Source organism: Notolabrus celidotus, chromosome 6, assembly GCF_009762535.1.
Source record: "Notolabrus celidotus isolate fNotCel1 chromosome 6, fNotCel1.pri, whole genome shotgun sequence".
Taxonomy (NCBI): Eukaryota; Metazoa; Chordata; class Actinopteri; order Labriformes; family Labridae; genus Notolabrus; species Notolabrus celidotus.
Window position 1 is genome coordinate 15,165,196 of NC_048277.1, and position 144,179 is coordinate 15,309,374.

The 144,179-nt window shown below is 40.5% G+C and overlaps 1 protein-coding gene across 3 annotated transcripts; it reads right to left on the minus strand.

Annotated features, from left to right (window-relative positions):
• Nucleotides 1–10,248: 10,248 nt before the first annotated feature.
• Nucleotides 10,249–121,046, minus strand: ldlrad3 (low density lipoprotein receptor class A domain containing 3). 3 transcript variants are annotated; one of them, XM_034686609.1, is made up of 6 exons: nucleotides 120,471–121,046; nucleotides 72,141–72,287; nucleotides 57,213–57,338; nucleotides 53,937–54,068; nucleotides 12,890–13,292; nucleotides 10,249–12,240 (listed from the first exon to the last, which is right to left on the minus strand). In XM_034686609.1, exons 1-6 carry the CDS (start codon nucleotides 120,523–120,525, stop codon nucleotides 12,036–12,038), a joined length of 1,068 nt encoding a protein of 355 aa, XP_034542500.1. In that variant the 5' UTR covers nucleotides 120,526–121,046; the 3' UTR covers nucleotides 10,249–12,035. The 3 variants fall into 3 exon arrangements, with proteins under 3 accessions (XP_034542500.1, XP_034542498.1, XP_034542499.1); XM_034686607.1 differs by having other exon boundaries at nucleotides 53,937–54,071; nucleotides 120,471–121,036; XM_034686608.1 differs by having other exon boundaries at nucleotides 12,890–13,289; nucleotides 53,937–54,071; nucleotides 120,471–121,035.
• Between the last annotated feature and the right edge of the window lie 23,133 nt (nucleotides 121,047–144,179).

Sequence of the window (144,179 nt, forward strand, 5' to 3'; positions counted from 1 at the left end):
AAGTACGCTGAACCTCTCGATTAGCAACTGTAGCTTATTGAATGGGGATCTGTTAGCTGGGCAGTTAGATTGCTAGCTAAAGGAAGAGTGCATACCCTTGAAATTTACGACCATAGCTGGTGATTAATAGTTTTCATGGCCCCTTTAGTCTGAGCAGCTTCAATTGTGGGACTAAGACTCTGGTTAAAAAAAGTTGAACCTTAAAAGAGATTTGAAGTTGGAAAATAAAGTGTCTGTTGAGTTGCTTCTTCTGTCACAAACATTTGGGAAATCTGTGCAGTCATTGCTATTCTTTACAATGTGGTCTCAAGAGGATAGCTTTCAATTTAGTTTGTGGCTGTGTTTAAATAAATGTGTGTGTGTATGTGTGTGTATGTGTGTGTGTGTGTGTGTGTGTGTGTGTGTGTGTGTATGTGTATGCGTGTGTGTGTGTGTGTGTGTGTGTGTGTGTGTGTGTGTGTGTGTGTGTGTGTGTGTGTGTGTGTGTTTGTGTGTTATGAGATCATCTGTGAGTATCACAGATGGCCTGGGGTCCTTATGCTGACATGACTCTCATTTATAACCATCAGGGGTGTATACTGCACTCTTGCATCTCTCTTCTCTCTTCTCTCTCTCTCTCTCTCTCTCTCTCTCTCTCTCTCTCTCTCTCTCTGTGACTCTCTCTCTCACACACACACACACACACACACACACACACACACACACACACACACACACACACACACTATGGACTGGTGCACTCTACCTAGCAACGCTCTGCTCTGAATGGCATCACACTGCTCTGTAGTCCAACTCTATAGTCAGCGGAATCAATAGACGACTGATGTTTGAAGATCTGGCTGCTGTCCACAAGGGGGACTGTTTGTCTTTGCTGCTCTATCATCACAATCACAGCAGCATTATGTCATCTTCTATTCATTCAGATGTTGTATATAGAAATAAATTAAGAAGCTAAATTATGTGTTATCCTTTTAACCAAATTTTCCTTACTGTTGTGATTTCAAACAGATGAAACCAAATGAGATATTCTTTTAAAAAAATATTCATTTTTCTATTCAACAGTTTCTATAAATTTCTGAATTCCCCGAGTGAGGGAACTCAACAAGCTGTTACACCCACACTAACCCCTCCCATGCCTTTATATCACTCCACACAGCAACCAGTGCTCGTAGAAGAAAGAGGATCATCTCCTTCTGGTGTGTTCCCTCGGCCCGTTTAGCATAGGTCCCCACCCCGGGGCCTTCGGGCATGGCTCTGTGCCCTGACAGCTCAGTCTGGGGGAATGCACACCCTGTTGAATGCTTTCTAATGGCTCCCTATGCTCTTTAATGAGCTTGAAGATACAACACTCCGTATGGCGTCGTTCACCTGGGAAAATCACAATCTGTGCACCCGGCGACCGGACACAGGCCTCAGATGCAGACCCAACACACACACACACACACACACACACACATATATACACATCCACACACACATTCAACTGGCTTTTTGCAGCCTCAGCACACTATTGTCCTTAAAGTGAATAGGACTGGAACGTGGTCAGTCACGGTTCCATTAGGGTGCTGTGTGTTTGAGGTCTGATGTATGCTTGTGTGCGTGTGCTTTGTTTTTAAATGTATTATGGGTGTGTTGTAGTTGTTTATTATCAGTCTTTCAGTCTAACTTAAAAAGTAAAAATAAAAAGGCATTATTTTATTTTGAATATTGCTAATAGTCAAATACATAGAATGTATAAGACACAGTGGCCCCCACCTCTCTTCATGCTGGTGCTAGGTGCTAATTAACAATAGTGAGCCACATATAACCCCATTCGTTCCCTCTCCCCACCCCTCCAGCCCCTCTTATTCCACCAGTCCACTATCTGCCTCACAGGTCTCTAGGGTCCCATAAACCAGCACACTGAATTTCAACAGTCCAACATGAGCTAGATTTCTCTCATCCAGCACTGTCTTGCCATTAATAATTTTTCCTGTCTCTTTAACCTTTTCTGCAAAAGCCCTTTCTTTAACTGTTATCGTTATTTTGTCTCTGAATTTTCTCACATTTTTCCCCATTCTTACTTCCATTCCCTTCGTTAAATCAAGGATGTTCAGTGTGTTTTTCGAACTTTGAATTATAATTTCTTGCATTTGTCATCCTCTTCGTAAATCCATCTTTTTAAACACCACTCTCTTTTTGTGCCTGCTTCAGTCCCATCTTTCTCTGTCCGTCGCTCGCCTGTCGATTCTATTTGTGCCCAAGCAGCTGCAGGACTTTTCTAACATCCATGACCAGCACTGAGATGTGCTCTATCAGCAAAGGGTGTGAACGTGACCAAGCGGGGCCTTCCCTCCTTCCCTTCAGCCACAAAGGCAGGGTGGCCTTCAACAGAACATCAGCACTGACAGAAAGGCACCCGCTTTTGTTTGCACTTAATGGATGCTGCCCATTCACTTAAACGCTCCCGTTTTGGTCCCAGCTCTTTTTATTTCTGCTTTCTGTCTTCTTTTCTTATACATGAGGAGCGCTAAAAGGTTTTCAGAAATCAAATCTGGGCTCCAGTAGCCTTACAGTCGAGTGCACATATCACACAAAAGTCAAAGGTGTCTTTGATGTCAACTTAAATCCTCCACTTTATCCATCTCCTTTTAAATGGCCCCTGCAGATGTGCACCCTGCCCCTCCTCCTCACCTGAGTCTCACTGTTCCACCTCACAGAGCCACAGTGCTCAGGTCAGCAGAGCAGAATGAGTCTTGGCTTTTGGGCCCCCTGAGTCAGGAGTTCGGGGGCCCTTGCTGCCCAACAGAGGGTGTGCCCGTGGATGCAAGGGGAGGGACAGGGCGGCCCTGTTTGACAGCTCAACACACAGGGTCTGCTGGTGACCAGGGGGCCATGGAGGGGGCCAAACTATACTGCTTTAGATAGCACCACACCCCGGGTCCATCCCCCCAGCCCCGGCGCTGTTGTTCCCTGGAGAAGAGGGTGTGGAAGAGGGTGTGTTTGCAGGAGAGACCAGGCGAGGAAAGGCAGGCCTGGGACAAAAGACCGTACTCTGGCCTGCACTGTTCTGCATGGAAGCGGCTGTATTCTTCACCCCTCTCTTTTTGCCTTTTCTTTTCTTTGGGTTTGCTGCCTTTGTGAGGACGTGATGGAGGCCGAGGGGCAGATATGATGGATGGAACTAGGACTTGGGGGCATGCACTAGGTTGGGGGGGCTGCAGGGGAGGTAGAGATACAGGGGCCAAATGTCGTGCTGCCTGTCTGAGAGGAACGTGCGAGGCATGGGGTGGCCATGGGTGGCAGGCAGAATAGGGACGTAGGGGGGTATGGTTTCTATAATGTGTGTGTTTCATTTGAAGGAGAGTGGATGGAAACTGGGGGAGGGCGTGCGTCTTTGAGAGAGGGAGCGTGTGAGGGATGTGAGGTCCATGCAGTATGTGCGAAGAAGGAAGTTCCTACAGGCGGGGGATCTTTAGAGACGGGGATACAAGATGAGATTCATTTTTTAACATCGTGGGGGATCAAGATTCCCTGAGGAACCTGTTTAATGCAAAAGTTCAGTGCAAGTCGATCTATTCTCAAGATAATAGATATTTGCCAACATTACAAAAATGTTGCGTTTGATGCACTTAGATATTAAATACACACAAAAGAATATTTGCTGTAAAAGAGGCAAACATTTGAAAGTTGAAATACATACAGTATTCTTAAAAGGGAAGAAGTACAGAACAGTTTATTTCACTGCCTACTACCTGAATTTTTATGTGCACGTGTGTGTGCTTTCATAGTGGGTGCTGCTGTATATGGAGCTCAGTTCTCTAGGGGTGAAAGACAGATGAGGGTACAGAGTTGGGTTGAAACTACTATATTTCATCACAGACAGTATAGAACCAAGGCTAGATATATTGTTTAAAATAATCATAATATGGCTCTCCTCCTCACATATAATACCACACACAGGGCATATGAAGCTGTCATCAATTCTCAACCCTCACTCTGCTCCTCTGAGCTCATATTTCTTTCATAATCTACAGAATACCTCCTCTTTAATACACCAAATCATAAGGATTAGGAATGCTAGCATCCCCATAGGATTACCCTCCTCCTATGGGCTCCTTGCTGCACCTTGCACTGTGGAATGTCCTCTCAGCAAATCAATGACAGCCTGTATCTAAACTCACTTCCTTCTCCCACTGTCCACCTTGCAGTGAGGAATGTCCTAATCCATAGAGATACATGAACAAGTGTTTTTAATCCTGTGAACACCTTTCAACCATTTGAATTAAAAAATCTATCCCCCATTCGACTGATTGCCGCAGCTGAAATCCAGAATTTTCTTGTCCCAGTGCTATTGCGCTGCTTGTGACCCAAATTCAAGTGCTATATTGTTTTTCGTTTATTATGGATTTCTGTTTACATGTGGATTAAAAGTAAGTGTATTGGATTATATTGCATGATATCATATGGTATGGCATGGTATTGCATTGTATCATATTGTATGGCATCATATTGTATCGTATCGTATTAAATCGTACCGTATCGGAATGTATCACATCGCATTGATTCGTTTCGTATCATGTCATGCCGTCTAATATCATGTCGTATCATATTGTATCGTAAAATATTGTATCGTATCGCATGGTTTTGTTTCGTATCGTGTCGTGTAGTATCGTGTCGTATCATATTGTATTGTATCATGTGCTGTATCATGTTGAATCGTATATACCACATTATGTGTTAGGCTGTATCAAATCGAATGATTTTGTATGGTATCTTAATGTATCGTTATGTATTGTATGATATTGTTTTTCATTGTATTGTGTCATATATTTTCTGTATCACATCGCATCATATAGCATTATACTGTATAGTGCTATGTCGTATCTGTTATATGGTATTGGGTTATTCTATAATACATATCATGTTGCAAAATACAACTTTAACTTTAATAGTGTTGTTTGTTGTTATAGGTTCTTTATCTTGAAAACCAATTATATGTGTTAATGCTTGTTTAAAAACGCTTCAAATTTTTGTCATTGTCCTTGAATAGGTCTTTAAGATATTTAGGATGATACCACTCACATACCAGTCCCACCGTAGATTAACTGGAAGTCTTTCTTACCAGATACAGACCACCTGCTGCATGACAAAATGCCCCTACGCCACACTTTCACTTTCCCCTCATCAAAAAAGATAGCAGGAGCATCACAGGGAGGAAAACAAAAACAAACAACAAAAAGGAAACCAGGACAGACGCCAATCTTCCACCCATCAGATACCAATCAAAGCCTGGCAACCTGCTGGCATCCCTCTGGACCACTGAGATCAGTATCTGGCAACATGCTGGTCGTCCAGTAGCCGGCAGCCTGGTGGCTGTCACCCAGTGCCCGGAGAGAGACATCCTCCGAGGGGCTGGGACAAAGGTGGCTGGTCCTCAGGGATTACCCATTAGCATGCTAGTCTGTGTGTTTAACACTGGCCTGAATGGAGAGGACAAGAGCCAGCACCCTGCTCTATTCTTAAGCAGGGAAGTGTTACTGTTTCAGCTGCTAATGCTGGCCTGACTTATGCATATGTACGCATACATGCATACATATGAGATACATTTTTGGTTCCATCGGTATGCTCACTCACTTAATGCCGGGACAATGTATTGTACTGGAAAAATTATATTCATGTGAATCAGTATAACAACACTAACCAGTTATTTCCTTCATTATAATCTTTAAAAAAGAGCCTGAAGGGGTCTTAAGTGTCTATTTCGTGAATGTTCTCTCGACTTCCTCACCACAATGTGTTCAGCTTGCCTTTTTTACTGGGGCTGATCCTTTAGTGGCTATCAGACTGTGACAGTCACTGGTATAGAAGAGAAAATTCATACCTTTTTTGTTGTAAGGTGTGCAGAAAAAGCATTATTAGGGCCATTGGAACATGAAGAATGGCATGGAAAGGCAAGGTGGATCAATTGTTGTATTCATTCAGAGATTCATGCTGAATATTCAACATAACCATGTAATCACATTCACACCTAGAGAACAGATTTACATGATGCCACTAAAAATGAAAACATTCTGGTGACTTAGTTTTGAGGTATCAGATTAGTCTGCAGACTCTTCCATGCAATAAGTGCAGCTACGCTAAACGATTTATTTCCCAGTCCAGTTTGAATTATGGGGATGAAAAGTGCTCAATGTATAGCTAACAGGCAGAACTTTAAGCAAAAAGACGTGATTACCACTGTTACAGCTAGGTGGTAGTTAAAATCATTGTAGATGTATTCAGTGGTGATTTAGCTCTATGTGTTGGGTAGTTTTCCCTTTCTCAGTATGCGTTTGCCTAATGGAGTGTAAAGACGCCTGTATGGAAATGTGTATTTGTGAATCTTTGTGATTTTCCTCCATGATTGTGCTCCTGCGTGTCTGTGATTGTGTGAAACGCTCCAGTTTTTTGGTGCTGCTGTGTGTGTGATTATGTGCTCAGACTCACTGGCTGGTGGCTGATAATAACACAAGAGGCCGTGTGTTTGTGGATCTCTTAGCAGAGGAGATTCCCACCGTGCTCAGCGTGTCTGGGCTCTGTGTGTTTTTGAGGTTGCACGCGTGACTCCGCCAGCTGTTCTATTCTCCTGTTGGCCCCCACAACCCTGCCCAGCCCCTGTCCCTCGCCGACCCCTCCCTCCCTCAGAGGCCTGCTCTTCATCTGATAAGGGCCGTGCTGGCCAAACCCTCGGCAGTGCTCCTTAGAGCCCCTCAGAGCCGCTCCATGCTAACAATACACCCTCCTTCTCCTCCATGCTCACAACATTTACATGTGAAAACACGGGGTCTTATCTCCAGTTCACTGGAGCTATGGCACCACGGCCAAGCCAGGATGTATGTTCATTTTTGTGTGAGTAAAAGTGGTCTTCATGGAGAGTTTCATGACTATTAAACACACTTTCTAATCAGTTTTATATCCCTACTTGAGCTTTATATCTATTCCTTTTTCCTGTAAAGAAATATTATCCTTAACTACATGAGCAAGTTAAATACAAAAACCCTCAAGAGCCTCATTCTTCACTCGCTGGAAGAATCAAGGTCTCTATTATCATGGGATATTTGCCAGATTCATCTCACTTGTGCTCTTTCCAATAGCTAACGGCTACACTAATGCTGAAAGAACGACCCCCAAGAGAGACTCTCTAAGGCGTCATACTGGAATATTACCATGGTATCTGTTAACAATGATCCTCATCATATGTGAACACTAACGTCACAGCTTTAATCACCACTACCATGACTGCCAATTTCCACCACAGCTCCTCTTACTGTCAAGTTTTGCATCATCTTTGCATCCCTTGTGAGACATAACTAATATGAGAGCATCCTGTGGTCCAGTAATAAGTCCTTTGAGTGGTCAGAAAGACTAGAAAAGCGCTATATAAGTACAAGTGCATTTACCATTTACAATATTTTGCAGCATATGTAGAACATTTCTTCCTGGCAACTGAGCAGCTGCTGGCCAGACAGACAGCAGAAAGAGAAGCGTGCAGGCTTTTAATTAGAATCTGTGCAGTTAAGGGCTTGGGCTAAACAAACATGGGCCTCCAGCATCAGAGTCAAAGATGAGGGAAAGGACCTCATGTTGGACGAGGGAGAAGGGGCAATGGGGAGTGAATATGAGAGATGTGTAAGTGTGGGAAGATAAAAGATGAGCAGAGCGGGATAATGGACTATTGGGAAGCGAGGTGGAGGCAGAGGGGCTGGGCCTGTGCCGTCAGAGATGCTATCTCATGTTATCTGATGTATCATAATGTCATGCGGATATTGGGGTGGGAGGTGCACGATGAGATGCAAGATTTTTGTGGGACATTACAATGAAAATAGGGGGCCCATTGTGGGATTATATTTGTGTATGTATTCCTATGTGTCAGAACAGATGTAGATAGTTGCCATGAATCTATGTAACATGAATGCTAAGCTGTTTGGCATTTCAGCACCACTAGCTACCTAAAACCTAAACTGGATATAAAATGTACAACAAAGTAGTAAGACAGAGATGAAGAACCTCATCTCTGTACTTTAGATAACTCTACTCTGAGCTTTGTACTTTATGGTGACATGGTGACATCTGCTGGTGGAAAAGAAAAACTGCAGGACTGAGTTTCGGCTGCAACTATAATAAAACTGTATCACATTGAGGAAAGATATCACTGAAGAACCTCTTGCTAAGTTAGAACTACCTAAATGTAATTGTCTGTCTGTTCACAGTATTAGAGGATTTCTAAAAGTGTCTTCAGAGGGGAATATTTTACTTTTTACTCCTTCACGATTTGTCGACAAATAAAGGCACTACCGTATTTATTTATTTATGTATTTATTAGTTTATTTGACAGGGGTCATGCAAAACAAAAACTGTCAAGTCAGAGTTAGATATAAGTTCATTTTCATCTGTGGTCCCTGGGCAGGAAGATGTAAAAGAATGTACAATACAAATGATAAAAACATACTAGCATTTAAAACAATACATACCCAGCAACAGTCCATCACTAATAACAACACAATTAAAATTACATTTCATTGTCTCTAGTTTGATGCAATCAGAGGATTAACTCAGTGATCACATGATTGTTTTTCCTTGAGTCATAATTTCAGTTTACTTTTAAAAACATTGAGGCTCGTACAGTCACTAATGTAAATAGGAATTGAGTTCCATTTTTCTGCTGCTCTGACTGAAAATGCAGACTGTCTAAATGCAGTTTTCCCAAGTTTAGCTGGACACTCTCCCCTTGCTGATGCCCTGGTCTCCCTAAGATTGTTCCTGCAGAGTAACACACATTGTTTAAGTGGTGGTGGGGCCTGATCATGGATTAGTTTATACATCAGACACATATCTGCATAACGAAGAAAACTGTCAAAGGTCATTCAGTTATATTTCTGAATGATGTTACAGTGGTGGTAGTTCCTTGGTTTTTTATCCAGAGTTTTCAGTGATTGTTTGTAGAGGGTGTATAATGGTTTTAGAGTGGTTGCTCCAGCCTGAGACCCGCTTGTGACACAATAAGATAAATAAGAAGAAATCATTGAGTGCATGTACAGTTTAGCAGCAGCCAAAGGTAACTGATGCCTGACATTCAGGATCCAGTTTAAGACTTTGTTGTTGGTTTTTTTAAAAGCTTACATGGGCTGGCACCACCTTATCTGTGTGGGTGTTTGCACCTACATGCTCCGTCCAGAGCACTCAGGTCTGCTGCTCCCACACTGTGGAACAGTCTGACTCCTGATATAAGGCATGCTCAGACATGAGAATTTTAAATCTCTTCTTAAAACGCACCTCTTCGCACAGGCTTTTAATACATATTGAGCGAGACATCGTACATTTTATTTTTTGTTTTTATTTATTTTAGTTTTTTTCTTGTTATCTATTGTGTGTTTAATATCTGTTCTTTTTAATTACTATTTGTTTTTATTGATTGTGTTTTTAAGCTTGTACAGCACTTTGGCCAACTGCGGTTGTTTTTTAAACGTGCTATATAAATAAAGTTGACTTGACTTGACTTGACGTATCTGAAGTTCATAAGGCTGGCTCTTACATTTCTGCAGACATTTTTTTTTACATGTTTCTTAAAATTTAGATTGGAGTCAATTGTTATGCCCAGAAACTTGAAATGTTTAACAAAATTTCATTTTAATAAAAAGTATAACATTTGAAATTTGTTGGAAAAAGTTAAAGCCAAAAGAAAATCAAATTCAATGGACAGATTTTATACTTTCTGAACCCATTGATCATATTTTGGGTCATTGAGGCCTCTAGGAGGGTAAGACCCACACATTGGGAACCCTCAAACTAAACTACCTGTATATAAACTTACTGTAGGTAGTAAACCTAGATATGGTACAATAGCCGATTGCTGCTTTTGGGTTTATGCATTCAATAAAACATTATAAAACAACGTTTAACACAAGGGAAGCAAATACTTGTTCAATTTTCCCCATTCACTGTGAAGACTCAGAAGGTGTTACATTTCATAAGATTGGATTGTTATTCTGAGATCTGTGATCAAAGATTTGTGTCTGGGGCACAGGCTGGCAGTATGGCTGCAGATTTTGCAATAACCATATTTTTGAGGGTATATTACTGCTGAGAAAATGCAATATTAGATCTCCAGGAAGACTCACACGCAAGATCTGAGTGAGAATTTTATATTACTTTCAATATACAGAATACAAGGAATAAACAGATTGAGATGGGCAGCTTCACAAAAATGTAAATAACAAAACTCATAAGATCAGAAAAAAAATGGAATTTAATCTTAATGTGCTGTAAACCAAATGTATATAAAAACAACAGAGCAGAGAGACTGATTTTTATCCTGAGACACATTTTCCAGTTTTACAGCAAATAACATAAATTCTGTTTTACTCAATGAACCTTTGCACATTTTAATATCACAAAGGCACAGACAGCTGGGACACATGAACATTCCTTTGGAGGGTGATATCCTCACATTAAGGTTTGCAATGATTATCTTTGGTTTGATTGATTTTCTTGTGCCGGCTCTATCACTGCCAGCTCTGGAGAAGAAACAAGATACAAAGTACAAATATATTTACACATTCAGCTCTTTCTTTAAACTCTACTCTTAAATAGATTTATTTACTTTCCCTACATCTCATATGTACAGTGTCAAACAAACCACTTGAAAATGAACAAACCAACAATCATAATACAATGCAGGTAGTACATGTACAAACATAGATCCTTCAGATATGAGTTTCATCAGTCAATGTCTAATACTACTTTGGAGGATTTTACAAAAGGACATACAACTGGAGGTATATACATTACAAAATCTTACACAAAGTTGGGCAATCTGGTTCAAGACAGATTCATAAAATGCTGATTTATGTGAGTGATATCGATACAGGCTACAGTTTTTAGGTGTTTTAAATCAGATTGTGTTCTCAAACTAATCTTGTTCAAAGGCACTAACGATCAAACTGGCAGAAAATAAGGCCTCAAAAACATTAGATTTAACACTGTTTTGTCTCTGTCTGAAAACAAACATTGATGCTGCTGAAATAGAAGTGTTATAAAAAAGTTATCTTCGTCAACAGATTGCTTGGAGGAATGACTTATGAAGCTCGCCATAAATACTCAGAGTTCCTGGCTAACGCTATTTAGAGGAAAAAAAAAAAAGTGATCCTCTTCACATTTTCTATCTTGACTTGAACCAAACGACAAGAAGAAGTACTGTGAAAATATTGTGAAAAAGAACAAGACTTCTTTTGCTCATTTAGAAAATACCTGCCAGTTTTAACTCAAAGACTTCTAGGTTTAGCATGAAGTGCTACTAAAGGAGTTACTAAATGTCAATCAGGTCACACCAACACTGAAAAAACAAGTGTACCACTGATTGCTTTTGTGCTTATAGCTATATGTGTGTGACCATGAAAAGTCTTACACAACACTATTAAGCTGTCTTGAAGTCTAGGCAGCATGTAGCCGTAACAGTAACACTATATAATTGAACCATTCAGGGTTTTAACAACGGAAACATGAACATCATTTCTTTATAAACCCTACTTTGGAAAACACTGTTGTATGAAATTTAAAATGAGAACAGTCAAAATAATAACACAACTCTATCATGATAGACTTCACAGAAAGCAATAGCCATCTGAGATGCTCTAAAAATGTTAGTGAATGGCAGTTGGTGACTCAGACTGAAGTCAGAGTCAGGCATTGTATGTATTATTTCTTCAAGGGCAGACTAATTCAACCGAATACAATCAGATGTGGAACTCTTGAAGGTGTAGTGGAGCCTTGACACCAGCAGGGGGAGCCTGCAAGCAACCTCAGTATTACAAGGATGAACTCTTCCCAGCACAGCTTCCAGTGAGCCAACGTGCAGGCAGTGAGTAACGGTTGCTATTAAAGCCTGCAGTCTCTTAGTCCCTGTTGGTTCTCCTCAGCAGGTCTTTGTTCTGGACTGTCTCGGCTTCATGTGGCCCTACAGCCTGGTCCTTCAGTCCTTGCACTCTCTGAGTCTACAGAGTCCACAAGAGAGCGGTTCACAGCTGGTCGGACTGCTCTCTGGAGCTCTCACTCGGCTGTGTGCCCGAGGCCACAGTTCTGGGTGTGGAGGGTGCTGAGGGATGTGCTGCTGGCGGGCTCAAAGGGTCTTGCGGGTCCTCGTACTGAGGCAGCTCGCCCTCTGATGGAAGCTCCCCATCTGGGAGGTACGGGGGAGGAGGGAGATCAAACCAGGGAGGCCGACTAGGAGAGGAAAAAAGAGGAAACCAAAAGAAGCAGAACACCACGTCAGGGCCATGAACTACACAGAGACTGTATGATTAATGATTCTGGACTGGAACCAGCAGCTATAACATGTCGTTTTGGAATCTAGATAAAAAACTCGCCCAACATGACTGTAAAGCTGAAATCCTCAAGCTTTTTGTAGCAAGAAGTGTTGTTTTGTTAAAAATATCAGAACCTGCTCAGAGCAATTGTTTTAGGAAATGCATCCTATCTTAATTTGAGTCTTTAAAAAATAATTAGTGATTCACTTTTAAAACAATTACATTTATCTTTTGTTTTCTAATGAAAAAGCTTCCACTTCATTAGGGGATTCATTGCTTATGCACTAAAAATCACATAAAAGCACCACTGGGACAAAGGCTGACTGATTGATCTGGCATTTAGCACTCTCTACTATAGAGGTGTCTGTGACTGGGATATTTGAATGAATTGGAAAAAACTTCCAACAACTAAATTAAATTCTGTTCCCACAGTTTGGTTTAAAAATAAGTACTATATTAGATTGTACTTTCTTAAAGACACAACTTACTCAGCTACAGCTTCTTGTTTTGTCCCTTTACGGATTTTAAGAAAATATTGTATACCTCTGAGTAATCATTCCTCTCACCTGACATCCAGAACAGCTTGTGAATATGATGGAGGTGAGTCCATGGAGGACAGTCCAGAGGGATACAGGGTCCCAGACAGCAGCTGCAGCGCCTGAGGAGTTGAATGGTACTGTCCAGCTGCAGTGGAGTCCATGGAGAGACCAGAACCCCCTGGGTGAACATGGCCCCGGTCCAAGATGACCAGACGGGACAACAGAAGCGGCTGATGGTGGTGGTGGTGATGTGAGCTCCCCCTTACGCCTCTGGGCAGCAGGACACTCCTCTTCCTCTGGTGATGGAGCACCAGGGCAAGCAATGCCACCACTAGGACGAAGATGACAGCGCTGCCGATGACAGCATAGGTGATGCTGGGGTAGTAGCGGAGGCGGTAGTCCAGTGTCACAAAATCCTGCCCCGGAGCTTCTGTGGAGGAGAGGAAGGATTATTGAGGATGGATGATGGAGGAGGTTGGGGAAAAGGGAAGATGGGTTTTGGTAAGGGAGACGAGGACAGGAATGGACTAAGATAGAATAGAAATGAGAAGGAGGAAGAAAAATGTTAGAAGCAATTGAAGGTGGTAGAAAAAGGAAGGTGAGTTGTGGAGTTGGGGAGTGGCGACTTGAAAAAAAGGGGAACATTGTATTTCAGTTTCATTTTGAATTGTGTTCTGTGTAATTCAATAAAAGCAGGAGATCAGTGTGCTACATTATAAGCAAAACTGCAGTCAGACTCTCCGAGGGGCATCCAGGGACAGGACAACAAATAGTGTATCATGCACAGTGAAGAGGCTAGTTTGAGCTGCTGGTCTGCAAGTAGCAACCTGACTCTTTATTATAAATACAAGAAAAGGAACAGGGAGGCTGCAAAATTCTTTGCAAGGGCATAACAGCTTACAGCAGTTTCAGATAAAACTCGACTTGGGCTACTGAGCGTTGAAGATGGGAGAAGGCAGAGGAACCAGGGGCCGTCACAGATTACCATGTTTGTCGCAGGGGGGAAAAGGGATGTCTGCAAACTACTTAGAGAGCCGTGGCCAGCAGTAAAAAAAAATGCAGAGCAGCCAGCCTCGCTGCCTGAAATGAGGGAAGGGACTCCTGTAATTCCAAAGAGCAGTGCAGCTTATTATTCCAGATAGGATAAGGGAATAGCACTTAAATATTACCGCTGACTGATATTACAGAGTGAGAATTTCAATCAGGCACTCTGGTTAAGGCTCATGCAAATGGTGTTTCTGGTTCTTACCAGCACACCAGCACACCAGCACCAAAGAGGGAAGGAAGGAGAGGATCAGGAGCTGTATTTATTACTGAGGTAACCGCAGTAGGACTGTGCTAATGAGAAATGTGCTACATAAAAGTATTTTACAGTTCCTGTTTGAGTTTAAATTAAAACAAATGCCTCAAGGGGCTGTAAACATCAAACCTCTGTTTGCCTCGTTAAAGTTCAAAACACCAAGTGCAACACTTTCTATGTTCTGTGCTCAACATTTCTGTGTTTCTGCTCGGTAGATGGTGCAGTATATATGCTTAAAAGACTTACATTTCTGCACACCAGCCATCATGTAGACTGTCTAAGTTATTGCCCAAAAAGCCTGCCAGAGAGGGGTCATTACGAAATATCTGGACGTTGGATCAATAGTTTGAAAATGCTTCCATCTGTAAGGATTAAATCCTCTGAAACTGCAAAGCAGGCAGCCGTTTGACTCTTTTTGAAGTACTCCAGACTTACAGGCTCTTGGGGGATATTGTGTTTAGCACAGAGCAGAGATTCCCCCCAAATGTACAAGCTAGAGCAACAGGGCCTCAGAGAATTTAACGCAACATGCACAGCTCTACAAAGAGTCAACTGAAATGACCCGGTTATATTAAGTTACATGTCTGATCCAAAAGCTTCATAAAGTACAGAATCTATAAAAGAAGACTCTCCTTTCTTATTCCTTGAAGATTAATAAACTATTTATATGAACTGGACTTAAAATCATACACCCCTTTAAGGTCACAATGTGTTTTTATACAGGATAGTTACACTTGGAAACTGATTTCTGCAAAGTCACTTTAAAGCTATAGCTAGCAATGGGATTAGCATTAAGCAGGGCTCTCAAGTTTTGAACTCAGTTCAGAGTGAGATTTTGTCAGCGGATTGTATTCATAGTAATTATCCAGATTTATATAGGCTTTATTTTGTATTTTATCTTAATAATTTTGACTGCCCTCTCTCTTACTCTCTCCCTAGCTCTCTTTATTTTTGTGAAAAAGTAGTCATTTCGTTCAGTAAATATTCTACGAAATCAACTGACTAGATGACTGTACACATTGGATACAGGGCTCCAGCATCTTCTAATCAAAGACTGTATAAAATATGGACGTAGTATCTGTGATGTCACCCATCTGTTTCTGAAGCACTGTTTTTAGGCCAGTCGGCGGCAGTGTGACGTAAAGAGGCGGAGTTTGAGCCTCCTAGCCAACAGCTACAGTGTTCCTGCAGTCAGCTGTGCTTCTCATTGGAAGACTTGTAATCTCAATATCTTCGAAATTGGCGTGTTAGAAAAAAATTCACCCCTCTCACAGTGTGAGCTGATCAAGAAATGAGCTATCTAGACTGCACTCGTTTTTTGTACGAGGCTGTAAACATGTTTATTTCTGCTGTAAAGATCGCCTTTTTCTCATTCATGTGTATGTGACTTCCGGTACTTCCGGAGCCAGCCTCAAGCGGATCCTCGATGAACTGCAGCTTTTAACACTTCCGCATTGGACTCATATTTTTAGACCGAAGGTTGCCGCTTGCTTCTAATCTGCGGTCAGTCTGCATTGCACATGTGCATCCTTTTCTTAGGAACGTAATGTTGTTGCGTTGTTTTACCCGGATACAGTGATGCTATTTTTTGACTGGCTGGTGGGTAGCTATATTTCTTTCTTTCTTTTTGATTGGCTGGTGCGTGGAAAGCTCATTCTGAACTCTACGGGAAACACACTTGATTCCTACCTGTTCCACAGTTTAAAGAAAAGTGGCGCAACTTGGTGGATGCTGTCCTAGTAATCATTCTGCGTGAGAAATACAAAGTTTGGCGTGAGCGTGTGAACAGGTTAAAATGCGTGTATCTAACGCCCAATGCGTGAGACTTGAGAGCCCTGCATTAAGGCTGTTATAAATTGACAACAGCTAACTTGGCTCTGTTTGTTTAACCTTTACAAAAAAATAAAATCAAAATAAAATCAATCAAAATGTCAATTGAGATATCACCAGGGTTGTGCTGGGGGTATTTTCTGTTTAGACAACAGGAAGAGACAGATTTTTCCAGAAATATTATGACACTTATAGTGATCATAACACTGTTAACTTTCTTGTTGAATCAAACAAACCACACATTAAGACCTAATTAATGAGCTTTAGAGGTGTTTGTATGCAATGTTTGTACTTCCAGTTAGTTTGAGGTGAGTTGTTTCCCCCCTGTAGCTTGTGTCAACTAAGCTAACAAGTCAGTTCCTGTAGTCCACTTGTTGTCGTCCACATGGGCAAGACACTGAACCCTGTATGGCTGCCAGATGACATAACCAATAGGGCATGAATGCTTATGAATGAAATCCAAATACAGAAAGTCACTTGAGGTGCAGGTATGGTTTAGCAATTCAGTCACACCTCATGTACAGATGCCATAGTCCCGAAGCGGGTTCAATTCCAACCCACTGCACTATGCCGCATGACATTCCCCACTCTCTTTCCAGCCTTTACTATCCACTGTCCTGTTCTCTAAATAAAGGCATAAGCATTTACTTAGCAGCCTCTACTATCAGTGTGTGAATGAGTGAGTGCATCGTTTAGTGTAAAATAAATTTGAGCGGTCAGAAGTCGAACAAATACAATTCCATTTGCTAGATTTGGTTCCTACTTAAAGCTATGAACAAGATAACTTTGTCTACTTTGTCTTTAACCTGTGGAAAGACTGGAAGCCATTTTGCTCCAATATCTAAGAACTGATAGTTTAAGAAAAGAGTGTTGGGCTTAGAGAGACCCTCAAAGCTCAGTATTTGTCAGAGCATCTGTTTGAACACAGCAGAAAGCAATCATTAAAGGAGAGTTTTTTCTGGACTTGTTTTCTCTTTTTTTTTCCGGGAACCATGCTGCATGTTTCCTGTCAACCTGACCTTGAAGGCCTGTGGGAGTCTTTGTCTGTGTGTGTGTGTGTGTGTGTGTGTGTGTGTGTGTGTGTGTGTGTGTGTGTGTGTGTGTGTGTGTGTGTGTGTGTGTGTGTGTGTGTGTGCGCGCACACCTACTCAACACATACTGTTGAATTCCCTAACAACAACCAGCCTGGCATAAAGCCTATTTATGTCCCAGTGTGTAGTCGGGGGCCCCATAGCTTAATTAAATCTAATCTAATTCAGATACTCCACCCGCCCGCTGCCCCAACCAGCCACCAGCCAATAAAACAAGCCCCCCCCCCAACCCCTCCCTTCTGATTTAAAATTGCCCAGTCCTTCACGCTACCAATTAATTATGAACTGGACTCTCAGCAGAGAAAGACCAAAACAAAGATGAATTATTTCCATAATTATCTAGCAAAAAAGCTTAAATAAAGAGATCCCACCGCTGCCACCCTATGTGGCCTATCAGGTTTCAACGCAGTCCTCTGGGAGCAGAAAAAACACACACAAAAGGAACTCATAATGCTGTAACATTAACAATAGAAACATATTCGCTACAGTAGTGATAAAGGCCTGAAAGACTGTTACAAATCACACAGGAGATGAAAAGACAGGGAAAAAAAGAGAAAGAGACTGAGGCGAGCTATTCCTCTGTCAAAGGAGAGAGGTCCTGTGTGTGTCTGCCCCCCTGCTGAGTTTGTGATTGAGGTCTGTGTTCAAGTTTCAGCCCAATTTTGGGCTCTCAGTTGTAGTAATCGTACAAAGGAAGGTGTAATCATGACATGCAATGATATTTGAGGGGGGTCTCTGAGTAACAGTGGTAACTCTGATTAAAGATAAAATAGTACTCATCTGACAGCAGTACCTAATGAAAGCATACACACTTTATGCTGCTGTAGAGCAGTGTTAAAGTTGTTATTTTGGTCTTTGTCTTACTTTAGGCTTTTATTCCTAAATTCACTTTCTTTGAAGAAGAATGGATTCAAACATCAAAGTCGTCCGTCTAAAGCCAGATGTTGCGTTAAAGGTACTTCAAAGGAGAAAGAAAGCGGCACACTCAAGACGCAGACTTTTTGATTCAAGTTTTCTGCATCAACATGTCGTATGTCTCCTTTGAGACAGAAACAAGTACTGATGTGAGCAAATTCAATTCAAGTGATTGTTTTCTTTCTTTTTAGGCTTTAAAATATTTCAGTCACCCAAATCTGTTCTGATGGGTGTGTTCAATACTGCATGTACTCTTAGTGCTGGGTCAAGCTAACATTTCAAAGTGTTACTTTATACCAAATTCATTTGAGCAAACTGTCATGATCAAAGCTGAACATCAAAGAGGCTTTGCTTCATTGTCAAACCTGACATGAAAGGCTCAAGCACAGTTCATGCTGGTGACCGAGAGCAAAGCTGCTCAGACACTGCTGACCTCAGAGGTAATGTCCAAAGTGAAGGAATCTTTTCTTTTAGCTCATTTAATTCTATTTTGCTCTGGGTTACATTACAAAAATTGAATTCAATTGCTGCTGGAATTGATATTTCAAATTCCTGCTGGATGTATGACAGATCAGCTAAGTTAAACCATGGATATACTGCACCTCAGTACAGAGCTGAGTAAAATTCAATCCCAATTCAATATTGACTAAGACATACCTGGATTCCATTTTTTCTGCTGTAATTAAGTTCCACTCTATTGATTATTCATTACAGTACAGTGGTTCTGTATTCTATGCATAGTATTGAATCAATATCAAACCAAAATCTAATTGATTGTGAGGTTCTTAATACCCAGCCCTAATAAATCAGACCAGTAAACTCTTAACCAGGAGTAATCGTAAACCCATGATGTAGATTTGAAGCTGCAAAAAGGTAACTTGTAAGAAAGAAAAAACAATGCTAACAGATACGTGGTTGGAATAAAGACCTCAATCTGTCGCAGTGTCACCTATACTTTTTCAGTATGTGGTTAGAACAGTTGGCTGAAAGTCGATAAATGCTATTTAAGCTAGATTAAAAGGTGGATCTTGGGAAAGCTAAAAGTTGAGATAAATACTTATAGAGGCTAAGAAATGCTAAGCTACAAATAATAGATACTGTACACTGAAACCTACATGTCCATTCTGATTGGAAGTCTTAAAAATGTGAACTCATGAAATGCAGAGGATGTTGTTTGAGAAATACCAAAGTAGAGTAAATTGCAGTAGTCCAGCCTGGATGATATTAATGCATGAATCCCTGTTTCCAGATCAGATGGTGATAGGATATGTCGGAATTTTGATATGGTTCTGAGTTGGAAGAGTGTGACCTGACAACTGAATTTGTCTGTTTAAATTTAAATCACTGTCAAAAATAACCCCAAGGTTTTTTGCATGTCTGAGGTAAGTGGAGAGGTTATCATGGTTCTACGTTATAACAGTGGTGTGATAGGGGGGGCAAAGATAAATATCTCTTTTGTTTTCTTATCTTACAGAAGGAAGCTGTCAGCCAGCCAGTCCTTGATATCATGAATACAGTTCTGTAAAGCTGTTATATCAGTTAGATCTGAAGAAGTAAGGGGAAGGTAGATCTGGGTATCATCAGCATAGCAGTAGAAGGAGATGTTGAGAGTTTGGATGATTCTTCCTAAAGGGAGCATGTGAACACTGAAAAGTAGTGGACCTAAGACTGAACCCTGGGGAACCCCACATGTGATATTTGCTGGTGTGGAAGATAAGTTATCATTGTAAACAATGAATTGTCTGTTTGAGATGTAAGAATGAAACCAAGTCATCTAAGTTATATTCCTTATTACAGTTTCAAGTTATCTTCATGCAGGATGATTTTCATTTGTATTATGGTCCAATTGTGTTTGAAACATGATAATACAGGTCCTGATTTTGGGCCTGGCAACCTGTGATTGGACAGTGGCATTAACACTGAACCATAAACCTCGATAGAGATGTGGCATAGCTTATCCAAGTCATTATTATTATATGGTCAGATCTGCCTCCAAAAACCCACAATAGCATCTGTCTTAAATACCAAACTTGAAGCTTTAAAAACGTAAGACACAGGCCAATGAATGATGTCACTGGGGACTTCCACCACTAACATACAGTCTATACTATATTGTTACCATTACTGCATTTACTCATTTTGGGATCTGTCTTATCTATGTTGCACAATCAACAAACATCTCTTGATGGACTAATTCTATCAAGAGATACATTCCTAATTACAAGCCATCTTTTTCAAATTGCAAATAAACAAATGGAAACAAGTGTTTCAAACTCACTTTAAATGGAAATAATCTAAACTGCAATTATGGATATATCCGTTTCAACAGTGAAGTCAATTTTGATGTTGTAATTTATTTGAAAATTATGGTGGAAGATAAGTATTTGGTCAATAACAAAAGTTCAACTCAATACTTTGTAACATAACCTTTGTTGGCAATGACAGAGGTCAAACGTTTCCTGTAAGTCTTCACCAGGTTTGCACACACTGTAGCTGGTATTTTGGCCCATTCCTCCATGCAGATCTCCTCTAAAGCGGTGATGTTTTGGGGCTGTCGCTGGGCAACACGGACTTTCAACTCCCTCCACAAATTTTCTATGGGGTTGAGGTCTGGAGACTGGCTAGGCCACTCCAGGACCTTGAAATGCTTTTTGCGGAGCCACTCCTTCGTTGCCCGAGCGGTGTGTTTGGGATCATTGTCATGCTGGAAGACCCAGCCACGTTCCATCTTCAATGCTCTCACTGATGGAAGGAGGTTTTGGCTTAAAATCTCACAATACATGGCCCCGTTCATTCTTCCCTTAACACGGATCAGTCGTCCTGTCCCCTTTGCAGAAAAACAGCCCCAAAGCATGAGGTTTCCACCCCCATGCTTCACAGTAGGTATGGTGTTCTTGGGATGCAACTCTGCATTCTTCTTCCTCCAAACACGACGAGTTGAGTTTTTACCAAAAAGTTCTATTTTGGTGTCATCTGACCACATGATATTCTCCCAATCCTCTTCTGGATCATCCATATGCTCTCTGGCAAACTTCAGACGGGCCTGGACATGTACTGGCTTAAGCAGAGGGACACGCCTGGCGCTGCAGGATTTGAGTCCCTATCGGCGTAGTGTGTTACTGATGGCAGCCTTTGTTACTTTGGTCCCAGCTCTCTGCAGGTCATTCATCAGGTCCCTCTGTGTAGTTCTGGGATTTTTGCTCACCATTCTCATGATCATTTTGACCCCACGGGATGAGATCTTGCGTGGGGCCCCAGATCAAGAAGATTATCAATGGTCTTGTATGTCTTCCATTTTCTTACAATTGCTCTCACAGTTGATTTATTCACACCAACCTGCGTACCTATTGTAGATTCACTCTTCCCAGCCTGGTGCAGGTCCACAATTTTCTTCCTGGTGTCCTTCGACAGCTCTTTGGTCTTGGCCATGGTTGAGTTTGGAGTCTGACTGTTTGAGGCTGTGGACAGGTGTCTTTTATACAGATAACGAGTTCAAACAGGTGCCATTAATACAGGTAACTAGTGGAGGACAGAAGAACTTCTTAAAGAAGAAGTTACAGGTCTGTGAGAGCCAGAAATCTTGCTTGTTTGTTGGTGACCAAATACTTATTTTCCACCATAATTTACAAATAAATTCTTTAAAAATCCTACAATGTGATTTCCTGGATTTTTTTTCTCATTTTGTCTCTCATAGTTGAAGTGTACCTCTGATGAAAATTACAGACCTCTCTCATCTTTCTAAGTGGGAGAACTTGCAAAATCAGTGGCTGACTAAATACTTTTTTGCCCCACTGTATGCACTCCCCCTTTGATGGCTTGAGCCTTGCTTTGAATTTCAATATAAAAGTTATCTGGGGCTTTTTTCTAATATTGTTGGACTTGTGGGAAAGAAGACAAATGTTAGCTTATTTAATATTTGGTGATCTGTCAAAACAGCCAGAATGACTGAAACAAGTATAATTTACAAATATATTTTTCATGATCATTAGTTAAAAAACAAGTAAGACTAACAGCTTGTCTCAGTTCTACAAAGAGCAGGCATCCTGCAAGTGGATCAGAGAGTGGTTGAGATTAAAGTGTTTTCTCTCGAGGGAGTAAACACTACCCCAGCACTAGGACATTTTGGAGTGTTTAGTGGTGAAGCTGCATGTTCTGAGTGGTGTACACATGGACCTACTTGTGATCTGCATTAATAACAACACTCCGCAGCTCTCCCCTCCCAGTGACATAGGCACCTCTAACATTGCTTCTATATTGTATTCATAAACTCATAAACCTTTCGTATGTGGAGGGTTGGGGAGGGGGGCAAGGTGCAGCCTTTCAACTCAGCCACTTTAATTACATCAGAGTGTCTTCTCCCCACATTTCTCCTCTCCCCCTTTCCAGTACTCCTGCGCCTTTTGTTTTCCCCTCCTTTATTACATCCCTTCCCCTTCCATCTCAGTTGGTTCCCCCTCTCTTCTACAGCCACCATCCCACCCTGCTCTCCTCTTGTTGGTAATTTACCGTCAAGGAGAGTACACATACCCTGCCGTTATGATATACAACAACTGCACTCAGCTTGGATTGTACACTCCATAAAATACTTATCAACGATGAAAACCTACCCAACTTCCATTTCTCCTCTTTTCTCTCAACACTCTCCCACCCTGTTCCCTGTTTTACAGCATTCCTCTCTCTTCAGCAGTCCACTGTTTTTTTTGTTGTTTGCATTTTATTATCTCCAGCCTGCATCAATTCTATAACCCCTGCATGAGAGGAAGGAATCAGAGGGCTGTAAAGAGGTCATTAACAATACAACAGTGGACAAAGAAGTGGAGCCCAAATAGGAAACAAGTTTATATGTCCAAAGAGAGAGAGAGAAAGGAAAAATAAGGACAGCATTTAGTGTATCGTGCAAATATTTTACCTCCCTTTTAACAGACTGAGAGGGCTGAAATCCACACGCAATTATGAAATCTATTACAAGAGACAGAGTAATACACACCCCCTGCTGTTTGCCTCCAGGCACAGGAACACACTGGATCTCTTTTTGAGTTGCTCTTCTACATTTTCTGTGCCATACTTTCTAAAGCTGGCAAACCAACCATAATGTTCTTTGACAGTTCTCTTTTCCTCTCTATGACTGTATGAAAGAAAACACTTAAACTTGTGATGGCCTCGTGAGGGGCTTGACTCACTGAGGTTATATTGGGTAAAGTTAGAGACGTACTGAAGTACATTTATCTGTACTTTTGAGAGTACAACGTACAGTAACAAGAAGCAGGGCTTGAAGCTAACTTTTTTTTTACAAGGTAGCACTGGTGCTAACTTCCTTTAAAAAGTTAAGAGCATCTCACAAAAGTGAAGCAACTAAAATTTACATATTAACATTTCTTTACTGAAAAACAACACTGCTACTAGGGCTTTACATATCCTGGGACCAGAATTTGAAATGTGGTCTCCTGGCTCTCCATCCCTCTTGGCATTTCTTGTGTTTGGCTCTCTCAGCCTGTTTAATCAAGCTCTTGTGCTTAAAATGCCTGGACTCTTTGGCAAACACAGTGTTACCTGCAACATTTGTCTCACAGGAGTACATGCAGTGCATTGTGCCATTTCCATAGCCGAGCCATTCAGAGTCTTTACGCCATTCTCTCCAAAAACTGTGAGCGTTCTTTGCCACTGGTGCATCCAAATTTACCACATCACAATCGCCATCCCCAACTTTAGGGGTTACATTTTTCCAAAATTAGAAGGTCTACAAAAGAAATTCCTCAGCATTCTCTACATCTTCTGCCTTCAGCTGTTCTGATTCCGCGCTAGTTAGCTTTCTGTCACGTGTCAGGGAATCATGGTGAAAGGGGGTGATTGAAAAAAATCTTAAACCAGCATTAAAGGATAAGAATGTCAAGCTGAAGTTTAATTGGTTATGTAAGGTTTGGACTGAATTGAACCAGAGTTTGATCACAGAGAAAAGACAGTTACCAAAGTGGTCAAATGTTGAACTCTGAGAATATTGAAATGCATATCTCGGTACTCGGTCAAGGCAGATGGCTGTCTAACATGAGTCTTGTTCTGCTCAAGGTTTCTGCCTGTTAAAAGGAAGTTTTTCCTTGCTGCTGTAACTAGCTAAATACTGCAAGGTGCTCTGCTCATGGTGGATTAAGACGAGATAAGACTGAGTCCTGTCTTAAGAGGGGCTGGATCTTACCCTGTCTTAAAGTTGGGTCTTAGTTAACAATTTAACATAGAATACAGTCTAGACCTGCCATTTGTGAAAAAGAGTCATGAGAGTGTCATTGTTGTGATTTGGCGCTATACAAATAATGGTTGTTGATTGATTGACAGATTGATTGATTGACTTATTGACTGATTGATCTCTTAGCTAATTGATATGCTGCTGCTTAGTCTAGCAAAATGCAAAATGCTGAGACAATTTTGGTTTTAAACATAATAACACTCTGCTCAGTCTGCATCCTGAGCGGGGAATACTTGCATAGCACCTTTGTACTCTTCCAACCACTACAGAAACACTCACACACACTTTCATACACTGATGGAAAAAGCTAATCAGGTGTAATTATAACACATTCACACACAATCACAAAACGGTCGACCAGGGGAAAATTTTGTAATCAGTGAGTTGCCAAAATCACTTCAATATTCAGATTGGAGGTGCCAAATTACTTTGTGTGTGCACGTTGATGTGACAGAATTACTATCCATATTTAAGTATATTTATCAGATTGTTTACTAGTCTTCTCTCAAACTCTTAAATACTGACTCCAGTTTCCAACAGAAAAATCCTGTTCCCTGAGTTACACTGAACAAGCAGTACTTTGTGATGTTTAAGTGACATCTTATTTCAGTAAACTCACTTTTGTGTGTGTCTGTGTATGAGTGAGTGAGTGATATGAACTGAGGCTTGCACACAATCACACAATGATCAAATTAAATTAAAAAACAAAACCTCCATTGAGGAAGGCTACAGAACAAGATATAACAGAACACTGGGGCACAAACACGGCCACAAACAGAAAATTGTATGCAGCTACTGAAGCAAAGTGAGGACCAATGTTAGTGCACAATGGGCTATTGAGTATGCAGTGATTAAAACAAGCTGTGAAGCATCCTTTTGTCGGTCTTTAATCAAACTATGCTGCAGATCAACAACAGACATGCTGTTGGGTTGATGAGATTCAAGCACCTTTTTCGCCGAATGGAGCACATTCCTTTTTCCGGATTGGGTACCTGCCATTGAATACTCTGACTAAAACCTGTCGGGATATGCTCATTTTGAAGATGAATGAGAAACATAAAATGAAAAGAAATGTAGCTAATAAAAGACTCCACATGTATTAATTGCCTCACTTTAAAAGCTTCTGAGTAAAGGGAATAAAGATATTTCCCCTCCTCTGGCTCATTCCTGAGGGGAAAGATAGGACCTGCACAGATGTGCGGTACTTTCCCTATGCACTGAAGACTCATTTCATATTCACAAAGTGCCATCTCTTGAAGAGTCCAAAGTTGGAGAAAAACTAATCATCCCCTGACTTCTGCATTCCTGGCTCTGCTGCTGCGTGTCAAGTGTGGTCACAGCAGGAATTCCCCTTATTGCAAAGTCACTTTGTGTGACGCTAATTACAGGTGTGGGGCTGCTGGCTCACAGCTACGCCCACATTGACAGAGTAATAAAAGTAAGGGCTGAGCCAGGGACAAGCTTGGCAAGCTCAAAGCTCAGTCAGTTAGTCCAGTATGTGTGAAGAACTTGGAATGAGTAGAAAACCACTAGGGGGCAGACTGTTCTCATGTTTCTTAGCAAAACACACACATACATCTTCATACACTCACACACACATTTACACTTCATCTCTATGTATTGGGCAAGCATCCAAAGCAGGGGGAGGGCTAATGTTGGGTTGAGTGGTGGGTTGCAGGGGCGGGGTGGGGGGTGCCATCTGGCTTCAAACACCCTCAAACAGTTTCACACACAAGCAGTTAATATACAGTCCGCACTGACACCAGAGACACATTTGTGAGAAAGCCATACACAAAGTTCATCAAAAAGTAAAGTTCAAACGTTTCCACGCACCCACACATTCACACACAGAGTGCTTTCAGATGCACAAATGAGTGAAAACAGCAACACAAACAGAAACGCAGAAAGCCTTTCATCCTGGTCCAAAGCGAGCTAGCTAAACCCGTGCCACATGGTGGAGAAAAGTGAAAAAAAATGGGGGAGAAGCTACAAACAGCAACTTGTGGGTTGTTTGGTTCACTCGAGTCTTACTTCACTAGAGCACAGAGGAACCTAGAGAGTGAAAAACAAACTCTTAAAAGTGATGGTGGTGGCTATGGTTGCAATAAACTTCACTTAAAAGGACTACAAAACTCAAACTACCCCAATTTTACTGTCTTTCTGACCCAATTCTCACCTGCTATTTTACTCAAGTCTTCATCTGGAATATAACAGTCACGCCACTGCTTTTACTTTTCACAATCTCTCTTTCTCAGTGTCTGTATTCTTTTTGCACTGGGAGCTAGTCATTTTCTATGCACACTAACACTGGCGAGCAGAAGAGACATCTATTTTTCAACAGAAACACATGTAGGTGAGGTGACTGTACAGAATGTACTTTTTCTTGTACCCAACATCCAAAAATACAAGCTTTAAGTTTAACAGCAGTCGTTTTTTTGCAGCAACATCTGAAAGTTTCAACGTTTGAGATTGAACGTGGCTTATTTTGGTACTTCATCTTGGATAGCAGCCGAGCAGACCCTGCTTCTATTTCCAATTCATGAGTGGACACTGACTAATGCGATCCAATCACTCTGCAAGCCAGATTAACTCTAGAGGTGGTCCGGCTGATCCAGTCACACGCTGATAGTGTTCTTCCTCTGACAAACTTATTTTCTAAACCGTGATAAGGCGTCCAGATACAGATCCAACTTTAATTTCAAGCATAAATGGGGTCCGTGCCTTAGCTCCATTCCAGTTTGTGTTTTCACCATTGCACTCCAGAGGTAGAGTGTCTGTCCGTGTGCTAGACTTCACTGATGAGACCAGAAAACGGTGATAAATGGCTCTGGGTAAAAGCTTTGGTGCTGTGGAACACTAAGGTTTGTTTTATCCAGCAGAGACCTGATGTCCTCACTTAATGTTGGACCAAATTCTGAATGGGTCCTCAAAAGAGAAAGTTGGATTTTGCATTATACATTTCTGCTTCACAAAATTCAACAATATTTTAGCGTATGTTACACCTTCCCTTTCAAATTATATGTACTTTGGACAAGAAAGTAAAGCAACACTAAAGTCTCTGATTTTACAAAACTGGCATTGTAATGTAGAACCTTGCGACTATTTAGCCCCAAAGGAGTACTTTAAACTCCTACTCTCTCTCTTTATCTTAAAGATTTTAACCCTTTTCTTTTCTTTGTGATCCCCCTTGTTGTCTTCTGTAATGCATTATAGTTTTCATCAACCTCTGCTGCCAACAAACTCCCCCCCTAGAGGAACATAAAAGATTGATTGATTGAAGCTGCTATGCTAAGCCACGCCGGGAAGCAGAACATGTAAACTGCTTGGTGACAGGATGGTTTCAGATCCCTTCGGCATTCTAGAATTAATATTCATATCCCTCGCTGTCACCCCGTTCCTTTTGCTGTGCCCTGTCATGTACTGTACGTCTGTTCTTGTTAGCGTGCTCAGAGAAAGAGGGAATTAATGGGCAGACTGCGTGTGTAGTATCCTGCAAGCCTGCCTATCTTTTTTCCTCATGAATACCTCTGGCATTTCTTTATGGTTTCATGGGAGGAAGCACTATATGCACCTCTATATTTGTGTTTTTCTCTGTCTTTAATACTGTCCCCCCCGTCTGTCTATATATCACTCTGTGTGAATGTGTGTGTGTTTGAGAGGCGCTTTGGGGAAAGGGAGGTTTTCATGCTTCATCGGGCCTCTATTTGCCTGTCCTGTAATAACTTGTCCGCTCCATTGCTTGCCACTATCAGACCCCCCATAACACTCAGTCACAGCTTACTGTGGGCTGCTAAAAGAGTGGAGGGGAGCAGGGTTAGAGTTAATGGATGACATGAGCATCTGGAGAACATTCACAAAGCAGGAGAACGAGGGGGAAGAGAATCTAAGGATAGATGGGAAGGAGAGGGGGGTTGAAGGGAAGGTAAAAGAAGGATAGTAGACTGAGCAGCCATTGCAGAAAGGTAATATGTTGACTGTATTATACAAGAGAGCAAGGTTTGGGTTGATGAAAGTTCTTCAGCTGATTAATAGAGTCTTACTGTAAAACAGTTTTCAATATCAAGAGTCAAACAGATTTGCTATGCAATGATGCCGACTTTGGCTAGTGCTTTACAATAATGATGGCATGAGTGCTACAATGATAAAACATCTTCTATAAATAGTACACCCAAGCGGCAACCTCCGGTCTCAAACTATGAAGCCCATGCTGAAGTGTTATAAACTGCAATTCATCGAGAATCCGGAAACCACATAGACATGAATGGAAAAAAGACGATATTTACAGCATTAATTAACATGTTTACAGCCTGGTTCAGAAAACGGCTTGGCTCTTTGTAGCTAACCACACACACTGTACGGGGGGTGAATTTCTTTCTAACACAACGGTTCAGAAGATATTAACATTACGAGTTTTTGCCCAAATAAGGACATGACTGACTTGACTCCCGGATGGGAACACATAGCTGTTGGCTAAGAGGCTCAAACTCCACCTCTTTACGTCACACTCTGCCTGGGTGAGTTCCGCATTTCCAATATGGTCTGCTGCCGTCGATTGGCTTCAAAACAGCTCTCAGGAACAGATGGGTGACGTCACGGATACTACGTCCATATTTTATACAGTCTATGGGTACACCTTACGAGTCATCTAATTTATGTGACGTTATGTATGTTATGTGAATATAGTTTAAAAACAAGATCGTTATGACTGCAATGTCATTGCTGCTGTGGTTTTAACAGACTATAATGTCATGACTGCAGTCACAGCAAAGACTGTGTCATCATTGTGATTATAGCCACAGCAAAGATTGTGATGTATTGTGAATAAAGTCCTGACGTAGACTGAGATATCATACTGACTACAGTCATTACAGTCTCACCCTCTCTTAATCTCCTCTATCCCTCTTTCCAACCCTAACTCTGTCGAGGCAGATGGCTGTCCAACCTGAGTCTGGTTCTGATCGAGGTTTCTGCCTGTTAAAAGGACGTTTTTCCTCGCCACTGTAACTAGCTAAATACTGCGAGGTGCACTGCTCATGGTGGATTAAGATGAGTTTTGCTTTAGCCCTGAAAACTAGAGAAAGTTTCTGCTTTGGCCACACATGTTAGTAATTTTACCTGAATTCCAGTCTTTGACTTGAGATATTCTCTTATGATAACAGAATAATAGATGTAATCATATCATATGTTATAATAAATAGTGGCAACAGAAATGTTACTTGTAGGATTTATGTATATGTAGATTAAATGGAAAAAAAATTAAGACATCATGAAGAAAAACTGTAATATAAGTTTGAAATACAGGTAAATCATGAGTGCGAAATGAGAGATGGAAAAGAACAGTGGCCTCTGCAGCACTGCGGGAACGATACAAAGGTATGTTCATAAATAAACAGCTTTGAATGTCGTTGAAAAGATGTGCTATGAATATCACTTAAGCTTGTGTATCACAGAGAATCAAAGTCAGTGGGAACACAGGGGTGCATCACTCATCCTTCTTTTTGTAGCATGTTGTTCACTTCAACTGAGGCACAGGAGTGGGAGTCTCAGCTCTTTCTTTTTTAAGAAACCCTCTCATTGCTTCTGAAGGACATGCCATGTTTTTTCAAGAGTGGAAGGGGGACTGGGGAGGGTGAGAGGTTGCTCAGTAGCTAGAGAGGCTTTGACTACAAGCCCGCCCCACCAAACCTGACGGACACAATCGCCATGGCAACTGTTCTTTGGTGCTTAAAGGTGAGTGAGGAAGGGGTGGAGGCTAGCATGTGAGTGGACACAAACAGAACTTACACTCGTCTGATGCAGGCGCCAAAAACAGATAACATCCCAAGCCAAGATGTGATGGAGATGAGTGATAAGCCTTTGGAGATTAAGAGTTCTATCCCACCCTGTGTGCATTTGCAGGGATGAGATCCTACCAGCCTCCTCAGGCGAGGACAGGAGACTATAATAAACTGTAGCCTGCGGCGAGACCGACAAAACAGCAGGCAGGATGACAAGCAGGAGTCACAGAGGAGAGACACAGACTTGTTTGACAGCCTCAATGACAGCGGGCTGATATGGGACGACTGAATGTTGAGGGGAAATGGTTTTAGTGACATCAAAACTTCCACACAGTGTAAAAGTAGCGCCGGTTAGGGATGGGTGTCGACGCAGGCTGGCATTGATGGAGAAGCATAATATTAATGAAGATTAAATGTAAAAACACAGAAATAAAGTCAAGAGCTTTTTTTTTTTTTTAAGTATTCCTGGCAAGAGGAGGATTTCACTTAATTACATGTTTTATTAAACATGCAACACACAATCTACAGTGTGTCTTAAAGCTGGGGTTGGTAATCAGATTTAGATATACTTTTTGTTATACTGGTTAAAATGATCTTTATGTCCTGATGGCAATCAATACATAATGTGTTCTTAAAAAAGAGCGAAGAAAAGCTGCTATCTACAGCCAGAGTAAACCTGGGAAAACACCAACCAATCACCGTTTTTGGGTCCCACAATTTTAAACCATTGAAATCCCGTCCTGCGGGGGGGGGGCGTCGTTTTGGAGGAGCTCCGAGGGAGGAGGGGAGGGGTTAGACGGAGTCATGAGGAAATGCTACATTCAAATTCATGCTAGTTTTCCGAGACTACCAACCCTAGCTTTAAGGACAAGAGAGCTAGAAAAACATGATGTTTGATTTAAACCCTTTCAAGAAGAAGAGCTGGTTTCTTGACAAAGGGTCTAAACTGGCACTGCCTGTGGGTAATACAATTACTATTGACTTGCATTACACACAACCCCACTTCAAAAAATAAATAAATAAAATATCTCCACATTCGCTTCTAAGTTGGTGAGTGCTTAGAGCGGTTCCACTGTCAAATCTTTGGGTGTGTACTCAGATGCAGACTTTAGAACGCCAAAGCAGTGGGAAAGTGGGTAATCTGAAAGTACCTGAGTCTGCATATTAGTAGACTCTCTATGGGACTTATCCAGAGTTTATCAAGAACTTGGTGTAATTAATAAACAGTATTGTGCACTCCCCCACAAACTGTAATTACACAAACCTGGCATTATTCAAGTATTCAGTACAGTTTGAAGGAAAAAAAACGTGATGCAGGAAAAACGAGCTTGGATGAGACGGAAAACCAAAAACAAGTTGATCTGAAATGTAGTTTACAAGGTGGTGAGCTTTATTTTTTATTTCCTATTTATTTCTTCATCTTTTTCATTTTCTTCTTTGTCTTTTTTGTCTTCTTCTTCACTTTTTTTTTCTTCTTCATCATCAATATAGATTGAGGTAGATATTGAAGGACTATATTTTCCTCTTATCATCTTCTTTGATGGTGCATTTTATTTGAGGCAACATGTGATGTCATGGTGGCGTGTCCACTTCCTAATTTGTATGCTATCTTAAGCTCTTACAAACTCAAAGAGGGGAGATGAGGATTGATCCTAAAAGAACAATTTCTCGTCAACAGACAAAACAACCTTAACAATGAACCTAATAAAATAATTTGAGATGCAGACGGGGTAAAACCAATAATTTCACAGGCACCAATGACAGGAGAGCAACTATTGTACAGTACACCCTTAAACTACAAGTCCATGTAGGGATATATCTGTTTTCAATTTTCGTGGAACGGACAACATGTGGTCTCATATTACACTCAGCTATCAGGGAGGTATTTTAAGTTTATAGCATGTTTTGATGTGAATCAGCTGTTAATGAGGTTGCACACAGCGGAGACGCTCAGCTGGGGGCTGCGACTGAGTGACAGGACTCCATGTGCGCTTTTTAAAGAGGATCAATGCGCAACTGCTGCCAACAACAACACGGACACAAAGGTTGATAACTTTAAACAGGACATTTCCCCACCTTTGGATACAAAGCCAACAGACAGGTTGGAATTGCTAGTACGCTATGTTTTCAGCAACATCAGAGCCGTCTGGGCTTTTCTGCCACTGGACTGATTATGACCCGGTTGCGCTCCCGGCTGACACCTGACCGAATACACACGTTTATTTTTCTCAATAACACTGTGACACTGTGAGTCTGAAGTACTTTTCTGTTAGTATTATGGGCCTTCACATTATAAGAATGTCCACAGAGAATATTTTTATGAGCCTGATCGTTGATATTCAGCGTGTTGAACATGTTGTACTCGTATTCAGTCAGTTAAATGCATTTTTTTGCTGTGGAAAATATAATTTAGGGGGAAAAAACGTATTTGGCCTTGTTTTTGACATAAGTATAATAATATTTTGTTTTATTGATTAATCGATAATTGATCCTTAACATTTCCAAAAATCGATCACGGAAAAACTAAAAATGTACATCCCTATCGGCACATGACATAAACTGGAGGTGACTGAAAGTAAAGTTGACATTAATTATCCTTTCCAATAAAATTAAACATATATTAGGTTATGTTTAGGGCACGTGCCTTCATGGAAACTCTGACAAATAAATCTATAGAGGCACATTTAATATTGGTGATATGTTTTGAATCCTTGAGGTAGCCTACACACCCTCTTGAGCATTAAAGGATGAAACCACCTATAAAAGCTCAGAGGAGAGCTATCCTCACATGTTATAAGATTACTGCATGGTTATTGCTGCTTTTTAAAGTTAAGTGGTAAAGCTGCCTGTGTAGATGTCAGTTTTATTGATCACATAAGTGGCAGTTAAGCCCTCAGTCAGTCTCGGGCTGCCACTCACAGGTCCACCTGCTGACTGCGCCCCAAAGTGGCTCTGTGGTTGGCAGTTCCACAGATGAGATTAAAGCCGGTTTAAAAGGTTGCTGTGGTGCAGGTCATTGTATCAGTAGTGACATTCTGACTCATAAAGACGCAGCGTCTGTCCTCTTTTGGGCTCTCATCCATGCAGTGTCGGATTTTGTGAAAAATCCAGAAGTGATGAACATTTGACGTCTCTTTCTGTGTAGCTATACTTTGAACTGGTAGCTGAAATCCATTTTTTTTAACGTTCAGGGAAAAAATTATATATTTACATTTAAAAAAAGTGTCAAAAACTGAGCACCTAAAGCTCTCATTCCAAAAACAGGAGATAATGTGTTATGATAAATGATATCTATACTGCATTCTGAAGATTTAACTGTCAAACAGAATCTCTGTGTTGCATTTTCATAGCATTACAAGCAATACTGCAGCAACCACAGCTTTTTTTTCTGACTCAAAACTGCACACATACGCTTCAGGAACACACAAGAACATGCATGAGCACACAGGCAGTGCATTCCTTGTGGTAACCTTATCTTTAAGGGGTTGTGGCAGCAGGAGGTTGTGTTTCAGCGAGGGAAGTTCCAGTTGAAAGCATTTGATTTAGTTCTTGCAGCATGGATCATAGATCAACAGACAGCACTAATTAAGTTGTGTAGAAACCTGCTGCTTAATTGCAATGCAAATATGAAGAGTGGAAGAGTAATTTCAGGTATTTTCTGCCTTGATTTATTTACCAAATTATATTTAAAATGTTGTCACTTAAAGCAGTTAAGATTTAGCATCAATAAAACACATTTTTAGAATGAGTGCCACTTTTATATATTGATGCATAATTTGTCCTGCTGAGGAAAGAAAATAAGAACACAACACATACACCAAACGCTGTGCGTGTGTTTCCGTGTGCATCTATCTGTATGCAGAGAGGCCATAGGCCAGCATGGACAGCCCACTCCAGGCTTATCAGTTAAAGGTACAGTGAGCAGCAGCCCACTTTATCCTGGCAGGCCACGCTACGATAAGTCTGAGCTCAGAGAGCAGAGGGGTACAGGAATGTCAAGCCCAGATCTGACTTCAGATCAAGTGGGATAAACCCTGTGAGGACACACAAATTCATTCACATACACACACTGTAATATTTTCACAGACACACAAACGTGTACAATGAATAACTTGTCTCTGAAAAGTCAAGCAAGGATACAAATCCAGTCCTCCCCCTTGCTTCCATTCTTGCTTTCATGGTTAAGAAACAGAGCAACACCCCTGATGCCCAGTCCACTGTCTAATCCCCCTTCCTTCAACAAAAGGCCTGGTCAGGCTGGAGGAAGCTTGAGGAGCCTCTGCGTCCTTTATCACAGTCAAACAACAGAGCAACAAAGCCTTTTGCAAAAGGTCTACAGCTCCTGAACTATTGTCTGTGTTCAGCCAGAGAGGAATCAGTAACCTCTGTCTAGGTGATAAGAGTCAGAGCATGATGGTCAGACGTGGAGCTCGTACTTATTACTTCAAAGTGTGACATTCAGTGATGGGAAAGAATGCAAAGGATTGGGAATCAGAGCCCGTGGGGAGGTTTGTACCTGGAGGTCACAGATAAGACTGGTCACATAGAGATAAGTGTTTGAACTCGCATGAAAAAGCATGGTGGAGCCAATCAGACGAGAACACTGGTTGAGCGTTGCTGTGCGGTCTGAAGGAACGATAACAAGGAGCTGTGCTGACGAAGAAAGAGCGGGGAGACAGAGAAGCATCCCAGCAGGAATCTTGGTTTGCCTAACCAGAAGGTACTCTAAGTATGTCACCATCTCTCCACAGTCTTATGCATACTCCCTGGTTATGATTTGATCTCAGTCTTTCTCCTGTCTTGTGTCCTCTTTTTCTCTTCCCGTGCTTCTGTTTGCATCTTGTTGCACACAGAGAGAGGAGCTGGAAATAGGTACCTGACGCCCTCTTGAAGACCAAAAAGATGATGAAGATGTGAGGAGCAGCAGCCTCGGCACCTTTTCCCCCAACTTTTTATGACACAACAGCTTAATTAACCCAACGAATGGAAGAAACTCCTCCTGTCACTGAAGGGCAAGGCTTTATCCTGACAAAGCCAATTAGGATCAATAGCTCTAAAATCAATTATGCATGTTCTGTACTGTGTGTCTGCACTATGCACAAGAGCCCCATGGCTTATTGGCAGCGGGGCTGCTTGTGTGTTTAACCTTGTGTTTAACATTAATACAGATTTTCTTTTCTCCTCTTTCTGCACAGCTTACTTGATATGTTTACTTATTCTTTCTCTTGCACACACATTCCCCCCAGCTTGGAGTTTTTCTTTACCATCTTTATCGACATCATCCTTTACTTCTTTTGATCACTAAAAGCTCAACAAATGTTTTGCTTTCCCCTGAACAAAATGTATTTTTGTCTCTTATCAAAAGAGTCAGTGTTTTTCTCCCAGTTGCTCCTTAAAGCCTCTTTCTGCAGGACTCTCTTTTAATGGGCTCGACAGCCACATTAACGGCTTCCTCCAAATCAATAACAGCCAGCCGCAGTGTATGTTAACATATACTTTCACTACATCATCTCCGACGTAATTGATCTCAAGTCCTTGCACAGGCACACTGGCTATACTTCTTTAATTAATGCTTTTGAAATTATGCACATTTATGCATGATCCCATCCATCAGCAGCAGGTTCAGGCATGCAGGCACTTATTTTGAAACGCAGCAACACAATCTCGCCCAAACAGCTGAGGATGAGACAGACCACACATCAAGCTACAGCACACGGGGGCAAATCAGTCAACTTTATGCCCATCTTATTAATAATGCAGCTTCCAGCTATGTGTCATCCGCAGCGTGGGGATGCAGATGTTGGAGTCATATGATACTGCACTGGGGACTTTGAACATACAGAAAAAAGTGCAGGGGTTGTATGTGGAGGTTCATCTTTCATGGATTTAATTACAGACACTAAAAGCAGGAACCCTTACACATTTGCCCCCAGATCATCTCTGTATGCATTCATTTTACAGAATAAATCAATATCTGTCATTACGGTATATGAAATTAGCTTGCTTTCTATACAGAAAACATATTTTCTAACTCACATTACAAAGAGCATCTAACATTCTCCCCTCATTGAGAATTAGTTAGTAGGAAAAAATAGATGGAGCAATAAGCCATAAAGGAGATAGGCTGCTGACAAACTGCAATTTGTGCTTTTTAGCAACATATTTTAAGTTTTACTTGAGCTGAGCAAATGGTCATATGAGGCTGCAATGCTCATTAAACACCCATTAAGAACATTTGGATGGGTAAGAAGTGAAATATGTCAGCAGTTCTGGTCAATTTAAAGCCCCTGTGAGGTATTTTTGCTTGTGATGAAACAGGCTTTAATTAATTCTGCTTTCTACAAAAGCAAACAAGAAGAAGAATATTAACTATTTCTATGGAGTTATTTCTGATCAATAAAACTGCTGCAGGGTAGGTTTCAGATTGACTAATTATGCTGCTGAAACATCCTTTTTGACAGTTCCTGAAAAGATTTTCAATGGGTGATATATTTGACTGTTAAAAGAAAGAAAGATGACACTTTAGTGTGTTAAAGACAAGGTTGGCAAAGAGATACAGCTTTGTCCAAACACAAACTGAAAGTTCCCCTCTGTTGCTTTAAGCAGCCAGACTGGTAAACTTTAATGTTCTAAGGTTTAGAACAGACCATCCTTTCTATGCTAAGATGCTAGCAGGATTACACGAAAAAAAGCAACATGGTTGTATAACATGTAGCTTCTATTATATTAATTCATGTGACAACGTGCAACATCTATGGTGGAGAAATATCTTAATCAGTAAGCAGTTATTTTAAAGGCTACCAAGTCAAGATCAAAATGTTTTGTTTGTCATTGTTTGCCTTCTCTGGGGAATAGAGTTCTATTCCAACAAATCCAGTCTGTTTTGTGGTCTTTTTCCAAACTAAACTAAGTCAAGATAATGGATGATTGAACTTACTTTAGTTTTGTTCAGTCAGCATGATTAATTAGTGTTATTGTACCATTCAAAATTAAGTTGGACCCAAACATTGCAAATAAGTAATGGTAATGTCAATACTTTATGTTCACTCAACATATTTACAATTAGTTGGTTCAACAAAATTGTGTCTCGCTAAATGAAAGCATTTTAATTTGGTGGAAATTCTTTCCATCATTTTATTCCGTTCACCCAACAAATTATTTCTTTCAGTGTAGCATGAGCACATTGGGAGAGATAGGTCCTTTTAGGACTGACTTGTCTCAGTCAGAGTTTCACTATCATGTTACCACCAAGTCTATCATGTTAGGGCCTCTTGTTAAAGTGATGTCAGTTTCATATTTAATATCAGTCTATCTGAAACATCCTCTACTTTCATGTTGCTCAAACTGACACCACCTAGCAAAGACCAACCCTGCTTGATGGAAAAACACACAACAAATGGGAAGTTATCAATGAAGTTGAATTGCCAACATGTATGATGTCCTCAGTTCAAATAACCCATTTCTTAAGTTGCATAAGTTTGAAGACATTCTTGAAAAGGGAAAATAAACTTCATAAAAGAAAAACAGGATGCAAGTAAAAGAAAGTCTCAGCCCTGAGTATTGATGATTTCTGTGAGAGCAAACACAGCTAAAGGTTTCCCTGTAGACCTGCAGCGCTGGAAGAAGCTGCTTTGAGAAACTAGGCTAGCAATGATAAAACTTACTTGAAAGTCATCTCTCAGGAATACGCTCAGTTGGTCTAAACATCCATTGTGCACAATCTGCTAATAAAATCGCCTATAGCGCAGCCCATGCAAAGCGAAGGCCCATAAAGAAATATTTCACAATTAGAAGACTCACATAATAGCTGTGTCCGGTGCTTAAACAGGCAATAAGAGTAAAACATTTGCACCAAGGCAGATAACCTGACTGGAGGATCACTCTCTACAGAATTAAAGAACTACACTATATCTGGTTTTCTATCTTATTTAAACAACTGAAAGATACACTTTTTTTTAACACAGGCAGCACTGATCTTGCAGTTTGAGGAAAAGAGAGCAGCCATCTGCCTTATATCTTCAGTTTTATCACACATTCTTTTTGGCTATGAGGCTGGTTTTGGAACCATCTGGATGACAGCTATGTCAGAAGTTCTCATAGAGGGGAGACATTTCACTCTATTTTGTTATTCCCTAGCAGAGGAAGCCACTTCTGACTTTTTTTTTTATGCCTTGTGAAACCATTTTGAAATGCAGTAGGCCTACTGAAAATCAACCAGTTGACTTTAGTCTGGAGTATCAGTTGCTTAAATGCAAATTCGAATCCACAATAACGTCATTCAGAACACCTTATACTTGTCAATAACACACACTTAATGTCAAACACAAGCACAATCATTTTCTTGCACCACTACTATTATATCAAAGCACTTATTTACCGTTAAATATAGCTGTACTGTACTAGAAGAACATTGATGTACATCTAAATAAAGAAATAATGATAAAAAGAGACGGATTCTGAGTCTTCTTTTAGTAAAGATAGCTCTTCACTGACAACAAGACCAATTAAGAAACAGAACCAGCAAAGCAACCAGAGGTCTTAGAAAGGTCACAGCTGAATTGCACATCAGCTACGGAATGTCAATATCTTTAATTGATTAGGTAGTAACCTGCAGACTCAGCAACTTAAACATGTAAATGATTCAAAGTACACTGCGAGTTGTTGAGGAATTCCTCCATGCGACACGACTGGAATGAATTATCAATTGCATATATATGAAGCAATTTTGAGTGTCGGTCTTTCAATTTCAGCCCAGCAAATCAAATCCAGTACTATATGATTTTCTACATGTGTCAAGATCTGAGCTTATCTTGGACTCAGCAAAGCTTTTGATGTTATTTTCAGATAAAAACTCGAGCAGTGTGACAGATAAAACAGCAGACCAAAATATAACTGCCACGCAATAAATGTCTCATCAATGATAAGCTATCACTGTTAATCGTGGCTTTAGTTAAAACTAAAAATAGAAAATGAGTCACAGGCAACAACTATATAATCATCATTCTCTCCATGTAGAGTCTGCACTGTATTAGAGTGACTGGAGACAGGCACCTAATAAACAACATAACCAAAGGGGTCCAAAGGTAAATTGAAGCTACAGACAGAGTCAATAGAGAAAGTCACTTTCATGTGTTAGTTTATGTTTTAAACCTTTATGTCATATAAAATAACCTGTCCCAGTAAAGGCAATGCTTTAAAGCTCCTGGAGGTAACTTTTGGTTTTTGTTGATTTTAACTACCACATATGGACAGAGCAGTTCCTCGCATCACTTGACTTTCCGTGACCAGTGTGTTAAATATCTTTTCTGAGTGAAAAAAAAAAAGACTCACTTGCTGTCTTTTAACAGTAAAACGTATCACTTACTGTGAATAATTGCTCTGAAAAACATAAAAAGGCTGTTTTGGCAGCATGCTGTATCTCACTACGTCTGACACCTACCACCTGGCAGAGGTTACAAGCTTGGAAAATAACTACACAGAAATTGTCAGTGTTGATGTTGATGGTCTTGTTGGCTTTTGTATGTTATTTAGAGGCAATCAATATTAATTTCAGTCTGCTTTGTGATGAAAGAAAGACCCTCAAAGGAGCTTTGATTTGGAAAGGCACAATGTTCTAGGCCTTTTCTTGGGCTGTCAGAGCACTACATTTTGTGGATTAAGTGTTTTCTTCCACTGCATTTCTGTTACAACATATACTGTAAGTTAAACCACCCAGCAGCTTACATATACCACAGAGCTGTATGCAAGTTCATCCTGTAGGCTTGCTTATCCATGCTATTTCTTCATTCTCGCCACCAAAGCTGCTTAAGAGACGGACCAAAGGTAAAACACACCACTAAAATCTCCATCTTTTGTTCACCGTTTCTCTCCGTAGCTGCTTTTCACTCTTTATTCTGGCTCTTTTTTTATATCTACAGAGTGGATAAACATGCATATGGCATGTGGGTGTCCATATGACAGCATCCAACAATGGCAACAGCAGAAAGAGAACGAACAAGCAAGGGAGGGGAAAAAGGATGAGGAGGGTGTTAGAGGGAACGATAAAAACAGGAAAAAAAGCACTGCAGCAACAGAATAGTCTTATCATATAAAGCGTTGCGTTTAAAGCTTGCCCATCTGAACAAAGAGAGCACAGTCTGCCAGAGGAAGCACGAGAAGAGAACAGAGGCGAGAGCAGAGTGTCCGTGATGAGAGGAGACAAGAGAGTGGAGGAAAGAAGAGGTGAAATGGTAAAGAGAAGTGATGAGAAAAGGGTTGAGATGGGAGTCAAATGTCAAAACTGAGAAAAGTTGACGAGAGGTTAATGGTACATGAGCTGAGCGAGTCAGAGAGACAAAAGAGGGAAGGAGAGAGAGATAAGGGGGAAAAAAAGACAGAAATTGAAAAAGAAGAATCCAGTAATTACTATGAATGAGAGCAGTGTTGCATGGCCCTCCAGTCAATCTTTGATATGACCCCCTTTAAATCTAATACACTGTAGTGTCTCTCCTTCCTCCGCTCTCTTGTCATCATCCACACTCTGTTGTTTACTGTTTTCTTTTTAGTGTCATCCTTTCATTCTTTGGCCTTTTCTTTTTTGTTTCCAACCTTACAACTCTGCTTCAGTCCTCTCATCCTGCTCACTCACTTTGTGTTTCCTGTTCCCTTCAGCCTCTCTGTCCTGCACTTACTTACCTTCAGGCACCTCTCTCTGTGTCTTTTTTCCCCCTGTATATTCCCATCTCTACCTGGTTTCCTGCTTCCCTCCTCATCTTTAGATCTACCCAGTTCCTCTCCATGCTTTCTCTCTCTCCTCTAACACCCATGACCCACTCCCCATCTCCCTCTGCTCTGTTGTCCACCCCCTTGAATCCCTGTCTTCTTTACACAATGAATCCAGACAGAAGGTTTTATCTTTTTTTTTTCCTCCAATGGCTTCACCACTGTCGCTAATCCCTCTTCTCCATCAGCTTCCCTCTCTATCGCTCTCTCCCTTGTGCGTTCCTGCTCTCCTCCCACTCCATCGTCTCTGCACTTACGTTTGGCTTTTTTCATGCCATATTCCAGCTCCCCTCCCTCTCCCACCATCCTCTCACATTTCTATCTCTCACACTCTGACATGCAATCCCTCTTCTCTTCTCTCTCTCTCCAGGGCACTCTTCCTTTGTCCCAGCCTTCCGTCATTTTGCAATTCTCTGATGGATGCAGGCACGCAAAACACTCGTGGATGCTCAAACCTCCACACAAACATACACACAATTGCATCCTCGCTCTATCTCCACCCATTTGCACAGCTGTAACACCTCCATAACTCCTGTAAATCTTTGTCTGTCAAGCAACACTTTAGGCTCAAACAAATTATGGGTGAATGCATACTTACAGGAAGCAGCCAATTATAGTGAGAGCTCACGCCTAATGCATCACTCATTGATGTCTGTGTGTTTACTCCTAATCGCTGCATGCTATTTAGCAGATGGATGTGGGGATAATGTTTCCTCGAAGTATTAATTATAATGAGATTCTTTACAGTAACCAATGTACGAATGAACATGGTCAAAAAATCATGAATGAAAAGGATGTCTGATATGTTCAGTGTGACAAATCTTTGAGATTTTGTAGCATAAAAAGTGGCAACAATTGTTTAAGTAATTTTTTTCAGGCATTTTTTGTCTTGATAAGGCAGGACAGCTGGAGAGAGACAGCATTCAGAGAGTGGAGGATGACATGCAGAAAAGGGTCATGGCTGGTAGAACCAGTGACTGCCAAAGACGAAGGCCCACAGCTCCAGTACATGGGGCACATACTTAAATCGCTGGGCCAACCGGCACCCCAAATGTGGAAATTATTAGCCATTAACTTCTTTTTTGAAAGGTTGCAATATAAAACCTGATGCCAGTGTGAATTATATCTATTATATATTCATATTTCAGCTGCTGGTATTTGCATCAATAACCCAGTCTTCAAGCCCAGCAAAATTGCAATGCCAAATGTAGTTCACACTGTGATTTACTCCAGCAGACTGGAGTTGTAATGTTACTAAGTGACTCCACTTCTTCTAGATGGGAGCATTAGCCACATTTGAAGACAAGATAATATGGTTCAAGAAATTGCACTGGGGGAAATTAAATTGAGCTCTGGGCACATAACCCATCCCCCCGGAAACTGCTGCATCTAAAATTCCTCAACATTCATCGATGCTTTATAAAAGACTGGAACCCCTATTCTGTTCACCACCTCACTCTGGTTTCATAATTTTCCCTTTTACAACTGAGTGCAATTTAAAAATGCAAAAACAGCAGTTTCCTCTTCTCTTGGGCCAACAGAGATAAAAAAAAAATACTCTCTTGTACAACTTATGGAAACATTTCTAAGCAGAACTAAAAACAAGGAGTGATTAAATTTCCCTTTTAAGTCCTTTTTACAGCACGCTGAACCAATTAAGGACTTCATTAATAATCTCCAAAGTTTTGCAAAGAAGTAGTCAAAGTATCCACCGCCTCTTTACCACTATTGAGGACTTTAGGAGGGTGACTAATGAGTAGACAATATCTAGTACTGGTGCAGCCTCAACACCTCTTCGTCTTTCTTTAATGCGATATTGTTCAGGAAAGATAATGGCCTTGTGAGCCTCATTAGAGTTTGCACAATGCAGGCGAGGCAGGCACGAATTTCTAAAATGTCTAAAAAGAGCATGATGAAAAGAGTGGAGGAATTGTAGATAACTGAAGTGATTGGGATGCAGAAATGAAGAGAAAAGACCCTGAGAGAGGGAGCCCAATTTAAGCACACTCTGCCTGGTGATCTCACCTCTTTTCTGATGTCAGCCAACCAGCGAGCAAGCACCGAGAGGCCAGAGAGGGGAGCGTCTTTCAAGCCAAGTGTCGATGGAGCATGGAAACGTTGCAGTCGAGGCCAGGCTTAACACACTCTGATGCAAATGTGATGCTCGTAGAAGCACAAATCAGTGAGATAATGAGCTTGTTTTTGTCTCTTTTGGGGGGTTTTACATTTTATAGTGTTGCCCAAGGAATTTAATAGTACAAAGTCAGATCATTCAGCACTGATGTGAAGTTTTTTTGGCAGATGCATGGCTATAACGGACCAAGCCAGAGATTGACACTTGTGCTTTATTATCTCCAAATGACAAACCTGAACTCATCCATCCAGAGAGATAGAACCGTAGATGTGCAGCGATGCTGGCAACAATGAGTGTTGGAAAAATAGATCTCTTGTTCACCCACACACACACATACGCAATTTCATACATGAACACATAGAGACAGAAAAACACACACCCTCACTCACAGTATAACTCTACCCAAAAGCAACAGTAGAGCTTTTGTTCAGAGTAAGATTCCTCCACTAGTCTGTGGGTGCAGGTCGTCACTTGACCACCATCACCATGACGACTGAATGAGGATAAGTTTTAGGAGGAGAAGGTTGTTAATTTACAAGAGCCTGAACAGCTACGGTTGACTAGAAAAGATTCAAGGACGGGGATGATTCATGCGGTCTCTGGTAGTGGGAGTTACCCCCTCCTCGCGTGTGTGTGGCCATGGCGGTCCTTAAACATCAGGGGCCCTGAAAGCACTGACACTTAGCCTTGGTGAGTGGGAGAGAGGGATGGGAGGGATGGCATGAAATAAAAGATGAAAACAAGAGTGGATTTACTCTAAGACAAAGGGCAGGAAACACACACTCAAGAGAAGCAGGGAGAAGGCGGACAAACCAAATAAAAAAAACAAACACACAGATAACAACTGTCAAAATGCAACCGCCAAAACTCAAATCACAAAACTGATTTCAATCATTTAAATCCAAAGCTTTCTCTCATCACTTAACTGTTAAACGTTAACAGTAGCGAATGGCACCTCGCCAACAGCTCAGCCTTCCTCCTGCAGACCACCACTCACCACCGCTTTTGTGAACATGCTGTGTGCTAACAAAAGTAAAAACCTGAACCTCTTCTAAAGTTCAAATCCATGGGTGGTGACATGTGCGACCTTCCCTATTTGTGCCTGTCAAGTGTGCGTCGGCTCTGATGAACGGCCATTATTACATTCCACTCCCACACCTCAGTCTGTGGCCATTATTTTCCCTTTGGCCATTTCACGCTCCCTCCCACACCTTTCTCTCTCTGCCGGAGCTACAGACAAAGGGCAGAAACAGACCAACATCTCAAAGCGCACACAGGTCTCCAACACAAAAATTGCACATGGATTAACTTGTCATTTTAATCTGAGGCACCTGTATTTTCGAGGCCCCTGAGTCTGGCAGCAATCAATGGGGGATGACAAGGCTGTGAGAGAAGCTATTAGCAAGCGAAAAGGATACCTATAGAGACTGAAGGACTTTTAATCACCCTGACATTCTTTGTTCTTTATATATCAGACTGACATGCTAAATTAATGTCTGGTTTACTGGCAGGGCTAATGGAGAGGCAGGAGTTACTGCTACATGTCAGCAAACCGTCAGCGTATATACAGCCACTGTTTGAAATACTGCTGTTTATTGGCCTTGTAAATGGCAGGGCTGTGGAGAGGGTTGTTGAATACATAGTGCTTATGCAAAACAGCAGATGTAGTGCTTGTGGATCTATCGAGGAGTTCTCACACAGCCCTAGGAGGATATATAACAAATAGAAAAGCTGCAGATTACTCTCTGTAGAAAGAGGAACATCCCTGGAGTTTTAAAATGAAGGATTTGACTTCTCGGAGTGTGGAGTTTCATACACAAACAAGAAGGTTAAAAATTCCCTGTGTTCTGAGTGTTGAAATAAGGTTTCTTGTGGATGTGTGGCAATAGCAGCCAAATCAAGCTTGTGATGTGATGATGCTTTAGTTTAACAGGCATTTTTACAAGGTTCTTCATAATGCATGAAAGAAACATGGCATTTAAACTATACAACATAGACAAAATATCAGCCCCTAAAAAGTGAAGCCAAAACATATGGAGCTCCCCCTACTGATCAGCTGCAGCATAGCTCATAGACTTGACCTCCTCCTTGACAAATGTGACATGGGTCCGAGTATAGTATCAAAAAGCACATTAAATAAACTTTCTCATGGTTTCTGTTTTTGCAGTTTAAGTTTTAAGATATAAAAAGGAGTAGAACGCCATGATTGACAGCTCTGTTGACGAATGAGGCTCCTGCGGTGCTGTGTGCACTGGACACGCAGGGTATGAGGAGGAACAGTGAGAGTAAATGTCATAAGGACTAACACAGGAGTCATGAACTGTATAGTAAGTGTCTACTTCAAACTGACACAACAATGTCATGCTGTGGACTGAGCGGATCCAACCTGAGGGATCTTTGTCTTTTGAAAACATGTTCCTTGGTGAGCGAAAGGAGCAGGAAGTTGACAGCCCAGCTCTGACAGCCACTTTCCAGCAAGCAAAGGCTGACATGCATAGTCCATCTTTGTGTTTACACAGCAATGTTCTCAAAAACAGTCTCGCTACCTCTCTATTTTGCACATCCGGAACTGTGGTTTCAGTTTCACACTACAATCAAGATTGAGTGTGATGTTGGCTGCTGATGTTTTGACAGTATACTCATGTAGCACACTGGTGTTAATCATCAGCTCGCTGCAGAACGTCTCACTCTGACAGACAGATCTCCGAGGACGTGTAAGCCAATGATTTCTCTGATGGGGTCACTGATGAAAAAATACAATACAGAAATAAGCTGTTACATGAGCATTTCTTAGTTTGCTATGTGGGTAAGAGTCTCTTTGCATAGGAGCCTGAACATTACAGAATATGCATATATATGGTGCACAGAGTGTAAATAAAGTTCTCCCCATGGGTGATATTCCTTCAGTGTTGGAGTGATACAGGATCCCCTTGTGCAGAAAGTATATAAATACTTTTGTTTACAATGCATTGTAATTAAAGCCCCATGTAAATGAAATGTATCCAGCAAACAGTGTAAATGTATTCATACATGGATCTTGAAAGTCAACCTTTCGAAGCCATTTTGCTCCGCAGAACTGAAGTTGCCCTTTGTGTTCAGAGACATCTAATTGATGTTTTGATGCTTTCAAAGTGTTTGTGAGCTACAGGCGGCCCGGCTCCACCAGTAAAAGGATGTTTTCGCCATTTATTTCTCCAATTACTTTAATGATATTAAAATAAATAGTGTGGAGGAGATACTGCGGTGCAAGCATAAACATTTCTTGTTCAAGGTTAAAAATGATGCATCATGAAACTTAACACAAGGTTTCAGAACATTACTGTCAAAGCCTTCCGTCAATTTTATTTACAAAAAAAACACAGACTTTGCTTATGTGTGCGTGCTGTCCACTGAAAGAGCTATACACACTAACAGTATGCACACGCACACACAAAGTTAAAACAAATGCCTTTGACAGTTGTGGCCACACAAAGCACACCTTATCATCAGAAACGCACAAAGAGCTTTTGAATCCACCGGCCCTTCTGTTCCTACCTTCACATCAACTACACTTCCCCTCTTTCTCTTACTTTCTCTCTCTGAACAACTTCAGTGGAAGAAAAAAGGCCAAGATGAAGCTGCTTTGAGATCGTGGTGATGAGAGAATGAGTCACTATCGCACTCTCCCACAGTCACCGCACCATCTGATACTCTTTGTCAGCTACTGTTAATTAATGCATAATGAGAGACGCTGATGTGTGCATTTTAAATCAATTACTTTTCTTAAACGGCTCAGAGGGGATTCTTGGGCGCTTTTTCAAACGGGCATACTTCTGTGCTCATCACTTTTGTACTGAGTCCTTAAACTTGTCAGTGTCATGACCTTCAGAGATTTCCTTTTGAAGGTTTCAGATTTATTTTTTAACGATTAAATATGCAAAGCAGCCACTGTAAGATGCACTGTGCCTCCTTGTGTGTGTGAGTCTGGTGCTCGTGCTTCTTTGGATATGCAGAGTGGCCCTCTTGCTCTCAGCGAGGGCTCCCCAAGCATCTGACTGAATCCTGTGAGCCCCGCGGCGATGTTTCAACAACAATCCGTGGCAGGGGCAAACATTCGCTCCATCACAGCACTCTCCTTCCCCTGCTGTAAGCAGACAAGAAGACCACGGAGAGCAGAAAGAAGCTCAGCTCCGGAAAACTACCTTTCATGTCATTTCTGTCTCCAGAGTCACAACCCTCGAGGCCTCAGGGCTCGACTGGAGATGGATGCTGCTCTCATCCTCTGTGGCTTATCGCTACCACTCACTCAGTGATATCCAAATCCTTCGATTTTTTCTCTGCCAAATCACCTGTCTCCCTTTGCTTACCTCCATCTTCCTGCCCATTGCTATTCATTGCTCCCTGCGACTCCCCCACGGGTTCACTACATTATGTTTATGCGGTGTGCTTTCCATTCCTCTATCTCTGTTATTCGTTACAGGCTACCCATCCCGCTATCACTGTGCTATGATTGCACCAATGCATTTAGAGAAGATTGTGTATTGTAAAATTGCACTGTTTGCCACCTCTCTGCTATTCCAAAAATCAATTACCCATCAAATAAAATGATAAACAGTGAAAGCAACTCAGTGCTGCAGTTTTTGTATCCAACTGTGCCGATTGTTTAAAATCTCTCTGATGGGAAATCAAAAAGCAGGGGCATAAAAAATAAGCAGGATGGAGCAGCTATTGGAGATCCAATTAGCAGACGCCCTTACGAACACTTCCCGATACGTGCCATGATGATGGCCCATCCACTGACAGGCTGCGTGCTGATTTCTCACTAGACCAGTCAAAACTAAGGAATAAAATGTAGAGAGAAAGAAGCAAGTAATTATGGGTAAGGAGGAAGTGGAGCTGAACAGAGGAAGAGATGTTGCGGGAGACGCGAGAAAGGAGATGCTGTGCTCAGGTGGTTCAGAGCGGATATTGTACGCCTTATCTGTCACCTGCAGGTCTGTGCTTATTATAGCGAGAGGCAAAGTCAGAGCAAAATGCAAGGTGAGGATGTGTGTGCAGGAAAGAGACCCGCAGAGTCAAACTGCAGTGATGCCTTTACTGTCTCCGAAGCACAGAGGTGAGAATGGAAAAAAATAAAATAAATAAAATAAACAAAGAAAAAACAAGCCCCTGAGTTTCTCTTCCTTGATCGACTCTGAAGGTCACAACAGTGCAGAAGCTCACAACTTCACAACGCTTGTGTTTTCTGTAGCGTTACACAAGTTACCGACAGCAAAATAAGCAGGAGAACATTTTGGTCATTTGCGCTCAATACATACAAATATAGCTTTAAAATCTGTGCCTGTAGGGAGTCTTTTGGAGTATAACGGCACACTGAGATGAGAAGTTGGTGTGCTGGTACATTTTTGTGGAAGCTGAATTGGAGACATGCAAACTACTTGGCTGGTTAGGTTCAAATTCAGGCTTTTTTTTTGTGATGAGAGAAAAGATAAAACTTGCTGCTATATAAGCTATCTGAAGACATTTTAGAGATAGAGGTGGTCTGAAAAGGCTCTCAGTCAACCATAGCAGGCCTTTTGATGAAATGGCTGCAAGGCAGAACATTTTCTTTTTGTGGGAAATGAAGTATAATAATTCTACTCAGGACTGGCAATGTTATGTACCATAAAGCACTCCTTTAGTGCTAACAGAGCCATTATTTAAGTGCATAAACATTTAATGGTAATGGTTTGGACTGTAGTTGTTTACAAATGGTTATTACTACAGTATGCTTTCTCTTCCATGACTGTAAGCACCGTTTAACAGGAACTTTTTTAATCCAGTGTACAACTATGCTCACAGTGAACTGCTCGTTTGTTTAGACTCTTCATTTAATATTAATTATTTGATGTGAAGAATACCTAATAGAGATCTAATGGCTCAGACACCATGACGCCGCGCAGCTTCATTCAGCCCACCAGTTCCCCAGTTGCTATTGTTCTCTTGTCAACAAGGAAATGGAGTGCAGAGGACACAGATATCCATCAATATTTCTGCATCACTCTACTTTCCTATTCAGCATTCTGCTGCTCTGCATTGAGCTGCTGGGTCTAAATAGATGAGTCTGTGATGATGAATGGACTGCCTCTTTCTCTCAAAAACACACACAGGTTGGTATCATAAGAATTTCTGCTGCTCTGATTAGGCAAATAATTTAAAAAAAAGATTTCGGTTGGCATATTGGGTTTTTGATTTGTGAGGGAATTCATTAGTGGGCCGAATTATAATGAGCAGAGTAATTATCTCAACCATTATCTGATTTTTAGTTGGTTAATAAAATCAGAACAAAGCTCCTCTACAGCAGAGGAAAAAGCTGAAACAGTGTCATTTAACTTGAGCGAATGATTGTGTAGAAAATTTCAGCTGGACGATTATATGCTGAGGTCTAATGTCATACTGCAGCAGAGCTCTTTACCTGCTTATCAGACATGTCCTGTGTCTAAAGTTTCCATCAAGCTTTAGCAGAGTTAATCTATCTCCATCAGCTGATAACAGAATTAGGGACTGTGTCCACTAACACTGTTTCTGCATCAACAGCATCCACAAGCACAACTGCTGACAATCACACCGTCCCTTACTGTTGCTAGGTTATGAGAGTTGTCCAGCGACACTTCCATTTCCGTTAGCGGTGACTGTGAAGTCCGTTTTAAATTGCTTTGTATGCTTGATATTTTATTCATTTATTGATTTTGACGAATCAAATGTTTAAACATTTGACAGATGTCATTAGGTAGCGTTAGCAGCAGCTCTAGACCTGGAAATTGTTTCTATAGTTTGTCAAAGTTTATAGCAAGTCCCGCCCCTTCTTGGTTCTGATTGGTCATGATTGAGAAGTGACACTACTGTGTACAAAAAGTTCAACTCCCAATTAACTATTAATTTGAAGGGCTGGGATTGACTTAAATCAGCTCATGCATTTTGCGCTGAGGATGCTGAGTGCCTAAAATGCTGAACTGTATTCGTCTGAATGGGAAATAGACTCTGCCAGTGCAAATATGCAGTTAGTGGAAACCCCTTGATGCCTCAACTATCATTTTTTGTTGCTTGTTTTTTGATTTGATATTTTTGATAGACATTTTTGTTGACCATAGATTTAACCAATGCCTTTAGGACATCAAAACCTGGGTGGCTCAAAATTGCGTCCAACTATATGAGAGCAAAACTGATATATATATATATATAATTTTTTTTACTTTTCTGAAGCTGTCAAACAGGTCTCTGACAGCTTGTGTAACCTGTCCACATACATTTATCTCCAGACCACCTGGAAGTGCTATTTGACTCAGACTCTGGTGAGAACCATTTTCAGCTTCAAACCATCACAAAACCTATCTCCCCTTTCAGTGACTTAAAAAATGAATCCATGCTTTCATCTTTTCCTGGCTTAATCATTGCAACTCCCTGTGTACCAGGATCAGCCAGTTGTCCCTTCTCCCTCTGCGACTGGTCCAAAACGCTGCAGCTAGGCTTCCAACTGGTTACAGGAAGAGAGAGCTTATTAGCCCCATTCTAGCCTCTCTTCATAGGCTTCCAATTTGCCTTAGGACTGATTTTCAGGTTGTGCTGTTTGTTTTTAAAGCACTGAGAGGCTTTGGCCCCCTCTTAACTGACCTCCTCAGCCCTTACACAACATCCAGGCCTTTCAGATCTTCTGACATGGGACTTCTGACAGGCCCTTGCTCGAATCTTGAGTCTATAGGTGACCATGCTTTTGCAGTAAAGGCCCCTCCTCTTCCACAAGATCTACACATTCTATAAACTCTAAATATCTAAGTTTATATGTTAATACTTGAGTCCTGATTAGCTGTCTTTAATTCTGTATTTTTTTCATGTTTATTGCATTGTTGTTTTACCCTCCTTCTGACTGGTCTTTATGTGTTTTTCTTGTTTGCCATGTGCAGAACTTTGCTAAGCTGCTGCTTTTTTTAATGGGCTATATAAATACATTTGATTGATTGACTGAATGTGACAGCAGCTGAAGGATAAGGATTCACAGCTTTTATAACAAAGGAAACACATATAGGCATCCGCATTTGGTGACATTTGCTTAGGGTTATATAAATTTCAGGGTTGGACAGAATTCATGCCTGTAGATGAAGAGCTGAAGTGTTGACAGAAGCCGATGGTAGTTGTCTGAAAGAAACAAAGCTGCCAGTGGAATAAGAAAAGTATACCACGTTAAGTGGTATCTGCCAGTGGGGGAGACATCCTACATTAGAAGACATCAAACACACTGCTGCGGATGATAATAATGGTGTTTGTAATACATTGAACAGTTATCATTAGCGCATCAATTTTAAATATCACAATTATACATTACCCTAATTATGCCAACACATGTTCTTGTGTGTTTAATTCATAAAGTGAGGAGTTCTCACTGCAGCTCATAAAGGTCTAATCTATCCCAGGCTTTGCTCTATCAGCATAAATTATCTCTTATAAATTATGTTTCAGAAATATTAAAAATGACTGAGTGACAGTATCTTCCAACTCCTTTATCATCTTGATCCTGTTTCATAAAAAAGCTCAATAATGTATCTTCAAGCTCCCATCCACCACGAATTCTGCTGCAAAGCTCCCTGCCAATATTTCCAACAATCAAGGCAATTTATCTCAAAAGATCAAAGTGACAGCAGTTACCACCCAGTCTCATCTCTAAATTCCTCGGATTCACATTGTTGTTGTGGAAGAAGTCTGAATGAAGCTAATAAAGGGAAGGAAGATAAGGGTTTCTATTTCCAGACCTCCTCTTTTTAATTGTGAGAGGAAACTTTATCTAACTCATCTGGTGTAATTGGTGTTTCTGCATCTATTTTTGACCCACTGGATTATGTCATGTTGAAGTTTCTACTGTGCTTGTGAAATGTTCTTCCAATCTCCCAAAACTTTTCATAAAAGAGCAGGTACAGGCTATTCTAACTACCATGTTTAGTGAATGTAAGGGTGGTGATACTTTTTTGAATTTCCAGTAAATTAAAGATACGGAGACCCTTTTGCGGTCCTCATTTTAATCCTGAAAATGCTGAACTTTTTGTCTCAAAGGGTAAAGCAAGTCAAGTAAGTTTGTGGAAGTCAACCTGTTACTGTCTTCAGCTTCTTTCACATATACACTCCAGAATTTATTTTCTAGAAGTTTTTAAGGATGAAAATTTAAGGAGGGTGATGGGGGGGTTTCTCAGTAGGTAGGACATGACATTGCAAGCACGCTGCAGGAGCTACAGTGTGCTGTGCAGCCACACTCAAAAGTGATGGTGGACGCTACGTTATGATGATAGTTTTTGCATACATATAGATGTGCAGACGTCTTCACTGTCCTGGTCATGATAATGATTCTCCTTTTTCAATCATGGATGTTTCTATTAATACTGTTACATGTCACTCTTTCGAGTTCACATCAGTCACATGATAACGTCAGGGGGAAAAATTCAGCTATTTGCATTCATTCATACAGCCTACACATGCAGACATTTTGTTGAGTTTTAAGGAGTTTTATGCAGCTTTTAACACAATTTTATTATTTTTAAATACACTACATAAAGAATGATATAAAAAGTGACATCAGCTCATATATTTCAGTTCTTTTCATTCAGCCCTTTGTTGAACATATGGCTCTTTAATCTAGAGGGGCCTTAAGGCTGATTTATACTTCTGCGTCGCCCCTACGCAGCAGGGGCTGACGCGGACAGAGCCCCACATACTTCTGCGTCGATGTGTCTGTGTCGCGCAGCAATTCTCCTCCGAAACGCTTGAGGGCAGATGATAGCCGGTCGCCTGCTTCCGGTCCCGCTACGATCTCTGTTTACTTTTCCACATCGATTCAGAGCGTGTTAAGTTAATCTACAGCTGATACATGTTGCTGTTTATCATACAGACATGATTACATGAAGAATAGAGAGGAGGAGATGAAATACACGGCCAATGTGTGGCCGATGTCCGGGATCCCGGAAGTGCTGTGAATGCGGGAAAGACCAAGCCGTCGAGCGGACCAATCACAGAGCTTGCGGTCCGCGTCGGCTCTACGCGTAGTTACATTTTGGAGGAGGTGCACGTCAGCTACGTGCGTAGGCCCCTGCGTAGGTACGGGAGCTACGCGGACCTACGGCGTAGGCTACGCCGTCGATTCGACGCAGAAGTATAAATCAGCCTTTATTTTTACCTGGATATATGAAGATGTTGACAGCCTCTTATTCACTAATTTTATTTGCCCACAAATGATTCACCTCTGTAAAAAAAAAGTGTATGTTTGTCTAAGCTGTGCTGTACTGTTTCATTTCCTGATGTCTCTGTATGTTATTAAAAATATATTGCCTCATGCATTTTCCCACCATGCTGGTGCCAGCGTTTGGCATTAAATTACTTCAGAGTCGAAGTTCTGCTCCTACTTCAGCACATAGTTAGCACACTTTGGTAACCACAAAGAGTTAGTGATCGATGATGCTTTATCCTTTGATAATTTGCTACTGCAGCGGTTCAGTGTGCTCACAAGAGTAATTAAAATGACTAAGTATTTCATCCCTTGCTGATTTTCTGTGTTTTAATTTTGGTAAAGGAAATGCAGGTCAGTGCAAGTTAACGCACCAGAACAACCAATAAGTACAGTCCAGTCGGGCAATCTTAAGTGAAAGCCTGCTGGTGGATGCTGGAGAGGTGGCAAGGACTGAAAGTGCAGCAGTGGTGCAGAACAGCAGTGGCAATGACAGAGAGAGACAGGAATTCTGTTAGCTTAAACAGACTGCTAAATTGGGACGACACATTTGTCAGGTGATAGTGAGAATGACAAATATGAAATTAGAGCAGCACCTGCCTTAACTAGGTTGCAGACATTGCTCCATTTACAGTGAGTTAAAAGCTAATCAAAGGGATGTACTCTGATCCTGATACCTCAGCCTCCCACAGTCCTTACGTCTGATTAATAGTGTCTGAGTAGATGTTACATTTCCAGTTTCAAAATAACGCGCACTTTCTTTTCTGCAGGCATGACCATCTCTTACACTCGTCTCAATGACTTACCAGCAGTAGTCAAACAGAGCTCCTCGTCACTGTTGTCCTGGCAGTTGTCCTGGCCATTACACAAGAAGCTACGGTCAACACAGTGGCCGTTTCGACACTTGAAGCGAGCCTCAGAGCACACCAGTGGGTTACCTGCTGGGGGTGAACCAGTGGAGATGTCAAAGGTCAAGTTTGAGTTTAAACACAGCTAAAGAAGGCTACATTTAAAGTCAATATACTATGATACTGTTAGGTATAAAAGAAAAACATAGTTGTGACATTTTCATGGAGATTCTTAGAGATACATGAAACATTTTTTTTTAAAAGTGAGGCTTGGAAAATTCATTTGATCTGGAGAGTTTGATAAAAATCAAACTGAAACTCATCAGAGAGAGAAGAAAAAAATCCAGCCCAGCTCTACCACTCGTTTCTAGCACACGTTGTGGTTTTGTCTTTGTCTGGCTTCTGCAGAATGAGGCAGAATTATCTTGTGAGAAGATCCAGACAATTACACACTGGTGACGCAGACTGGGCTTGGAGCAGGGAGAAAAGCTCCATTTAAATGGCTAGATTAGATTTGTGAGTGTTCAGCCCCCAGGCTAGTAACAATGCCTCAGACAATGGTGAGTGACTGGCTTGATGCACACTGAGTAAGCAGGGATGAGATCATGTAAGGACACGCTGCATGCATGCTTGACAATGTAGACCACACCTGGATCATGGTGTTGTATCTTGTCCTTTTATTGAAAAAAAAATATTTATTGACCTAAAAAGCTGGCATGATATGCTACCTTTGCTATATTTTTCACGTCACTACCAATATCATATCCTCTAAATGCAATTTGGACATTGAGCTGTGAGGACAGCAAGCTCCAGTCCAGTCTTTAGTTGTCATTTCCCTGTCTAGATTATGTCTTCATAATTCAAACTCCAAAGCCTTGGTTTGAAGTCGAGGCTTAATCCTTTAACTTTATAATCGACAAGCCATGATACACTAACGATTACCTCATTATGATATCATCAGAGCTTAAAAAGCACCTCCAAAGCCAGAGGGGTCTTTTCTCCATTTATGTCTGTATGTGTTTAGATTTGTCAGTGTTTTGTTTCTATATGTATTTTGTGAAGCACTCTGTGAGGTCTCTGCTCTTTTATGGTTCTTTAGGTCTTATCATGAATGCCTCAACCTGAAATTAACTAATTTAATGAACCTCATTTATGGAAAAAGGAACAGAACTAGATGAGTTCTTTATTTCATACATCCTTTTCAAACAGAATTTATGCTTTGTATGAGTCTTACCAGAACGCATGCTGCCATAGGTATTTGCTCTGCCTGCCAAAATTTGAAAAAAAAAAGGTCCTTCCTAATTTCTGTCATTTAAGTAACTCATGAGACAGTTAAAAACTGATACACACGAGGCAAATCGGCAGGATGAAAAATCATTCTGATACATTTTTTAGACAGCTGGAGGTGCTGCCTGTCGTTGACTTCTCTTGTTTGACATACATAAGTGTCTTACGTCTGTAGCAGAGGGCGATTTTGCAGTCCCAGATCCAACATGTGCAACAAGCTGACCTTTTTAGCGTTCCTTTTTTATAAGATAATCTGCTATTAATCAAGCATGTGATTAACTTCAGACAAATGACGACCCCCACCTACCCACCACACACACTGCTCACAATTATTGTTTTTATAAGACATTTATCATACAGTTTAAGGTAATGGGTAAAGATGATCTCCTCTTTAAACCACTTTAAATATGCATTTGGCATCTGTTCAATGTTCAATGCTAAATGTATAAACTTCTGTTTCAGCATAACTTCAGTACTGTATATCTATAGCTGTAGGCTGGATACAAGTTGGCTTTTCTACAGTCCAGTATTTTACATTCGATCATAATGCATAATATGGTTTATTACTCTGACATACTTTCAGCAGAGTCCATGCAATAAAGGAGAGATTTATTTTGGATTTTTTTCTAAATCAACAAAGTCTTGACTCTGATGAACTGAGCGTTCACAGGAAACTTTCAATGATAGACATCGGCTGTGCCAATAATCGTGGCAACTCTCACACACAGCTGCACAAGAGACAGTGAGAGCAATGCTGGGCTTCTGATTACTTCATTAAAAAACGCAAGCATGCAAAGGAAATAGAGCTAACTTCCTGACTGTTTAGTTAAATAGCACAGACTTTTTTTATGTGGATATCACTTCCAAGTTGTAGACCTCAGAGACACGAAGCTGGTTTACAGCTCTCTTAATGAAGACACACCGAAACATAAAGCTAATCCAAATCCGGAACAAACTATACTAGCTGTGCCGTTAGCTAACTTTGTAGTGTATTCTGAAGTGCATCAGAGTCTGAATATTAACACAAACAGCTAACATGGATCACCACTGTTAATTTTGAAACAACAGATTGAACTCCAGTTCTACAAAACATCATCATAACACTTTTGGCCAAGAGATATGAAAAAAAGAGTCCTTGTTTCAGAAGCAGCGTATTTTCCTTTTTTTAATGTTTCAGGATATCACTGATTTGTGTAAGTCACTTCTTCAGGTCAGATGATCCAGAATTCTGGATAAAAAGAATCACATCCCTGTTTTATAAACTAATTAACGCTCTCTCCATCTATCTTTCTTTTACTCTCTCTCTCCCTCTCCCTCTCTCTCTCTCTCTCTCTCTCTCTCTCTCTCTCTCTCTCTCTCTCTCTCCTCACAGCAAGAGGTTTCTGGTTTGAATCATTGGCCATGTTCTTCCTCTGCATGCGTGGGTTCTCTGCGAGTGCTCTGGCTTTCTTTCACAGTCCAAAGATATGCTCATTAGTTTAATTAGTGACTCTAAATTGCCCAAAATGTGTTTGTGTGTTTGAATGGTTGTATGTCTCTCTGTGTCAGCCCTGTGATTGACATGCAACTTGTCAACAGTGTACCCTGCATCTCAGCCAACGGCAGCTGGATATCTGATCCAACCCCCCCACAATGCCTTAACAGGATAAGGCATAACATATAACACACATATGGATCTAATATATAACTTTTTTCACAGGTTGTGAAGCTCATAATGAGTGAAGTTGATTTGTGACATTGCTGTCTAAACCTTGAATATTTTTATCTGCCTTGGAATAACTCCTCTTGAGTTGAGTTAATCCATGTAGTTTATTCTACCGCTGTTTATAGTAGAGTACCTGCAGAATGGAACAGGAGGACAGTACATCATTGAATAGCCCTGACTTGTGGTGACCATGACATGAGTCAGAGAGCTATTAAAGGAATTGGTTGTTCAGTGTGACTCACTGCAGTTCTCTTCGTCACTCCCGTCGGGACAGTCGCTGAAGCCATTGCAGCGGAAGCGGCCGATGATGCAGTGGACTCCATTAGCGCAGGCGAAAAACGTCGGGGCACATTTTGACTTCACCTTGGCTGAGGACAGAATGAGGGTCGGGGGAGGCAGTGGAAAAAAGAAAAACACATTAGTCTATAGATGATTTGTAGACGGTTCAGCAATTTGTAATGCATTAGGACATGTTTTATGACAAAAGTATCCTTGGCTTTGACGCACAAGGGAAAAAAACTCCAGTCTGGTGGTAAAAGTTTTCTGAAGTATTCCATAGTTAGACACAGCCTGTTAGTTTCTAAGCAATAAAGTATGAAACAATTTACTAACAGTCAAACAGCTGCTTTGTTACAGAGATCAATTAATTACACAGCTAATTGTGCTCCGTAATGCTTCTAATCTTTTCTCTCTCTGAAGTATGACAAGTAAAGGGTAAGATCGCAGGCATAAAGTCCTGATAGGAGAAGAAACCAAGTTAATGACAAAGACAAAGAGAGCAAATCGTGTGGGAGAGCGCTTATATGGATCCTGCCATTGATCAGCCTTAAGCAGGCCACGGGTCTTATCTCCCAGGACAGGCCCGAGACTGAGTGACGAGCCTACAGAACATCAATGCATGGTATCCTCCGTTTAGCACTTTACCCTTAGTTTTAACTCAAACACATTGATCTTCCCTGGCAGAGGGAGAAAAACAAGATAGCAGGTAGAAGGAAGTAAAGACATCAGAAAATAAAGGACCTTGCTTTAGGTCAATAAATTTGCACTCAGAATTTTGAAGCCGATGGCGACAAAAAAAAGCTGTCAGGATTTACAACGTATGATACTGAGCCTAAACTGTGTGAAATACAGCATCATCTCAGACCTCTGTTTCTGCTCTGGCCTTTGTAGAACTACTCGTGGATCATTCCCTTACGCTCATTTGCATAATAATGCAAAGCCTCAACTTGTAAATATGTCTATGTGTGAGATCTAGTGCTGTTGTAATCATGCCTACTGGAAACAGAGAAAGCCAAAGCCTCCAATTACAGCTAAGACTTTGTTACTATGCTTGTTAAGTAAGACTACAAGCTAATGCCAGTGAAGGAACGTTATCATAAACATTTTAAACATAACAGAACAACAAAAGGATGGAACAACCCACACACACACACACACACAGAAGAAGAAAAGAGAGTGGGCATCTCAAAGCGGGGCTCCAAACAGCATTTCTGTTTTTTCCCTCTCTTCTGAATACAAAGGGTGGAATTGGCCCGTTCATAGGTTGGCATTTTGCCGTTTCAAATGCCAGGGGCACACATTTTTCCCTCCACCATATATTGTGGTAGGCTGATTTATGAGCTCTTTCAAACTGCTGCGATTATGTGTAGCGAGAGGGGGGAGGGCCTCGGCATAACAACCACGAGGGTTTGGAGTGCCCGTCTCTAGGATGAAATGTAATCCGCTGAACGCAGGAGGAAGCTGGGATAGAGCCCGATCTCTCTGTCTATAGTCTGGAAAGCCTTTGTTTACCTGGACAGCAGAGGCCCTTACCACCCAAAGCTCATTTAGCATGGTATATCACACTCATTAGAATCCAGGGAGGGAAAACAGACACGGATTTGAGCTGCAGCAACGCATAAAAGGCCAGATACAAAACCATGCTGCTGTGGAGGGGTACGTTTTTAATTCATCCTGACACAAACGAAGGCAACATCACCATTTAATCTGTCTATTTATCCTACATGTCAGGATTCTTCTTCTTTTTGGATACTTTTGTTGTAAATAGAAAGAAAAGGGCTCAAGGAGATTTTTAAGATTCCTCTTCAAAAATACAACCTGCCTAGACTTTCTTTTTTTTTTGGTCATTTACAAGGTACACTTGGATAGAAAGACTGCTCTGATATTCCTCAATCACATCCTCCCACCACCAGAACCCCTCATTATCACTTCTACTGCTGGCACGACTCATCTGACCCAGTGTTTGTGTTCCAAATTAGCTCAAAAGTCACATGAAGGGCAAGCTCATGAAGGGGAATTCGTGGGTGGGAGAGAGAGCTGGTTGGAAGGATAGAGCTTATGTGCTTAGCTGTATTTCAGGGGATGCAGGGCCCTTTATAGCTGTAGCTGAGCAGTTTCTGAGCTACAAGATGAAAAATTAATTAGAAGGCACAAATTGAGGGTGGAGGAGAGGGTAAATCTAAAAAGGGCCTTTCCAGAGCTTTGAGTCTTGTACTCTGGGTTAACTAATAGACTCATGTGGGCTAACTGGGTAATGTGTTGTTAACACACGAGGCAGATATGGCAGCACAAGATCATTAAGCACTTAAAAAGCTAGTGAAAAGGTGTAACATCAAACAGAAAACTGGCAGGTCACCAGTGTAATTATTTGAAATGGATGTAATGGTCTTTTTCAGCAATTCACCATGTTCATATATCATATTCCTTTGATTTCACAGGGTGTTACTACGGTGGCCCTGAAGTGCAAATCACAACTGCATATCAGAAAACACTGCAGCAAATCAAAAAACAACGGCAAATCAAAAATAAAAAAACAACGGCAAATCAAAAATAAAAAAACAACGGCAAATCAAAAATCACAACGGCAAATCAAAAATCAAAAAACAACGGCAAATTAGAAAACACAACGTTAAATAAGAAAACACTACGGAAAATAAGAAAACACTACGGCAAATAAGAAAACACTACGGCAAATAAGAAAACACTACGGCAAATATACGGCCGTGGTGTTTTCTGAAATGCTGTTGTGTTTTCTGATTTGCCATTGTGTTTTCTGATTTGCTGTTGTGTTTTCTGATTTGCTGTTGTGTTTTCTGATTTGCCATTGTGTTTTCTGATTTGCTGTTGTGTTTTCTGAAATGCCGTTGTGTTTTCTGTAATGCCGTTGTGATTTGCACTTCAGGGCCACCGTATGTTACAGCCCAATGCTGTTATGTTTCACAACTATTTTCCAGTTTGTAAGTCATAAAGTGTCTGACATTTCTTTGTATAACATCACACCTTTTAATTAATGGAAAAAAATCAAGACAACAGTCAGGCAGAAGCTGTGGGGAAAACAAGACATATTTTGTCATACTGTCAGACGACAGCTTATGCTAACATTTAACCAATTCCTAGCTGACATTCTGCTATCTGGTCAATGAACTCCTATCTTAAATGAGCTCAATTTCAGCTATATTGTTGAACACTCGCAAACAACAGTATTAGCTTTCAGAAACTTCCAACCTAACAATATTAGCTATAAAGTGTCTAAATATGCTGGACCCGGAAAATCTGATTGTAAAATAGGCTGGCGGTCATGTCGCACAGTCCATGTCTTTTTTGTTGCTTTTGAAGTAGAAGGCATTGGTCAAGGATTTGTCGGATACCCTAAATGAATACAGCATCAGGCAGTATAATGTTATAACACCATTAGGCTGCCAGGGACATTTGCTAGCAACTTACATTTTTCCTAAACTATTGTACGAAAAAAATATTAGCTAACATCCTAGCTAACAGGATACTACTACTATGCAAACAGCCATACTAGGTACATACACTGTATAATGAATGGACATAGTGTCCTTGACATCACCCATTTGTTTGGAGTTTTAAAGTCTATCATCGGCAGGTGCCATATTGAAAATGCTGACTCAACCTAACCATGGTTGATCTAGTATGACGCAAAGACGCAGAGTTGAGGCAGGCCTTTAGCCTAAATGTGTATAATCATTACATTTGCCTTTACATTTTCATAAGCTCGTGTCTGCAGATTCTCTGACATTATAATGAATTGTTATATCTTACATTTTAAGAGCTGCAGCCTCCAACATAACAGTAGGAACATTAAAACAGCATTTTAGCCTCCCACACTGAGCGCACTGTCAGAGGAGAATGCAGTATGACGGTGGGAAATGGTTCCCTGTTATATTTCAGTTCCTGGAGTCCTACCTTTCAAAATCAAATACTGACATGGAACCAGGCATTACTCATTCCTTTCAGCACCTTTACCTCCTGCAGCAACCCATACACATTCACGTCATCCACTCTTCTTTCCTTCTCTCTTTACTCTGTTTCTTGGTTTTATAACTGCTTAAGATGCATGTCAAATTTCCTTCCTTTTCTCTAAGCTTTTGTTGATATACTTGAAAAAGCAGGCAGGCTGGTGGATGGCTTCCAAACTTAGTTCATCGTCTGAGCAGCACAAATGAAAATGAATAGGGGCTAGCTTTCGGGCTGTTTCCTTCAGGTAAGACTATCACTGTCTGAAAAACATGGCCAAATCACAGTGCAACACACAGATGGATGGCACACAAACAAAGGCATCCACATAAACATGCACTGTCTCTCTCTGTTTACTGCTGCCTTTAGAATTACAGGCACCTGCAACCCACACTGAGGTGCTTATTTTGACATCTGATTAAAACTTCTCCCGCAGGAACAGTGCGGTACTTTCTCCAGACATCCAGGCCTCATTTGTTGTTTTTTGTGGATTTAGAGTAACAACTTTTTAGAAAAAATCAGTCTAACCGGAAAAAAACAAGTTCAAATCAAGGCCAGGGAATATAGCACCATGGCTTATTTTGGGTTTACGTGTAAATCATTTGATAATCTAACACAAAGTTGCTGCTGAATACTACAGCTCGTCTCCTCTTCCCCATTTCCACATCCCCCATGGCTCCTGTGCTCATGTCAGCCGACAGCATGACTCCTGTTGTAGAAGCTGCATGCTTTTCTCTACCCCCCTATAAGCACCTTTATGCACCTCTCCACACTTCTCCCCTTTTCTCCCTCTCCCGGGCTCCCAAGAGATCAGAATAACTTGTTAGACACACACAGGTAGGCTCGGTCGTGACGGGCATGCATGATTGACAGAGCGAGGAGAAAGACTGGAGGAAGAAGCTAATAAGAAAGAAAACAGCGGAGAATGAGCAAAGGCCGAGGCAGAGTAGAGACAGCTGACGACTTCAAAGGTTCCTCTGACCTTGCTGAGCACTTCTGAGGGGAGGAAATCAATAGGTAATGGAGTCAGGGGTGTAAGCAAGGAGGCTGAGGGTAGTTTCAGTCCAGAATAATCATTCTGTACTTTTTACTGTCTAAGCCTTGCATGCTAGTTCACAATACAACAACTTTCTGTGTGCAGGAGGAGGAGTGACAAAATAAACGCTCTGACTTCATCTCGAGGGCTAAGAGTTTACGAGCCAGAGTCGTCATGCTCAACTCTTAAACACCATGCTAGATATGGAAGCAAACTGTGGCTGGTATACAATGCAGCATGCTCATGTGCACAAATTTTCAGTAATATTTCAACATGGTCTGATAAAAGGAAAGAGAGGCAAGGGCATGTTGTAAGAAAGCAATGAGTGATCTCTCAGATAATAACCCTGCTGCAATATTCATCATAGGAAGCGTCTTGCAGCTAAAATTGCCTTGTTTGAACTGGTAGTGCCCAACATTGTATTACAAAATGACAGGGCAGCATTTCATATTCCTTTGAAGATTTCCAAGCAATCATTTTATCTTATTTGTGACTACTGACCAGACAAGGATAGGATTCCTTCCAAAAATGAGAGAAAAGAATGTGGGAGACAGAATCAGAGGCTGCACGTAAGACCCTAATCAATATTTCATCCCTGTTCCTTGGTATTAATTACACCAGCTTATGGATCACTCGACCATTAAGCACATGATATGTACCAGACTCAGACCCATTAAACCAGTCTCTGCTTTCCTAACTTTTCCTACCATCCATGCTCTGTAATTCTCACCATTCCATTTTCTTATTCCAATCTTTCTTTAAGTCGATAAACTCTCTCAATCCCACCTGCTTTTTCTTTCAAGATGTCCTCTGATAGTGTATACACCCAAGCAACTACACAAATACACTCAAAGATGACAGGACACCTAAAACAACAACACAAAAACAAGCATCTGTCAGCTGTATACGACTTTTCGTGTTCAGAGTCAGCGATTGGTCACTGTTCTTATCACGTAAAAACACACTCCTAATCTTAGCAACTTTGACCCCAACTCAAAGTGGGCTTGGTAAAGAATTGGCAGTGTGGATGCCTCGATATCTGGATCATAACCAATCAGCCTCAGGAGTCTTTTTGAGCCGTTTCACCCCTGATTTAAAGAGAACTGTGTTGCAGATAAGCATTTAGCAGCTCTTTTGAACTCACACCTTGGGGTTTTTTTTTTAGAGGTCAGGAAACCATAATAAAAGAAATGCACAAAATAAAGCGCTATTGATGTTGCTCCAGGCGTTGGCTGTGATATGTCTGCACAAAGCAATGATGTGATAATATTCGAGTAATCCAATGAACTGAATTTATTTAGCGACTGATTGTTTTGAAGGGCTAACAGGATCAATGAACAGTGCATCAGGTAATGAAAACTCTCGACAGTTCTAGCCCTTATTGTTATGGAGTATTAATAGACTTTTAAACGAACTGACAAAACATCAGCCTCCACTCTGTTATTCCTTCTGTGTCTCACACTGATTGAATAAAGCAGGGCACAAGTGAGAGCTGCAACTGGCCTACTGGAGAGGGGTTCAAACAAGGCTACTCCTCCTTTGAAAAACTGTGTTGTTTAAAGCCAGATGATGTAAGTTTTGCCGAACAGCTCCACGGTGGCCACAAGTTGGAGGATTATTTGTTAAAAAATTGTAGACGGCAGAGTGTGCAAAGTGCCTTGGCAGTTTGAAAATTCATCTTAAGTGAGCAAACATATTGCAGACTATGTCTGGTCACGCCAGAATAGATAAGGTTATTGAAAAGTGTTATGTATCGGGCAATAGTTTATTTTATGCTTTAAAAAAATAAGCATCTCATCAGAAATGTAAGATTGTGTTTGGTTTTCTTTCAAAAGTATTGCTATAAAGCCTGAGAGGGAAAATAAGAAGTAAAGTATGGGTTTAGTAGGAAATATGTAGAATCTCATCCATGTTTGGAGCCACATCAGATTTATGTTACATTTCTTAGTGGGACCTGACCCAAAGGTTGTTAACCATTGGAAGAAGGTGAGGTTCCACCAAAGAGTGACCTGTTGGTGATGGACATTTTTTTTCTTCCAGAAAATCTTTTTCCAATTGAAAGTTAAAACACAGCACACTGGTACTGTCATGCATATTTAACAATTGGCAATATGGTGACTGTTGAAACTACAGTTGGTGGATGATCTGCTGTTCATTTGCTGGTCTGTGGTTAATCTGCTTTGATATCTGTTAGCTAAGTCACTGGGAGTTCCAGTTACAATCATAGTCACTGTTTCACTTGCACAGAAGTTTGTTAATGTTAAAGTCTGAATACATTAGTTCTTCTACTCAAACAGGCCAAAGTCTCAGCACGCACTCACCAGTTTGTATGTCTTCATTTTATCTTTCTCCCAAATGCACTCTGTCACATCTTTCTTTCCCACTTCTTGCGTTAAAAGTCATGCCAACACACCCTTTCGGCCCCGCTAGTATCCTGCCTGTCCATGCCCTGCACGGACAAGGGCAAAGAGGCTAATCCTGGCTCTGAGGCCCAGTGCGCTCAGTCAGCTCCCTGCCTTCCCCTCCTCTGTCAGTATCTATTTCGTCTAACACCCTCGCAGGCTGTCTTCATGGACACTGGAGAGCAGGGTGGTTCTTTTGACCTCTTTGCGTGAGGAATTAGTCAGCAGCCTGTCTCTGAATCATCACAGGGAGACCCTCAGACCTGCCAACACGCACACTTCAAGCACAACCACAGAGTTGGAGCTCAATATTGGAGATACTGTAAAAACTAATGATCCGTCTCCATCTAAAATTTCGTGAGGGGCAAAGCAGAGGTTGCACTCCATAAAAAACTGGATTTGATTAAAACGATCTATAGGGGGGTCCTGCCCTGGTGCTGCATGACAGTAATATAATAAGCTGCATCTTTAATGCAATAAGACTCAAGCTGGAGATATTGCCTCTCTCCTCTTAGCCCAGACTGTTGTTTTCAGGCCAACAAAAAGTACTTACATGACTCAAGTTGACCCCCTGTGCTACAGGGGACATGGAAGGCAAACAAACAAGAGAGGAGCAGCAGGGTTTGGTTGGAGGGGAGAAGACTGTCTTTTTAAAGTGGGAAAACATTCTCTGACCATTCAAGAGAAAATCCCTGGCTTTTGGGGCAATGCAAGCTTGACTATTTTTTCAAAAGGTAAACAGGGAAAGGGCAGAAGAAAGCAGATTGAGACCAGGTTTGTATTATTCCCTTCAAAACTTCTTCCACCACTGAAAGCTCTTCAGTGAAATACAGTCGGGTACGAAAACGAGGGAAAAAGTTTATTTTTGATTCGAAGAATCCACTTTTAAGACATGAAAGTTTGCAAGAAAGTGTCACCCACAGTTCATGTGTGGGCGGTTCTATCTTGCCAAACCCTTTTGTTCAGCTTGGACTGATGCACCCCACTGAGTGAGCCACAGTCTTCGCTGGATATTTTTGCAACCTTCACCCTGATTCAAAAGAAAATTGATCTTTTCATGTCCAAACAAGTAATTTGCAAGTCCAAAATTGATTTGTTCTCCTCTGTGTTTCCCCTTTAGTTACGTGATTTCCAAAAACAAAAATTCTCATTAATGAGACACCGGGGAGATGTCACCACGAATGACCTTTACCTCAGGCTCTGCATAAGAATTCCTAGGATCAGAGATACTCACATCAGCACGAACTGCTGGCTAAACAGCACAGGCTTAGTAACTGCAGCTGTCCTTTTTGTGCAAATGCACAAGGTAAAAATAGAGACTAGTCCTGGAGCTAAGGATTTTATGTGGACACATACATATTTTAAACGCATAAAGTTGTTATCCATGTATGAATGCAAAGCATACCCTGTCTAGACCTAAAAGAGGCAGGGGGTTGCAAAAAAAGTGCTGTAATTATCAAGACTCATCCGGGCTAATTTCAGGCAACTGAGGGAAATTTTTATTTGCTTTTCATCTTGGTGGCCTCTGTGGACAAAGTGATACATCCTACTACTGAATTTTTCCTGCACATGTGTAGGTTCTATTCTGTATGGAGAAAAAAACAAAACTGCTCTATTTCACAATCAATCATCTTAACTTTGTCAGAACATGAAAAAAAGGCTCTTTCTGTTTCTGTTATGAGCCTCATCTGACACCAACCTCGTGGGAGCAGTATCAGGCTTTAAAAATAACTATAAAGAAATTGTCAGTCTTAATCCTAATGGTCTGACTTGCTGTTGCAGGTCATATTTAAGTGCCAGTTTTAATATATTCATTCCGTAAGCATCAAAAACTCCTAACAGGAGCTCTGATTAAGGGGAAAAGGTGGTCAAAAGTGTTAAAAAGAAAGCATCCACTCTGATGAAAAAGTATCTACATGTTTTGGGAAAACCTCCTGACTAAAGCCAACCCCTCATATTATAGACAGAAGGAAATTTAATATCCTGTGGTGGTCAAGATGGCTCCGTCTCCATTGTTATCACTTTGCAAAGCCCAGTGCACAGACACTATCAGACAGACAGTGTGATTTCATACTCGGTCATGTAATGAATAAAAACCTTTATTGACCCTGGAGGGATTTATTAAGTCACACAAGACGGTACTTAATACACATTAAACAAAGTCATTAAAAAGTACATTATTAGCACTGCAAAGTATCTTAGGGGAGGTATATAAAGTGCCAAGTTCAATAAAATGCAACGTGAAAAGCTCAAACTGTGTATCAGAGTTTGTTTAGCAACTGAATGTTGTGTTCCACAAAGGAGGAGACGCCTCTTATAGTCCGCATTCTGAGCATTCTGGACCTGCAACCTGAAGTTAAAAATGCATACTCAGACCAGAAGGGGTTCAGTGGGTCTGTTATGATTTTGTGAGCTAAATTCAATGTGAAGTTGTCTGAATACACACTTTAAACATCAGGGCACAGGTACAGAATCAACGTCTGCTGATCGGCCATGTGAGAAAGACCACATTTTTTTCCCAGCTAGCTTATTTAACAACCTCATCCAGCTTATTGCTGTTTTGTACAGACCATGCCCCCCTCCCAAAGCACTGGATACGGAGGGTCAGTAAACTCTCAATGAAGCTCTTAAAACAACCTCAATTCATAGTAACACACGTTTCCTTAAAACTAGACACTGTTGAGCCTTTGCAAATCTTGTATCTGCATTCCACATCTGTTTGTTATCAGTGATAGAGCCCAAATACGTCTACTCCTGTACAGTTTCAATAGCTGTGTCAATCATGATTAAAGTGGACTATTTTTCATCTTATCGTCATTTAAGAGACAACATCATCTGCATATCAAATAATTGTGCAGTAATCCTGATAGCTAACACAGTCATTGGTATACAGTGCAAAGGTGAGAGAACCTTGTGGTACCCCAGTGCTAATGGTGATAATTGTAGACTGTCTTCCATGGATGTTAACAAATTGTTGCCTCTCAGTAAGGAGTTTATATATCCATTTTATGAGGATACTGCCAAGTTTCAAAGCCGATAGATCTGCTTGTACAGTATTGCAGGCTGATGAGAAATCAGCAAAAAAGTATGCACATATAAGATGATGGTGTTTCCAAGTGTTTGGAAGCTTGGTAGAAAGATATAACGGTTGCACCCTCAACACTTCTCTTTTCTCTATCTGCAAATTTCATAATAACTGAAGTTTAGGCAACAGGTCTAAAATCATTTAATTACGGGGGACATGTCATCTTTTGGTAATATGTTCCATAACTTTGGGATCAATTGTGAGTTCGATGAAGCTTGAAAAAGTCTAGTGGACATTGGCCCTAACTGTGCATAACATTTTTCAAGTGTAATTTCTTCCAATCCATCAGAACCAATGGTTTTTCTTGTATTAATCTTGGAGAAGGAACACTGCACTTCTTCAGTCTACCCTGGGCTGTAATCAGTCTCATTCTGAAAAAATAAATAAATAAAATTAAAAATTAAAAAAATAAATAAGCTTAAATCATTGGCAAACTCTGCTGACTCTGCTCTATATGCAGAGTTAATCTGCTGAGTCTTCAGACCAACCACTGTTTTGGTTTCACGCCAAGCCTGCTTCCCTTTACTGTAGGTGAGTAGTTGCTTAGCTTTAGCTTTGTGCTCCCTTTGGTGTATTTGCATTTGTATATCTCTCTTAATTAGTTTCCCTGAATTAGCCCATTATTCATATTAAATGCTTGTTCCTTTTTTAATGAGGAACCTTTTAATATCAGCAGTTACCAAGGGTTTAGTGTTGGCATTTGTTTTTGTTTGTTTGGTGGGAATCACATTATCTACGCAGAAGTTTCTGGAAGATACCTCAGTGTGCTCATTTATAACTGTGCATTGAAACACTGCCCAGTGTGTACAATAGAAACAAACTTGTAAAGCATGAACACCCGTGAATCCCACACTTTCACAGATCTTCATTTGGATTTCTGTCTGTAAGATTGGGAGCAGAAAGATTGTGTTGTGGTCAGATTAATCTTTTGATGACTTCCTGGTTGACTTGTAACCAACTTTAATATCATTATAGCAAAGACCAAACATCTTTGGGCCTCTTGTATGGCATTTAAAATATTGCTGATATGGCAAGACTGATGTTAAAGAGCAGCCATTAAAGTCACCTAATATATTTTTTTGTTGCATCAGTGGAGATGTCTTATATATACTCTGGATATTGCTGGTGTATTGCATCTGCAGCTCACAAAACTCTGTCCTAATTCCCGTGGTAAACTCATGGGCTTGAGTGAAACTGATAGGAACTTGATATCAGTCGTATTTGTTGTGTGTGTCATGATAAAGTTCTTGGACTATTTTATGTTTATGTGTAGGCACACGCCCCTCCAATAGTCTATCCCGTAGCCTGTTGATCTCTGTTCATAAAGTCAGTATGATAGCAGTATGACTAAATAAGTAGCTTATAATTTTCTTAAGGGTCTGCGCTAAAAATAACTTTTAAAGTAGCTCAATGATAGAAGAACAAATAGCAACAAGTCAACAAACTTTCTTTCAATCACACAAATCAACCAACTCTCCTGTTGGGTTTAAATTAAATATAAATATATATATATATATATATATAGCTATGAGTGTTTGTGTGTGTGTGTGTTTTCTTAGAGAGAGTGCCTAATTATGATTCCACTTGCAAAGCACCCAGCACTGCAGTCTTAAAGTTTCCAGGCATTGTGTTCTCCTCTGATAACAGACTCACACACACACACAACTCCTGCAGTAGTCACCATAATGAGTCCTCTTCTCCTTCCCTTGTTCCTTTTGCCTCCCCTCCCTCCCTCTCTATGCCTGTCTGTCCGTCCATCCATCCCAACAGAGCCTCTAATGGAGCCGGAGGTTTGTCTGGGGATTTTTGAGAAGCAGTCGCCGGAGATATCGACTGACAACTAGCCATCTATTTGAGGATAATAAGGCCCATTTATGCCAGAGCGGATAATGTAGACGTCTACAACAAACGCAAATAGTCCTCTGACATGCTGAGAAGCAGGCTGAGAGTGATGCTGTGTGATAAGTTGCTTTTATCTTTGGTAGTACAGCATTTTGTGTCACAAAATGCTTGTTTTTACGTGTAAAGTAGAAGTAGTTGAGGTGGAGTTGACTGAAGATGTTACAACCTGACACAAGGGTTACTTCTTTAGAAAATCAGGAACATTTATCATATCTAATTGTGATTAAATTAGTCCTAATTCATCAGATAACTATTCCCAGGTCTGACAGTTGTTGACAGTTTAAGGGCACTGAGTAATGAGAATCTAGGGCACAGCACCCATCCATGCCAGTACTTTATTAATGAAACGCTTTCTTTAAGTTGGAGGGGTGTCACGAGTCAAGGCATACTCTGGAATAAAGCTTTTAAGTCTTGAAATGGTCCTGTATTAATATAGGGCTGTCAAAATTACACCTTATTTTAGATCACATCATCTTGGAAAAAATAAGGCATCAAATAATTGACATAGATCTTCACACTGTGATATTGTTCGTCATGGAACAGTTTTATAAGCATGATGAAAGAACACATGCTCAAGATTGAACTGTCTTTCAATATGTGTAATTACACTTATCCCCAAAACACACCATCTGTGATTGATTATTAAAAGAGCAATCTCCCTCACTCTCCAACCCCTCCCCCTTACCTTTCAGGAGGGTCTTCACCAGGGGTACTCAAATACAAATCTTAAAGGGCCACAAATAATTTTTTCAATGAGCCAAAGGTCCATTTAATGATGTCGGTCAGACCATATGCAATAATACTGTAATATTCAAAACAAAATGTTCCTTCAGTTCAAAATAACAACAAAAATATGAACTACAGTTGTGCTCAAAAGTTTACATACCCTGGCAGAATTGTGATTTCTTTTTGGCCATTTTTCAGAGGATATGAAAGATAAGAGAAAAACTTTTTTTTCACTCATGGTTAACCGTTGGGTGAAGCAAATTATTATCAAACAACTGTGTTTACTCTTTTAATATCATAATGACAACAGAAACTACCCAAGAAATCATACATTCTGCCAGGGTATGTAAACTTATGAGCACAATTGTAAATGTTGTGTGTTTTTGTGTCATAGATGTGTCAAGAGTCCTGCTTGCATCTTGATATGATGATTTCAGTGCATTTATTTTGTAGTTCTTACCTCTGAATTTTAAGGAAATGTCTCTTCAAAATTTCTATGCTTCGTCTTATCATGCCATTTCAAATTGGAAATCTTCATCACAGCTATAGTCTCCTGGAATAGTAAGCACATGGGTCTTGTGGTGGTTGGAGGGTGAGTGAATGAAAAAATTTCACTCCATTCTTCTATCAATCGCTGATTTTCACCCTCCACTTTTCTTTGAGCAGCAAAATTGCATTTTCTTGAATGCTAGGGTCCGACAGCTGGCAAAGTGCCGCCTATTGAGGGACTCTGGTCTACACACACGTTCTGAAGAGGAATACACATAAAGATTGTGGCGCTTCCCTTCCCTTTTAATATAAATAGACTCTGTTGTTTTAGGAGCTTTTAAAAATGTTCCATGTCCAACCCTGTCTTTTATGGTTGTGTCAAAACGTCAACACCAGACCTCTTTGTGGCATGCCATGGGACCCAACTTTTTCAAGTGCAGTGAGACAGTTCCCTTAGCTGACAACAAGCGGGAAGCGCGAGAAAAAGTGACTGCTGGCGGAAAGAAAAAAAAGCGAGAGGTGACAGAGTGGAGAACAAATCATTTTTGCAGACGGGAGAAGTAATCTTTGACGAAAGGGGTTTTACTTTTCTAATTAAAAACAAGCCCCTTTGAAGCGAATTACAAGCCAACAGACAGAAATCATCAGATGAGATAAAGAAGGGGGATGTAGAGAGGAATAAAAATGGGAGTGCGAGACAGTTAGAGAGATAAATATTTCGTGTGATGGGAGTTTCTGTTCAGTGTGGCGGGGCCGCACAGTCAATCTTCATCTGCAATCCCAACTCCGTGCGGCACTCCGGCTGAGGCGGGAGGAAGAGGAGGAGGAGGAGCAGCAGACCAGAAAGATCAAAGCCGACTGAAAGTGAGGATCAAAACTGAACTATTACTGTAGCCTTACAGTAGAATTATGCATGTGCTACCATTACTCCACACAGTAGTAATCGGTCTTTGCTTTGATGGTATTAGGTTCTGCCCTGGTGCTAAACTGGGGCCGAGGGTCTGGCAGGGGGGAGGACGACTGCGCGCTGTAGGGGGGGACACAGAAGTGAGGATTGAGGAGGGAAGTTAATTTAAGTTGGCAGAGAATTAGGTTTAAATGGCCCTTTTGGCTCTATGGCGAGGGAAGGGAGAAGGAATAAAACTGCAATGCTGGATGGCGAGATGAGTTGGGAAGACATGACGTGACTCTAAATTGGCTTCATTGCTTTGAGGCAAAACCCAGACTGGAGAAAAAAGAGATTTGATAATGGAATCTTAACTGGACTTACGACAGCCTTTCTCGTCGCTCTTGTCAAAGCAGTCGGGCAATCCGTCACACTGCCACCCACCTGGGACACACTTCCCATCTCCGCACATGAAATTTCCAGGGATGTTGCACTCGGTGGTGAAGTTATTCCCTGGGAGCAGCTGGCTCTCTGAATAAAAAAATTGAGAGAAGGAAACAGGAGGAGAAGGTGAGAGGAGGGTGGAAAGAAAGAGAAAATGCTTTTTTACAATAAAGAAATCAAACAGGTGGGAGGGATATTGCTTTCCTGGGATATTCAACATCAAAGTGGTATAATGTCCGTTCCTTAAAGATGGGAAATATTACAGGTAGTGGCTCTATCTTAAAGCACAGCAGGTTGGATGGAGTGAGCAGTGTTGTGGATGTAAGCCCCAGGTAGTAACACAATCGAGCAGATAACGAGGCAAGAAACCTAAAACATTTACATTCAAACAAGGCACCTAGTTAATCTGTGGCCAAAACGAAACACATTCAAAAGAATAACCTGGACTTCTTTGGAGCAGTTTGAGTTGACCCAGTATGTCTGCAGTATAATGGGCTGGAATGTGAAGCATGGCCTTTTGGTTAAGGTGTGACACTATGTGGTGAGCAGAGAAGCTCGTAAACAAAACTATAGAGCGGTAATGAGGAGTTTTGTGCAGGCCAAGGAACACTTTAATGCTGCAGAGCTCAGACTGGGCTCATCACACTTCATCACATCCGAAGGCAGGAGGTGCGAATGCTGCCAAGAAGTGGACCTTTAAGTGACCAAACTATGTCCACAACTAGAACCAAATCCAAAATGCCAAATTATGAGTCCCTCTAAAAATATTTCAGTTTTTTACTTCTTTATTTCTTTCCTTCTTAAAAAATAATAACCCTCTATAATTGAGTTACAGCTAAGTCACTGCTTTAAAGCTATCAAGAGCATGCAAAGAATGGAAATTAGCCAGCACCAGTCGCACTTTGCTAGCAGCACTAAGAGCGAGGATCGCTAGCTGTCACACAGCTTTCTTAGCAATAAAAGGAAAGCTATAAAAAACAAGGGGTGTTATGAAGAAGAGACAACATTCTTTATACTTTTGATGCCTGCAGCTAGGTGTTGTGCACTGAATGCACTTTGATTCTTCTCTTAAAAGAGACTTGCATGATTCATTTAGAGGGGTCCTCTTGGCAGGACTTACAGCAAGTCACTAAAATATTCATTACAGTTCTGAAAGTTGATAATCATTGATGTATAATTTATTCACAGGGGAAATATAACTTTTAATTTCATATTTAACTCACATATGTGACCATGTTTTATATAAACACACTTTAAGACAAAGTTCATGCTGTGTTTCACATGGCTGAAGATTATGAACATGTTTGATTAGGCTATGAGGGGATGGTGATGGTGATGGTTTCCTTTCTGAGCGGTAGCCAGTAACTGTGACATCACCCATTTCTTTCTGAGGAGGCATTGTCATACCAGATTTTAAAGATGTTTCATTTTGCTGTGGAAATGGACATCGTTTTACAAACGGTAGATTAATTAACCAAATAGACACTCCAGGAACTGCAGCTTTTTTTTTTGCATATCCCCATTTTTTAACACCAGAGTTTTCCACTTAGATAGACACTTGATTCATATATTATTTTAACATTTTGGAATCAAAAAAGCATATTTAGAACAAGAAACAAAAGCCAGAATTAATAAAATCATGTGCAAGTCATCACGAGTGGCTTAACAGTGAAAGCTGGAGTAGGATATTTGGAGAACAGCATGAGTGAGCTAGATTCTAAAATTATACAACAGAAAAGAGTCCAGCCCCTTCATCCAAAAGGCTTGTCAACAATAATTACCAAAAATGAAACCACTGAAAAAGATATTTCTTATTATCCGCTATAATCTACTCAGCTTTTATCACTTTTTACTGAAGTCATTAAGGAGGAACATTTAAGTCAAGGTCTGTTTGTAGTTTTGGTCTGAGCCCCTTTGTATCAAAAGTCTACGATCAAGCATTCCTGTGATGCCTTCACAGGTGGTTAAATGGAAAAGCCATATATATTTTTCATAGCGATGCAAACTACTTGCAGCATACTCTTGTTCTATTAATACAGAAGATCTTCACTTCTTTCAAAATTAAAAACAAACCAGATTAATTAATTCACTTTGTGCAGAAAATGCAGCGTTTGATTCTCCATTTCCAGAACACATTCTGGACATGGCAGCATTTATTACAGAGGGATCGAGTGTACAGAGATACAAATGGAAAGATTTGACCTTTGAGTGCTTTTGAATTCATAACCAGAGCTCCCAGCTCCTACAAAGTTAGTTGATATTCATTTAGTAGATGAAGTCAGTTCCCAAAGCCCGTCTGAGTGACTGACACACAGAACTCATCTGTCCTTACATCATCCCCCCTCCTGCTACCTTTCTACAGCAGCAGGTGTTGAAACCATGTATAGATCCTGTCTTCACCGAGATGGCACGATTCGTATGATCCCCGTGGGGATGATGCAAACCTTTCTTTTGTCTCTCGCAACACAGAAAAGGGGAAGTGAAGGGTAAAGAGGGAAGGCTTGGGAAATCTATGAGGATCTGGAGTCCTTCAAGTTGTCATTTCACTAGCCTGTGGGAGGAGCTGACAAACTAACAGTGACAAATTACATTAATTACAAATGTTTTACATAAACTTATTTTCAAATTTTAAACAAAGAGGCTCTTTGTGCAGGATTCTGAATTTCTATGTGATTTTATATTTGTACGATAAAACCAATCCTCACGGCTCGGCAGACATCATTTCTAGTAGACACCACTTCACCGTTGTGAGTCCCTTGGTTAGCAACCATCCAGGTGTGTTTCATAACTGTCAAATATCAATTCTGTGTTGTCTATCTAAGAATACACCATCTCTTTCAAACATTCTTCACGGCCTCTTCCCCTCCCATCCTTGTTTGTACAGCTCTTTTTTTATGACGAGTGGAGCTGTTCAAACAAGCAAACTTTGAGAGAAAAACAGAGAGAGAAAGAGAGAGACGGAGAGGGGAACAACAACGACACAGTAACATTAGAAGATGAAGTAAACAAAGACTCTTTTTTACAAGCTGTCGGAGGCAAAGAGGCTTAGAGAGTAAAAATACTATATTTTCACATCTGAATTAAAGGAACGTACTTTTACTGCTTTTCCTGAAGATGGACTGAAAACGTGCAGAATTAATTCTTACTACAACAATAAATAAATATGTTTACAAAAACTAAATTGGTCATCTTTTTGAGATTAGTAACATATTGTCAGGATGAGGCACATACAAAGGTTGAGTATAGCTGCCCTCCTGTTTTTCACCTCTATCTGACTTGTTCTTTATCATCAAGATAAACAACAAGTTCGTCCCAGGGCTCGCGCCCTGCTCCACAGGACGCGTGTTTGGGGCGTAGAGCTGAGCAGGCAGGATCCGCTGGCTTGAGTATAGAGAGAACTACATACAAATAACAGGTTACAGAGTCTTTCTGTGTTTGAATTACTGCTCATTTGGAAAGTATTCCATTACTTTTGTGCTTTTAATCATCACTGAGTATGCTGCATAGCTATAAAGTTTCTACTTTGCAGGTTTAGATGAGTTTAATATGAATAATTCTGCTCTATTTTGTTGTCCTGTTACCTTCTGACAGTTATCATCTTAAAGTCCTGTTGTAGTCGACCTGGATCACAGATATGTGACTGTATCTTACATCCACAATCGACGAGTATTTCTGATATAAAAGATCTTTAAGCGGTTGGGAGTCCGTATATGATGTGTCATTTTCAGATTGGCGGATGTTGCATGCGATCCTCGTGCCTGACCTCCTGTCCGGGTCGTTTCATTCTGTGCAGATTGACGCGTGCTGGGCAGGGGCTCCGTCAAAAATAGACTCAACTCGCATCTTTAGCGGAGCGGTGTGGGGCCACTCTCCTGAGTCTGAGCTGAGACGCACTGCGGCCCACCCTGTGCAGCGCTCCCTGTATAGCCACGCACGTCGCAGCCGTAACGCAACGCAAAGCAACGCAAAGCAACGCAAAGCAACGCAAAGCAACGCAAAGCAACGCAACGCAAAGCAACGCAACGCAAAGCAACGCAACGCAAAGCAACGCAACGCAAAGCAACGCAACGCAAAGCAACGCAACGCAAAGCAACGCAACGCAAAGCAACGCAACGCAAAGCAACGCAACGCAAAGCAACGCAACGCATCCTGTGGATTTTGGGGGTCAGTGATTAAAAAAACTAGAGTTGCACTGAGCAACCAGCTAGTGAATCTACTGATTCTCATCCTGCTATGCTGTGACTGCCTGTTCCTTTTAAATATATTTGAACCTCTCTGCCGTTTTCTGCAGCCTCTCAAGATTTACATACACAAGCTGAAAGTTTCATGCAAAGGATGCAGGGACTCAAACACTTGTGTGACATGCAAACACACCCACCACCCACTACTGACATGTCAGCAGTGCAGACTTGAGGTGTTCATTAGAGGACAAACAAAGGCTGGTTCATGGCTGTTCCTATTGCCTGTAATCAAAGGGGATGGAATCGTGTAGGATTGAGTCTTAATAAAGGTTATTGAAATCTTTTTAGATTATGAACTTGATTTTGTTTTATCTCAAAAGATGTTTGATTCATTTTTTGGTTGTATATTACAAGTGTAAAGACACCTAAAAAAAACCCATTAAAGCATAAAAACATAATTATAACTTATTCTGACAGTGTACTCTGACAACATATTCCTCATTAGGTTTGAAACTGTGACAGGTTGCACTTTCATAATACACCAGATTGCAGGATATCAAGAGAGGAATGATCATGGTACCCGGTGCAGTTTTGACATTTTTGACTGTTAAATAAAATGTTTTATTATGAACCTAAAATGTACTTTTCATTAAAGAATCGTCCAAAGAAATTGCAATCCAAGCATAGGCGGTGCTTTCTGACTAAGCATGTGATATGAAATTGTTTGCAGTTCACTTCCAATCCTGTATGAACGTATGACTTGTATAATATATGTTAAGCCTGGCTCTGAACACTAGATGAATCCTAACCCTAGAAACTCACCAAGTTCATCTTGGCAGCAGCTCAGCTCCCAGCCCCCTTCTTAAAGGTGACATATCACGCTTTTTTCATCAATATATATTGGTCTAAGAGGTCCCCAAAACATGTCTTTAAAGTTTATGCTCAAAAAAACACTTTGAAATCAGATTTTGGCATGCCTGAAAAGCCCTCTTCTTCAGTCCTCCTCAGAACACTCTGTTTTCTCTCTGACCACGTCCCCTCAGGAAGTGGATGTGCCTCGGCTGTCCAGCACGTTGATCTAATGTTTACATGTTGGCTGAATATACACGGCTGCTCAGAGATCACGTTACTTCAACCCTCTGAATCTGATCCAGAATCTGATCCTGACGGAGAGGCGCCTGCAGCAGGACCTTTCTGAAGGATTGGTCACAGATTTAGTGTTTCTTGTTGTTTTATTTATCAGTATGTCGACGTGTGTCTTGGTACACAGCTACGAACATGTAACTATGTGGCTATGCTAACTAGCGCTAGCACTTAACCATGATAAATAAAAATCATCCACTAGATCTTCAAATCTGCAGACGTGGGGAGTAAAACCGACCTCTACCAGAAAGGCAGCAGGACCTTTCTGAAGGATTGGTCACAGATTTTGTGTTTCTTGTTGTTTTATTTGTCAGTATGTCGACGTGTGTCTTGCTACACAGCTACAGCTACGACATGTAACTATGTGGCTATGCTAACTAGCGCTAGCACTTATCCATGATAAATACAAATCATCCACTAGATCTTCAAATCTGCAGACGTGGGGAGTAAAAACGACCTTTGTGTTAATTAAGACAACCTACAACTATCATGCCTCCCTCCTAAGCTCCTTGTTAGCACAAATTTGTGCAGGTAATGAAAAACGGAGAAGGAGTTGAGTTGTATTTTATACAGTCTATGGGCTGAACAAGCTCCGAGCTCTGACTCCGTGACAGACCGGATATTGTTGTGACGTAACAAAAACACGGAAGTCTGAAACGGCTCGTTTCAGCACACATTTACAGAAAGGTGTAGAAATCAAAACAGGGGCAGAATGGATTTTTTTCATTCTTGGGGGGTTTGTAGACATGCCAGGGAAACATATTTCAGGTAGAGAACCATTCAAAATTCGATTTTGCATGATATGTCACCTTTAAGTCCTGTGTCCACCAGAGTATCAGAAAAGTTGTGGTTTTTAACATGACGCTGTTTTGTTTTGTTTTCCCAGTAATGAAATGTTTTCTGGGTATCGCCACTGCAGTGATGTTGCCAGGTGCATCCTGCATCTCTGATGCATTAAAATCTGAAAGGAAGCAGTAAGCTCACCACCCAATATTTTAGCCACCGGCAAAGCAGGGGTTTGGCAACTTGGGTTCAAGCCCCCAGTGTTTTCCCAAAAGCCACGAAACTTCAGATTGTTATTTAAGTTAAAACTCTGAGTCATCCCACATTACTAATTTCTTTAAGGCTAGTGAATGTGGATGCAGTAGAGAGCCAGCGAAGTATAAACTCTGGTATCTTATTGATCATTTCTATGTCCACAGTCTTGTACACTCCTGAATAAAGTAAAACGTCAGGGTCCCCTCGGCACAGAGAGCAAGTGTGAACTGCAGCCACATGAACTTATTTCAAAAAGCCTGCGGTTCAAGAGGCATCAGGTTAATTGGAGAGCTGCTTTGAGAGAATAGAGAGACATAAAGAGGGAGAGAGTATAGAGAAAGAAAGGACTCTGTGTAGTGTGTGTGTAAGTGTGTGAGAGATTGCCAAAAAGAATGAACAATGAAGGTTGACTGACAGCTCATCTTTTCCCATGAGTGTCTAACACGGCCAATAGCAAACATAGGCACTTCTTGCAGCCAGGGGGTGAGTTGGCAGCTCTGACACGTCTTATTTCTCTGCCCTTGTTGTTCTATCAATACAGTAATAAGCCAGAGAACTTATGGCAGCCTACCATTGAAGTAGCACACATGCCTGCCTCATTACAACTGTAAGGGTAGCCATACAGCTCATTACATGCAGCTCTATGTGCTTGTTAACAATAGAAAAAGTCACAACAGTTCTCTGTGAGCACTGCAATGCCTCCAAGGTGACCTGGAGAATTTCTAATGGACGTGGCAGTGTCCATGCATACTTCCTCACTCGCTCACACCATATGGTTTTAATGTTGTGGATAGCTCGGGGCAAATGCACAGCTCCACAACACTGCTGTGTACAACTGTGGTCACCCAGTGGGTGTGTGAGGAGGGACTGGAGGAGATAAGGGAGGGATGGTGCGGGATGGCTGTGTATCTTGCTCGGGGAAGTGTAGACCAATTACTCAGGGTAAATATTGACTATACTATCCTTGGCTTCGCACACACTTCCAACCCTTTCCCACCATCCACCACTCCTATGCCACTTGGGGCCCTATTAAACTGTTAAATCATAAAGGGTAAAATCTTTCCGGTACGATGAATACTAGATACTTTTTAATTAGCATTTACATTTTCAGTTTGTGCAACTTCCAGGAAGTTTCAGGGGTTCATTCGGGGTGAGATCCATCCCATCCTCCCTCTGTTTAAGCTGAGCTGCTGTTTTGCCGGTCCTGTATACAGTGTGAACTCCCCTTACCTCAATCATAATTTGAAACAAAAATGAACTCCCAGCTTAAACACAAGTTTAATTTCCCAGTGGTTTTGAGTAATACTCAAATCAAATCTGGACTTTTTTTTTGGAGGGGGGGGGGGGTCTACAGGGAAAGGCATCCCTAATGCAATCTTTCCCTGTCTCATGTAGAGTCATGCAAAGGGGGTAGTGGATGCAAGATGAGAAGGACTGCTGGGCTGTATAAGAATTTCAGTATACATATATCTACACACAGAAAAAAAAAATCGGACATGCTTTGAGAGACGACAGAAATTGATGTTGTTTCAGCTGCCTTGTTCATAGTTCTTAATCATAAGTTGATATCAAGAATTATCAAAATCTAAAAGTTTTACAGCTGAACTTTAGATTTTTCCTATTTTACCAAAAGTCCATTCCTATGAGCAATGGAGCTTTTTCTGTCACACTTTTTTAAGATGCATGCTCGGTGATGCTTATCACAGTAGTCACTGTTAGCGGTGTTAGGGCAAACATGGATTGCATCACATGTTTCACAGGAAAGCAACTTGACCTTCAAGATGTTGACATAGATGTCATCATTAACATTCAACCTTGAGCTGCAGATGGTAAACATCAGACCAATCACATCAACTGAACGATTCAGGGAAATCAAACAGTGAGATAGGATTTCAGTATGGCATCATTGTATGCTATTGTTATGCAGATTGCTCAATATTTCTCTCTCACTGCAGGAATGAGCTACAAGTAAAAAGTCATATTATTTGAACAGAGGACAACAACACTGTCTATCATTAAAGTTGTTGATATACTCGGGCTGCCTCTTTGAATCTTGTCCTCCTGGAGCCACAAAATTAACCAGCCTTCTGTCTACCGCCAGCCTGCATCCATGTAAACGCAGCTACCGACTACTTACAGTGTATGGAGCACCTTTAGCTGTCCTGTAAATTTTATGGCACACACTGTATCTGAGTGTTTACAAGTTTATTACATTATTGTAAAATTGTCTCACCCTTGATATGCTAGAACACGATTTCACCTTGACTTCAAATGCTGATCTTTTCCTGCTTCAGTGAATGGATGTTCCTATCTTCATTCATTTCATGAAAACACAATAGGTAAAAATTTAGAGACTCTGTAGCCTAAAGCCTTTAATGACTGTGGTAAGGTTTACATTTTAACATGGTGGTTGACTCAAATGACTTGCTTTTGGAGGCAGTGTCAAGGGGATTTTCAGAGAATTGCAGTTTTTGGCAATTACATCTCAATTTTAGTATTAAACCTCTGTGTGGCCCTTTGTTTGTTTTTCCTGTATTTTTCCTCACACAACAAAACAAGGGTGACCCGACGCATTCCTGCCTCTAATTTAAAATAGTCACGATGCTCAACAGTTGGTGGAGATGATGCTCAAAGAGAGGTGATATGTGACTGCAGAGAGAAGAAGACTACAAACTATCAAATCAAACAGTCCAATTTTTGAAATATTAAAACATTTTTTAGAAAAAACTTGATGTGAACATGTTCATCATGTGAATAACGCCAAGTATAAAACATAACTATGCTGCTCAAAAGAAGATTCCTCTGGGCATCTTAAATGAAACAAGCATTTCTAGGTGTAGGCAAGGGGGAAAAAAATCAACTTGTCCCGTATTTAAATGAAACCATGAAATTAAAATGTTGATGAATGGGAAGAGTCTGGTTCTTGATGTGGAAGTATCTCCCGAGCATACGATTTTTACATATTTTAAGAAGATTAGTTTTTGCATAATTGGAATAGGAACCATCCGAGAAACACAAGCTCACGATGTCTTAAAAGGGTTGTCAATTATTCAATATCTTTGACCAAACATCAAGTCAATGCATACATGGCATGCTTCCAACCGTCATTCCAAGATTTTCCTTGTGTGCACTTCATACATAATGATTCAACAAATGGCAGCCTGGAGACTTCAACACAGCCTGAGTTATTCTCTCAGAAGACACAAGGCAGCCAATAGTCCAGCCTCCCACATGTGCCTTTGTCTCCCAGGTCTTATGAATATTTTAATACCAAATGTCAGCACGCCATCCCAACACAGGGTAGCTAATTTGGTAATAAAATCTATATCAGTCTCAACAGCGGCTATTGAAAATGTAATAAACCTGAAAGAATATAGATGGCCTCCCCTGTGAGACTCTTCTTGTTATATCAGGACTTTGGGATGTGTTATCGGAGAGGATTGTAACTCAGGGAAAGAGAAAAGTACTATACGGTTCTTGAATGTTTCCATTGGGATAACATGTGGAAGACTGTTGACTCTCCAAGGGACAACCAAGATAAAGATATATGGATGACGCAGAACAACACTGGAGGGGAGGGGATATTGAGACGTAGCTGGATGAGGAAAACATTGAAGGAGTATAGAAGAAAAAAGGTGGAGGAGGTAATAAAACAGAAACAAAGAGGTGGACAGTAACATGATTTTCTGTCCTCAGATTCCAAGTAATGGCCGCCCTAAGCAAGTTCTATTCCCCGTGCTGTGCGCATGAAAGGTCAGCAATATAAATCTATATCTGAGATGACTATTGGCTTGGCTGTTACTGCTTTAACCCTATCTTACTCAGCAGGTTCAGGTATCTGACCTGAATCGATTAGCCCCAGGTGAAAAGTTCAACCTCAGATTAAAGCAGCACCAGAGAATTGATCGGGGTGCCTTTGTGGGTGTAGCTAGAGCAAAAGCAGAAACACAAAGGCTAAAGGAAACGTATTACTCATAGAGTTTTCATTTTTGTTTTCTGTGGCAGACCACACTTTGCACAACAATCTAAACTGAAATATGTGAAATTATGTAGGAAGCAGAAAAAGAACAAAGGAAGTCAGCCTCCATTACAGTCTCATCATGTCAATACAAACCTGCAAAGCAAGGTCTGCTTGTGTTGGAGGTAGAAGGAGCGTCGAATCAATAGGGCCGAGCTCAGAATAAAAACTAGCTTTCAGGTTCAATGAGTTAAACTTATTTTTCAATTACACACAACTCTTAATGGGCTGGCTATACAAGCAGACTCTGATGCGTAGCAGCAGCAGGGGGGATGGAGGTGATTTGCTTGTTCAGTTCATTGTGTGTGTGTGTGTGTGTGTGGTGGAGAGAGAGACAGAAAAACAACTTCCAAGTGAGAGAAAAAGACTCTCCACCCAGTTCCCTCGGTTCAGTGAAGCGTCCAGTATAAATAAGCACAAGTGTAAAGAACCTGGTCTGCTTCAATTAAAGACCACCTACAGACAGAGAGACAGACATACAGGCAGGCAGGGCGGGAACATAGAGCAACAGAGCAAGCAAGGCCTTGCTAATGGGGAGAGATGGAGAAAGGGGCAATCATGCATGGGAAAAAAAGACAGTCAAGGCTACAATGATATGAACTGGCTATATTTAGGCCCTCGCTTCTTGCAGCCGTTGTGTAGTCATTTTCAGAGTTTAACACTCACATGGAAGCTGTGAAAGCTTTGTGGTTACATTAAAAGTGTGCTGTCAGCTCCTGACAGTTATCCTTGTGACAAAGCTAAATGCTAAATCATAGATTCAATCGCAAAACTCAGCTCCAAAGTGAGAAGAAAGCAGCTCTTCAGAGAGATTGAGGAAAAAAGAGGATTATCATGATCCCAAAAAAAGTCTCATCAACAATTGCATGAAATGCTCCTTCATTTGAATCAATAACCAAATCCCCATATAATCCACAATATTGTTCTAATACTGGATGAAGGAAATGCAAAACAAAAGCAGATTAAGAATGCAATTAAGCTTCTTTTTTTAAAGTGAAAAATCAAAAGTAATTAGGCTGATCCCTGGAGGGCGGGTTAAAATTGCTTTAACCAAAGATTGAAAGGCCCCTGTGTATGCAGGTTGGCTATACTGTGAAATACATCAATTGCATCACGTTTGTACTTTCACATGCTGCTATTTTGGACTCTGTGGGGCTAAGGCTATGCACACTCATTCATATTACTTAGTGGTGATCTATCTACATGGTAACATTCTTATCTGAAAAAAATATTTGAGATATGAGGTCATGATAGCCTCATATCTCAAACATGTGAAATGCTGCATTAATGTAATAAATTCACGTGTTCAAAGCCTTTGTTCAAGGGTATCAGAGCAGAAATGTAATCTGTGGTGCTTTATTGGGGTGATTCAGAAAATCGTGTAAATGATTATAGCAATCTAAAGAGGTGAGACGTTGATTTTATGTTGTTATGTGGAGGCCCTGAGAGTGAAGTGGCATAAAGATAAATCAGGTGTTCATTTTCTAAGTGAATGAGATCCGGTCTTTTCTGTTTTCATGACATGAGATGTGAAGAAAAAAGTCTTTGGTTGAATATTTTTTAAATGTTCCTAATCTTTTCATAAGTTAAACAAAGAGGGGTAAATAAACTGAAAAAACAAGACATTTTTTTCAAATAACTTTTTTAAAACTGTTCAAACGGCTAAAAAACAGAATTAGTGGCTGTATTTTTAAGTGTACGTTGCTGTAATACTACTTTTAGCCACAAGGAGCAGAAGTGTACCACTACATGATGTTCTTAAGATGAGCATGGGAGTTTTCTTTCACTTGATTTTCACTAGACATGTATTTTGGAAAAAATTAAAGACATGCCAGAAGTGTCATGTATAGGGGAAAACAGGGTTGGTTGTCACACTTTTTACTGTTTTGATGATTTCTCATCATCGAAACATCTTTCAATAGTCATTCCTAAATTAAATTGGAGCTTAAGGTGTTGGCTTGAAATGTGTATCCCTCTCATTGTCCAACTCATTGTAACAAAGAGGCAATTAACTATCATAGACACTCTGACACATTGTGACAACCAACGGAGATGGATGTCACACACTATGGGGTTGGTTGTCACAATGGTATTTCAATGGGAAAATCTATTAAAAAAGGCAAGAAGGCAGAACTAAATTTGAAAGTTTAATTGCACTGACAAGTGATAGGCCTACATAACTTAATGCAATTTAACATAAAATGAGCGAGGAACATAGGGGAAACACATCTTTAGGCCAGCCTATATAACAACATAAAGAACAAAACAAATAGGTCGAACAATAACGGCCAACTCAACTAGGAGTTACATGTGACAACCAACCTCAAAGAGAATGTGACGACCAACCTCAACTGGATTTTTTTGCTAGCATCAAGGCTAACAACCATCTAACAACTATTTAGCTAGCTAATAAAATCTAAACTATAGCTTTCCCCTCACACTTGTACGGGTAACCTTCTGTTATAAACCCATCGTTGAAAAGCCTAGAAGAAAAATACTGAGGAGCTGAATATTTACAATTTGACATGAAATACACAAAACGTCCTCTCACCTCAAGTTCAGCTGTCTTACTCCAGAGAAGACTATGTAGGTGAGCTCTGATCCTAATTCTGGAAATGTCCATACCCCAATTTGAGAGACAGCGCCCTCTGGTGGCGAGATATAACGAGTGTGCCAACCAACCTGTGTGACAACCAACCCCGTTCTCCCCTACCTTTTTAACTTTGTATGTGGCCCTTGTATCTGCGGTAGACAGGGTGTAAAAAATAAAACTCATACAGAAGAAACTGTGACTTTTTTGTTGTATTCCCAATACAGGGTTGTGGTTCCATCCATTGTAAATTTGTACAACAAAATAGAGGGATGAAAATGAAGAAACTTGCAAAGCTTAACCAGGCAATACAATTTTTGATCTGCTCACAAGCCGCTCATTTTTCTCGCTTGCTTCTTAGTGCTCTTGTATATGGTTCATTGTCCCAAACAAACATCCATTAAAATGCAGATAGAGTCTCATTTGAAATATACAGACCTCTGGAAATAGAAGAAATAGGAATGTGCAGAGTGAAAGATGTCACCGGGGGAGATGAATCAAAAGGTCTTATGCAGTTATTCATGAAAGAAAGAGGATATGCATTGAAAATAAACTGCAGAAATAAAGGTGGTTAGATCATCTCTTCTGGGGTTTTATAGTTCACTTTCTGAATAATCAGTAAGTACAGAAACAAAATGGTGAACAGAAGCATAATGAACAGTGAGTTACGAGATGTGTACATGATACTCAGTGTAAGACTGCACTGTTGGCATTTGTGTCTTTTCCTGGCATTGAGATCGATGTCAATATACGATAGTGAGGTCAGTTCTTCTCTTATTGCCTCCACTATTTCCAATAATTGCAGAAGTGGTGATCCTGCAGTTGCTGCATATGGACTGCAATACTGGGCTAAAGTCATTTCATGCTAAATTTGTGATTAATGCAATAGCTTTCTCCAATTTTCTGCAACTTATTAGAAAACCGGAACCTGTATGCTGCAAAAAATAGCAGCAGAATGACAATCCTTTTGACAACAAGTTCTTTGTTTCTTTAGTCGTTGTATTTTTCTCAACTTTAGATAAACCAACATCAGTTCTATTTGTCAAATGACCTTATTTGCTCTTGTTTGATGCAGTTCTGTAAATTATGTTGTTTATGTTTTCACTGTTACTGGATCAATTCATAACCGTATGCATTATTGTAGCCTCTAATATGTCTCAACCCACAAGAAACAGTTCATGTGTATTTCTGCATCAGATTTCCAACCAGAGGCTCTGTTGTTCTCAGAGGACAGATAAAAGAAGGATTTGAGAGGCCAAGACAGCTGACATTTCCCCTGCTTCATATTCATCTGATACTTCAGAAATCAACATGACAACAAAACCAAAACTATAAATGTAAGTTCATTCCTGAAGGAGATTTCTTTTTTTGCATAACTGCATTCCAGTTTTAGTCTTAACCTACAACATTTATTTCAGACTTGTAAAATGTTCATGGTTTTGACCTCTTCTCTACATCCCTCTGGTCTGCTTCCTTAACAGTGCAGGTCTCTGCAGAGTTACAAAAAAGCTCAACAAAGAAACAAGGATGACTAATCCTTCAACCAGGCAGATTTTCAACAAAGCCTAGATTTACCCAGTTGTATAAAGCAGATATTTGAAAGGAAAACAAAAGCAAAAACATCTGATGATGTCTGTTAAAATTATGCATGGTTTTGCTAAACCATGGTAGGCAGGATGGGGCGATGATTCTGATTGGTCAACACCACATAACAACAGTAATTGATTCTCAACTGCAAAGTGATGCCAGAGACAATCTGATCACACATATCATGTCAAATCCATCCATGGAAAGGAGTCCAGCACATTCTAACGCTGCCTGTGAACACCATGACAACAACATTGGCTTATGTCTCAGGCTGATTGTGAGAGTGGGAAAATAATGATAGTTACTGGGCACAGATGTGAGAGCAGCTTGAGGAGCTATTAGGAAACAACCATCTCTGATAGGAAAAGATCCTGTCCTGCAGCCCAGACAACAGCAGTGAGAACATCTCTAAGCTTCTGATTACTACAGAGTACAGTAACTTTCACTAACTACAGTATCAATAATTGCAGTATATATTTTTCCCCAATTAAGTATAGATACAGAAAATCTTTAAAATAATTATTTCAGATATAGTTAAACCCAACTCCTGCTGTAGTACTGTAATTGTACAGTTCAGAGACCCTTCTGGAATAAACAACACTTTGAGTCAACAAAATAGTGACAGGGACAGGTAGTATGGGTATGCCTGTCATCCATGCACATCTTCTACTAAATTTGAACTTTGCCTTGTAAAATTTGTCAGTGTTTTAGTTGGTAGGTGGGCAATATGTGAGATAATGTATAACAAGTGGGTGGTTATGCAAATCAGAATCCCAACAGGGTGAGCAAGATGATGAAGCCAGGGTTGGGGTCTTCTTCACACTGTCAGGATTCTAATTCACAAAACACCTGTTCACTATATTATCCGTTACTTATATTATACCTATAACGTTCATCTTAACACTCACTTTCAAAAGAAGTGCCTTTAATAACTTTTTTATACTTTTACAACAATTGAAAACAACAAGACCAAAATGAATTAACTAAAATAAGTGACAGTAATCAATCCAACAGTAATGAGACCAAATGATCTCTGCTGGAGGTACATTTATCACCACTGTGTAAATACAGTTTGTTGTTTAATCTTAATTAGCGTGAGATTAAAGAGAGCAATGAGGATGTGATTTGGCTCCAAGGTAGCATGTTTATTTTCATTTCTCAGACTGCAAGCACTTTTTGATTGGTTATTTGATAGTCAAATGTGATGACTCATTCCGTAATCATCATTTAAAGAAAAGTCTAGAAACTCAGGTAGACAGTAGAAACAATATTTTCTCTGTTTTTCTCTGTTCTCTGTTTTTCATTTTTTATGCACGTGATTAGGATTGGGAACTTGTCAAAATGATGCCACAGGTTACAGAGTGAGGTGAACATCACCAATGCACATCTCCATATTCAATCTCAATCTTTAATGTTAATTTCTGTTATTTATCATTTTTTACCAACTTAGCTCACTTTGTGCAGCCTTATCTTGTCAAATTACAGAGACAGACTTAGGCGTAACAACTTTGATAGGCTTTCCTTAGAATACGGGTGTTGAAAAAGGGCAAGTTGATGCAACATGAGTGTAACATGGCTATTAAGAGATGCCAACAACAGCCACAGTTTTATTAATATAGCAGTTTTAGATCTCTTCGTTCAATATGTTTTGCAGTTATTCCTGACTTTACTGTCAGAGTGGGTTGTTTTTACCTCCACACCTTTTTACATGACTGTCTAAACTTTGCCATAGCACTCTGCAGGAGTGAAATAGCACACTGGTCATGTCTGGGTCATCAGTCTGTGTGTGTGAAGCAACATACTCTGAAGGTGAACATAACAATGGCTAAGCACCACTTTGAATATTTTTTCCTCTGTGGTTGACACAGGAAGACTGCCCCTCTGAAATGGAAATGTCTGTTTCAGTCCTACATTTTGTGTCTTTCGGGGAACGCTAAACACACATCACTTCACAGAGAAATTGAGAGAGCGGGGGAGGCATACTGAGCAAGAAAGTCAAACAAAAACAGCGTGGTAGCTGCTGAAGAGAGCAAAGTAATGTGTAAAAAATCCTCTTCTGTCAGTGAAGTCAGATGTGTAGCATAATGTGGTGCCTATTTACTGTTGGTGTCACAAAACAGGACTGTGCTACGCAAATTACATCACATGTGCCATCATTCATTAGAAAGGGGACTTTTTAAACTTAATCCTGATTGATAGTAGACCATTATTTGAGAACACGCTAAGAATCAGAAGTTAAACATTGAGTGGTATGTTACATATTTACTGTGTTCTGATAAATATAAGTACCTGTGTTTGCAAACAGCATTTTTTCCGCACCTCCTATTCTGCTAGGTTGGTATCAAATTAACCTTTAAGTCTGCTTAAAATTGGTATGTATGGTTGATATTTGATTGAAGTCAAGGACATTTCAAAAAGAAAGTAATGGAAAGGAATTGTGCTCTGACATGAGCGGCATTCCTAGAACTGGACACTGTATCTTCGAAAACAAATGTGGGTGCATGAGATAAACTTTGAAGCAAAAGGGTGGAAGAGCTGGCACAAGAGCTGGATGATGTCCATTCAAGGTTTATTTCAGACTCAACAAAGTCTACTAAGAGATTATTTTGGATAACATCAGCTCATCTAGCATGCAAAATTCAGTGACTGCCAAGGTTAGTTTTTCCTTCGCCATTGTTGTTGAAAAAAGTTCCAACCAGAAGTCTTATCCTTGATTCCTCTTTTGATTGGTCAATGAGGAAGAAGTAGCATGCATGAGCATGGCGATGTTTCAAAAGTTGAGCCACTGTCAGCTGAGAATGCCGTGAGCGCAGCGACAAAAACAGCTGATGCCAAGGGCGTTCTTGAACTAACAAGGTTGTATGCTGAAAACACAGAACTGCACTGGTTATGGGCTGAAAAATAAATTGCAAATTCAACTGTATTGTAGTATGAGCACTTGCAATAAAGACATTGAAAAAATACTATGTAATGTACATAGTATGTATATAACCAATGTTTTCTCACTCGGCATGTACATTAAATCAGGCTAGATGGAGGCCAGGGCATTGTGACCTTGCTTTTACTCCATCTATATGCAGTCAAATGAAGCTTTAGCCAGCTAAACTCAGATTAATTGGTGATAATTTGGTGATTTGGTGACCTGACAGATTGCTACCAGATGACTTTACCACACTGGCAGAGAGAGAGAGAGAGAGAGAGGAGAGAGAAGAGGAGAGAGAGAGAGATGATAGAGAGAGAGAGAGAGAGGAGAGAGGAGAGAGAGAGAGAGAGAGTCCAAGGATGTCCAGAAACACTCAGTGTTACACCAACACACAAAGTCTGCATAACCAAACTTACAAGAAAAGGCAGGATAATTATCAATAGGAACATCCATAGCACTGGTCAGCTCTCACAGTTGGAGTATCAGCCCAATCCGCCAGTGTGCATCTGCAGAGGAACAAACAATGGAGGAAAAAGCTTGTCCTCTCTGTAGCCTCAAGCAGGATTAGTCCCCATCCATGCAGAAGATAACAAGGCAATTGTTTGGCTCCAGGACTTAGCATTTGCTGTTTACTGGAATAAAGACACAGCCTCTCAAGGCAGAAAGTCAGAGTTAATTCTTCAAGGGAAGAAGGTAGAATATAAGCCAGCTCTGCTGATATTAAAAATATGCTCTGTTGTAGCATCTCACTATAGTGTGTTGTTTGTGTTGTGATCAAATTTTTATCCACATGAAGGCAGGAGACGATACAATAAATATTACACGCACACAAAATATTTACACTGTCTCGCCTGAAGTTCATCATCTTTTCTTTGTGCGTGACAAAAAAAGACACCGAATATTTTGAGAGGACCATGTTGACAACCATTATCCAGCGAGTGTGTTACACAAAAGTTATTTTTGTTTTTGTGTTTCAGATCTGTTCTCTTCTTCTTTCAAAGAGTGCATTTTTCAGTCACTATGCCTCAAAGAATGGCAGATTCCTGACCTCCAATAGCTTATGGCATTAGCACAGAAACAAGAGAACAGCCTCTATTTCCTGAAGACCCTCCTGACTTAACCAAACACACACAAACACACACGCGCTACACAAATTAAGAAGGCTGCACCACATGGGTTTTGCCTGAAAGGCTGCAGAAGGCTGTTTTCTGTTTGAAAAGTCTTCCAAGTCTTCTGCTGCCTGCGTTGAAATGCAAATAATGTATGTTCAAGTTTAATAAGAACCTCACAAAGCGATAAAGAAGCTGTGTCTCCTTCTTACGATAGCCTCCATTTGTTTGCCTACAGCTATGAATTCAGCACTCACTCTTTACTTCCCTGGTGAGACAGTGACCTCTTGCCCTCCCAGCATGAAGTGCTTCCCAGATTTTGCACAGTTCAGAAGCAAAGCCTTGATAAGGATATAAATAAATAACAGTATGCCTGTTAACAGGGAGTTTATTTCTGGTTTTATTTAAAAAATCGAAGATTTATTTTCGGCTAGGATGAGGCCACCCAGCGACTTGCATGTACGTAGAAGGGAGGGGGGCACAGACAAACTCTCTTAAAAGCTTCAGCCTTGTAAGAGCCTGCATTATTGATGGTGCATCTGTGGGCCTGAAAAAGTACCAGAGTGGAAGAGGGAGACAGAAAGAGAAAGAGGAAAAGCAAACAACTCTGAGTTGAGTAATGTCAGAAAGATACTGAGGTTTTAGACTGAAATCAGAGAGCATATGTCAGGGCACAAGGAGATACAATCTAGAGACATTAGGGTTGCATAATGCCAAAGAAAAAAAACACAGGTTTCCAGGTTCATATAGTACCACACAGCTATTATGACTTCAAATGACCTTAGTGATTCAAAATGATCACAAAAGGAATGAAAAGAGGAGGGCTGTTTCGGTGGTTACACCCATGTATTTCAGTTTCACAAAGATGATAGTATACTTCTGAAATCCTACTATGGATACAGATTGTCTTAAGATGGGAGGAGCTGCTTGGTGCATGTGTTTGTGTGTCGAAGATAACTGAACAATGGTGCAGTTTGAGCAGTTTGTGAACAAACTTTCACTTAAATTAGAAAATATAGCCTACACAGAGAATATGACCTACCGTCATTTAAAAAGGGTCGTTAATTCCTTAAATAATTTCAATAGACACCATGCAGAGTTTTCCAGAGTAGAGCAACATAATTAATCACCACCTGTTGTGTTTCTCAAATCTGGAAAGGCCACATTTGTGATTGCAATTAAAACTTAGTTCATTGTGCGGCCCTAGTTATGACCCAAAACTGTGAGGTAGCTAAAATGTCTTTTGTGTTATTGAAGAAAGACATAAAATAAACAAACGCCATACACAAAAATATCAGGATGACCAGTAGAAGTGGGGAATCACTGGATGACTCATGTTACGTTACCATATGATACAATACGCAATATGTTGCCCACGATGACGTAACCTGCCTTCCTCACATGCAAACCTCCTGTCTCCACCTCACAGAACCAAGCACCGAATTGGGGGGACAGAGCCTTCTCAATAGCCACCCCCACCTCTGGAACTCACACCCCACTCATACCCAAACTGCTTCGACTATTTAACATTCAAATCTCTATTAAAAACTCTCCTTTTTAGTTAGCTTTTAATTTGTGATTGTACTGTCGTTTGGTTTGTTTGATTTGTGTTCCTTGCTTGTATTGATTTTAACAATTGTACAGTGTCTTTGAGTTTTTTGAAAACGCTACATAAATAAAATGTATATTATTCATAATAATATCACAATACAGTGATACTCAATGTATTGCAAAAGAATCACTGAATGACACATCACAATATTTGATAAAGGAAGAACAAAAAAAGCCCTCTAAAAGGCAGAGTATAGGATTAATATACTCTTTCACTGCACTTAGGTTTTGTGTCACTTAGATCAAACTATCTACATGCTTTTTGACTGTAAACCTAATTTACAGAGTTTCAGCAAAAACTGTTAAATCTTAAAAAATGGTACAACAAATATATTTTAGTGCTTAAACAATCATAACCAGCCGCATTTGTTAAATTAAAATTGACATTTAGCCGCGACACATTGATATGTGTATCTCGCAGGTCAGGGTGACAATATATCACTGTATCGATATTTTGTCCCACCCCTGGTCACCAGTGCAGTATTTCATTCTCAGAAAATGACAAACTCTACTTTATCATCAAGAAAACTCTAACCAACTTGGTTGATATATATTCGTGGGTTGTTCTGCTTTGACGCAGGTTAGCACCTTTGTCTGCAGTAGTTCTGTTGTTTAGGTTTTTAACAGTCTAATTGTACATTATAAGCTTTTCACATGATAAGTCTGCGATTCTATACTAGTATCGTGTGTTTGTTTGATTGGTGAAAAAAGCTGTGTTCTATACATACGGCCCCAGGAGGTAATGCTCATTTGTGTAATCTTATGTGCTAAGCTTCATAATTATTGAAAAATGCACTTTAATTAAATGAACAAATAATGTTCCTAACTTCAAAGTTATCTTGGTGTCTATTACTACTGTTAGCTGTGTGTAATTACACGACATATTATTTGTTGCATTATCAGTTTGTTCCTCCATTTCTCTGGCCCAGGTGAAATCAGTGATTGGCAGTTTTGCTGCCGCCAGAGAAGGAAGGCATTCCAGAGTGGAGGCTGCTGCCTTGCTTCCTCTAAGATGGGGATTTGTGCTTCTATTTGTGATTTTTTTTTATTTAGTCTGAGTTGATATTTGCCTTAGTGGATTAGTTATTTGTTTGCCAATTGATAATAAATCCCATGGGTTTAATTGTTGAAGGCGTTGTCTGTGATTTCTATGGGGGGCAATAGTTGGGTGGGGCTTAATAGAGCCATTTAGCACAAATACATGTCATAAGAAACCTTCCAGATTTCATAGTCACGTCGAAAAAAGACATGTCAGTCCAGTCTTTTGATTTTGTTAGGTTAAAATTAAAGTATAATTGTTATGGTCTAGTCTGGTCTACGTTTATTTTAGATTGTATGTTGGTCCACTGGATGTGGTTGCTTTTACAAAATCAATGCCTTACAAATCCCAACAAAACACACTACTCATAAGCTGTTTAGTAAGCTTGTGGCATTGTCAAGGCGTAAGTAACTCAATGAGGGTATGGTTGGCCAGTCAGTGCAGAGAAATAAATGTCGATGTGTCTCCTCGAATGGAAGCCCCTGAAAGTTGCGTATAAATGTTTATACCTAACAACTTTTCAGCCATCTGTTGCAGTAACTATTCCCTGCACTGATTCCCTGCCGCTCTTCCTGTATTCTGTATTTGAACACATAAAGGTCAGTGGAAACATGAATATGCATCTAAGTTTAAAAAAAACACACACCACACATTTAAAAACATGAGCAAAACACTGACTGTTTCATTAGCCTCTGCTTAATTACTACGCCTTCATCTCGGCAGCCTCTCTTTATCAAAGAGGCCTTACAATAACACGTTACTGTATGCTGTTTGGATCTACGGTTGCCGGCCAAATTAGCAAGGCTTGGCTAAACAAGGCTCCATTAATCACACACTGGTCTCATTATTCTGGGATCACAGATCACACTGAGCCTATAATCCCATAGCATTGGTTTATTTTGGCACTTTATGAGTCCATCAGTGGATGAATTAAAATGGAGATCAGAGCATTGAATGTATACTGATGTAAGCAAAGCACTGGAATGAAAAGGAAAAAACCCCAGCATGCTTTGTTGGAGGTTTGCAATAGAAAAATATGCTTATATGGTACTGAAACTGAGGTTCATACAGGATTCAGTCAAATCTGAGTGAGCAAGTGTCAAGAATTGTAAGAAATTAATTCAAAAACAATGAATTTTTCTGTTTGGATTATTTTTTAAGATGGTTTGGGTTTGGCAGATCACATTTAACGTTTGACAGATCACATTTAACTGAAATCTACTTAAATCTGCAAGAAATTATTCAACAAGAATTCTTAAATCCGTTGTATAGGATGCCTTTTTGATATTTTTTTTACCTGTATTAAATACAGAGAGGTAATTTATTGTGTTAAAGTATTTTACCCAGAAGATGGTGCGATACCAGCTATGTGGCTTTTCCTGACAGATTCGGTAAAATCTATTCATAATTTTTGTGATAGTGATCTGAGCAGTAACAACTTTTTTTCAAATACATTTCTCAAAATCAAACAGAAGGATAAATGACAATATATTAGTGTTGGATCGAAAGTAATTTCTGATTTCTTATTTGTAAGATATTTATTATTATATACATGAACTCGTTTAAATACGCTGCGGATTTGTGTTTCCAGAGGTTTTAAAGGCACAAAAAAGGCTCTCTGTCACGCTGTGTGTCACTTTCAGGAAAAGTTGTTTTGTTGCAGTTTTCTTTAACCACTGGCTTGGGTTTCAGAGAAGCAATTGTCCCATCTAATCCTTAAGAGATGACAGTGGCATTTTCAACAGCATCCCAGCCTATTAACATCACCTTGGGATTACCTTCAGCGCGAGGACGAGCTGATAGAGATAGGAAGGGAGGAAGGATGAGGAGGAGAGGGAGACTCAAATGAGATTTGGATGATGGCACTGTGGGCAAGCAGCTCAGCTCTCAAACACAAACCAAAAAAACAAGTCTGTTTGACATAGAGCTGTACAAAATAAACATCAGGATACATACAAAGCTCGATAGACAAATACATATCCTCTTATGGGCTTGAATTGCTTATCAGTCCTAAAGAGGAGATTTCTCCTGTCAAGCAAACACATCTATCAGATTAATTCAGAATCCCCACATTGGCCAAATCTAAATGTCAACGTTCCCCTGCGTCTCTTCATCACGCAGTCGACTGTCGCAGAACCAACGGTAAACAGCACACAGCCGTCATCCACCGCTACACCACTAGAGACCCCATACCGAGCAAATTGGCATTTCCGCAGCGGCAGCCAGATAGCGAGAATGATGCAGACAGTGGCACATGGGGAGGCTGCCAGTGCTGACCTTATGTCGCACCTACCAGCTCTTTCAGCTTGCCTCTGCCACCGCTGAGCCTCTGCAAATGACTTTTATGTGCAAATTTCAGGAGCCAGTATCTTAAAAAAAGATGTCCCTGCATAATGTAAACAAAATTAAAGCTTTCAAGATGCTAAATGAGCCAGAAATATCATGCACAAACCCAAATGTCATAGGTGTATGCGTGAGGAGTACATTTACTTTCATGGAAATAATATTAAGAGATGGAAAATGAACCATTAATTCTTCTTAGCACAAGCAGGCTCATTATGCACTGTGCTGAAGACGTAGAGCAGCAAAGGGGTTAGAGAGAGAGAGAGGGACAGAGAGAGAGAGAGAGAGAGAGAGAGAGGGAGAGAGGGACGGAGAGAGAGAGAGAGAGAGGGACAGAGAGAGAGAGAGAGAGACGAGAGAGAGAGAGAGAGAGAGAGAGAGAGAGAGAGAAGAGGAGAGAGAGAAGAGAGGAAGAGAGAGAGGGAGAGAGAGGAAGATGATGTAGAAGTAGAAGAAACCTTTTACTCAAAATGTGCCTGGGGAGGGAAAGAGATAAAATGATGGAAGCGGTGCTTGACAAAAAAAAAAAAAAGGAAAAAAAGAAGCAAGGACCGCCTTTGTCTGTCTTCCAGTCGGTGTATTAGCAAGTAATGAGCTCCTAATTGTGTAGCCAGGCCATGAAGTCACTGCAGGGGTTTGAAAAGTAGCAGCAGTGAGCTATATCTGCCAAAAACACTGGGGCAAAGAGAGCAATGGAGGAACTAAAAGAGAGAGCACAAGGTGAGTGGTGGGGGGGGAGTAGAAGAATGTGAGAAGGAGACACTATATTAAGGATTGGGGGTATATGGGAGGGGGTGACTGAGACATTCCATGGAAATGTTTCTTTCAACAGAATGTAGATGAGGGAAGAGAGAGTGCCAGTGGCCTTGTCTGTGCTCTCTGTCTCTTTCTCTACGTCTGACTCCTCTCTCTCTTTTTTCTCTGTATAGTATAATATCTACTCAACTGAATGGTAAATGAGTCAAACGGTATTGAGTCAAATGGAGGGCTTTAGTTTAAAAGGTAGAGCGTGCTGTGAATGGATCTCACCATGGCAGAGGATGTTGTAACTAAAGGTCAGTCCAATAAGATTTTAGTCTATGTGCGATCCGTAAAAGGCCAACTTAGACATGGAGGCAGCATGACAGGAGAGGACATGAATGGTGATGAGGAAGGTCATGAGTAATAGAAAGTAGTTTATTATACCTCGGGTAATGAGTTCAAAACAAGGGTATGACTCATTTCTCATACCCTATCGATTTCAGTTGCCTCTCTCTAGTTCAGAAATTGAGTAGCATTCAATTATGACTTTTTTTCCTATTCCCTCATGTAAGAGATGGCCAGTTTTCTTTCCAGATACTGATTAAATACTGCGATTATCAAATCAGCTAATACTGAGAACTGATCAAATACCATATGGCAGTATACTAATAAATAGGGTTGCAAAGGGGTGGACAATTTTCAGTAAATTTCCATGGGAAGTTGAGCTGGGGAATTTTGGAAATATTCCAAATTGGAAGATTTCCATGGGAATTATGGGAACTAAGTATTGAGGGTAATTTAATGAAAAGGTATCATATCCAAGCATAAACATTTGTTTTGTTATAGCAGACATCCATCCAAAATAATACATTTAAAACAGATGTATTTGTAAGTAGAACTTTATCAAGTGTTACATATTTTATAGAACAATCAATTATTTCATTGAAGAACAAAACATTCATGTTGAGTTAAATATTACTCATCCCCCAGACCCAACCCATTCAAAAATTAAAAAAAATGAAATCCCAAACAAAGTCCCATTCAAAATGTTAAATGAAATGAGCCCCTCTCCCTCCAAAAAAAGTCCCATTCAACATGCAAATAAAAAATCATCTTCCCTCAAACTTCTCAAGCCTAGCCTCTGCAGGATTCTAGAAATCGTCTGTGCATGTGATGGAGGAATGCACAGTGCATGTAGGGGCCGTGGTCTCAATAGCCCTGCAGTAAGCAGTATGCTATGTGCTTGTGATTGAGGAATAGCATAGATATTCAAACGTACTTGCATGAAATCTGGTTGTTTTAGTCAGAATTATGCGAAAATACATTTTATCCAATTATATTTAAGTTCCCTATTAAAGCTGGGGTTGGTAGTCTCGGAAAACTAGCATGAATTTGAATATAGCATTTCCTCATGACTCCGTCTAATCCCCCCTCCTCCCTCGGAGCTCCTCCAAAACGACACCCCCTGCTCACATGCACGAGCACCGCTGACTAGCGACCATATAATCGTGACTGATTCAAACTGGTCCTCACCAAAACATTATCACAGTGAAAGTTAAAAAACACTAACAAACATGGCTGCTGTTAGTACTCACAACTATCATGCTAGCATATCCAGTTGTACTGGTGACACGATATCAGGAGAAAAGTTATAATACATATAATACTGTAACTGCTCTTCTGTTTGTTAAACGTGTTCAGTGTAGATGTTCTTAATTCTACAGTGTTGACAGTCAGTGAAGGCATCAGGAGACTGAGGTGTAGAGTGTGCGGCAGAGAGGAGAGACAAGAAGAGAAGTTTGTCATTCATTCAAACATTGATTGTTGCTCTGTTGGTTGACGTGATCACGGCCGACAGTGACCGGTTATTAAAACTCAACGTGTTCACTAAGTGGCTCGTCATCCCTACAGCGTCCAGAGGGACGCTACTAGTACATATACATTTTCTGTAGGACATTCTTTTGCTTGTCAGAGCCCCCGTGGTGAGAGCTTTTAGACTCTGATCCGGACTACAGTCCTGAGCAAAGCACCTCATCGGGTCAGAGGGGACAGGCCGAGGTCCAGCGAGAGGGGCAGTAAATAGAGGCAGGGGAAGCAGAGGCAGGAGACGGGGCCTCGGAGTGCAGGCTGGGGAAATGTACGCACAGGAGGCGGGCAGAACGGCTGGACAGGATTTGAATGGTTTAAAATTGTGGGACCCAAAAACGGTGATTGGTTGGTGTTTTCCCAGGTTTACTCCAGCTGTAGATAGCGTCTTTTTTCACTCTTTTTTAGGAACACATTATGTATTGATTGCCATCAGGACATAAAGATCATTTTAACCGTATAACAAAAAGTGTATCTAAATCTGACTACCAAACCCAGCTTTAAGAGCCAACCTTCAATTTAGTAAATTCCTGGTTTATTCCTGTTTATTCCCATGAAAAGTTTCCAACTTTGAAAATTCCTGGAATTTTGCAACCCTACTAATAATCCTATGGATAGTTGTATGATTGCTTTCAGATTTGTACAGCATGGCTCACAGGATGTAAGATTCTATTCATGAGTTTGACAGTTAGTCACAACCAATTAAACAACATAACTAAATAAATCTAGGGCAACACAACATAATGACTTCAAGGACACATTCATTTGTCTGACATATTGCTAACAATCTGTTTTGTAAAGTGAAGCTGCCTCATTCATTTTGTACTGGTTTAAATTCTGGGCCAGGTGTTTTCTGAGAAGTCTATCTATTCAACTCATGCTTCTGCTGAATAATCCTAAGAACAGCACACAAGGGACAGGAGGGTGAGTAGGGCTGGGCGATATGGACCAGAAATCATATCTCAATATTTCTTTCTGTACAAAAAAAATTATCCATTAAGCCTTAACATTTAAAATAGATTATCTTGTGGTCAAAGAGCATGTTACTCTAAGAGGTTCTTACCATAAACAACCTTTTTACTAGGCACCAGGCCTGACATCAATACTTTTTTGTTATTGAATCATTTCATTCAACATTGCACTCACTGATGGCCAGATAAAGTCTGTGACCAAAACATTGCATCCTCTCTCGCTTGTTTTTTTTCAAAGCAGAGGGCTGTTAGGGCTTCATGTTCTGGGTTGCAGTGCACAGTTTTACACACTTTTTGTCATGCTCTAACTTTTTTGTCGCAACCTGTTTTCAGCATTTTCTACAGAATACAACATTCTGCCGCTCGTCTGAAATTTTAAACCCCAACCACAAGCAACCCAGTGTTTCTTCTCTTTACAAACCAGCTCCTCATGAGCTGTGTGGTTTATGCGAGTGAGCGGAGGACGCTTAGGTTTTGGTTATGCTCTCAGAGGGAGAGAAGTGCAGAAGGCGTCAAGAGAAGTAGGCAAACTAGCTGCTCTACAGAATGCAACATAACTATATCAAATAAACAATATTGTCCAACCCTATATCTCATTTGAAAATATAACAAATATCTTAAAGACTCAAAATATTGCACAGTCCTAAGGGTGTCCAGACTTGTGTAACTGGGGTGGCCCAAATTAACGCAGGCATGGCATGAAGTACAGTATTTGTGTGCACAATTTCTAAATAGCATTTACTTATAATTTCTGATCACCTAAGTTTGATTCCTCAAGGTCTAAATCAGACACTGTATGTTCAAAGTCACAATGTTGAGTACTGACAAAGGGTAATGTGCTACATTGAAATGCAAAGATGTATTGCAACAGCCTAAATATTCCATTTTAACATAACACGCCTTTGACAGGTCAAATGGCCAACCATAATTAAGGGTTTGGCGTGGCAAACTGTTGTGGCCAATCAGCTTTTAAGGGGGCCATGTCACTCCTTGCCACCCTCTGGACATACCTCACGTGCTAATGTTAGCTATTCCCAGGCTTGTAATCCATGATATGAGGTGTCCACTAAAGCATGAGAAAAACACAACTTTAACATAAAACGTCTTAATTAGTGAAACTACATTGGCTTCACAGCTACTAAAAGTTTGTTTTTGTTTCTAAAAAACTACCAGAAATCATTCTTTGCGTCTATTGAACATTGGTTCCCACTTCAAACTGTTATACAACCATGATGTCAGTACTGTGTAGGCTACAGTCTTGTAGCAGCAAAGAAGAACTGATCTACGGTGATAAAGCTAAAATTGTACTTGTAGCTAATAAACTGCAATATCAGAAGCATGCAGAGACTTGTGTTCTCTCTGTTAACAGATGTCTCATGTGTGATGGTGTGGAGGCACTGGTGGTATCACTATTGGAGACAGTTAGTTGACAGGGAAGGCATAGCTTGCTTTCGTCTACTCTTCTAAGCATTTCTCTTCCCACTGGGTGACAGAAAGTGGGTGGTGTTAATTTCTATGTTTTTCAGTGCTTTTGTGAGCTGTGCACACAGGGTTTTTTTTTTCATCTAAATATGTCTCGACCAGTGTTGCTTGCCCCCGTTGTGACTCCTGGATGCAACTTCATTCAGGATTGCTGGAGAGTCTGCTTCATGCGGCTTCACCTCCCCTCTGACAGATCTGCTGCATTACTCAGACCTGTAATTCTGTTATACTCTCTTGCACACAGAGCCCCAGACCTCTATGTTGTCATGGAAATGGCTAAAAAGTACCCTCACGCCACGTCAGGAGAGAGATTCATATATGCACTCAAAGCGTTCACAGTATAAAGGCCAGCCATTTACTCCTCACTGCATAACATGTCAGTGTTCCTGCTTCTTATTTTCACATGCAGACACACGCTCAGAGCTGCAGTGCTGACATCTTTATGGATCCCTCAGGTCAGTTTCACTATCAAATGAGACATTCTTCCTCTAAACTGCTGCTCCGGATGGTCTTTGTTGTGTTTTAAAGCTGGGGAATAATGCAAAGAGAAACACTTTGGCAGCACGGTGACCAGGTGACTGTGAACATGCATCAGTCTGCACCAGCGATTAGCAGCGCCCACCTCATTCCTCTTCACTGCGGCTACACCAGCACCATCTGTGGTAATGGAACAGGGGGATGACGGTGATGGTAGATGAGGGTGGAGGCAGTGGCGGCTGCCTGACAGAGACACACTGCTCGAAGTGCTCTGCACGCCACCATTAAAGACACCAAACCAAATGAAAACAAATGGCCTCCTCTGAAAGCAGCTCCCACACTTTGGGCTTGGTTTTAGAAGTTTTTTTTTCTTTTCTCCTCTGGGTTTATTGCTTTCATGTGAGTTTGTGTTGAGTTAATTGGGTTTGGTTTGAGAGTCCCATTGGTACTGATCTAAGCAAACCTGGAAAGGGTTACCTACAAGCAACACTGCATGTAATTCTTTTTGTGTGTGTGTGTGTGTCCATGTGTGACTGTATGTTTGTCCTTGTGTGAATTTGTACTTTCCCACTGCAACACGAACCCGCAAGTGTCTGCACTTTTGTGTATCGACATTTATGTGTTTATACTTGTCTGTCCATAAATCTTTTGAGCGTCTGCTTGTGTGCGGGTGTGTGCCAGTGCAGTGAAGAATGTGCGACCGGCTGCAGAGGTCAGTGAAGGAGGAATCTATCATAATCCATCATAATCAGCAGCTGTGCTGTTCCTTGAGGACAGATGAGCCCCTGACCCATGGCGGACACGGTGGAGATGAGAATCACATGAGGGTGAAATGTGATGTTTACCAGCTCCACTGGTTCTTCTGGAAGGTTTTACTGGTCAATGGGTAGAAAACACAAGCAGGTCAAGGCTTCCACAGTAGTATGTGGTTCTTAAAGGAGCATGGCTTGTGATTCACTTTTACACTTTAAATTGCATCAGAAAGATTAGATCACCTTTCTAATAGTAGAATGATGGAGAAATGAATGTGCCTGCAAATATTGCAACACTATCTACAGTATGTGCATTTCTGAAATTAGCAGTTTCAAAGTAAATTACTTATTTTTATTTCTGTGTTCTGTAAGCAATTTTGAGCAGTATAAAGTCTTGATTTAGAGGAAGATAGTGTTCCTAGCCAAATGATTGGTCACCAATTTCTGCCTACAAATATTCTTTGTCAAATACCTAAACATACGTACATTAAATTTAGGTCAGCTTACTGCTTTTGTATGTATTGGAGCCAAGGATGTGTGCATTAAGTCAACCAAATGATGTTCATCGTAATTAGTCGGTTAAACTAATCATTAGGTAAGCGTATTGGTGAGTTTAGATAGCTAATACTGGCATGGCTAGACATACTGTATTAGCTTGTGTCATCAGCAACACGAGGCGCCATAGATTAGCTTTCTATTTTCTTTCCTGATATGTGAAGTTCATTTATATTTCATGCTGTGTTATCAAGTGTTTGAAGCTTTAGTTAAGCCTATTTCTGTACTAATAAGCTTACGGATAAATGTAAGCCATTGCTGAATAGATTTTTTTATCATGTAGTTGGTTGTTTTTGTACTTCTGTGAGTGTGAACAGACTTAGACCCTAGCCCAAAATGTATTGTAAATAGGTGGTTATGTGAAATAGAATCCCATCAGGTTGCACACGCTTACTATTCATTATCCAACTAAATATACAAAAAGTTAAAAAAAAAAAAAGTTTGGATCTGAAGATGAACTTATTAATTTAAGAATGATTTGTTGATACTGCTAAAAAAAAAAAAAAAAAAGTTGACTGAAGTACCACAGTTGGTAGTACTTCCATGGCAACACTGTTCTTATCAGCCTACTTATAGGACAAATTAACATTTTATCTAACATGTTTCACTCTAATTATTACCAGGCCTTCTTACCGATCTTCTCCACTGAGATGCTTCATTCTGGTTTGTCAAACCCCCTTTACAATCAATGTTATTAACTTTCACTAACATGAGCAACGCCAGAGGCAAACTGATCAAACGTCATGTCAACTCAATCTGCGGAAAAGAGTTCTGGCACATTTTGCTATTGCTTGTTGACACCATTGACTGTAAGGTGATTCAAAACCGTTTTTTTCTGTTAGCATCATATTGCTAAACAATGTGGCTAAAACGTTAGTTTCAGTAAGCGTGCTTAATCCGCAGGCTACAGACATTTTCGTATTGGATCCTGTCCAGCAATATTAGCAATGGGAGCGGAGCAGGTGAGCAAAACTTTAGGTTGCTGTTCGCTTAAAAGAAACTTAAACCATGAGTGGTGGTGATGATGGCAGCAGTGTTAAAAGTTATGACATTTGCCTTGTTTATTTTTGAAAAGTGTTACCGCAGAGCTCAGAGAAGAAGGAGAGCTGAATGAGGAAAGTTTAATGTTGAAACGACAAACAGGGAAATAAGAAGCCCTGGAAGCCATGGAACGCTAACTGCTGCAGATTCAATAGGACTATGTTTTTTAAAAGTATAATTTAAATCAATAAAATCTTCTTTTAATGAATATATTTTGACAATGTGTCTGTATCTTAAGTAGGTAGCCAGGTACACACATTTTCCTTTACTGTATGGAGTAAATTTCCCTAATGGTATGGTTATCAGTACAACCCTGAAAGGTATCAGAAATAAGAAACACAATGTGTTTTTTGTCCATTGGCTGAATGAACCAACAACAGCTTACATCTTCAGAAACAATGGAAGACTAGTTTTACCTTGAGACTCAGATATATAATATGGTAAATCACAGTATCAAAGGAAAGAGGTGCCTGGGAATAAGTAAACAAAATACCTGTCCATCAAGAAATAATAGCAAACAGAAAAATATACAACACACTACAACTGATCAGTGGCACAGTGTGCTGTCAAGACATCAAAAGCAATGGAATATCATTACACAAATCTCCAGGGTGCACTGATATAAGACCCATCCGAGTCTTTGGAAATCCCACCAATCTGTCATTAAGTATCCGGAGTCATTAGGCACAGGATGGGCCAGGCTGACATATCGTCCTAGGCAAAGAAGAAATTAGTCAAATCCTGGGCCTGCAGCGTCTCATTAGAGTAGGCTGCACAGCGACGGACTCAATTACCGTCTCTGACACACTGGACCCTGGTAAGACTAATGGTTCTGGCCCTATTACGACCTAAGACAAGCCTGAACTTACTGCCCTCTCCACCACTCTTCAGCTTACCTACCTTCACTTTCATCTGCCCTCACATACCTCTCTTCTACGATCCTGAATCTCAGAATATCAGAAGTTAAGAATGGATTTCTGCTTTTCAGGAAGCCCTTTTCGTCTTCGGTATTCATTGAACAAGAGAAAAGAATTAATTTTGTCGCCTAGCGCTGGCTGCTTCTGCGGAGCCATGGCTTGCGGTAAAGCAGCATTAAGGTAATTAACATGAGCTTTGCATTTGATTGTGACTGGCGGGACCGCCTCTGTCAACAGCAGGAGGGATCAGGTGATTAGTTCCTGTAAGGATGAACGCTTTGCCTCTCCTGGTTCCTGTCCAAGAGGGGATTACCCTTTTTAACATATCGCACATACACACTGCACCTTAACAGCAGCACAGGAACACACATTTATGCAGTCTGAAATGTCTTCTGGAGGAGAACCATCAAGCAGGAATCAAGAATGTGCACCTTTGAAGCAAGGTCCTGACAGCTGAGGGGGTTAAGCCATGTTTGTGACAAGATAGAGGTGAAGCTATGTCTCCTCCACACATTAACTGCCTGCTTCTGTGTCACTTCACCTATCCTCCCTCAAACAGGCAGGGAAATTATCCCTGCTGCATACCTTGACCCTTTTATTATCCATTTAACAAACAGAGTTATTCTTGGCATACAGCTCCATTTAATGAGTGGGTTTTAAGGAGTGTGATAAAGGGAAATTCAATATCAATATCAAGAGGTTGTGAGTTGGAGCTCTGAAATTAATAGTGACAAATGAGCAATTATTCCGAGTCAGCCTGATTGAGATTGATATTTTTTATTTATGCACTGGCATGAAGGAGGAGTAGCTTCAAGTGCATAATAGCTTTTACATCCCTAGACTGGAATTTCACTTGAGAGGTTTGCAGAACCAAACAAGCATCCCTGGGAGTGAGCACGCAATTATTGGTGACTAGAATTCCACTGGCACTGTAAACCTAAACATCAATCTGTTGCAGAGAGATTAGTAGGTTGTGTTGAACAATATTTTCCCCCTGTGGATAGTGGTGTCAGAGTAAGGGAGGCTCACCTGGCGTCGACTCCCCTAAGCACATATTTGTGCTCTCAGAATAAGTTTATTTAAATCCGCTCTAAGGAGTGGATTTAATTGGTCATAACAGAGACTGAAATCATATCTGAGGCCTACAGAAATAAAGGAGGCCAACAGCTTGAATATTAAGTTTTTATACAGTGTTTACCGACAATTTTGACATTTTATGTTTCCTAATATGCTCGCCATCTGCTATCGATGAACAACACAATCTCTGGTGATTCTCCACCTCTTAAATCTGACCTGCAGTGCCTGACTGACACCTGCTCTGCTGCAGTCGATCAAAGAGTGAGAGAGAGGTCCTTCAGTGTGTCTCTCCTGTTAATGCACTGATTGAGGTGCGACGTCAACTTCAATGCGAAGCTTCTCTAACTGCTGTTTTAAGAGTGATGTGCAACCTGTTACTAACAATGTCATTCTGCTCCATCTTAATCTTGGTTTGCTGCAAAATGCTGCGTCATTAACTACTTTAGTTTTTTTCCTTGTGTTTCATGCCTTGGTTCCTCCCTGTGTTTATTCTGTCATAAGTTATCCTTTGTCTTCCTTGTTTTTTGTGACCCATGTCTTGTGTTATAGTCCTTTGTGTATTTCCTTGTGTTTCTTAGTTAGTCTTGTTTCCCATTTCATTTTGTATTTTATGATTCCTGTGTTTACAGTTTAGTTTTACTTTATACCCTTGTGTTTCCCTCCTTTTTGATAACCCACATTAGTTTCACCTGTGTCCTGTGTTCCACACCTGTGTATTACTCTGTGTATTTAGTTATTCTGTTTCCTTTGTCCTGTGCTGGATCATTATATGTCTTTCCTGTGTTCTCTGTGTGTCTAGGGGTGGGAATTGATAAGATTTGATCAATGTCTAGCCATTGTCAATTCTGCTCATCAATCCAACTCCTTATCGATTCTACTTATGATTCCTGAGTATTTCTTTGAGGGGAAAAAAGTAGTTCTACACAGTCTTCAGCACCAAACCATTTTATTTTTTCCAAAATTATGTCTGCACAAGACTGAACATGAACGTATTCAACTTGAACATACTGAATAATAGGTTGACCTCATTCTCGGCCGCATGAGTCTTAAGACTCTGAATATGGAGAGGAAAAACGCTTTTCCTACGGGGATCATCGCGGAGATATTCACCCGCTCTCGGTGCCTCATTTTCGGCCGTGTGAGTCCGGACGTGGCCCCTGGAGCCTGAGGGAACGCGTCTTCCTTGTGTTATTTTGGACTTCTTGAATTAAGTTTACATTTCAGTATTTCTGTTTGTACCTTTTCGTTTATGAAACCTTTTTATTTTAAAATCTTCACTTTGGCCCTCCTTCAGTCTTTTCCCCAACGTGACTATTAACAAGCCTTGTCCACATTTGGATCACGTGCTGCGATTAACAGAACATCAAGTTAAGATTTTAAAATGCGAGTCTGATTATATGGGAGTCTGTGTCAGACACATACAGCAAAGAGACGGGATTGGAGGAAGGGCAGGACATGCTGCTGTGTGTATGAAGAGAGGAAAGCTGTCGGAAAGCCATCTATAGAGTGCAGACCATAAGTGCCTTTCTTGACACAAGTCAAGTCACAGTGAGTGATATGTTTGACACTTAAAAACTAACATTAAGCTTTAGAAACACTACTTATGCTCGTACAAGACAAGATCAGAAAAGGTGTAAGATGTACTGCTTTTCCACAGGGATTGCTATGATCAACACATATTTAAAGTTCCCTACAGTAGTTTTGAATCAAACACAGAAATGGTCAACAAAAAACTTCTCTGGCACAAACATGGCACTTGATCTTTAAACTTAATAGCTGATAAAAATGTGTCATATTATTTTCAAGAAGACAAACAGCAACATTCATTGTGGAGTGGTAAAAATAATTCAGTGCAGTTCTCAAATCACTGAAGTTTCACACTCTACAGTACCTCAATTATAAATGTCAGTTTTGTTCAGCAAATAGCTTTTTGTTCAGCTAATATCTTGTTCCATGAGCCAGTGTTTCTTTCCTGAGAGTTTTGGACATAGAGGCTACCCCTGACCTATTAGGTAATCCTACAGCACAGTGTTGTGTAATGAAAGGAGGAAAGAGGGTTGCTAAAGGTCTCTGTGATCCTGAAGATTAATCTAATCCCAAAGATAAATAAGCAATAACAATGTGATTCTAAAACAGGTTTAACCTAAAATTCTCTGGGATAATTTGCATAATTTAAACACAGGACATTGAATGCTACGTAATCACACTTGGCATGCAAAAGAGATGAACAAGGGAACAAATGGGAGTGTGATTGCAATCAAAAAACAGCTTCGAGTCAAAATAACCCTTTTACCTCTGATTAGATGTTTGGAAAATTGCATCTAATTACAGCATCCAGAGCGGGCGGAGAGAATCGGGCCACTCACTGGAATGATGAAACCGCCAGAGCTGTATCTCGACTACAAAGCAATTATGAACAAGGCTAAAGGTTATGTCCACACTAGTTCAGTGCAGCATAATCATCATCACACGTTTCTGACAGCTGATACGTACAGTATGCAAATTTGGATGACAAGGCATGAATGGGCGGACATGAAAATGAAAGAAGTACACAGGTCTGTTTTAAGAACAACATATTGGGGTTTTATTTGGGGTCTTCAACAGCCAGTGAAGATTACACATCTTTCCATTACTCTACATTTCTCTTATGCCTTATCTTGTGTGGCTTATTGACTGAAGACAATCAATAAGAGATTGTTTAGTTGCTTGAATTCCCTTACTTGGGGAAAAGATGTTATCTTCTGTGTTTTTAGTGATTATTTGAGACTGAGTAGAAAACCTTGAGCCTGATTTTTAAGGCCAAAGTTCCTCTGTCTCTCAGGGGACGAGTCAAAGTTGTGAAGATCAAAATATATAAAAGCAGAGTCACACCACGCTTACTTTCACCCAAGTCGGCCAACAAACAGAGAATCGGCTGCCCTGATGTTATCTGTCCCTCTCTCTCTGGTTTTCTGTTGACCTTTAAGGTAGTGTTGTTTGGTTTGACAGAGGGAAGCAGGAATTTCAGTCCAAAATAGCCTGTCAGTGTCCACATTGACTGCCACGATGGCTGTGAGACACAGGACAGCAAATGACTGCTGATCACAGGGGACAGCAGGGGAGCCAGCTGTCAGCCTGCCAGGGTCCGCTCCCTGTCTGACAGCAAGCAATGCTGCACAGGGGACACATACAGCAGGGTCAGGCTCCTCTCAGAGGGGGCACCATGGATGAAGATGAAAGTAGGGAGGCAAGGTGACTGGTCAGGGGAGTACGGAAGGACTGTGCTGTGTAAGCTCAAAACAAAATAAAGCCCAACTCTAAAGGTGTCTCTCACGGGAGAGTTCACATCTAGCAAATAGTGCATTTCTGGTCTGAATCCATCATCACGCATCAAAAACTTCAAGGTCAACATTTCTATTGAGGCTCTTAACTTTGGTGAGACTCAATAATGACTGACAACTCAAACTCATTCCGGTAAAACAGACAGCTGTACACTTACATGATCACTATCTCCCAAATGAGAGGACATTTTCACAGAGGTCAACAATCAGTAGATTACGCTAGCCAAACAAAAGTGTATTTGTAGTGGACTATCTACTCCTGTATGACGGTGACATCGGAATCTAAGCAGTTACATGAACCCATGATGTTCCAGCAGTTGGCATTCATGCAGACATACAAGCATGAGTTCACCTTGGGAACACACATGCAGGTGAATAATCATTCTTGAATTAGCTACATGACCCCCCACTTTGAAGTTAACCATTGCCAGGTCAGTAAGCTAAACTGCTCACAGTACAGTCGTTAAGAGTGAGATTATAAATTGGATTTTAGATAAGGGTAGAGTGGAGTCATTGGGTTTTGTCAGTTGACCAGTTAATACAGCATACTTTGGGCTTATTTCTATTCAGCTGTGATGAAGAGGGAGCAGAAATGTAAGTAAAATATAGTCACAAATCCTTATTTTAGCTTTCACTGAAACATTTCAGGAGATTAAATGAAGATAATGTTTAACAAAATGTATCTGAGTCAACCAGTTGTTCAACTTACAGTATCAGAGGGGAATTAGGTGGATTTTCTTTCATTGGCCAAGGTTATTTGCTTGAAGTGTAAAATTACTTATACTGTTATTAAAGCTGGGGTTGGTAGACAGATTTAGATACACTTTTGTTGGTTAAAATGATCTTTATGCCCTGATGGCAATCAGTACATAATGTGTTCTTAAAAAAGAGTGGAAAAAAAGCTGCTATCTACAGCCAGAGTAAACCTGGGAAAACACCAACCAATCTCTGCCATCAGGAGCCAAATTATGAAACCAATCCCATCCTGCCGTTCTGCCTGCCTCCTGTGCATACATTTCATGTTTGTTTGTGTTTTTAACTTTCACTACGATAATGTTTTGGTGTTGTCTTACCGCTGAGTGAGACATGAGTCGACACAAACGATGTGCTGAGGACCGGTTTTGAATCAGCCACGATCAAATGGTCGCCAAGCAGCGGCGCTCGTGCATGTGAGCGGGGGCATGGTTTTGGAGGAGCTCCGAGGGGAGGGGGGAGGAGTTAGACAGAGTCCTGAGGAAATGCTACATTCAAATTCATGCTAGTTTTCCATGACTACCAACCCTAGCTTTAAGAGCTGTTAAGAAAAACATTCAGCTTTGACTTTGAATTAAATTGGGCCATAATAATAATCACAATTACAACAACAACAACAACAATTATGATAATAATAATAATCATTATTATTATTATTATTATTATTATTATTATAAAAATAGACTGATTCATTCACAATTAAATATGATATATGAAAAGACATGTGATTTAGCAAGCTACTTTTGCTGTGTTGCTGTAGCTTAGCGAGCTACATTTCTCAGGTGTGTTATATTTTATTTTTACTTTTAATATAAGTCTTTTTAAACATCATAAGTGCATTGTCAATTCCTGTCAATTATTGTGAGCTGCTGTAACAAAAGAATTTCCCCCATTGGGGAATCAATAAAAGTATCTTATCTTTAGTGTAATAAAGCTACATCTAATGAAGAGTAACTTAGCTCAGGTAATTTCATATATAGCTTGCTCGTCACTGTAAATGATAACAACCAGCAAAAGTTCCGTAGTGGGCAGCATAAAAATAGTAGTGTTTTAGGTTGATCACAATACTTTGGTACTTTGCAAATATTGTTTACTTTTTTTTTTTTTTTTACTTAGAGGGTTTAGAATATTTACCTGTCTCTACCAAAAAAAGGTCCCATTTTTTCTTTTTAATTATGACACGGTTGTAAACAATTTTACACAAAATAGACCACCATTTAGTCTAGGTTGTGGGTTCTAAAGAAATCCAGCTTTTTGTAGATATCCAAGACATAACATGGTGCCAAAATAACAACATTGGATCTAGCTAACCATTTCTGTTGCAAAGCTCTAAGGCTCTGTCAACTCAGAGTACAGGAAGTTTTATTTGTCTTTTGTCCCACACAGCTTCACTTACAGGCAGATCAAGCAGTTCACTCACTGCCTCCATGCCTCCCTCAGTTTATCTTTCCTTAAGCATTTCAAATTGCATGCTATATCAGCGGTAAAATCACATCAACATGGTGGTTTACATTAAATACACAATTACTGTCAGATGTGATTGGTGACTGCAATGCAATTCTTCCTCTCTTTCTGTCACAGTTAATCTAAATGAAGTCTTCCCTTCTCTCCACCTGATCATTACTTGCTTCGAGTGTTATGCTGCCTCACAAAGACAATGAATGGGATTCTGCTGCTCTCCTATCTCTGCGTCCACAGGGTGTCTTTACTCCGTAGGATTATTCTGAACTGTAAAACAATGGGATATCAGTTAAGGAGGGAGAGGCTGTTTCAACTGATAAGAAAAGAGTGCAGCGGAGAGTTCTCCATTTTCCTACTTTAGAAACGGCCCACTGTAAAGTAAAACTTTGGCTGGCTTGGCTCTGCTGTATGTGTCAAATGTGTGTATGTGTGCATTTGAATCTCTTTCAAAACTCACTGAAAGCTTACTGCAGGCCCAAAAAAAGTCAAAGAAAGTCTGCTGGTTGGAGCAAACTTCTCATCACAAGTTACTTTTTAGGCCTGGCACCTAAGTTTGAATCACTGTCTAGCACAAACCTCCCACATGGTTGACTTATGGGAATGACTTCTATGTGCTGATTTACAGTACTAAGTAAAAAACACACTTGGTGGAAATCTATACAGACACACCTAATTCTAGTTTTCACAAAATAAGACTCATCAGTAAATAAGCAGACTCCTCCAGGGTTTCAGTTGATCTTAGAATCCGAGGACGTGACGGATCAATATAATGCAACCATCAAAACCTAACACAGCTCCTGCATCACTGCATAGCAAATTAGTTGGGATAAATTCAAAATTTATATGTAATGAGCGGCATCATGTTTTTTTCACAGTACATTTTACTCCTGTTTCTCTCTCTCTCTCCTTCGATCCACACATCCCCAGGTTCATGAAACTTTTAGCATTATGACTTATAGATCAGAAATGCTCAAAGAGAATTGATTCTGATCCTACAACCCATGCACAGAAAAATACTTTGTGAGTCACACCTACTGGTCAAATAACCTAAAATGTTAAAAGCAAGGAATATGCTTTGTGTCAAATAATTTGATGATTTCAAAATAATTAACAAAATATTTGCTTGCATTAGGGATGCACGATATTGGTTTTTTTGCCGATATCCGATATTTTACAACTTATTTATCCGATTACCGATACCGACATTTTTTCCCGCACACCTAATTGCAGCAATCATCAATTCTCTTCTGTATTGGAATTAGCATACAGTATTATGGTGAAACTCTTATCACATTTGTTAGGTAATATTCATTTCTTGTGCAAAATAAGAAAAATTCTTAAAGCTGGGGTTGGTAGTCTCGGAAAACTAGCATGAATTTGAATATAGCATTTCCTCATGACTCCGTCTAACCCCTACCCTGCTCCCCCAAGCTTCTCCAAAACGACGCCCCCTGCTCACATGCACGAGCGCCGCTGACTTGCGACCATATGATCATGACTGATTCAAAACTGGTCAAACATGGCTGCTGTTAGTACTCACAACTGTCATGCTAGCATTATCCAGTTGTACTGGTGACACGATATCAGGAGAAAAGTTATAATACATATATAATACTGTAACAACTCTACTGTTTGTTAAACGTGTTCAGTGTAGATGTTCTTAATTCCTACAGTGGAGAGACAAGAGGAGAAGTTCTTCATTCATTCATTCAAACATTGATTGTTGCTTTGTTGGTTGGCGTGATCACGGCCGACAGTGACCGGTTAGTAAAACTCAATGTGTATTTTCTGCAGGAATTACTAAATGTCATTAATTCTTTTGCTTGTCAGAGCCCCCGTGGTGAGAGCTTTTTAGACTCTGATCCGGACTACAGTCCTGTGCAAAGCACCTCATCGGGTCAGAGGGGACAGGCCTGAGGTCGAGCGAGAGGGGCAGTCAGTAGAGTCAGGGGAAGCAGAGGCAGGGGATGGGGACAAGGAGTACACGCCGGGGAAATGTACGCGCAGGAGATGGGCAGAACGGCAGGACGGGATTTGAATAGTTTAAAATTTTGGCACCCAAAAAACGGTGATTGGTTGGTGTTTTCCCAGGTTTACTCCGGCTGTAGATAGCAGCTTTTCTTGGCTCTTTTCTAAGAACACATTATGTATTGATTGCCATCAAGACATAAAGATCATTTTAACCAGTATAACAAAAAGTATATCTAAAGCTGATTACCAACCCCAGCTTTAATACTTAAAACTACATATTTATTTATGACAATTGCTGTCAAACAAAATTCGTACAAAAAGATACATCCTACTTAAAACTTGGATGATGCTTTCCCTGAGACGATCATAACAATACCCACAACCAGGGCAAATTTGGCTAATTTCACATTTGACATAGTAAGTAAACCTAACCTCTGTTCAAAGGGAACATGTGAAATGTGCAACTGTACAACAATTAAACCCAAATTAAATAAAATGGTTTACTCTTTGTCAGTAAATGTGCCTAAATTAGTCAGCTAGATGTACCTTACAGACTGCTCCTTAAATTCAAATTTAACTTAAAACATGAGCCCAACATGTGTGCAGCAGCCCATTATTTTATCGATTAATTATATCGGCGGATATTGGCGTGTTGGCCGATATCCGCTAGTTAATTTTAAAGCCAAAATTTGCCGATACCGATAATGTGCCGATAATATCGTGCATATCTAGCTTGCATGGTAAAAGTTTGATTCTACTGAGGTCTGAAATGTGACAGCGCTCTTGAAGCTTTGCTTAACAACTCTGGGAACTAAAGCTGCAATGGCCTCCTTAATCTCTGGCCTTCTCGGGGCAACTATAGCTGGAAGCACATCAACCATGTCAGCCAAAGTATGAAAAAAACCAACAGTATCTCTTTCTCTTTTCTGATCCAAAGACACGCAAAGATAAGCACAGACACACAAAGCCATTTATTGGGCAAACCAGCCTGTCTCTGAAAATCCATGGTGCAGAAATACAAAGCACAATAAGAAAGGGACAATGTGATTCTGTCTTCCTGTGCAGGGAGAGGGGGTGACCCAAATAGTCAGTCTTTGGTTATGAATGAAAATATCCGAGCACCTGGCCTGTGTGCGAGTGTGACCTGGTAACACAAGAAAGGTAATGGAGTGCACATTATGTTGGTGACCAAACTGAGGACAGAGTGCATACAATGGCGTTTTGTGCCATTTTCATTGCAGAGCCATTTGAAGTTTTTCAGCCACTCGCTCCAAAAACTGTGAGCGTCCTTTGCCGCTGTTGCATCCACACTCACCACATCGCCATCTCCATCAACAACTTCAGGAGTTACATCACAAGAGACCCCTCAGCATTCTATTCATCTTCAGCTCTCCTGATTTTGCACTACAGTAGTTATCTCTCTGTCATGTGACAATAAAGCACAGTGAAAGGAAGTGATTGAATGCCAATATTAACCAATCCAACGTCAGCATGAAAAGTTAAGTCAAGTGAAGCTGATGTTTAATTGGTTATGTAAGCATCTGACTGAACGGAACAGTGGTTGATCTGCTAAGAGGCACATGCTGGTCTTGACTAATGTAGTCAAGAGCAGCTTAGCCTCTAAGCAGGCATTACTAATCAACCATTGATCCCTGTAGGAGTGAATGTTTTATGGAGAAATAGTAAAAAATAAAAAAGGTCACACCACAACAATCATTTGCTCTCACACAAATGCTCCCAAACATATTTTAAGGTCACACAGTTTTAATTTGGGAAGCATGTGACCAAAGTGGTCACAATTTCAAGCCTTGTCTAATGCATGAAAACGGTTGTGCCAGGATGTTACAAGTTGAAAAGAATATTTTATAATCAACACATTAAAACTAAGTGGCAACTTTCCTTTCTGACATTAGCATGTATAATAAATGGACATAGTATCCATGATGTCACCCATCAGTTTCTGAAGCGCCGCTTTGAAGCCAATCGTCAGTGGGAGCCATATTGCCTGAACTCAACATAACATCTGTCAATCTAGTGTGAGGTAAAAAGGCGGGCTTTGAGCCTCGGTAGTCAAATGATACAGTGTTCCCACCTGTCAATCAAGTCAGCTGTGCCTCTCATCATGGAAAACTCAAAATCTTAATATCTTCAAAACTCCTGCCTTATGAAAAAATCCCCCCGTACAGTGTGTGCTGATCAAGAAATTAGCTATTTAGGCTAAACTTATTTTTCAAGCATATACTCGATGAACTGCAGATTTAACACTTCCGCATTGGCTTCAATTCTCGCGGTACACATGAAGTCAATGTGCAGGAGAAAAACTGCAATTCCTTGAGTGGCCACTTGAAATTCTCTCTTAAAGAGACTCAACCCACATCAGCTTCCATTTTAAACCCCATTTTTAAAGAAGAAATGTTCATGTCTACAGCACGGTATGAAGATGGTTTATAACATTTATTCATTTGAACTATATCAAAGACTAACATTATGCCCAATGAGAGGTATGGCCACCTTACATGAAAGGTAGATGGAATTATATCAACTTACCCCCTACAGAGAAGACTCAACCCTTTCAAACAGATACTTCTGGCTCTAGAAAACAAGCATGGATGCAGCCATGTTGCCAAACTCGTGGCTTCAAAAAGGCAACCATTATTTGTAGTCTATAATGGAAACATGCCTAAGGTTAGCCCTGCACATTGGTGCATACATCAAAGGGAAGCAAATTCATTGTACATTCCTGTATGCACACATACAGTAGATGATATGTATTCAACTTCTGGAATATTTTATATCACAGCTTATATATTGAGAGCTTGATCAAGACTTTTAAGCACAAGAACTTCAAAAAGATGTCCACACAGCATGTGATCATCTGTAGAAGAACATTAAAGCATTAAAGGATTTAAGACCCTGGCAGCCCTGAGTGTCAGAGCAACGTAGTCAAACATTTATAAAGCTGGCATGTATATTACAATGCTCATCCTTGATAAACAGTAATCATCTTAGAGTGTAGGGGGAAATAAATGATGTGAAGCTCGTTTGTCTTCCTGACATTGTTCCTCATTTCATTTATATCAGCTTCCCCCCAGGTACATGGCCAGGCAGACCAGCTGCACAGCTTAAATATATTTCACGCTGCACAACACAATAACATAAAGCTGCCTTGCTGGTAAATGTATTTCTGCAACATTCCATTGTCAGTGGATTGTGTGGCTGAATCTCATATTACATAACAGCACTGATGTATCTCTTGTAGCTTTGAGGACGAATACAGGACTGCAAGGCTGCAAGGCTCCTGTGGGAGTACAGTCCAATGCAACGTACATTAGCAATGCCAAATAATCTGCAAAGTATGTAAGCATCCTCTGAAACGAAGTACAATAAGTGCACTTTGCTAGATTTGCTTTCTAAATATTGTGTAGAACACATTCTGTACCTGCACAGAACATGGGTTTTCAGCACTTTTCATTTGTTTTGAGCCAAAAAGCAAGAAATAAATGGTTTCTAAAAGAAGGGGAACCAGGAGCAACAATTACTGAGATGAAAAATTGGGCTTTTTCTGAAGCTTATTCAGATATTTGTGGCAGATTTCCAAAATTCTGTGGACTGGAAATGTTTGGTTAGTCTGGAAATTGATATATGATCATGTATTAAACTTGGCTGCAAAGTGCTGTGTGTAAACTAGAGCTGCTAAATATCTACATATGGTTTAGGAGTCCAGCCACAGACTTAAAGACCGTATTGGCTCACTTTATGTTCTATTAAGAGGTTTAATGATCTTAATTGCAAGCTTTGGTAATACTGACTGCTGTTATATACATCTAAATTATAAATGTGATGGTTAGTGCTTGTGTGATGTCTACTGTTGACAGAATGCACCTTTAATAATTACTGTGTTGTGGTTCATACATTTCACATGAGGTTATATCAGCGTTGTTGTTGTTGACCACTCAGAAACATACATGTTAATGCATTTTGTGCAAGTGTGTGAAGGAAATAAACTGCACTCCTATTATCTGTGAAATACATTAGACGAAATATGCATAGCTGCAATTATGTGTTTGCAAGATATTTGTTTGTTTGTCTAGTGGGCAAAAAATATAAAATCCTGAAGCTTGTGCACAAAAGCACACCTACCATTGACATTCTCTGTTCATGCATATTTTATTTGCATTTTGCAGCACAGACTCTGTGTGGGATGGGTAACTCCTCCAGGCTTATTATCCGTATTGCCATATCTTTAAATGTCAATATTATAATCAATATGATTATCATTTTAATAGGCACTGCGCAGGCATGGCCCACATCTGTTCTGAAATATTTTACATCTTTTTTTAATGTATTGGCCACATTTTAGATTAAATTCCAAATAATGTGACAGGACACCCAATTTAGACCCCATACAACTGGTTGATGTGTCAGCTGAATATTTACCAACAGCAATATCCTGTCAGAGGACTACACTGGCTGGTGATTTTTTATCCTCTATTGTAACTTATTTAATATGGGTACCAACACCACACACATACACAAACACACACAGTCTAGCTGACTGGTCAGGCTGTAAGCTAATAAAAAATCTGAAGTCCAATTTGTTTATTCAAAGCTGACAACACATGAGTAATACAGAAGAAAACAAACTGCAGTTATATTCTGAGAGAAAATATCTGACATCAATCATGTCTACATGCTCCTTTGCTCCAATAGAGCAAATAGGGTGGGGTTTGGCAGCTCACACTAAATCGCTGTTCCAAATCTAATATTATGACATATACTTCACTCTGTCATTGACAAAAACATATTTATAGCGTATGCTTGACCACAGCTGTGTGGAAGACAGAAGAAACTGACTTAGTTTGTATTTCCTGTGTTTGACAAGTTCTGGGTTTAAATATTGATGGATATCAGAGGTCTGTTTGTTTCATGGTGTACAAATGCTTATTATGACATGCTCTATAACTAAAACTGTACCTGTGAGAGGACATTTTCACAGTAGATATTTGTATTCTCTTGACAGAGCAGATATAGCGCAGGTGTTACAAATAACATTACCAATGGTGCTGTCTATTCAGGTGTTCCAGTAAGCCATGAAAGTGAGCCACAATGCACAATGTAAGGGACTCTGCCATCCCTATTTTCAGTGTTTACACCTGTGTTTTTGGCACAGAAACACACTCATGCCCTACATATACCTGCTGCATCAGGAGTAAAAGCAGTTTTTGCTATATCCTTTCAATGCACCTGAATGCACCAGGTGATATTCTAAAATAGCTTGGGTTACACTTCATAAGAATGAGAAGATGTTATCTGAATTATTAGGTGACTGTAGAGCTTATGTGTTTGCTGAAAGGGCATTTAGATTTGCATATTTAAGAGGAAATACAACTCATTAACTAGGCTGAAGTTTGCTGATCCTTTGATATACAATATGCATTTGAACAGACAACAACGCAGAACCATCTTTTCTCCACATAATCATCATCTTAGCCAACATAGGTCTACTTTACTGTTGTTTAGCTCCAAATCACAGATTATAGGGATGCACCGATCCGATCCTGGTATCAGAGATCGGCTAGATCGGACTCAAAGAGCTAGATCAGATATCAGGGACAAGGGGCCGATATATTGTGCCGATTCATATGGCAGATCTATTCATCTCAGCTCTATGCTTTTCTGTGTTTACAATAACCATGTGTCTCCTACGTCATCAGCGTTGGCCGGTCTGTGCATTTTTGCCATAGACTGTAAAAAATATGGACGTAGTATCCGTGACGTCACCCATCTGTTTCTGAAGAGCTGTTTTGAGACCAATCGGCTGCGGCAGCCATATTGCTTCTGTCGAGCCAGTGTGACGTAAAGAGGCGGGCTTTGAGCCTCCTAGCCAACAGCTGCAGTGTTCCCACAGGCAGCTGTGCCTCTCATTGGAAGACTGGTAATCTCAATATCTTCGAAATTTCCGAATTAGAAAAAAATTCACCCCCCTCACAGTGAGAGGACATCGAGAAATGAGCTATTCAGACTACACTCATCTTTTGTACCAGGCTGTAAACATGTTTATTAATGCTGTAAAGATCGTCTTTTCCCCATTCATGTGTATGTGACTTCCGGTACTTCCGGAGCCAGCCTCAAGCGGATCCTCGATGAACTGCAGCTTTTAACACTTCCGCATTGACTCATATTTTTAGACCGGAGGTTGCCGCTTGATTTTTGCCCGGTGGAGCATGATGGAGGATAACTACAGAGGCTCTGCAGATTAGGTGCATGCTTATTTTGCTAACAACTCCGCCGGAAATTTGCAACATGTACAGCGGTTATGTTTCGACGGATGGCAGTCGCGCTGAAAAATATAATGGGAGCCCAAAGGAAGAAGTTTACGAGAGCTGTAGCCTACTGCAAAGAAGAAAGAAACCTTTTATAAAGGGATTTAAAGTGTGAAAAAAATGACAGGTTTTTGGATTTAATTGTTCCGACAAAGTCAGCAAAGCCTGATGTTGCCAAAACATGACTCTATCCTCACATTAAGAAATAGAGATTGTTAAATCAATACCGGGATCGGATCGGCTAGTATCGGTATCGGCAGATACCAAAGCCCAGGTATCGATATCGGTATCGGGACCTAAAAAGTAGGATCGGTGCATCCCTAAAAGATTATCATGTGTATTCCAAGCAGCCCATCATGTTGCAGTAACCTGTGGAAGGGTGCCATTGATTGAAATACCATTTTAAACCTTCATCTGTACGGTTAAAAAGAGTTAAAGTGACTGCTAAGTATAAACTCATACAGTGTCCTCCATTGGGCCCCAGCTGCCATGGCGGGGCTGGAGAACAGATTGACTTGTCAACACTGCCCTGTCAACAACCTCTCAGTCATACAGCTAGCTTAACCTGGACGAGACCTTAATCCCATCTCAGTAAAACATACACGGTTAGATGGATATGGCATGGGGGTGTCTGTAGCAAAAATATTCTCACTCCTGAGTGAAGGGGACATGCACCCAGTGCTCATTCGTCATGCACGAAAAACTCTGAAACTGCTGCCCTGCTGCTGCAACTCCCAACTTCAGGATTAAAAAACACTGTTCAGTACAAGGAAAGGAAAAGTGGGAGAGCTTCTTCTCGTGAAAGCTGCTGCAGTATGTTTAAAAAAGTCGTCGACGGAAAATACGCACACCAGTCTTTAGGTTTACCACAGAGCGAACACTTCAAAAGATTTTACATTCCCCCCTTCCTCCCAACCCACCCGTAAACTGGAGCGTGTCGGCGCCGTGACAACAACATTAGTTGAGCTTTTAAAAACTTACCAACAGTTCTTGAGCCTGACCCCGAACCAAGCAGAAGGTACCAGATCCACATCATACGGTCTCCTGTTAGTCCCCCCGGCCTCCCCTCACTGTCCTGCCCCGTCGCGGGGCCAAAAACTGGAGCAGAGAAGAAAAACTTCTCCGACACAGCAACTCCCGTCTGTTGTACTTTTCAACTTAGTTTCCCCCTCCGGCAAAACTAAGAGGACATTCGGGGTGAGGAGAAAGTGAGTTCGCGTTGATACAGAAGTACGGAGTCCTGTTTGGTGAGAGGGGAAGTGCAAAGACTATAGCTGGAGGGGCTTCGGGGTGGCGGCAGGCAGGCAGGAGAGTCTGTCGCTCGTGTGTTGGTTCTGAGAGGCGGAGTCGGAGGAAGAGAGCCGGAGAGCAGAGGTCGGCCAGTCCGGGATAGCGGTTCCCAAACTGCGGGCGAGGGACCGCTAACGGTCTCACCTTGCTGAAAACAAGGAGCTGAAGCACCGTTACTCACTGCAAAGTTGGCCCATAGCTTTGCCAGTACAGTGACTGTGCTGTGCCAAACAAAAGTACAAGGAGACAATACATTAAGCCCCCACCCACTACAGAAGGGTCAACGCTTAGCCTGCTGATATCTAGTGTCATTATGAGAAAGATAAGAGGGGATACTTTCCTCAAATCTTTTTCACTTGCTAAAATCCAGATCATTTCCTCAGAACTGAGCAGTGGTGGACAAAGCTGCAGCTTCTTTACTTAAGTCAAAGTATAGATCTTCCATGCAGAGACGTGGGAAGTGGCTTTAAGTTGGGGGTGCTGTAGTAAGAGGTGCAATATTTTTTCTTTTTGCATTTAGGTTATGTATGCAACTAATAGGCTATAGCGCACATGCATTTTATTTTTATTTATCTGGTTTGAATACAAGCTTTCAAGAGAACTTTCATTATAAATTCACATCAATAACGAATATAATACAGGCTACTTTAATATGTATCAAATGCAGTGTTGTGCAAGTTACTGAAAAATAGTAACTAGTTACAGTTACTAGTTACTTTATTCAAAAAGTAACTAAATTACTCTGTTAATTACTTACACCAAAAAGTAATGAATTACTGTTAAAAGTAACTTTTTAGTTACTTTATAATAAGAACATTCTTTAATGCTCCTATTTATGCACTACCAGCTTCATTTCAGTGCTGTATGGAACATAATACACTATTGATCATCTTTACAGTTTCTATTTATTTGCATGCACATCGCTAAACTTTGCTCAGCATTATGATCAATGCAAACACAGACCTGACTCAACCTCAAAGTAATTTTTAAATGCTACTTTATTTAAGTCAGACCAGCAACAACTGACAATATCACAAGGATTTCTGAAATAAATAAAACAAAACAGTCTGAATATATTAGTCAGAATCAAAGATAAAAAAATTAAGTGGCTTCAGCATCATAAAAGCTGTTGTGTTTAGCCCTTAAAAATGTTCCTTCACAGCTTAAGTATGAAAACTAGCAACAATGTACTTATAACATATGAGCGTATTTCCACTTTGAGAAACTCGTCTTGCTTTCGCCTTTACTCTCCATGACTGCCGCACATGTTATTAAACGGAAACACGCCCACACGCGTCTTCTTCTTTTGTTTTACAGCGGTTGGCATGGCACCCAGCAATCCCACAATGCATTGCCACTGTAAACAGGAAGAAGTACACTGCAGCTAGCCAACAATGAATTAATTTAAAGTAACGGACAAACGCACGATGTTGTAACGGTAACTGAGTTTATTTATTTTAAAAAGTAATGCGTTAGAGTATAAGTTACTGTCAAAAGTAACGGCGTTACAGTAACGCGTTACTGCCCAACACTGATCAAATGACCGACTTGCAACTTCCATAACCTTTTACAGCAAAGAGCATACAAGCCAAACCTGTTAAAACAGGCCCATAAGGCAGTAAAGCTCATTGAACAGAACTTATCCAAATACGTTCAGTTTTTAAGCAGGCACACACACACACAGGGCCCAGGCATCGGGTTATTTTAAAATGAACAATTTTTTAAAATTGCTATAATAATTTCTCAAATCTTCCTCAGGCATTAAATTTTCAGAAAATAATACAATGAAAATGATTTCTAAAAAAAACTGTTTTATTGTGTTAATTAATGTATTTATTTCAACTTATTTATGCATTCAGAAAAAATTGTGTGATGCCTTTTCCAACAGGGGTGCTGCAGCACCCTCAGCACCCCTACTTCCCACGGCCATGCTTCCATGTCAAATATTACTCCCATACAAGTGAAAGTTGCTCTGTCAGATAATTACTTGAGTTAAAGTCCAGGAGTACTTGCGTTTAAAAATACTTAAGTATTCAAATCACTTTTTAAAATATCTCTTAACGTTGTATTTTCAAAATACATAAGTGCAGTCAAGAATATATAGGAGTACATTCTGTTACATTATGTGTATTTAGAAACCATTACTTGAAATCTCTAAAAACTATACCATGGAATAACAACTTAGTTTGAAATGTTTAATCTGGAATGAAACAAATGTTACGTAGCTCAACACACTTTCTCAGGTTGGACAGTGAATTTTTGTATGTTTGGGCAGAGTAGGAAACAAGCAGAACATTTCGAATGACACGTATCATTCTTCATTTCAAAAACCTCTAATACGGGCTGAAGATATGACCATGGGTGCTCAGGTGGAGATTGATAGCCATCATTACCACCTCTAAATGAACTGCCTGATCTGAGTGAAATTTGCTCTGTGTTTGCTCCATGTTCAACCGTGGAGACGCACGATATACAGGTACGACTAAACCACTGAGACAAACAAAACTACACAAACAAATTTTACTGTCTTAGAGATCAGATTTCAGAAAACAGAAGGAAATTCATGAGCTGACTTCAAAGCAAAAGTAGTGAGTAACTAGAGCACTGATAGAAATGTAGTGGAGTCAAAAGTACAATAATTGTCTTCTGAATGTAGTGGAGTAAAAGTAATAAGTTTCCTCAAAACTTCATACTCAAGTAAAGTGCAGATACTCAAAAAATGTACTGAAGTATGGTACTAAAGTAAATTTACTTTGTTGATGTCCACCACTGGAACTGAGGGTACATTTTGTCATTTTATAATTGTTTCAAGAACTAAACACTCTAATAGGCAAAGTGAAAGATAAACCTAAACAGGCTACAGATGACAGCATTAACATAATGTATAAGAGTTTCACAGTATCATTGTAAAACAAATAATTTCGTTTGGGTTTTGTGAGAACTCTGTCAGTCTTTGACTCTTATCATAAGCCTGTAACACAGCAGGTCTGCAAGAGGTCACTCTAGAAAATTGTATTATTGCCTGTAACACAAACAATTTCTTTGAAAATACTATGCAAACATTTTGTATTAATAAAAAGTATAAAGAAACACAGAATAGTTAGAGTTTGCTATGTACAAAAGCACTGGGAATGAAGGAATAATACAGGATGTTGAAGTGGCAGAGATATTGCACTTTATTGCACAGAGTACAGAATATAGTTCAGTCATCAGAGGGAGGAGTTGTACAGTCTGATGGCCACAGAGAGGAATGACTTCCTGTGGCGTTCTGTGGTGCATTTAGGGGGGATCAGTCTTGCACTAATTGTGCTCCTGTGATTCACCAGCACGTTATAGAGAGGGTGGTGGATGTTGTCCATAATGCTGTGGAGCTTTGATAGAGTCAAAGCTCCACCCCGACAACATCACTGGCCTTACGATCAGTTTATTTGGTCTGTTTGCACCCGCTACCCTCAGCCTGCTTTTTGTAGACAGCTTCAGTGTTCCTGCTCCAGTCCAGTTTATTATCCAAGTACACCCCCAGGTATTTGTAGTCCTCCACAATGTCCACACTGGCCCCCTGGATGGAAACAGGGGTCACTGGTGCCTTGTTCCTCCTCAGATCCACAATCAGCTCCTTGGTCTTTGTCACATTGAGCTGGAGGTGGTTCTGCTTGCACCATGTGACAAAGTTGCCCACTACAGCTCCTGTACTCAGCCTCCACACCCTTCTTGATGAACTTCTGAAGGTGGCACGACTCTGTGTTGTAGTTTAAGTCTTTGGTGTAGAGGGTGAAGAGGAAAGGAGACAGGACTGTCCCCTAAGGAGCCCCAAGTTTTGTAGGCATACATTCTGTAGTCTGCCCGTCAGGTAGTCGACAATCCAGGACACGAGAGGAGCATCCACCTGCATCGATGTCAGCTTCTCACCCAGTAGATCTGGCCTGATGGTATCAAAAGCACTGGAGAAGTCAAAGAACATGACCCTCACAGTGCTAACAGGCTTTTCCAGGTGAGGGTACATGCTGTTGAGTAGGAATGTGATGGCATCCTAAACTCTCAGGTGTGGCTAGGTAACAGTAGTGGATCGAAGAGGGACCTGACCATCGGCCGGATCTGCTTCAGGACGAGTCTTTCCAGGGTCTTCATGATGTGCGACGTCAGTGCCACCAGTCTGTAGTCCTTCATGTCCCCAGGGCGCGGCGTCTTGGGGACAGGAACGAGGCAGGACGTCTTCCACATCACAGGAAACCTTTGGAGACTCAGGCTCATGCTGAAGACATGGTGAAGAACTCCACAGAGCTGGGGAGCACAGGCTTTGAGGACCCTGGGGCTGACACCATCAGGGCCTATGGTCATGAGAGAATGAATGTGTAAACTTGTGTTACACATATGGGCAGTATTGCTCAACGTCACATCAGTTGTCTTTCAGGACGATTGTTCACTCACTTCTGCAGTCCCCTTTTTGGAGTGAGGAGCAAGACACTAAACCCTGAACTGCCCCCTGTGGCATAGTCAGCGGCGAGTAAATGCTATTAGTCGGTACTGATGGTCACTTTGTAAAGAAGCCTTAGACATCAGTGTATTAATGTGTGTGAAAGGGTGAATGTGGCATGCAGTATAAAAGCTCTGAGAGGTGTCAAGGTTAGGCCAAAATATGAAATGTAAGTGCAGTCCACTGTTAACATGTATTGTATAAACTTCAATGGTAGAAAGGTCTGTCTAACATACCTACACAGGTGGACCTAAGAAATGACTCTGCAAGCTCATGTTTTATTTGCTTTGGCAGATGCTTCTGGCCCCCTTCTAATTCGAATCATGGATCTATAAGAACATTATCATTTAATAGACAAAAGGGTGCTTGACTTGAGCGTATGCCAAAAGAAAAGAGAGATAAAAAAAAATCTGGATTTAAGATGTCTCTATTGTTTCAATGATACCTAAATGAAAGCAATGTAAATGAGCAAACATCTGATAGTTTCAGCTTTTGTCATTATGAATGTCCTTACCAGTGTCTTAATTAACAGGCCAAACAACGTGTTGAAAAACCACTCGCTCTGGTTCTATTCCTGCCAAGTTTCTTGCACATGTAATTCATTTGCAGAGGGAGGAATCATAAGCAACGACAATGTCATCCACTATACAGCAGTGCCAAATCATTCTTTGAATATTTGGGCAGTTTTTCTCAAACATTTGCCAAAGTTTGCTCATTTGCTGTCTGTTAAGAATTGGTTGATGAGGTCCACTGAATATGCACAGTGTCCATGTGTCTCTTCTGTTGGCCAAGGATTGAAGGTTCCCTGTTGGTCATTTGGCCTTTCCAAAAATGGATTTGTGAACAGCTTTGCTTGTCTTACATAAAGTTCAAAAATATAAAAGACTAAAAATATATAAGGATAAAATTATGTATGAAAAATAAAAAAGAGCTTTTCACATTGGAGGAGTACTGTTAACCATGAAATGGTGGTCAATGGGAATTTGGCCCTAGGTAAGTAAATCAGGTAGGTATATTTGTCCCTGCAATACTAGTTGTGGCCAGTAAGCCAGATTGGGAGCAAGGCTGAACAACACCAATCAATCAGGTTCTGAAAGATATCCATGGTTGAGAGGGATTTCCCAGTGGTTTGATTCAGGTTGGTGCAATTGACATTTTTACTAATATGAAGAAGGTGTAAACACAATCAAGGCATCAAAACAACCAAGATGGCTGTCACTTGTGTTACATTTATCTGAATTTGCAATCACACACTGTCTACTCATTATTTTACATTAAGTATGAATGATAACTGTTGGCCACAAAATAATTTTATTTTAAATATCTCTGCATTTTGTTGAAGTAATCGCCATGTGAATTGGATGTTGTAGTTATCCAGTGTAGCAGCCAGCCGCTAAGTGGTACATTTTGTTGCTATAATTGGTTGTAAGCTCCAGAGGCACTTTGGTCTGAGTGCCCACCATAAAATTAAAAAAGAGCCCCTGCCTAAATCACATTTGTAAATTGGTTTTTGGATACTAGGCTGTTGTTTGTGGGAATGTCATATCAAAGTGATAAGTCTCATTCTATCATAGCTTTGTATTTGAACGCAAACACTTTCATATCTGGCATGGAGAGCTCGATGCCAGCTGGAAGATGGAGGTGTTCAGGGGTGAAGGAGTGAGGTGATTGACATAAATCCACACATCAACATAGAAAGTCCAAAGGAGGAGTCACTCTGGTGCCTGGGTTTCACTCAGTTCAGCCTCCCAAGAAGTCTATGTTGATTCTGTTCAGTCAACAGCTTCATTTTAGTGTTTTCTACTTATCCCTGTGTGTGCTATTCAGGCATGTACATTGGTGAACCATTAAATCCACTGCGACAGATCCTTTTTATAACCATGAAGAGAACAATGTAAGAACTGCCCTTTTCAGCATCTGCCTGCAAAGCTTTGAGCAGGGAATGCAAAGTTCAGAGAATACTTCATACAAAAGTGCACGAAAGAGCACTCCCTGCTCTCACATTTTGCTTTTGTATTATATCAGTGATTTTTCTTTCTTTGTTATTATATTTTATTTAGCTCTCTCAATTGCTCTGTATCTTATTTTAAGTTGATAATACCAGTATGTAGCTTTTTCTTGTTAGGATAAGTTATAGTTATCAGGCTTATGAGCGGCAAACCATGAAATGCTTTAAAAATGTAAAAGTTAGAAAGGTGCAGATGGCCCAGGAGGAAACGATGAATCCATTGACTCTTTGCCTTGACTGAAGTTTAAAGAGGCAAACGCTTGAAAGAATCTTTAGTGTTTGTACAGAAAGGGAGGTATAGACACAAAGAGTGCTAGAGATCTTATTTTTCTATCTTCAGGTGTTCTTATTTAAACCCAGCACTAGTGCCTTCCAAATAGTGAGGAATTAAATATTAAACGACCCAGATAGAGCACTGTCCAGGCACTGATACACAGAACACATACGCACTCAAAGATGCAAGGTAGACAGTACAGGAGAAAATATCTTCTTGCTTTGGTGTTTTCTTGCCAATTTGAGTTGAATTGAATAACAGAGAGAGACTGAGAGAGGGATGGAAGGACAGGAAGCTTCACCTATCAAACCTCTCTCGGTCTTTATCGTAGAACTGCAGCTGTGTGCAGACAGACAACCTCGCTTCAAACAAACCCTCCTTTTGATAGCATGCTAACCTGGAGGCATATGATTGGGATGAGTCCCAATATCAGACTCCTCCAGCTCACTTTATATTCATACACACACTGCCTTATCAGGCCAAAGCCTTGTGCAGACTCAAACTCCAGGAGAGGGTCTTGGCATGTCAGTTGGATCTATTAAAACTTTGTCAAAGATTCTTGCTTGATAGCTTCCACAGAGGCCTGTTGTCCTCATGTTCCCCTATTGTTGCCTGTAGGGTCTCATTTATACCAGCCTGTATGAGTCTTGATGCTAGATGGTTGTGAGTGTGTACTGTGTAACTTCTCTTTGAAGAGTCTACACTTGGCAGTTATGAATATTTCAGTGATTGCCAATGCTAACAAAAGCAGACACTAGTCTCCTCTATGCCAACCCTGAATACAATCAACACTCATAAAACTAAATGCTTGTTGGGATGGAAGAAGATTTGTCAGTCTATGTTTAATGGATTTCATTTTGCTCCCCTGGAGTTATCATTAACGTTAATGCTTAGCTGTTTCACAAATTATACAGTCTGAACCATGAACCAAAACGGTATAATCTGTTGTGGGGGACTGTGCACTAGAGGGCTGCAAGCTAAAAGCAGACACATGCTTGACATTACTCAATGAAAAATAGGGTTTCAGTAATGTCCATCAATTAGTTTAGGCTGTCTATAAACAGATCAGAGCTAATTAGCCGCTGGCCAGCAAATGGACTCATTAGGGGACATTAAACTCTAATATGAAGGTTGTTATTGACTTAATCGCAGGAGAAACCCAATTAGAGTCCAAATTTGGAAAATGACTCTGAGGTAGGGAGATGATGTGATCAGCAAAGGGAGGGGGTTTAGGGAGGGGAGGGCATAACAACTTGGGATGACTTTGCCTGAGGGTAAGTGACGGCATTCAGAGATTCAGACTGAGATACAGCAAGAGGTAAGGGAATGTATAACAGGAGTGACAAAAAAAGAGTCTACGTGGGTGTGTGTTCGTGTGGGTGAGGAGAGAGAAAACAAACTACAGAGGAAAAAGGAAGTAGACTCAGTGAGGAAGCCAACGGCAAGAAGAGTATCAGGAGGGGGATGAAGGAAGCAAGAGATGGGGAAGGTGAGAAAGATTGTGTGAGAAGGAAGAAGAGAGAAAAAAAACCCTGAGAGATGCTAGTATTCACAATCTTAACCCATGTTGTATTACTACATTCCAGGTTGCATTTAATATCAAAATAAGAAAATCTGACAATAATTTATTTCTTCTTGGTTAATAAGCAACTAGAAGAAGAGATTTGATCGCATAATCCAGAGAGAGATATTTGATAGCCCACAACAGTTCATGTTAGCATAAAAACACTTTGACAAGCTAACATGTTGGCTAAAAAAGTGGCACTTATATAATGTGGTGTAAAACTCTCAAAATGTAGGCTATGACTAGCTTTCTAGCTTCCACTTCTAAGCTAACAGTAATATTGGCTCAATGCTAACTTAGCTGTTGTCTTATGTTAACTAATGGATTGTCAAATATATTGTTTGATTGACTTTTTCCTTGACCATTGTCTTTTTACTTGCTGATCAACCCAAAAGTAGTGTGGTGATAACAACGGCCTAAATGTTTGAGAATTACAATCTGGCAATCATGTTAGCATTTCAGCTAACTCTTCAGAATATTATGTCTGGGGAAAATTGACACTCAACAGAAAGAAGAAAAGAAATACATCAGAACAATGTATGTGTGGTTTAACTTTGAATTACACGCAAGGTGGAGGATATATCAGAAATTAAATATAGTGTAACTTCACCATCAAGAGTAGATAAGTCTAGTGTCAGTGGGAGCTTTGCTAATGTATCACTTAATCTGTCAAGTAAAATGAGGGTGAGAGAGCGGTAATAGAACTCATGAGAGCTTCAGGATGACGTGTCCTTGTCGTGTCAGACTGCCTTCGAGATAGCTGTGAAATGCCAAGGCCTTTCAATGACTGTCGATGGCAGTCACACTTGCTAGTGTGAGTCTCTTGACATTCATCTTGCATATGATAACCAGTGTACCCATATGAAGGACATCTTTGTTTGTGAGTGGCTGAGTGAGTTACAGAGAGAATAAACAGGGGAGAGGACACATCAAGGGACTATTTGCTAATGATTCAGCAAATGTTACTGCTTGATAATTAAGAAGTTGATTTAAGTGGTGAACGTTGAGATTCACTCCACTACTAAACGCTAATCACACAATTGTATGATCAATGTTTTGTTCCATCGACATTAGGAGGCAATGCTGAGGTCTGTCCTGGTGGTGATGTGGGGACAGCAGATAGGCATCAACCACTGAGTCATGGGGGATAGTATAGTGTGTGTGTGTGTGTGTGTGTGTGTGTGTGTGTGTGTGTGTGTGTGTGTGTGCGTGTGTGTGTGTGTGCGTGTGTGTGTGTGTGTGTGTGTGTGTGTGTGTGTGTGGTGTGTGTGTGTGTGTGTGTGTGTGTGTGTGTGTGTGTGTGTGTGTGTGGTGTGTGTGTGTGTGTGTGTGTTTGTGTAATAGAGAATCTATAAGGCCCAAGCTGGGAATCAAATAAGAAACAGGTATCGATTTGGGATTTCACAGGCAGGGGCCCAATAACAGTTTGAGTGAGAAAGGCCTGAAGCATCAACAATCTCTTTCTTAATTAAGCTAGACAAAATGATTAACGGATTGAAATTAGTTGCAAAAAACAAGGATGACAATAAATATTTAAAAAAATCTAGCATTAGCATAACTTTGGATAATGGATGATTTAGCCATGGGACTTTTCAAAAGCAGGACCAGTCCCTGGGACATCTCAGTTCATGTAAATAGCTGGTGGCTTACATTGCTGTACAACTTAATGAAAAATGTTAATTAAAAGTCACCCAGCAAAAGTAATAATGGACCCTCATTACAACACAATGAAAAGCACAACAATTTATCATTAATGCTGTGATTTACTTTAACAAGTCTTTAACAGTGAACACAAGGAACAAAACGGCACATAACTATTTAAATGGAAAGCAGCCAGCAGCGGTTTGCAACAGATAATGATCGAAATCTGCTCAAAATTAGAAGAGGCTGAATTAAGTTTCTCTTTTTTCGTGGTGAACTAGCTCCGGGGCTGCATTGGTCCATTATCACATCTGATCTCTAAACAACAGGCAGTGGTATTTCTAAATAGCAGCATCAATGGAGGTCAAGTTAAGCTTAACAACAGGCAATCTTCTCTCACTTATACCTGATTAGTAGACATTGGTTTACTGTAAGCACTCATCAAGATTTCACTGCTCAAATTTTGTCCCTGCCTTTAGGGAAAGTATAAACTAAACTGCTGTTGGCACGCTCCCATAAGTCACTCTAATTGATCAAATTATTGTCAATTGACTTTAAATGAGGTTTGATTACAGAGAGCTGTTACACTAGTGGCCGTGTGTCAGACTGGGATTGTCTTATCTGGGGCTGTATTTAGAGGTATGTGCAGTGAGAATGCCACTAGTTACAGGTGGTCATAAAGCAACCTGAAATTCTTTTATCAGATTTTATCAATGCCAATGCCTTTGTCGATTCTGCTTATCAATCCAATTCCTTATCAATTCTCCTAACCATTCCTGAGTATTTTTTTGAGGGAAAAAATGTAGTTCTACACAGTCTTCCGCACCAAAAGGAACCATTCAATTTTTTCCAAAATTTTGTCTGCACAAGACTGAACATGAACATATTCAACTTGAACATACTGAACAGGTTGACCTCATTCTCAGCTGCGTGAGTCCAGACGTGGTCCCTGGAGCCTAGAGGAAAATCCTTTGAATTTGGAGAGGAAAAACGCTTTTCCTCTGGGGGTCATCGCAGAGGTATTTTACCCACTCTCGGTGCCTAATTTTCGGCCGCGTGAGTCCGGACGTGGCCCCTGGAGCCTGGAGGAAAATACTTTGAATTTGGAGATGAAAAACGCTTTTCCGCCGAGGTCATCGTGGAGGTATTTTACCCACTCTCAGTGCCTCATTTTCGGTCACGTGAGTACAGAAAGCATCCTGACTCTGAAAGGGGAGAGGTAGGCAGGGGTTCGCCTCCCAGACGCAAACATGTTCACATGGAACCCTTCTCCACTTCGGCCTGACACAAACCTCAAGCTTCACATATTTGAGGTATTAGCACCTAGCAACCCAGTTGCAGTGTGTGACGTAATGCAATGTACCGTGACGTGATGTGACATAACGTCGTGCTGGGAAATGAATCATTATGAAGAATCGATAACATTTGAGGTGTACAATTCCGATGGAATTGATCAATTGGAACCGGTTCTAAGTTGGATCCGGTTTTCGATTCCCACCCCTATGTGGGATGCATAAATGTGTGTAGAAAAAACCAGGGCAGCGCAAGTATTGAGACAATTCACTCAAATCCAATACTAACATTTAACAGCTTTGAAACCATTTCATCAAAAACAAATCAGTTTACCTTAAAATTTGTTGCTGATAACCAAAGTAATTCCACTGATTACTGTGTAAAACTTAACAAGTTTGGACATTCCTTAGAGAGGGTCTGTATGTGGGAATGCAAATTTCCACTTCAGTTGAACCATGCTTGCCAGCACTGGAGTATAACGTCTGTGCAATGTCTCTTCCATCCAATGTGATAATGGAGGAGGTAATTGTCCGTGGCATTTGGGTGGCATCTTGACAACTTTGTTGCACTGAGTTTGGCTGCTTTGTTCTATTTTCTGCTTACCTGTTCATTGCATTCACCTCTATTGTTGACAAAAACTGACATCAACTCCTCGTCATGTCCTTTACTTTGCACCCTCTACAAATTAGCAAACCATGTCGTTAACCAAAGGGCAAGTCTGGACCTGATCGTAAACAAATTTGTAGGGGGTTATGATGTGAAAATATTGTATGATTCATTCGACAAGAACAAGAATATACAGTGGGTACGGAAAGTATTCATATGCCTTCACTTTTTCTACATTTTGTTATGTTACAGCTTTATTCCAAAAAGGATTAAATTATTTCTTTTACTCAACATTCTACACACAATACTCCATAATGACTAAGTGAAAAATGTTTTGTAGAAATGTTTGCAAATGAATTAGAAATAAAACACTCAAAATTTGAATGTATATAAGTATTTAGACCCTTTGCTTTGAAACTCAAAATTGAGCTCAGGTGCATCCCATTTCCACTGACCATCCTTGAAATGTTTCTACAACTTAATTGGAGTCCACCTGTGATAGATTCAATTGATTGGACTTGATTTGGAAAGGCACACACCTGTCTATATAAGATCCTACAGTCTACAGTGCATGTCAGAGCACAAACCAAACCATAACGTCAATGGAATTGTATGTAGACCTCAGAGACAAGATTGTATCAAGGCACAGATCTGGGGAAGGGTACAGAAAAAATTCTGCTGCATTGAAGGTCCCAAAGAGTGCAGTGGTCTCCATCATACGTAAATGGAAGAAGTTTTCAACCACCAGGTCTCTCACTAGCGCTGGCCGCCTGGCCAAAATGAGCGATCGGGGGAGAAGGGCCTTCGTCAGGGAGGTGACCAAGAACCCAACGGTCACTCTGACAGAGCTTCAGCGTTCCTCTGTGGAGATGGGAGAACCTTCCAGAAGGACAACCATCTCTGCAGCACTCCAAAGATCAGGTCTTTATGGTAGAGTGGCCAGACAGAAGCCACTCCTCAGCACAAAGCAAATTAAAGTTTGCCAATAGGCACCTAAAGGACTCTCAGACCATGAGAAACAACATTCTCTGGTCTGATGAAACCAAGATTGAACTCTTTGGCCTGAATGTCTGGAGGAAACCAGGCACTGCTCATCATCTGGCCAATACCGTCCCTACAGTGAAGCATGGTGGTGGCAGCAACATGCTGTAGGGATGTTTTTCAGCGGGAGGAACTGGGAGACTAGTCAGGATCTAGGTAAAAATGAACGCAGCAAAGTACAGAGAGATTCTTGACGAAAAAACCTGCTCCAGAGCGCTCTGGACCTCAAAACTGCAGCAAAAGTTCACATTCCAACAGGACTCAAAAAAAAACTATTAAAAAAAATGATTGCTTTCTCCTGACAGCAAAGGCAGAAAGCATAATTATGTTGGAGAAATTGGCTGGGTTTAAAATTTTTCAGACTTTGACAAAAAGAAGAAAAAAGTTTGCATGCCATCTCTTACCAGTCAGCATTGCTCTTTCTTCTTGAGACCAGCAAAGTAATCTTAACTGCCTAAGCAATCATAATTATGAAGATGAAAAAGTGGGAATGGCTTATTTTCAATGGGCTTGTGTGAGGAGAGGGATACATATTGTTTTCCTGACTGTTATATCATTTCAGTCAATTTAAGATATCATTGAAAGTTGAATGATTTGTTGATTTTCTTTGAAGATTTAGCTGAAAACAACTTCTGGTAAGCTGCTCATAAGCCCAGAAATGAATTCCTAGTCTTTTAAAAATCTTTACTTGAAAATAATCCCAACCAATCCAATAATACAAATCATGCTTTGTCAAAATAGTACTTTTGTCTAGTTTCTGTGCCCATTATATTCACCTCCTCAATATAACTTCTCTGCCTCTGACAGGTGGTGTCCGCTCATCTCTTAAAATGGATGCTCACATTAAAACCATTAACTCAGGTTGTCAAAGGCACCCTTTAAATGGGGTTTGGATTAAACAGAGTTACAGAATTGAACCTTTTCAATTGTGCATAAGTCTGGGCACACGTTCATTGTGTCAAATGCGCTGATCAAATCTAACAGAATATTGAAGAATAAAAAGAGGAGTAATATCACAAAAACTGAACGAAAGAAAGGAGGAAAACAGAAGGACAGACGAGAGCATCAAGGCCAGAAGGTCATGTGATGGAGTGAGGCCAGAATGAAAAGAGGCACCAGCGCTCCCACCAGGTCTGGCCTGTTTCATAGCAATCATTTTGGTTTGGCCCACTGCTCACACCGGCAGGCTGCCTTCGTTTAGACGACCACCAACTGTCACAGGTGTTTTTTCATGGGCCAAAGTGGGCCACTCTTTCCAGGCCTCCCTGCCATGCCTTGGCCCATTTCTGCATTTTTCATCAGATGTCTCGGCGCTCCAGGCTATATTTGTGTTAGATAAAAAGACCCAGATTTTTTGAAAGGGTAACATTGAGAGTAACCTTGAGAACATAACAGCAGTGCCATGTGACTATGAGCAAAAATATGCACAGTGCCAGCGAGTGAGTGACACATTTGAGCAATTGAAGAGAAAATTAAAATAGAAAGAGGAGCAGACAGCCGTTAAGAACAAAGAAAAGTTAGAGTAGCATTGAAGAAAGAGCTGTTTGATACGTAGGATTCAGTAAGTAATGAATATATTTGAGTGTATATAAAAAGGAAAGGGAGCATGAAAAATCTTAACTGAAAGTTACGGTTTTCAGAGAGGTTTGGTCAAGGCCATGACAAAGGGCATGTAGAGTTTGAAACTGTTCAAGAGACTAAACACGAGGGAGGACTGCAAGAGCTAACAGAACTGTAGCTGCCTTTAAGATTTAAGAATGGCCAGGACTGAGACAGATTGTTCCAGTCTAGATGCAGCTGGAGCATGGAGATTGAGTGTGAGAGAAGGAAGTGAGGTTTAAAGGGGTAAGAGTCAGTGAGGGGTTACCAGTTGGGCAGGACCAGTAAGATCTGCAAAAACTCATGGATAATATGTAACAGCACCACAGGGTTATAACCCACGCCTGGTTGCTTTGGGCTCTGATTGGAGCAGTGTGGAGAGGGGAGGGCAGGGAAAATGAAGGGGAACGGTAAGAGGGTTCGTAGGGAGGCTTGCTGAGAACTAGGTCTTTGATCACAGGGTGAAGAATTACCAGCTCAATGCCCACTGCTGCTGGGCCCCAGCCCCAAAGCACCACGAGAAATGTTCATATTCAAATACCAACCCTTTTCTCGCCACACATCTCGGATTCATTTTCTTGCAAGGAATACACACTCATAACCTTCACATTGAAAGACACACACAAGGAAATAAATTGGTTTGTTCTGTTGCCTAGGACAAACTCTGAGAGTCAAGTAGAAGAGCTGTGTGGCCATGATTCACAGTGACACAGAGTGTTTAAATCTGTCAGTATAGCCCATTGCAACTGGAAATGGAGGAATTTTTAGAAAAAGCCAAAATGGGCAACACCGCTGCACCCACAAAACATACTAAAACATAAGAATTTATAATCAGTAATAGAAAGCTTTTGAGCAGAATTCAGTTGAGTATCTTCTTACCCTCTCAAGCATGCCTTGGGCTTACCCTGCTGGCTGATACTGGCTTGTGTGTGGGCTGATGGGGGTTTCCCGCCTGCTGTTAGAGGGGGAGGAGATGTGTGTGGAATGAGCCTTCCTTTGATCGTTTCTAATCCTCAGAGCAGGACAGCCACCTTAGCACATCGACATGGGAAGGCCCAATCCACCCAAGGGATGGTGTACTATGTTTGTGTGTTGTGCATTGCTGATACAGTAGCCTGACAATGCATACTTGGAATGATTATTTATGTGTTTGAAGTGCTGGCAGCAATCTTTCTGAACAAGGTGGAGAACAATCCATCCTTCATAACATTTGATGGGGCGACAAACTGCCTGCTTTGTATAAAGTGCCTTTAGGGCCCAGCATGTCCTATAAATGTCAGCTGGGAGCAGAAAGCGTTGGCCTTCGTCTTTGTTTCCCTGTGGATAATTTAATTGGGAAAAGTCTCATTAAATACCAGTGCTGCTGGCGCCTGAGCTCAGACACGTGCTGAGTCTGACCTTTCATCATGTGAACAATTAACATGACTGGATGCTTCTTTAATCAGACGGCCATTTTATTATCATTACCTTAATGGTGAGTAATCTATCATGATTAAAGTCCAACCCTGGTCTCCATCATTTGGCCTCCACTGTGGTGAGGTGAGAACCGTGTAAAGTGAGCATTGTGATTGGCCTTATAAACAAGACAACATAATCTCAATGGGATAACAGTAGACAGAAATATGTTAAACTCAAAGAAACATGTTTAACAGGGTTCCTCATGTAGGGCTGGGGTTCTAAACATTATCTATGCATCAAAATATCCCTTTCACAATATTTCACTTTTGGAAAAGGTTCTGAATATAACCCCCTGAAAAAGGTTTTACTACAGATGGTTACTTGTAGAAGTTCCACACAGGGATCTGGATGGAAGCTGACACAGATGGTTCTAGATAGTACACATTTTTGTTGGGTTCTAGGATGGAACTTCAAATGGCTCTCAAAATGGTTTTACCCTGAACCATTTGCATCTGATAAAATATTTTTTCAAGACAGATAGGCTCCACAAGTATCTGTGGAGGTTTAAAGGGTTCTGGATAGAAACTTTAACTTTGGTTCTGAGTGGAGCAACAACACTTTACAAGAGTTATTCACAGAAGTGGTTCAGGCTTCCACTTTTCCCATAGAGATTCTAGACGTTCTAGACATTACCCTTTGTGTTTTGGTTTTAGGCAGAGACAACTAAATGGGTTGTAGCTGGAATTTCTCCAGAAAAGGGCCTGCACTATTTGCATCTGAAGATTGTTTTTGTTGCAGTCAGTAGACAAGGCACAATCAGCACCCTTAGTATGGGGATAGGACCTGTGTAAAAACCCTAAAAAGTGTTTGATGTGGAACCACTTTACTACTTCACAGTCTGCTCACCTCCTCCCCTCTGTCAGTAATTTTCCACTCTCTTTGCCTCTGCGCCACTCTGCTGGCCAGCCACGCCCCCTCATCAGGCAACCCGATTCACCTGCACACTCACCTGCTCCTCATCTGCAATCAAGCCGGTTTATAAGCAGCAGCCACTCTCCACTCCTTGCCAGATTGTTCTTTGACTTCATGCCAGAATTTCCAGCGTTCTTCTCCGGACTGATCTCCTGTTGCCGACCCTGCCTGTCTGTGACCATCCCTCCTCATCGCTTCCCAGGAAAACGCCTACGCCTTCTGTCCCTGACTACAAGTTCTGCCGTCACCCTTCCGGGGTTCTGCCTGTCCGTCCTCGTGGCCGTTTGGCGTCCTGTCCTCCTGTGGAGTACGAGTGAGTCTGTTCTTCAACTCCCTCCAGGATCTGTCTGTCACCGGCGCATGATTCGTCAGGCTGCCATCAAGCCCCGAGAGACTCGATTCCCTACCTGGGTTCGAGGTAGAGAGTCTATTCACCTGTTGCCCGTGTCTATTGATGAACTGTTCAATAAAGGTCATTACCAACTGATCTCTTGCCTTCTGGTACAGCTTGTGGGTCCTAACTCAACCTGTTACATGGAAGGTTTCTTTGTTAGACCCAACATGGTGAACACAAGTATTGGGTTGAATATAGGACCATCTATGTAGGATGTAGTTGGAGCCTCCCCGGAAAGTTTCTACCTTGATCTACTTGCATCTGAAGATTTATGAAGTGAGTTTGCAGAGCCTCGTTGTCAGTACCCTTAAAAGGGTGGAAAGGTTTTCAGTAGAAACCCCAAATAGGGTTGTGAGTGGAACCACTATACCGTACAAGGGTTTTTTGCAGAACCTCTCACAGGTGGTTGAGATGAAACCTTTACCTGATAGTTCTGGATTACCCTTACTCAAAGGCAGGGGCGATTCTAGGATCGGATGTTTAGGGGTGCTGAGCCAGGCAAGATACAAGTCTGTGACTAAACTCTCAAAGGGCTAGAAACACCTATGCTCAAAGGGTTCTTTTTTAAACTTTTTGAAAAGGTTCTATCAGGAACTTAACAAAAGGTGTTTCCTTCTGGGGACAAGCCAAACTGGTTCCTTCTTGGCACTTACATTTTTGTGTGAGAATATGAGACAGTAGAGAAACTTTTTTGGTCTCACTCATTATTTCCCACATCAAACACAGGTTTGAATAGAAAAGGATTTAGCATACAACAAGAGCAGTGTGAATAAAAAGGAAAATGCTTGTAGTTCTCTTTTGAGATTTTGGAAAGGTTTTCAAAGAGTCTGTTTGCATATTATAGCCATTTTTGGCCATTATCTGCTATTGCAGGATAAAGAGGTATAATGGCCACACGCACATTTTTAGAGACCTAGTTTTGAAGTAGGATTCTTGGTAAGTTATATTTATGTGTGCACATTAGAGCATAGGTACATAACAGGCAGAATAGGTAATGTAAAAGGGGGAGAGTTGTTTAAGCAACCATTTCTATGAAGTTATATGTGCACATTTATAAATGTGTCTTTGGTATTCTTCCCACAGAAAAGTTCACAAAAGCCTCTTCACAGTCCAAGCTACCTTGGGACAGCTCCAGCTCTCACTTCAGTCTTCCTGTATCCGTGCAAGACCTTGCAGGGCACTTAGAGGTGTGGTTAAAATTGGAACACATTCATCTCAATCCCACACCTGCCAGCCTTAATGGATGTTAGCCTGTTTCAGGGAGACAATGAAATCGAAGAAAGACAGGATTCCAGGCTCCCGTGGCGAATGTGGTCATGTGCAAAATGCAAACACATTCAATTCCTCTGTTGTCTACTCTTTGAATTCTGGAAACAGCCTCTCCTTAGCCTTGAAAGCAAAGCTCACTCCCCACTTTTTGTTTTGCAGTAGCCCTGATGTGTCAGTTTACTGCTATCAATTTTGAGACTACAATTATTTTTCATTCAGCTCCATCCCCACATTGTTTGCCCTTTGTTAAAAACACCATGTCCCATTTACTTTACCGCAAATAAAGGATGCATCAATAATTCCAAAGGATGATTGAATACAGGCTCCTGGGCAACAGACAGAAACAAAACTGTCTGGTTGGAGAGGTACTGTATACTTAAAAAAATATTCTATTGCTCCTTGAGTGCAATAACACATGCATTTATGCTTTAACTGTTATTTACTATAAACTATTTTCTAAATGCGTCAGAATTATGATCCAGCTACCTCTTACTTCATTTATACCTCCTATTTCTCTTCTTTTCATGTCCCTCAAACTGCATCACAGTTCACACACACTATTTATTATGTTTTCCTCCGCCTCTAATGTAGTTCTATCTTTTCTGCAGAAAACTATCACCCCTGGAGACCAGACCTTTCTTCTCTACCTTAAAAAGAGAGAAGCAAAATCACAAACAAAGCAGACTGAAATATCTATTCTGCCAATTTGCCGCTCCAGTTTGGAAAGAATCCATCAAAAATTACAAGACTCCCTAGGTAAAGAAAAAAAATCCCAATTTCTCTTTTATTTCTTTTGATTTATCCTCTTGTGACCCATACTTTTTTATATTTAGTGAACAGAAGTCTATTGGGAGTTTGCAGGCTACAGTAAAAGCAATCCAAAACACTGTGTAACATTGTAATGTATTGATCGGAGTCTCTTTGCAGCAGTAGCATGAGAAATGTTTGGATTTCTATGCAGAGGGAGACCTGTGGAGTTTGTGATGCTGCAGATATAGGAAGTTCAGTCTTCTCCTTGTCAAAACAGAGGTCATTAGCACATCTGCTATATCTGCAGGTGTTGGTGCTTTATGTGTCGGTGCCTGGGAGTACAAGTGTTGCAGCTCCAAAGAGGTGATAGACACGTCAGTAAACAGTAAACTGAAAGGTGTTATACGATGTAGCTATTGCAGAGAGGAGGATGAAAAGTTTCAAATAAAGTCTTGTCATTTTAATTTGCATTTCAGTCTAACTTAGTGTTGAGAGTGGGTTCTAGGTCAGAGAATGAGAAAAAATACGTGTGTTTAGTCAAAGTCTTATTGCGACTGAATCAAATGTAGATCTTATTTTAATGCTGCTTGTCATCTTGATTATGCAGTCACCATGAAGAGTCTGCTGAGGAAATATTTGGTGTTGGCAGGAGGACAAGCACAGACAGTGATATGAGATGTCAGTAAAGGACTTAATGGAGATAATCATGTTGATCTTATAAACTCTTATAAATATTAACATTGCTGTGTGCAGATTTATATATTTTTAATTTTCTTTTCCTGGTCTAAACCTTGGATAATTTCTTGTCATACTCTCTAATGCTAATTTTTAAGCATACAACATGGTGTGCTTACATGTTTGTCTAATGATATAAGATAACACTAGTATTAAGGAATGAATTAGAGTGAGCAAACACTCATTTCAAAACAGAACTTCAAACATCTTCATCACATTTTTTAAATTCCTAACTTCTAGAAGTGGAGAAGCTAAATACTTATAAATAACTGCGTAATTGAATTCCCTGTACTTTAGACTGTCATTGCTTTACCCATGAGCCCAACACTTTTATGGGATCTGCAAGTCTGATTTTGTAATTAAACTAGCCTGGTTAAAACTGTCTAACAACCGCCTGACAGTGGTTGAGACAGCACTTACACACAATAGTGAAGTCTGTTTTGTGTTTTCGATTTTTTGAGGTAAATGCTACCTAATTTTTTATATGTCTTCTTCTCAAGTGGAAACTTACAGTGATGAAAATTAAGTGTAAGTGCAAAATGGCTCTAGGAACCAAAGCCAAAAAACCCCAAAATATTCTAAGTATCTGTAGCTTACATTCCTATACTAGGATTTTATTATAACTTATACCATTCTCAGTAAAGGGTCATGGTCACTTTGAGCAACAGGTGGACACTGTTATACTGCTGTCTGTCTGCTAGACATCAACACTGCAACCTTAAGTCACTAACCTTAGCTTCTTTACCATGTTTGCTTTATTGGTAGGATTATTTGACTGATAAATTGCTCAATGTAGTTTTGTGGCTTTTACAAGCCATCCAGAAATCATGTTCAAGCTTTTTAGGTGAGTGTAAAACTGGTTTTATGGTACTGATATTTTGCTCCAAATGCAGGTATGCTGTGCCTACCATATCTGGTATGTTAGATCCTTTGGTTTTTATCCCACATGTATTTATTTGTCTATAGGAGTCAGGATTGTTGTTGACTTTTCCTTGAGAGATTACTGCAGGTGATAGAGATTGATTGTTTTATGTGACACATTGGTCACCAATGTATTTTGGTTTTCCTTCTCACATGGAGACAGGTGAGTGAGTAGGAAGTCCCCCACATTGCTGCTTTTATCTGATAAACAAACTTTGGAGATGAACAACAACCAAGAAAAGAATCTTGCTGGGAAACATAAGGGTTAACTCGCTAATTCACCATAGATTGAGCTTTATGGTTTGACTGTTGAGCTTTAACTATTTGGTGTATGCTTCCTCTTTAAATATGATCACATCCGGCTCAAGAAAACCAACATAGCAGGAGCCAGTTGCAGAACCTGAGGCTTCACTTTTGCAGCCAGAAAACCATTCTTTAACATTTTTTTTTTTCGAAACTGTAGAACAACTCTACATACAGAGCTTGACTATGAGCAAACTTTTATATAAAAAAAACAGAGTAAGCAGCACATTTTTTATTCTGTTAATATTGATGGATTCATCTTGATTTTCTGTAAAAAAAAAAAAATACATGAACATCAATTTACTGTTCCACACTGAAGGGTGGCAAAATGTGCAGCAGACTGTGAGACACAACAGATGGTTTCTTTCCGACCTGAACATAACTTGGATGGGAAATGATACTCTTGGTTAAAACAAAAAAGAGAGATAGCACAATAGCTTCCTACTTCACTGCTTTCCAAAATGATTTCTATGACGTCCTTTGAGCCAGCTTCTTAGACTGCCAAAAATCACCACTCCTGGCAGAGAAACTCATACAACCTTGAAGTTGAAAACTCAAAAAGCACCTGTTATGTTTCACTTCATCAATCACTGTGATGAAATGTGTCCTCTGTATATGACCTGTTTAGCAGCAGTGGGCAGCTGTGTTGTAGCCTGGAGGAACAAATCAGGTCTGAGGCCAGTGTGTTAGTCAAGGGCAATGTTCGGTGCAGTTCCAATTCCTTACATCTACTGTAGACAGACACATTCTTTACTCAAGGGTTGGAGGTACAGATCCCTGTGTAAAGAAGACTTTGGAGGAGTATATGCACTGAGGAAAGTAGAGGCTCTGAAATGTAACAGTAACAATGTAAAAATTTGGTCTTCTGTATTTAAAAAGTGAACATTTACTTTTCTCTAGTGTTTAAATCACTTGTTTCAGGAATGTGTTGCTGTTCTTACCGGCCATGTTGACTTGATTCACTTCTAATTCAGCTTATTCTATTGGTCATAGACACTGGAGGAGACACCTCTCCTCTGAGGCTGATGCATCAACGAATACTCCCAGGATAAGTCTTTCCTGTCACATTTTTCAAAACTTCAAAACCACAAGGAGCATATGGGTTTTATTACACGCACAGACTTCGAAATACAAAATCCAGTGGGAGTTTGTATAGATGTTCAAAGTTGCTGGTTTTGCTGGAAAAATAGATATAAAAAATTAAAATAAAGTAAGGAAGTCCTTTGTGGGGTGAATGTTCTTGGAATATGATCGATCAATTGATCAATCCGTCATTAGACCGTACTATATGTTAAATTATTAACAAAGACCCAACATCAAGACAGGATAGGACTCAGTCTTATCTCTTCTTAATCCACCATGAGCAGAGCTCTTCCTTTTAACAGGCAGATGCTTCAAGCAGAACCAGACTCATGTTAGACTGTCGTCTGCCTCGACCGAGTTGGGGTTGGAAAGATGGATAGGGATAGAGGAGATGAAAAGAGAGAGTGAGATGATGCAAATATCAACCATTAACATTAATCACTCATAGTGTGCCCTGTCACATATTTTCCAGTAAGTGCGTCATGCACACTGACTCATTGATTAGCACCTTAATCACCTGTGGAGGGCTCTAAATTAATAATGAATAAAGCACAGGAGTAATAGACTATGTCGACAAAAATGAACTACCATGGGATTCCTTTACAGAGATACCTCAAAACTGTACTTGTGTATATTGATAAAGCTTTAGTACTTATTATTCAACACCAACAGCTTTTGGTTTGAAACTTGACCCACTGCTAGCAGCTATGCTAAGTTTTGACACTTGCTGAGTTTTGCCCTGGGCCTTAATCTGCTTAGACTCCTGGGTTCACTTATTATCATTCTCATTACTGCAGGTGTTTCCTCAGATCTCATGTATACAGTTTTCTCCTTTACATATTCACCTTGCAAGTGAGTGAAGTTGGGCCAAAAACCAAACAGCAACCCCTGGCACAGGAATATTAACTTCCTCAAGGTGTGCCAGGCCTTCCTTTGAATAAATAATGCAACGTTTTGAGTCCGTTGACCCATTATACGGGTTTCCCTTGGTTTATTTTGATGTTTTCAATGCTAGAATATCCAGATTTATCCAGACAAGCTTGATGAATTGAGGCCACTGACACAAAGCCTCTAA

What these genes read in the sequence shown, in the direction of transcription:
- ldlrad3 (XM_034686607.1), bottom strand. Translation starts at nt 120,525, where the DNA reads ATGATGTGGATCTGGTACCTTCTGCTTGGTTCGGGGTCAGGCTCAAGA. An exon ending in GTCAGGCTCAAGAACTGTTG is followed by an intron (nt 72,288 to 120,470) that starts GTAAGTTTTTAA and finishes TTTTTTATTCAG; the next exon opens with AGAGCCAGCTGCTCCCAGGG. An exon ending in CAAGCTGTTCTGGATGTCAG is followed by an intron (nt 12,241 to 12,889) that starts GTGAGAGGAATG and finishes TTCCTCTCCTAG; the next exon opens with TCGGCCTCCCTGGTTTGATC.